The sequence below is a fragment of the Hypomesus nipponensis genome, chromosome 6, assembly GCF_054491055.1.
Source record: "Hypomesus nipponensis isolate SF chromosome 6, ASM5449105v1, whole genome shotgun sequence".
In the NCBI taxonomy this organism is placed as follows: Eukaryota; Metazoa; Chordata; class Actinopteri; order Osmeriformes; family Osmeridae; genus Hypomesus; species Hypomesus nipponensis.
In genome coordinates, this window is record NC_140366.1 from 4,652,150 (window position 1) to 4,774,344 (window position 122,195).

The following is a 122,195-nucleotide window of genomic DNA, read 5'->3' on the forward strand; positions in this document are numbered from 1 at the left end:
GTCTTCTAGGTCACTGGAAAGATACAGTAAGGGATGTCCGTAAAATAAAATTGTCCTTTGGAATCTTGATTATCAAAGGTAATAGTGGCAGCACTGTGATTGACAGATTTCAGCTTCTAGGAAATACAGAAAAAGAGGTCTGGGAATGTAGTTTGCGACATTGGTATAACATTTTAAGGTACCATACTGATCCAATGTCTGTTATAAATTTTTTATAAAGCTTCCTTTTCCTGTGAATTTATCAATCCAACTAATCGATGCAATGTTAAGTGACACAGTGTTCTGTCACCTGATCCGGTGCAGCCTTGGGTCTAGTAGGAACAGGAGGATTGCATGTATATGACATCATCTGTCACCCCCTCGACTTCCTTCCCTCTCTCCCTGCCTCCCTCACTCCATCCCTCCATCCCTCCTTCCCTGCCTCCATCCTTCCCTCCACTCGCCTCCTGGGTCCTGCCACGCTCCTTCAAACACTCAATGTTCTCTAATGCCATTGTGCACAAATCAACGGACATCACAACGCTTCTGATTCAGTCATTAGACCCAAGCTTCATCTGAATTGTAAAATTCCAACTTCCTCACTCCCTACCCCGTAAATATGCACATGTTTGACTGAGAGGTCGTCGAAAGACGACCACCTGGCAGAGACCGGAATCCCGGATGAGACAGCGCGGCAGGAGGTGGCTCCACCAATCATGCAGCCTGGAGAAGTTCTATTCGCTGGTGCACATCAGAAATGAACAATAAACGTGAAGAGGGGGAATGAGGGGGCAGGTGAGGGACGTCCACATACAAGGAGAAGGTTATTTTAACCAAGCAGGGCAATTCGGGAGTTTTATTCACAACTCACGTTAATGATGAGAAGGTGCCCTTGAGGTCTGTGGCCAAGATTGGGAATTTTTTTCTCTACTGACACCAGTTCTAAAGATTGGCAGTTCCAAAGATTGATGTTCCCAACTATTTACTCAAAAAAGTTATTTCTAGTTTGCCTGATCGTCTGTAATTATCTTACCCGTCAAAAGAGCACCTACAACTTGTGTTGTCCTGGTATTTTAAGTATTGAGCTTCAGTTAAATCAGCAGCAGTCCTCTATCGCCCTCTTGTGTTTGCAACATACACAGGACTATTGCAACATAGTCCCGTCCTATAGTCAAGAGTATATGGCTGCAGCCTGCAGCCTCCCGCCTCATGCTTCTACTTTTCAAAATAAAAGCTTGTCTGATCCGCTATTTCTCCTTCCTACTTTGGTGTACGTGTTTTACTTTAACTAGACGACGGTTGAGGTTAGGATTAGTTTAAGGCCAGGAGTCGTAGCAGAAGAGAGAGGTTAAGGTCTGCAAGCAGAGTCAAGTAAGAGCACAGAGGTCGAGGTTAAGGTTAGGCACAACCACGACGGTTGGGGGACAATGATGGTCGGTACAGCACACCGTGCATTTTGTCACCTGCTGTGTGTTATTTTTTTTTTAAAGACACTGATGTGTACCTTAAGGAAAATCACTAAAAGAAACCATCAAAGTCTTCAACCATAAATTGCTTTAAGAGACGTTAGATAATATTTGCTAAAAAATGTCAACATAAAACGCTGATGCAGTTTTAAATGAAGGTCATGCAGGTTTCATCAAATATACTTTAACATCAGGGACAGAACAATAACATCCAGAAATCAACAAACTATATGGATACAAAAATTCAGTTTCAAGTTTTTAAATTTATTGCAAAAAACGTGCTCACAAACTTACCTTTAACTCCATCCGTAAAATAAGTCGCGATTTAATATTTTTGACCCTCTGAATTTACCATTAGACAGCTGGGGCATGAGACGGGAGGGCGTGAGACGGGAGGTTGCAGGCTGCACCCATCTCCCTATAGTTCCTCATGAGCAGAGCAGTAACATAACAGCAGTACATGAGCAGTAACAGGTCATTTGATACCTCATAAAAGACAGAGCTCCACTGGAGTCCTTGCATTTAGCTGGACTGGTGCATTGTTATAGAAAAACAATGCCTAATAATAACATATCTGTAACTTCAAAGATATCATTTGTGACACCACAAACAGACAACATAAATATAGTTCTGCTATATTAGACATATTACAGGATTAACTTTATTACTTTGATGGCTTGTAATTACATTAAATGTATTTAAATATATGAAAAAAGAAAATGCTGAATGTCAACAACGGCACCTTAAAGGTTGTGCTATTTTTGCATTCCAAATCATTCAAACCATAATATCCCACCCCCTCACTTCAAAGCCATCCCCACAAAACACATGAACGCGCTGCCTGACTACAGAACGACGGAGAAACTAGTCCTATTAGTCCACGAGAAAGAAAGCTTTTGAGAGAGCAGCATCGTTTTTTTCACAATTACAATATGTGGAAAAGGACTGGTTATATTTCTTGCTGATTCATATTTATTTTTGGTGGTAGCCTTTTCAACTAATGTCTGATTTTTCTTTCGTCTTTTCTCTTTCATCTGAGAATTCAAGAACTGGATTGCTGTTTGTCTGCCATTATGTTCCTCCAGCTCAGTTGTTTAAAATACCTCTGCCTTGCCTGTTTGAAAACTACAGTAACGCCCATTGAGTGGAGAGGCAGAGTGTGCGCAGGTAGGTAGGTAGACAGACAGATAACCCGTCCAATAATTAGTCTGGGCCCAGTTTAATGATTGGTTGTGTTTAGTACAGTCTTGCAACGTCCACATATGTCGGATTGATTTCACATTACCGTCAAACCTTTATATGTACTGGTTGCTATCAAGATGTGAAGTTTATTTAGGCAAATTTGACCAAAAGTGCTTCTCAACAACATTGCCTACCCTGCCTTTAACACCAGACCCTGGCACATTTGTGAGATGGTCAGGGTTTATAACTTTGTGTTTCACTATCACCACTAGATGGCAACACAATTTCACTGTACGGCCTCAGATCACATGATGGCTAGATTTCAGGTGTGGGATGTCACGTTTACAAGACTAGTACATTGCCTGTGCCCATAAAGCAGCCAGTGACAAAGACGTATATGATTCAGTGACATACAGACACACACAGATTCCTGGAATAATGGATAAAGGTGCAGCAGCTCTTGATAGTGCAGTACTATTTTCACAAAAACACCTCAGTTTGTAAACTTGCGATACAGTCCTTATGAATGCTGCATTATTTTATTTATTGCCTACATATCATTGACAATAGTGTTTACATTGAACAACAGTTTTCCTCAACTGCTCACAATGATCAAATGTGACAAGTGCTGGTATTTTGGTACGCATATAGGTCAAGGTAATTGTTCTCATCTCATCTCATAAAAAACGTTTCTGCCATATTGTTGCTGCCGTTAGTTTATGTGAAACACATCTGACATGTAAAGCCACCGACCAAGTTGGCTGGGTTTATGTGTGTGTGTCTTCAGAGATTGTAGATACTGGTAGGGTTAGATTAAACAAGATAATGAGACAGCGACTATACTATGACTGTGACTGGATATTAGTTCTTCAGAGAGAGTATATATTCGCAAATGAGAGCAAGGAGGGGGTGCAAAAGGATGAGAGGGAGAGTTTATTAGTGGGTTGATAACTTGATTCTCCACTCAGTGGTACTCTGAGCTCAGAGTGTCATAATTACAGTCTTGATCATTATTGCTTCATGTAGCACTTTCATCCAGCCAAGCTGGCGACAAACTGGCAAATTCACATTGCATCAATAATGATGTCAGTTTGACTGTGGGTCCAGGCATATGCGTTTGGACATGTGTGCTTGTACTTTTGCCCTCATAAAATAGATGAATACGAAGAAAATTGGGGTTCTACCACTACCTGGCTTCCTGTATGTAGGTGAAAGAGTGCTGGTGATGTCATAGGCAGAACCCCCAGTGAGCGTCGTCAGGCCACTTTAGCCAAAAAAGCCGCAGAGGAAGTGTTGTCAGAGGAAACAAATGCTTCGAGAACTCATTAAAGGGCTGTCGGTGACGTGCCAACCCTTTCTGAGCTGGAGCCGGAGATAGAATGCTGCATGATGAAGGAATTCCATCCATCACTGTCACCTGTGACATTAATATCTGTCAGCCAAGTCTGACAGTGCAATACTGCAGCCAGAGACAGAGGCAGGGATCTCTCTTTTTGGTTCCTGCCATAACTAAGAGGAAGGGGAGTTTGTCTGAGTGAGTCCACTGTAGGTGTGTGTTCAATTTGCACTAACAGTATGCAGCAACTGTTAATATGAGTACATACGGCCATAAAAACACAATGAATGCAAGCATTCTGTCCCAGAATATGTATAAGCATCAGATATTAAAACATTGTGTGTTTGTTGTGTTACAGATTCATGTCAATGCTTCAGGCAGCAAATGAATCCTCAAGATAAGGCAGCAATGGTAAACAACTGCTATTCTGACTGCTAAAACTATAAATTTGGTGCTGGCTCTAACTCAGCCAGCAGTCACAACTGCCTTTTTGCATTGACTCTGAGGACTTCACTAGCAAAAAGAATGTCAGTGGCACGTCAATAAAAAAAATTGCTACATGAAAACAAATCAGATGAAAGTAGCAATTTCCCAAGTAGCAGCATGTATTTGACCTTCGGATAACATTTACATTACATTTACATTTAGCAGACGCTCTTATCCAGAGCGACTTACAGTAAGTACAGGGACATTCCCCCCAAGGCAAGTAGGGTGAAGTGCCTTGCCCAAGGACACAACGTAATTTGGCATGGCAGGGAATCGCTCCGGCAACCTTCTGATTACTAGCCCGACTCCCTCACGGCTCAGCCATCTGATTAAGATAACCCCTCCTTTGGTCTCCATGCAGTATACTCCAGACACATAGGTTCCAGGGAGAGTTGATTCCTTCTCGTGTTGAGCACTTCATCTCTTCCTTTGACCCATGTATCTCTCTTTTAGGCCCCCTGTTATAATTGCCCCCCCAAGACAATTATAACAGAATGAGCAGTACAGTGAGGAAGGAAGAACATGAGGTGTGAATCTTTTGATTTCATATTTTAAAAAATGTCTCATCCAACTGTGAGGTCAAGTTTTTGTTGTTTTGTTGTGGTTATGGCAAATCAAAGTGGCTCTGGGAGGATCCAATAGTTTTAAACTTCAACAGAGGACCCGCCTTCAAGGAAGTTAATGTTTGTCAATGGAGAGATCCCAGACCCTTTTTTCAAATGAAATGTACGAGGGTCTGGTTAGGACCAGGCTAATGTAAATCAGCATCTGAATTAAAATGTGACAAGAAATGGGCAGTGTAGTTGCTGAAAATTTGCTTATTTTATTGATGAAACAGCTAATTTGTAAATTTGCTCCGACTTTTTGGTAACCTAGCTAGCATCGCAGTGCAGCGCTATCTACTGTTCTGGCGGTGAATTGCCTTCAGCATGCAGAGCCGTCTGAGTAGTATAAATTCAACCAATCCGTCCGACTCCGTGCATGAGTCTGTCCGCAACGGAGTCGGAGAAGTATAAATCAGCCTTTACTTCCGAATTGAGTTCAAGTTGAACTGACTTTTTTGTATACTTGAATTTTGTTGATCAATAGTTACTGTATCTGTTTTAAGCCTATTTTGCTACATTTTTGTAGTCCTGGTTATCTTTTGGTGGGCATGTTTGTAAGGCCATTTAGGGGCCCATTTCTCTATGGTTTTATTCTTTAATGAGTGTTTGTTTTTTTATTACTTAAGTTATTTTTCAACCAATAACTCAATTAAAATTACAAAGAGGGAAATTTGCAACTTTTTATCGCAACTTTCACTTGCTCCCGCAATGTCATCGCAACAAACACCTAAAAAACACAGCAACTTTCATTGCAACTTTTTGGAAGAGCTCCCGCGATATCAGGATTTTTAGCCTGCAACTATCAGAAAAAGGCCCGCAAAATCCTGGGGGTACTGAGTTGTATGGGAAACAGGAATTATTTGTTCACTACTGAACTGTGTCTTCGGGGATTCTTTTGTTAATTTCTCCCCTGACTAGGCCTACTTGAAATAGCATAGAAGACGTGAAGGGTTTGTTCACAAATGATAAATAATGGTCTTTGGGTCTTTAGTTAGTTCAGTTGCTGTGATAGTTACAAGTCAGTGTGATAATAAAATACCATTTCAAAATCATAAAAACTGTCACTCATTAGCGTAGCCAGAATTTTAATTTGGGGGGCTCCCATCTTAAAATGAGAAGTTGCAAAAAAACAACATATAAACTATTCCTTGTTTTTTTTGTAAGAAATCAGAAATCTGAAGGGGCCCAGACATGTAAACGAGGGTGCCTGGACCCCAAGAGCGCCTTATGGCTACGCTTCTGCTGTCACGATGTATTGTGTTTAATGCAAGAATTGTTCTCTCCTAAAATACTATCTGCCAAATAAGTGTGCAACTGAATCAAAATGGTCGAAGATTATTATCAGTCAATTTTATTTTACTATATTTAACAATAGGCCCTACTAGACTCATAGCCGAAGAGGAGGAAACAAGTCATTTGTTCACCATTTCACTGAATTATTTGTTCAATTTTCACATGACTTTTGCAAAGTACTGAGCCTTTCCCAGGGCCTCAAGTGAGAACTGAACATCAGCTCCCTCACCAAGGAATACAACTGAATATGTCCTTCCTACGGCAGCTGAAGAAATACAACCTGCCAAAGACAATGGTGGTGCACTTCTACACAGCCATCATTGAGTCCATCCTCACCTCCTCCATCATCGTCTGGTACGCTGCTGCCATTGCCAAGCATTGCGAGCAGACTGCAGCGTATCATCCGCACTGCTGAGAAGGTGATCATCTGCAATCTGCCTACCTTCGAGGACCTGCACACCTCGAGGACCCTGAGGCGAGCGAGGAAGATTGTGGCCGATTCCTCCCACCCTGGTCACTCCCTGTTCTAGTTACTCCTCTCGGGTAGAAGGCTGCAGATCATCAGGACTAAAACCTTATGCCATAAGAACAGTTTCTTCCCATCTGCTCCTGGCCTCTTCAACAAGGCAAAATGTGTAACCTAGGTTAATACAACCATAAACAAATACATAAAAAACAATAATAAAAAAAATATATAATGCAAGAAATTATGTTATTAAGTTAATTCATACTAACCATTATAATCGGCCTACACTGTAAATGTTACCGCCACTTACCAGGTGTACTGTTCCTTTAAGGAAATGCAACAGTCAAACAGTGTAGCGACCGAGAGAATGTAGTCGGGTGCAGTCCCGTTCACAGCTCGGAAGGTCAGTACCAGGGTCTTGAATCTGATACGGGCTGAGGAGGAGCGGGGTAACATGGGAGTGTCTGGGTAGATGACCGGGGGCCTGCACTACGAATCAAGATTTGCCGTTAGCGAGGTAACTTCAGGTTCAACCCAGGGTATCAAAACGGTGGATCACTTGTTACCGGGGTAGATCGCCATGGTAACACATGCTGAACGGCTAACCAGGGGCCCGTTCGTCGTAGGGGTTGAAGCTAAGTTAATCAATTGTCCCTTTAACCCGTTAACATAAGCGAGCTAACTGAGAACCGCAAATATCGGTTCGTCGACGGCTGATCCGCATCCAAATCATGTGGTTAATTTCAATCAGGCTAAACTCATCAGGGCAAGGGCAAGTGCACGAGCACGTCCTACTTCAAAAGGCAGGAAAGGTCGATCACCAAAACCGTGATTTTCTAACGGTATAATGGCGGAAAAGACGAAAGAGAGAGCGGTGATATTCTCGCCATCTGAGCAAACTATTATAATGAGTCTCTACGAAGACAATAAGCATATTATCATGGCTAGTCAAACACCGCCACCGCTGCCAAAGCAAGACAGGCAGCTTGGCAAAAAAATTGCCGATAAACTAAATGCGTATTTTGTGTTTACGAACACACGCCACAACTTATCACTCGTTGAGAGGACTCGTTACTCCCGAGTCCTTATAAGGATTTGTTCAAAATGAACGAATTGTTCACGAACGACACATCACTACAACGTGACACACTGAAGCCGTGCTCTCACAGTCCCACATACTGTAGCCCAGGGCTCTTCAATTAGTTTGGAGCTGGGGCTGATTCTTGAAACTGAGGCTAAGTCAGGGGCCGGAGGATGAGTAATCACGGTAACAAATAAAGAAATTCAAATAAACAAATAAAGATATTCACATTCTGCTGTCAACGCTAATTTTGTTGAATCAACGTCAGACTGATGTTGATTCAACATCATTTCGCACCCTTATTTAATATTGAAACAACGTTGAAATCACATCGCAAAATCAACGCGATATCAATGTTATTTCCACCAATATTACTATTGAAACAACGTTGTAATCATAACCTAACTATAGATCAACATGACTTCAATGGTATTTCAATCTAGCCTGGCTGCCAGCCCAACTGCTCCCTCCCACAAAAAAATTTGGTTGGGAAGTTGGGTCTGGAGGGTCTCGTATTGGGGACAACTACAGAAAACCAGAATCTGGGCGTACCAATGAAATTTCCAGGGCGGGCTTTATACGATGATGGACAGATGATCAACAGTAACGTAATCAACGTCACGAAAGAGCCCTTAGGTTGAATTCGTTTTCAACAAAGAACATATTACGTTGCTCTGATTGGTTGTAGGTCTATCCAATTGAGCGAAGAGGCACTTGTTTTACGAGTTCGGTTGAAACACGCCCCGTAGTCACAGCCCAACGGAGAGTTTTCAGACTCATATTCTGACTAGAATTATGAGTATGACAACATCAGGCTAATTTTAATCGATATTAAACCACAGAAAGCGTATAATAGGTGAAACTGTCCTGCTAACAGCCAGGATAAATGTTATGAAGGCTATCCTACACATTAGGTTTATGTGATATATAAATGAAAAAAGACAATTTTTCAGTAAAAATATTTATTTGTAAAAAAAATATAAAATAAAATAACTTTCACTACTGCTCTGTTTGGCGTCCAGCCCCACTGTCTGGGGCATAGCGGAGTCATTTTTGTGTGGCCTGGGCAAATGCAAATTCTGAGATTCCTGTCCCCATTTGCTGAGTTAGGGCATTTAAAACAGAAAACATACAAACACAAAGTTATAACTTTCAGTTGTGATTTTTTATGCTGATGAATGTTCTCTGTGTAATCAAGTCTGCAGTCAAACTTTCCAACGTTCCACCCCATTACAGTTACGACCGTTTCTTACCTTCATTTGTTAAAGATTTGCCACAGCGACCAAGAAAAGTAGCGTCCTACATTGATATATCTAAACCACTATTTCAAACTAACAACGTGTAGTTTTTCATAATTCTATTGTGCAGCGTCAAACTTTTTCTCTATTGAAAGTGGCTGCTGTCGATCACGCCGGTAGACTAGCCTAGATCTATACATTAACAGTCTAGGCTAGCTCTACCAAATTGAGAAAATGACGATTCCGACATAACCATTGGATTTTTAAGCCGGAATGTTTTGAGCTTGGGGGACTACGAGGGACTAGAAATGGCTCTAGCCATTAGCACTAGCTAGCTACAGTACCAGTACAGAGTTGGTAAATTGTCTATACACATTCAATAAATACAATATTGATGGAAACTTGACTATGACTGAATTTAATATAGACAATGTAAATAAACGATAAACGTCTTCAAATATTACATTTGGTACAATTTCACATTAGATCAATATTCTGCTTACCTGATGTGGATCCACAAATGAGAAGGACAAGTTCATCTGACATTGATTTACCAAACAATGGTCTCCTGGTAAAATATAACTCAATGACTTTTCAATCATTGTTCCCGGTCAACTACAAATCAATTTCAGTCAAGACACTCACGTGATTGATTTCACCATTTATTCATACACATGACAAATGGTTTAGCATTGGCGGAATGGATGTACATGGGGAAGCACTCCCTGCCTTCACTGCAGCATGCATGACGTGAGGCAGGGAGCAACAAGTTAAATCCCCCACAGGGAGAACAGACAGACCACATGGGGGCGAAGGGGATGGAGATGGGTGGCAGCAGCGCAGAACACAAGGGTAATCGAGGACGCGTGTGCGTGCATGTGTGCGACTTTATAGCGCCGCCTATCAAGCTAAGCCTATGGGCTGAGAACACGGCGATGGGTGATATGGCGCACGCTGCCCTAGTTCCATGCCTGAACTAGCTCCGCTTATTTCAGTCAAGACACTCACGTGATTGATTTCACCATTTATTCATACACATGACAAATGGTTTCACATTGGCGGAATGGATGTACATGGGGAAGCGCTCCCTGCCTTCACTGCAGCATGCATGACATGAGGCAGGGAGCAACAAGTTAAATCCCCAAAACACAGACACTCCCGCCAGTCTATACTATGTGTAGAGCGGAGCGTCACACCTCCTGAGCCTCAGGAGGACCATTTGAAATCCCACTGTTACTAGCAACAAAACTATGTGTGAGACAAATCAGCGGTGCATCCGCTGTTCTTAGGGCATCTGGACGGACGTCCCCATGTAGACACTGGATTCTGATGGCCACGTAGCGCATCAGAGGACGTCTGTGGATCACCACGGCTGCATGGAGATCCGAAGAGACATACTACGATTGCAATGTATGAAGCCACCCAACCACAAGATACATGTGGACCACATTGGTCACCGGAGGTCTCAGACCCGCTCGGCTTGACAGAGTCAAGTTGCCACTGAAGTACTGCAAGCCTTTGGTGGATGCTCTACAGGTGGGAATGAAGAATCGTTTTAGCCACATGTCAGCAGACCCTGAGTTGATAGCAGCTGCGATTCCTCTTCCAAAATTCCGAATAACTTGGACAAAGGATGATGCCACAATCAGAATGGGTAAGACAGCATGGGGATAGTGAAAAATAAGTGTATGGGTATACACTTTGACTCTTTATCATATTGGCAAATCCACAAATCAATTATGGATGCATGGACAGGGCATGAAACTAAATGTATAAACCTCAGATTCTAGAATGCTATTTAGTACAAAACCTTAGGTTGGGGTCATGAAGTGTTTGGAAGTTGCATTAGTCCTATTATTTATTGTTTCACCTCGAGGACCCTGAGGTGAGCGAAGAAGATTGTGGCCGACTCCTCCCACCCTGGACACTCCCTGTTTCAGTCACTACCCTCCAGCAGAAGGCAGCGGTCAATCAGGACCAAAACCTCACGCCAAAAAAACAGTTTCTTCCATTCTGCTGTTGGTCTCCTCAACAAGGCCAAGAATTCACACAGACTTTCATGAATTCACGTCTTAAAACAATTTGCATTTTGCACCACATTACAAAACTGTATCTGTACCATTTGTATCTTCTGTAATATTTGTATTTTATATTGTAAATTACGGCAACTTATATTTTATTGTATATCTTATTTTAATTCTATTCCACTTAGTATTGCACACGGACAGTGCTCGATAAGTCTCAAACTATTTAAGACTTTAATATCTATGTTCTGTAGAGCACTTATCTGCCCAAGTACCTCTACAAAATCTACAATGTGTGCCAAAATAATATATCCTGACAAGCCATGCTGATCAATTTGATCTATAAGGCCAGCATGCAATCTCTGACATGACTAATGTCTTCCATCGAATCTAGGTGTACCTATCTGCCATTGATCTTGTGCAGCTGTTGGTCTGAAGATAACCACGCCCCTCTCGTTTGCATATGAGATTGGAAATAAATACAGCAGAGAAATAAATGTGGTGTGGAAATATATGTGCAAATAATGTGTAAAAGTCAAAAAATGTAATAAATGTGGCATTAGGAAATAAAAGTCACATTAAATAAATAAATGTTGTCTTTACAAAAACTTCAAGTAAATGAATGTATTTATTTATTGATGTCGGTAAATGGATTCAGCTATAAAATTATACAATGCTATTTATATATTTATTGCCATCTTTTTTTCATAGTCATAATTATTTATGTATTTATCTATTTATTTAGCTATTTATTTAATTTTGACTAACTCGGCGTTCCATCCATATTTGTAAATTAGCAGGAATGTAGAACAATATGGGTGTGAAAGCAGTTATAATTAGCCTGTGTGACAATAACATTTGTTTTGGTTAAAATCGACTAATAATTGTTATAATTAATCGTGATCTCAACTCGTGACCCCTCCCTGAGTTACCACCTTACCGCAGTGGAGGGGTTTGCGTGTCCTTGTGATCCTGGAAGCTATGTTGTCGCAGGCTTTACGCCCCTGGTAGGGTAACCCAAGGCTAACAGGTTCCAGGCGAAGGACCAGACATAGCGTGGCTAAAAAAACTACCATGAAGAAAACAAACAATGGTTCCCAGTTGCCCCTGCCCGGAAGCAGGTCACCGGGGCCACCCTCCTGGAGCCAGGCCCGGGGCTCAATGGTGAGCGCCTGGTGGCCGGGCCTTTTCCCATGGGGCCCGACCGGGCACAGCCCATAGAGACATCATGGGACCCCTTCGAGTGGGCTCACTATCCGCAAGAGGGGTTATGGGGCTCTGGTGCAGTGTGAGACGGGCGGGGGGCCTTGGCGGTCCGATCCTCGGCTGCAGAAGCTAGCTCTAGGGACGTGGAACGTCATCTTGCTGGCGGGAAAGAAGCCTGAGCTGGTGCGCAAGGTAGAGAGGTTCCGGCTAGATATAGTCGGCCTTGCCTCAACACACCGCATCGGCTCCGGGAGCAGTCTCCTTGAGAGGGGCTGGACTTTCTTCCACTCTGGAGTTGCCCTGGGTGAGAGGCATCGAGCTGGGGTGGGAATACTTGTTTCCCCTCGGTTCAGTGCCTGCACGTTCACCCCGGTGGACGAGAGGGTAGCTTCCCTCCGCCTTCGAATGGGGGGACGGGTCCTCATTGTTGTTTGTGCTTACGCACCAAACAGCAGCTCAAAATACCCACCCTTTTTGGAGTTTCTGGGGGGGGAGTGCTGGGGCCCGTTCGTCGTAAGGGTTGAAGCTAAGTTAATCAATTGTCCCTTTAGCCTGTTAACATTAGCGAGCTAACTTAGAACCGCAAATATCGGTTCGTCGAGCGCTGATCCGCATCCAAATCATGTGTTTAATTTCAATCAGGCTAAACTCATCAGGACAAGTGCACGAGCAAGTCCTACTTCAAAAGGCAGGAAATGTCGATCACCAAAACCCTGATTTTTTTACGGTATGATTCGGAGAAGACAAAAGAGAGAGCGGTGATATTCGCCATCCGAGCAAACTATTATAGTGAGTCTCTACAAAGACAATAAGCACATTATCATGGCTAAGTCAAACACCGCCACCGCTGCCAGAGCAAGACAGGCAGCCGATAAGCTATGCGTATTTTGGTAAAATGTAGGCTATAGACCAATTATCACCCTACGAGATATGTTCCAAATAAATTGCACAGTCTGACTGTCACTGGCGACACCCACAGCCTCCAACAGCTCATTGAGCTGACATGATGTCACCAGGGGGAAAAGGGGATCTTGTGCTAATTTTTATTTACAGTGGGAGGAAGCAGAGTTGCGTCGTCCCACTGCAGTGCAGGCCGCAAGCCCACTTTACAGTTCTGCTTTCCCAGGAGGGATGAGGCAGGTGCGTCATGGAGAAGTAGGACGGAGACAGGGAGGTGTGTGAGAAAGAGACAGTGGAGACAGAAAATAATATCAAAAGTTGATCTCTGGGTGATGCTGTGCTGCCAGTGTCTCGCTGGGTCACACTTGTCTACAGTTACCATGGCTACACTCTGTCCCAGACGAGAGGCTTTCCAACGTGATCCCAGTGGCCGGTCCTTGATTTATTGGTTGTCAAGACAAATGATGACGAGTCCCACTGACAGACACACTTCACAATGAGGCATGCTGGAGAGACAGAGTGTGAGTGTGTGAGAGAGAGACAGAAGACAGTGTAATAGGTGAATCGCTGAGAGACTGAGACATGGATAAGGATGGTACGATGGATTCACTGGCCTGAATGAAACTGTGATTTGCTCATTCACACAGATTCACATGCATTCATTTTTTATGTACCTCTACCACATCTAAACAACACACCATCTTTACATTGTAATGACAACTGACACGTAAAGTGATTAACCACATTCTCTAATACACATATACGCTTACTCAAACACACCAAATTGTTTGCGTGTTGCCCATCACGTGTATTAGTGGTTTCCCACCAAGGCTCTCACAAGTGGATTTTCCCAGATTACCCCCTCAACTTCCCAGAAACAAGGAGTTGAATCCCCCACCCAATAATACAGTAGGTATTATATCAGGTGAATAAGCACTAACCCATCAAAGAGTTATCTATCATGTTTTAAAAATAGAGTTTTGCGGTGGAAACCCATAGAAACATGGGGAGAACATGCAGACTGAAAGGCCCAAAGATAGCCCATCTGAGTACCAAACAGTGCTCCAACCAGGAACCTTCTTGATGTGAGGCAATAGTGCAAGGCACCATGCCAATTTATGTGTGTATGTCTGTTGCCTCCAGTTCTGCAATGGATACCTTTCAGCCATGTTGAGCTGGCACTATACATTACATTACATTTAGTCATTTAGCAGACGCTCTTATCCAGAGTGACTTACAGTAAGTACAGGGACATTCTCCCCAAGGCAAGTAGGGTGAAGTGCCTTGCCCAAGGACACAACGTCATTTGGGTCATTAACCGCTCAGCCATCTGACCCCCAGTACAGTACATAGCTTTGAGCTGCACTACAGGCTACACAGCGTTTACCTTGAACAACAGGGTTGTCTTTATAGATTAAATTCTGACTAGCTAACTAAGAGAAAGACAATATTGAAAGTGGATAGGTTACTTTTTTCAGTATAGCTGGAAGGTAATTAGCTACAATACGATTAAACCACTCATCTCACAGTCACATCCTGTGTGTGTGTTCACCTGTTTTGTTTGGCCTCGCCCCCTCCAGCTCTCTGCCTTAAATAAACCCTATTGTTCTTGGAAGCTACCTCCTGTGTCTGAGTCTGCATCTGGGTCTACCTTTATGCGTGAGCCGCGACACTGTTGTGGAGATGAAAGGCTGTGTATTGCTCTGATGAGGGGTTCATGAAAAGTAAATAATCCTACAAAGTTTGTCACCTTCTATGACAATCTCATTTTAGACAAGCAGGCTCCGTGAAAGATTTTGAATAGTTTTTACACAACTCAAATGCACATGATCAAACTAATTATTCATGCCACATTAATAGACTCCAGGTATCGTAGCACTCTTTGGATGATATCAATACCTAGACTCTCTCGATCCACCAAGTGGGTCAGCAATTCGAGACAGTACTTGCAAATGTGCATCGACTCCCTGTCCCCCTGGTCCTCCCCAGCACCAGCATACTCCATGTCCCCCTGGTCCTCCCCCAGCACCAAGGATGTTCCCAGAGGCCAACACCTGTGACATAACTCTGAGACTGCCCATACACACAACCCATGTACAGTTCAAACAGTACATGAAGTCTGGGATAATACAGTCACCCATCTTTGGGCAGGCAGAATGTCACGGCCACAGCCGTGCCCCGGCTTTTGCCCTGCCCTACTGTGTCCCTGTGTCTGCCATTGTCTTCACCTGTGTCTTGTTGAGAGGTTTCAGTTATTGTTTGTATTATCATATCCACCTGTGTCTTGTTTGGTTCTGTGTATTTTAGGTTCCTGTTTTGTGCCCAGTCTTGTTCTTACCCTTGTTAACGTGAGTACCCTGTCCAGGGCCGGTCCTTCCTATAGGCGACATAGGCAGCCGCCCAGGGCGGCATGAAGAGGGGGTGCTGGTAATAAATCCTGCCTAGGGCGCCGAATGTGCTAGGACCGCTACTGACCCTGTCTGTTTCCCGTTTAAAATAATAAACCCTTTGTTTGAGGCAATGTCTGGCTACTCTCCTGCGTTTGGGTCCTACCCCACCACACCGTAACACATAAGGCATATTCGAATTAATTAAATACATCAAATGAAATTGTATAACCTTACTTTTAGAGTGTTTGATTTTAAAAGGGTTTCTAAGTAGCATTGGCTTCTGAGTGTAGGTGGGAACCTACTATTACCGTTGACATTTTTTTAATATTATAATTCTTTAAACTTCTCTGTAATCGATGCATCTGCAGTCGTATCCCTCAATGGAAGTTCAGTTCAAATCTAGTATTTTCACCTGAAGTGCAAGGGAAGTTCACAAAGCTCCAAGCCAGACAGCCAGATATTACTGCATTTATTTGTCTCAGTCTGCACCCCTTTTTATATCATACAATATTACAATTGTGACTACCAACTTCATACTAATAGCTAACTAGCTAACCAACATTGATAGTAGTTCTCACGAGCATCCTTAGACCTACTTTACTTACGTATTAGTTGTTACAATTGTTGTCATAATTTCCCATCAGAGATTCACGCAAGCAGACTTTAATATTGGAAAACCAGACACTGATGGACCCAAACCAGGCGTTAATTCTGTGTGGTTTGCCAGACACGTCTAAAAAATTGAGACAAAATGTACGTGTGTAAATGGCAACGTGTCACGTGACACATTCAAAGCATGCGTCTAAATAAACACGTGCTTTTAACGTGTCACATGACACGGTTCACTTCGAGGCGAAAAAGACGCCGACTTTGTATGGAAGTCGGCAGTTTTTACGCGTGGTTGACACAGGGCCGCGTCAAGCATCGCGCAAAGGACCCGGTTAGTTACACGTGATTGACACACAGGGGCGTCTTACTGTAATACTTGCCCACTAGGCCTGCCATACCCCCTGCACCCATCCCCACCTCCCAGGACGAAGTTTAGAGAGTTTTGTGGTGTGTTAGTAAGAAAAAGAGAGAGAGAGCGAGAGATAGGGAGAGAAAGAGGGAAACCATGACTGTGTTTTGCTAGGTTTGCTTCTCCAGACAGGAAAGTGAGGTAGCAGGAACTCACCTCACCCTAAACATCAAAGACACAAAGCTTGTTGCCGCTGGGCTCAATCTCACTGCTCATCTTGTCTTCACCGGAGTCCACAGAGGAAAACGTAGCTGCTTGTGTGTGTGTGTGTATGAAATAAAGTGATGAGAGAGAGAGCAAGAGAGCACCAGAGAGTGCCAGAGAGTAACAAACAGTGTTGGGAAGTACAGCAGATTGAACAAGGTGAGAAAAAGCGAGGGAAAGTGCGTGTACGTGGGGGGGAGGTGTTCCTGTCGCCCTCTAACAGCCTTAGGGTGGATGTGTATGCAGAAGTGATTAATTGAGGGGTAGAAACGGAGACAGAAGAAAAGAGTGGAAATATGAAGGGTGAAAAGTGGATGATAGATGGATGCAGAGAAACAGCAGGAGAGGAGAGACATCACAAGCTTTCCGCCAGTTTGAGATGAATTTCATTTTTGCACCTCCAGAACAGAGAGGAATAAATGAGATCAAATGGCACGCTCTTCTCTCATATCCTTTCTATTCACTTTTTCCCCCTCACCCACCTAGCCATTCATTTTCCTCCTGGCAGCTTCCACCCCCCAACAACATAAGCAACGTATTCTGACAAACCGGTACCTCTTACCGTCAGTAAATGTCTCAGTCATTGTTCTTTCTGTCAGTTCATGGTGTTTACTCTGATGATGATGAATAAGATCAGTCTTATACTGTTGTTGCATTCATGTTTGCATCTACCTCAACGACAATGCAACAACCTTGGGAGATTTGTGCTTACCTGGACTGTACAGTAGGAGCCTGGAATGCCATTAGAGTGTGAGCGCTGTGAGATAAATGGGACGACACTGCGATCTTGTTCTGCTACAGTAGAACAGAATAATGCCGAGCTGTTTTCATTGTGACAGTAAAATTTCTCTTGCCAGCAGTTGTTCTCCAGCGTGCTCGTATGATAGCTGTCCAGACCGTTTTGTTTGCATTCAAGGGAGGTGATGTTTGGATCTAGAGGGGTGAAAGTTAAGGTCTTGTTATAGCCTCGGCGGTAACACTTTATTTAGAAGGGGTGTGAATAAGAGTGACATGACACTGTCATAACCATGACATGACACATGAGAGGATGTTTATGAATGTTTATGAATGTTGTCATTAGGTGTCATTCAGTTAATTTTGTCATTTCTTATGCAAGGTTGACATGGTTTGTGATGTCTTTGTCATGACAACTTAACATTAACTGAGACAAAATAACCTGTCAATGTCTTTGTCATGACAACTTGACATTAACCGAGACAAAATAACTTGTCACTGTCTTTGTGCCATTTTTACTGATGATGTTGGTCTGCCCTGGACACAGAAAGGACATAAATACCTTCTGAAATTATATATTAAACGTGTTGGATAATGCATTCCAGAGTTCAAACCTCTGACAATGTTGATTCTAAATATACACATTGTCTTGTACAATATCTTAGCATGGCACACATAATCAATGATGTGGATAGCTATGTTTTATAGAGGGAAGTCTAAATAGACTCCCATTTTAGGTCCATCAAACTAAGGGTAACTGAATTTCATACCCTCTCTGTCTCTCTGCAAGCTTTTGGCATTTACTGCGGTTGAATTGTTGGACGTGTTGTTTTTTGCTAGCACTGCCAAGAATTCTATTTGAGCTCCAGAATGAGAAGAAAGGCGCACATGCACACAAATTTGTTAACACACACACACACACACTCACAGACACACTCACACCCTCACACACAGTCACACATACAAACAGGGGATGTGTTTTCTCATCATTCACATTGAGAAGTGTGCTGTATGGAAGTCCTTATCCTGCAAACCAGACAGTGCTGGATGCTCTGTAATAACTCAGCTGCAACCCACCAGCTCTCGGCACTCCTCCTAGCTCTCTCGTGTTTGTGAGTGTGTGTGAATGTGTGTAGGTCTGTATGTGTTGGACTATTTTTAGGACATAATGGTGTCTGGTTCTATTTCTACAATAAAACATTCAAATTATCCTGTGATTGAAAAATACACATCCACAGCTCAAAAGATGTATTTCCAAACTCTTGATCTCCAAACAGATTAGCATGTTACAGTGCAGCTGCACAAAGCAGAATCTGCCACTGGCCCCAGCTATCTGCTATAGCATCCGTCAAGCGCTAACTCAAAGTGACAGTGTGCAGAGAGGTCCTAATTACTGCCTCAGCTGACTAATTGTCGTCTCTGTGGAACGCCTGATGTTTTCTCTTGAAAACCCAGGGTATCTCATTTACAGTTGCTAGGCATATGGGACAACGCCATTGCAAGACAGCCATGTGTACAAACGCTCAAAACATAGCTGCCAATCTTGATTTCTGCTCAAGTAAAGGCTGTGATTCAAATCCGAAACAGTTTGAGGGGAGAGGGTGTGTTTTAAAATGTTCTTGAGAATGTATTGAATTTTGAGAGGGAGAAACAATGTGATGAAAGGCAGACTGATGCGTTCCCTTTTTTTCTTACATTATTAAATGTTATTGGTTGTGCTTGCCTTAGGCAAGGCTCAACCTATATTTTCTCTCATATTTATTATTTATTAAATGTTATTATTATTTTCCCACCCTTAAAGATGCTGTAAAGCAAATTCCATGATTTGCTTTTCAGTACATTATATACGTGTGAAATGAGTGGCTGAAAGCATGTGCAAAGCGCAAAAACTTTGTCGCACTGCAATGTGGAGTGAGATCGTTGAACAGTTTCTCACCTGTTTTCAGCTCAGATTTTGTATAGACGGGGCAAAACCCAACCTATCTATGTCACAGCCACCTATCTACATCAGATCACAGATGTTTTATATACCCTGCATTCCGTTACTTAGCTGGTACGATGCAAAGACAAAGTAATTAACACATAAAACACTCAGAAACTGCAGATAGGTCTGTTTTGATATTTGCAATTGATTTAGCTAGTTGTTGCTGTTGTCTCTAAATTCAATAAATTAGAGGGGGTGGAACTTCAGCTCCTTCAGGCGAAGGAGCTGAAGCAGAGAAGAATCAAGCAGAGAAGATTGCTGATTTTCTCACGATTTCAAAGCATACTTGTCTGTGTTTTTTTTTTTCATTTGAATTTGGATGGGTAGTTGACAACACATTCTTCTGTGGTGTGATGAACTTAAAAAATCAGTTTTCCGCTACATAGACAATGTCAGTGTCAAAATGTTAAAGCAATCGATGGCATTCAATATCCAAATAAATGGAGTGAATAAGCGCGAGGCGGTTTTCCCCATTTACAGCGCAGACAGCCGGTCCCAGGCAGGCAGTGACAATGTTGTTAGATATAGGTTTGGACCATTTTTACACAGGATTGGCCAATTTTTTATTAGATGCAAAATGTCAGTAAAAATCTTCAACCGACGCAAGTACACCTCACAATTTCCCCCAAAATTGCACCCTGTCTAGTTTTGCATTACTGTGCTAGTAGCCAGTTAGCCCATCAGCTGATTTTAAACATAGACTTATTGATTTATGAACTTGAATGAATCTGTTGTATGAGAATATGATAAGATTGTGCCATTGATTGATTGATTGATTGATTGAGAGAGAGAGAGAGAGAGGGGGGGGGGGGGGGATCTCCTTTAGCGTATTGTGTGGCTAATGTGAATGAGCATGTTCTCTTTCAGGGTTTTACCATATAAAATGCATCAGGCTTTGGTTTCCATGGTTTCCTTTTCTCTGTCATCGCTGTGTCTCCTCTACCGGCCTCACTGGCTTAACACAGAGAGGGGGCGAGGAAGAAGAGAGGAAGGAGGGTGGAAGCTGGCAAAGAGTAAATGAAAAGAGAGACAGAGAGCTGCAAAAAAGTCTGTTATTGCCTGTTATCTTTCCCTTAGTATAAGGACCTTAGCCTAGCACTGTACGAGAACGGAAAGAGAGCTATCGCTTTTCAGCTATCGCTATCGCTGTCCAATTTTGTCAGCAAAAAATGAAGCTTCTTCATTTCATGGAAGTGGATCAGAGAAAACTGAATTTGAGAATGAATTGAATAAATACTCTTAAAACTATGACTCCCAAATTGCACTGGGACAGAGGGAATTCTCCTCCAAGGATTCAAGGCTCTCAGGGCTATAACTACTGGGACACTCCTCTGTTTTCTGTATCCTTCCTCCATCATCATCATCACCACCCCCCCACCACCCTTCATGCTGTGTTCAGCTCTACATCACCTGGATGGATGGGCACACATTCATTTGAGAGGTTCATGAGTTTGAGTGAGCGCTGTCTTGTAGTACCCCAGCTCTTAGGGGAGGGGGCACTGTTTCAATGGAGGCGGCTTGGAGCGGACGGCCCTGTCAGTCTTTGCTCCTCTCCCCTCGGCTCAATAAGCATTCCTTTCATGCTGTGTGTGAGGCTCCACAGGCTTGCTGAAGCCCTGATTTTCTCCATAATTATGCTAATGTCACAGATGGTGGGATGGTTGAGTATTTGATAAGCTTCCATTCTGCACAGCGTGGACCCGTTCTGTCTGTGGAGTCCCACGCATTAGGACTAGCGCATAGGATCTAACACTTTTCTGGGGGTTTTCTAGAGAGGCAGATACTCATCTCACAGACTATGTTGTACAGCTTATGTTTGGTCACTCTGCTGGCTCAGAAGGTTTGGCTGCACAATAGACATACGCTGTGCACAATCCTTTTGATGGATCGCTCAGTTCCTGCACCTTGCCTAAGAGGTTTATTCTATACCCTCACATGGACACCCATACACACAAACACACACACACACACACACTTTCAGTATGTGGTGCACAATACGGCCATTCACTCCACAGTTCAGTTCACACACAAGGACACACTGTTCCTCCTTGGATGGTATCCTCTGATCGGATGGCATCAAAGGGCTCTTTCATATCTGCCTCCATCCGACTCAGATTAGATCCCACCGACAATCCACCCACTCCTAGCCAGTATATCTGGAGCCTGTACCTACAGTACGTTCACAGGCCCCATCGAATTTGTTCACTCGTGGTTGGCACTGATAACATACACATGCAAAATTGATGGCCCATTGTCGTCCACACTTAATATTGGATGCCAAGGAGTAGCTCATTTAACTTTTGAAGTAGATTATTCACACTGTATTCACACTGAATTACGATACTCGATAAACTGTTGTGTAAACCAAGACTCTCAATGCTATTATTGTATTCAGTTATAGTCTTCCGTCATATAGGTCTAGATCCAGATGGAGTTGATTTGTTAGCTTTCCTCTGCAATAACACGTTTAGAGACACAGTTAGATGTTGAATTTTGGTAAGCCTTCAATTCTTTTAAACAATTTGGATAATTATTCATTCTTCTGAAACCGACAACGCAACGATTTTATTTAGCCTCAATTCAATTCAAGATGTATTTGTCATTGTCATAGAAAACAACAAAATGTCTGTTTCCATAGAATTTTGCATGGCCCTTTTGCGTATTACAACAGCTGATACGTAGGCATTTGTTTGGTTTGGCTGTTTCTGCAATTGAACTAACACTTGGATGAGATAAGCTGAGTGATACGCATATTTTCTATACATATGTGAGGTTGTCTGTTGCTGTGGTCAAGAAGTCACGCAGTGGGCCTCCGACAATACACATATAGATAGGAGAATGTGCCCTGTTCACCTTTGGAAAGAACAGCATGCACCGTTTAAGGACATGTTTTGGTGGTTATTATATTTGTATGATCCAGCACATGTATATAATCTCCATCTGAGAGACATGTTTCTCACTCATGCGAGCCACTCTGTTGTGGATTGGTGGCATGATCTGACGTTGTTGCTAATAAAACCAAGTCAATCCTTTTCTAATGGTTGTGCCACTGTCTGGTCTACCTGTTAAGAGATCTCATCCTTACACTGAGTTTTACATTGGCTCTAAAACAATATGGCGATGAATATCCTACAATTCACAAATTATTTATATATTTTCTATGTAGCCTGCAGCTCTAACTAATGGTTATTGCTTCAACCAAGATCAGTGTGCTCTTTGGAATCCAAATGAGTTCTTTATGATCTAAAAGCTGTTCTATACAGCACTTCTTCAATTATGTGCATGGTCTGCACCTCTGTCCGTGGTACTGAAATGTGTCTTGTAGAATAGGAAAGCGATGGGAAATGGCTTGTTGGGTGCCTTTCACCATTCAACCTGTCCACTCTGCCTTTCGAAATTGGCTAAAAGCCTACCTTTAAGAATAGAGGAATGTGTGAATGTAGTACTGGCCTAGAAGTGTAAAGACCTGGGCAAAAAGTGAAAACTGTCGCTGAAACCGTACTGTGTACAGGATGGATTGTAAGATTCAATTGACTGTGAGTGTGTGTGTGTGTGAATGTGTGTGGGTTTGTATGTGTTGGACTTTTTTATGACATCGTGGTGGCTGGTTCCATTTCTACAATAAAACATACAAATGATCCTATTGTTGAATACATATCCACAGCTCAAGAGTGAAATAATAATAGTAAAGTAACTGTGGATAAGCTATAAAAGTAACAACTTTATCTCCCGTCAAAACATTTGCAGTCGTGTGCAATGATTAAATGTAATCATTGCATCGCTTTTAGCATAAAACATTTCAGAAGTTGCCTATCTGACTTGCACTGCTGCCACTGAACATCTTAAAACTCACACCAGAAGCGTCAGATTGTTTAGCAGGTGGGAGGATAGAAAACCACAGCTGGAGGCTAGAACACTATCATAAAAGAGCAGGTCCTTTGGGATGCAGATATGGATCATTGGCTCCTTCTCTCTCTTTTTCTCTCTTTCTTGCTCTCTTTTTCTTTCTCTCTCTCTCACACCAACACACACACACATTCTTTCTTTCGCTTCTCTCTGTGTCTCTCTCTCTCTCATGTACACGTACACAAACACACACTCAAACACGCTCTCACCCTCTTCTCCCTTTCTCTTCTGTAGGCTTTATCTTTCTGACGCGCGCACTCACACTAACCTTGGCTCGACGTCAGAGGCTGTGCAGCAGTGCAGTATAATGGGAGCGTAGGCAACCCAAAGTGCCTCATAGGCTGCTATCGCGATTTCACTCTGCCTGGCGCTCTCTTCCCCGACCCTCAAGTGTGGATATCCCTCCGTGTCTCACCTCAGTCACCCAAGCCATGGGCCCCCCCGCCGGATTTGTTACCTCTCTTTATGGATGCTTCGTCTTCCCTTGAACTGGATGATTGTTTCTTGGCGCAGTGAAGAAGGAAATCATGCCGGGACTGCTAATGGATTTAGGGGAAGCGCGAGTGACCATGCCGTGATCTTGCGCGTGGCTACCGTCACCCTGCCGAACGACCGTATCAAAGAATTCCGGGGGAATCAAAGCGTACGGGGGGATCACCACTGTGCATTTTACAAACAACATGAAGATTACCTCCCCGCTGGTAACTAGTCTCGTTTTCAGGTTCAACCTCAGGCTGCTCCCGCTTCTGCTGTTGTTTCTTGGATACTCTCGCGGGATGCCACACGTTTTAAGATTTGGTAAGAGCTTGCCTACTTGTTGTTGGAGGTTAGATAAAGGTACAAAGGACTATGTCTAATTATATTCATCCATACCCGCAGTGGTGTCGTGTTGTCTGCCAATTTGAATAGTGCCGTTTGAAATTCAGAGCTGCTTGTTTTGAGCTGTTTGGCACACATGTTGACTTGTTCTCAAGGAGAACATTGCTAACCCAATCTTTGTTTGTCGGCAAAAAAAAGAATTTTGAAGTGAATGAATGTAATCACATTTATTTAAGAGTGTAGGATGTATCCTTGTACTTTTTTCCAGACCATAATGTAATCACATCTTTGCATCACCACCGCGGTTAGAGTGAAGCAAGCGTCTTAACTTAGGCTACCAGCAGGCAATTTAGTGTTTACATAAAAATGCCGGCAATTAAACCGGTTGTGGGTTGAAAATCTGAACATGCCATAACACTAGAACAACAGCTGGTGGCGAAGTACAATGAATTCAATCCACAATCATAATGCCACTGGCATGTTTAGTAAAATGAGTAATTCAGTTATTGTAGCCTATATGCTTTCCACTGTTCAGAGGAATAGACTGACTATCTGTTGGCCTAGTATGATGATATAACCTTTCAGAATGCAATGGACGCCACATACAACCAGCTGTTCTTATAAACTACCACCAATAACTGTGAGGTTTTGTGTTGGAAAAAGAGGTGGTCATTTGCCTTGCTGTTTTTGGTATGTTTCGCCGGCAAATTCTCTTTAGAACCTGGGCACCAGCTGTGAGAAGATCACTTCAATCGTTATTCCAGCCAGAATCCATCAGATAGCCGTCAATCCACCAGAGACAATATCTTAGTGACCTTTAAACTGTTGACAGTTTAAAGCCATATGGCATACCTGGCCCATACCTTTAGGCTACACTGTTGTATTCAGGTCGTATATGTACATAGCTTGTTGCATTGTAGGCTATGCTTTTGTCAGTCTATGTTTGAAAAGCCTGCCAAAGACTTTTTAATAGTGACAGCGAGCTGCTCTTGCCGAGGATGTCATGTAATGTTGACAGCACTCTCTGACAACCTCTAGTCCCCAAGAGGGGCCTGTTTAAAAGTCAGGCCGCGTCCGCACGAGCCGCCACTATGGCAACGGGATGTGCTTGTGAAACTGCTGCAGCCTCCCTCTGTCCTCGCGCGCTCACTGATTTCCCGTCTCGCACGCTGTCTGACTAGACTCCGCACTAGGCTCTGCAGCGCGCACGCTTGCATCAAGATAGATACGCTTGCTCGCGAGAGATAGGCCGGCGATACATCCCCCTGTGACTGGGTGATTCATGCATATGTCCTGTGATATCTTGCTCTGGGCTAAACGCCATCCTCGTGTGTGATTCCAGTCTTGCGGCGTCAGACTGGAGCGTCATTGCACATAATGCTAGAGCTTTAATGTTGTTTCAACAGCATATTGCCAGTCTGCAGCGAGCTACAAATGGAGACACGACGCTGTGTTCAGGACCATGGACAGCGAGTCCCAGGCAGCGACGATGGCCTGGTATGGGCCAACCAGTTTTATGCATCAACTTAAAAGTTATTCTGAGAGACAGAGAGAAATATAGGAGAAATAAGTAGCCGATACAGAAAGACCTATCCCCAAATACAAGCAATACATACAGTTTTTGATAACAGCACTTCAACTAGCTTGATCAGCATTTTCCGGGCAGCTTTTGGTGTATGCTGGGTAGTGGAAAGGGTCACTTCACCTAGAACTGCACCCCTTTCAGTGCTTGTCCTCCTTCACAGAGGCTGGACAGGACGTTTGTCCCGCTTCTGTTCGCCTGTCAGGCCTCAGCCTTTTCACTACCGAATCACATTCGGTTCACAAACGGCCAAGTCAACAAACAAGTGCAATAGGCCTACGTTCTGTAGCCTGACCCTGTCTCTCGCTGTTGTCTCGGTGTTCTGCCATTTTTTAAATTATCCTTATTCTGTAACCCTAACCTTAACTTTAACCTTGCTGTGCGCAAGTCATAGACTACTTGATGGACATGTGCACATCGTGGTAGGTCATTCCGAGCGATAGCTCTAGCCTATTTGTATTGTATTTGAGTCTAATGTATTTGGTTAGGCCTATGTTTAGAGGAAAACATTCAAAGAAGGGAATAGTTTTAATGTTTTAGTCATTTTGCTGCCAAGAGGAACAGATGTTGGGTTTATTTACCCTGGTTGTTAGTTTAGAGAATAGTGATCAAATTAAGCACACTTTCCAAAATGTGTTTAATGAAAAATGATTTAACTATATGACGTAGGCTACATCATGTTAAATTGGTCTACATTCATTAGCAAAGGAATTTCACTATGTATACATACGTTCAGGTGGCTGTCAGTCATCAACACAACTGGTTTTATCACATCTTATAATGACTAAAATGTAGGCCCTACCACATTTAGCCTACATTAGCCTATGTAGGCATATTACTCATAATAAGTTGTAAAGACAGAAACTAATCATCTCCCTTAGAAGACTGAAAACCATGATGTCAATGACTTAGAGACAAAGCCGTAATGATAATATATATTGGGAGGGGACACCCCCTGCCCAATATTCAAATCTGGTCAAAATGTCCCCCCAATATATTGATATACAAATATATGAATGTCCTACGTTACGTCAGGTAACCACGCACTGTGTCGGAAATAACAGATCATAACAAATGTAATTCGTCCCCCCCAATGTACAGCCTTGCTTCGAGACAATGTTGTCATTTCAATAATCAGATATAACGAATCTGCTTCTGCGAAGCTGGGCTGATAGCAATATAACCATACACAACCTAGACACCAATGCACAGTGATTAAACGTCATTATCTGAAGCACATGGGGTTTTTAGTTGCTGTGGAAAAACTGTTTACCCTGTACCGGGAGAAAAAAACTCGCTCAACTTCACAGAGGAAATATTGTCCCTAAACTGATGTTTTTTTGTTGTTGTTTACTTCCTTTGTTTATTGTTCATTTACAGGTTTATGGGAGAACCTTTGGCTATTGCGCTTTTTCAGTTTCATTTAGGTAATTAAGTCCAGACATTGTTCTCCCTATTTGTTGAGTGAGCTGTTTTCACAACATTCGGCCGAGTCAACACACACGAAAATGATTGTTGTTGCATTATTTACCAAGTTTTTCTTTCTCCGTCTGCTCGGTTTACAGCAAGCCTATGAAATTATCGGGTGGAGAGGCGCGGGAAACGGCGTGACAATGCATACAGGGACTTGTAGTTAATTGACTTTATTTGCTTTTGCTGCTCCAGTGTGCATTATCAGCTCCACGGAGTTTAGTTTAGGATTGCAGGCATTATGGATATTAGTGCTTGTCCCGGCCCACTGCCAGTACGTTCCCAGCGAGTACATTTAAATAAGCTCAAAGCTGCTTAAAATATTCACGTGTCACTCGCGCGCTCTCTTGTTTAGAAATGTGAGACGATATCCTCCCGCTTGCAAATTATTTCCATGGTTTAAAAATACCCAGTGAGGCTTTCAAGAACAAAGAGGAGATCTGTAGCATTAGCATGCAGAGCTACACACGGGTGTGAAGGATAAACCAGAATTTATTTTGCGTATTTACAGGCCTGTGTCTTTGAAGGTCTCGCTGTTGTCATGCAGAAGGTCTCCTCGATGGCATTTAATTCAGGAATTCCTCATAGTTGTCCTCACAACCCGGTACTGGATACACCAAGCAACTATGGAAGAGACAACAGCATGGCCTGAGAAATATTCTGAGCAGTAAAAAGGAGGAGCAGTTCTCCATCTGATGTAGCAGACGTAATTTGTGGATAAGCTTCCTCTCCCTCACGGAGCATCACTCTTGGTCATTGTCACTCAGCACCGTCCCTTGGTATGCGTGGGGTCAGGGGTTACGTGTGATTGGAGATGTGGAAGCCATCTCCGGAGAGAAGCCGTAACAGCTGGGGTCAGTGAGAGATTGTGTGTCTCGGATCGACTGAAAGACAGTAGCTGATAAGCAGAAAAGGGACTTTTTATTGTGTAGTGGAATTCATCCGCTCATAACCAGTGTAAAAGAGTAGGCTAGTAGGACAACTCATTGAGAGGTAGTAGATGGAGAGAGAGACAGACAAAAGAGGGAAAGACAGAGAAATACTCAGGCAGATAAACATAGAGATAATGTTAGAGAGAAAGAGGGAGAGACAAATAGAGAGAGAGAGAGGCAGAGAAAAGTAGACTGCAAGAGACCAACAGGGAGAGATGGTGTGAGATACAAAGACAAAGAGAGTGCAGGATAGTGGGATGAGATGAAACCGGAGCTATCAAGATAAGGAAGAGCAACAGAGCAAACTTCAGCACATATTGGAGAGAATAAGTGTGGATGGAGATTAATTCAAGACATAGGGTGATTTCAGGTTATGTGGGACACTTTTTAGTAGAGGCTCCCTTAGACGTACAAAATAACTGTTAACTCGCCCCAGTGGTGTTTCTGTAAATAGTTTTTAGGGCATAGGAACATTTTCATGTTGGAATGAAATGGGAATACACAATATTTTAGAAGCTACACACTTTCAATCACAACATGACCCCCTCTCTCACTCAGGCAGCATTTCAGGTAATGTGGGACAGCTTGTCTGGTAAAGTAGGACAGTCATCGTCTGTCAGCCTAGTCTGCTAATATAATAATAATTTGTTTATATACCACAATGTTAGGTGCAAGGGTGTGGCAAGATTCATTAAGTTGTGGGGTTTGACTTATACATAAAGTGTAACTGATGTCAACCTTAATGATCTGCAGTTTATGTGCTAGCTACAGTAGCTAGTCCTGCTGCGTTAGCATTTCGTTGGACTAGCGTTAGTGGTCACTCTTACAAGTCTGAAAGCGCTGGTTTGATGACAGTGTAAGTTGTTATTTAGTTGGGAATTTAGGTTAAGTGCAGTATGATGCATTGGTATTAAACATTTGAGACTGTCGAATTAAATTACTTTTATAGCATAAACACAACATTACTAGATGTCCCACTTTACCTGAAAAATGCTGTCCCACATTACCTGACATGATTAGGTAATGTGGGACAGTCACATAAAATGTTTGTTTTCTTCTAACAAAGCATTATTTTACACATTTTTGTGTGTGTTTCAATCAGTGGTTAACCCCCGTCAATATGCTGCAATAGTACTCATTGTAACTTAATTTAAATTCCTTTGCCAGCCTTATCATTGAGAAATATAACGTCATATATCGCTGAACTTTCGATGCTTTTTTTCTGTATAGACCTCTTGTCAAGCCAGATCACGCCTACTCTGATGATGTCAGACAAATAAAAACCACTGCATATTGACTAGAAGTGTTGTATTTACAAGTCAAGATCAGCTCGGGTGATTGGATGTCGGTTTTGCACATATTAAATCATCAAAATGCATAACTGTCCCACTTTACCTGATGTCCCACATTACCTGAACTCACCCTATGTGTGCTTGTGAGCGTGTGTGCTCGTGCACACCTGTCAAGAGAGAATGGGCCTGTTTGCGTGCATGAGCATTTGTGCTGTGTTTGGCTGTGTGAGACAGATCATGAAAAAAGAATGTCCTTGTGAATAAGTGATTACTCTAAACTGGCCTGTGATTCAGGGAGCTCTCAGTGTTTATCTAGCATACACAGAAGCACTTTTCTGCAGTTTGTTTTTATATCGTGGATTTATGTCAAACCCGACTGAGCTTACTCACACAGTCACATCTTCTCATACATTATGCATCCCATTTACCGATGCAGTACAGATACTCCAGTCTGATCTACCTACACAGAGCTTGGTTAACTGTTGCCTGTTCGTGTTGTTTGAACAACCTATCCAATTGAAAGCTTTTAGTGTGAACAACCTTTCCAATTGAAAGCTTTTAGTGTGAACAACCTATCCAATTGAAAGCTTTTAGTGTTATTTAGAAATAAAGCCAGGCTGTACTGAATGTGTGTTGGTGTGTTGAAAGGGAAAGAGATAGAGGGTGTGAGTAGTACAGTGAGCGTGTAGTGAGTGTGTACACAATTGTGTGTGAGTGTGTGTATATGGGTGGAATGTGTGTGTGAACTGTAACTTCATAACAGATTTGTGGCACTAATTAGAACTGTGAAAGGATTGTTCTGGGGGACAGCAACAAACCTGTAATTCAGTGAACATAGCTTGTCATCAAAGCTGATAAGAGCTGTATGATTGCTCTGTTATTAAAAACTGAGCTTTTCTCTGGTCTTTTGTGTAAAGTCTTGGTTTTTCTTTCATAGAGGATATGATCTTGATTTTGGAAAAGTGTGCATTTCTCTTTTTTGTGGTGTTTACACTCTACAACATGTACAAATACAAATGAAGACATGCACATATACTAACACACAAAACATACATGCAAATGCAAATACACCTATACACCTACACACACCTACACACTAATGTTCTAATTGGAGATGAAACAGCCAATCACAGGCAGTGGCGGTCCTAGCACATTGCGCCCAGGGCGAGTTTATCAATTGCAACAAAATGGGCTTTGGTAGCCTGGCTCTGCCCTCCTACGTACTTCCGCTCAATTTGGATTTTGCTTCTGTACTCGGTCTGGCCATTCGGTACATAAGTCAGATTTTGCAGGTTAATTTTCTACCGGCGAATCAGCAAACAGAGGGAGTGGCTGACAACGATGACTTTGATGTTGTGCGCTAGTTTGAGTTGTAGTTCCGTAATGGCGGCGAAGAAAGATGCAAGCGTAGCCATTCGGTCCGTTGTGGCAACACTGCCGAATATCTTTAAACTAAAGCCGGAGCAAGAACAAGTTTTGCTGAGTTTTGTTGGTGGCCATGATGTTGTGGCCCGCCTCCCCACGGTGTTAGGGAACAGTTTGATTTTCCAGCTACGGCAGTTAGCTCTGTTACAGTGGTGGTGAAGGAATTGGCTAAGGCGAACGCTAGCGATTGGTTATGGCAAATCAGAGTGGCTCTGGGCAGATCCAATAGTTTTAAACTTCAACAGAGTACCCGCCTACAAGGAAGTCAACGCTTGTCAATGGAGCGAGGCCAGACTCTGTACAAATGAAATGTACGATAGTCTGGTTAGGACCAAGCTAGGTCTTTGGTGCTCCTAAAAAAAAAATATATATATATATATATATATATATATATTTTTTTTTTTTTCTTCTAATCAATGTATTTATTCCTAGGTGTTTTGCATCTCCCCCCCCCCATAACTATAGACTTATACAATAACAGGCTTAAATGAACTGACAACATAAGTTAGTTGACTTACAGTTCTCAAGGACGCATACACGCAATCTCAACTGCGGTGTGAAGCGCGTGTCCGTGCAACTCTCCGACATGCACTCTAACAATCACTGCTGATAGACGGCCTACAATTTTGTACAGCTGATACTCTTCTGATAGCCTGGTCCAAACCAGAACCTCGAAATCTTCTCGAACCCCGTGGGGACGAGGGCCACAACTTCATGGCCACCAACAAAACTCAGCAAGGAATGTTCTTGCTCCGGCTTTAACCTATGGATATTCGGCAGCGTTGCCACAACCGCAGAATAGTTTCGCTTGCATCTTTCTCCGCTGCCATTACTGAACTACTCAAACTAGTGCACAACATTAACGTCATCGTTCTCTGCCACTCCCTCTGTTCGCTGATTGGACCTACAAAAAAAATATTTCTGGAATTTTACTTCAGAGCCGAGCTCCCAGACCTAGTACAGAAGCAAAATCCAAATTGAGCGGATGTACATAGGACGGCAGAGCCTGGCTACTTTTCTGATACCATGGTGGCAGAAATTTAACCATAGAGAAAACACTGCTCTATATATTATCATTCCAGGTTAAGAATACTTTTGTCTGCATTTTGAGTGGGAATTTCATTTGCATTTGTACAGGTGTATTTGTGCACGTTGGGCTGGCCCTCGCAGCGGAACGACAATTTAGTGGCCACTCTGTCCATTCGCGCACCTCACAGTTGCGTATTGATCAGACAAGAAGACACGCTTATTATTCTCGATTACTATTGATTACTATTGATCAAAACAGAACGAGGGTTCGGCTGTAGCCTACCTGAAACATACTATTGAGAACATATTCGCTGACATGCATTGCACGCTTTTTTTTGCCTTTGGCGCTAGGATTTGTCATTGGCGCTCGGGAAAACGGCTTTGACGCGCGCCAACATTTTCTCTATGCAGGAAAAACCCTGAGAATTTACCTTCTCCAGTTCTCCAATTGGTTGATTTTGTGGAGCTTTTGTAATGCTGTGTTAAGTTGAGCGAGAGATAGACAATGTGAGCTGGAGTGCTTGCAATTTTGTGTGCTCCATATCTCCTATTGCTTGCTAAGGATAGATTTTAGCTTTTTTTAAATGTTATTCTGTGCTCCAAATCTCCCAATGCTCACTGAGGAATGAGGCACACACCTGCAGCTCCACCTGACCCGACCCCATCTGAGAGAGAAAAGAAGAGTTGAACAACAGAGAGGGAGCAAAACTGAATATATGTTTTTTTGACATTTGAGAAATTAATACCTGAACATTTCTCAATACATGCCAAGGAAGCTTATAAAAGGTATATTGTGGGAGTATGTGTGTATAGACTGGATTTCCCCCAAAGCTATGTTATTTCACTTAAATGATTCAGCAGACAAGGTGTTGTTCAGGATCCACAAGTAATATACAAAACAAGCTGAAAATGGCTTTGAATAGCGTCAAGTCCCCTCATTTCTTTCTTTCTTCTTTCTCCACTCTCTTTATTACACGGAGGTATGTCAGGTGAAGGGGAAAGGTAGACGGATGGAGCCTGTGTAGGAGGAACTGAGATCAGCTAGCTAACGTAGTGGTACTAACCAGTACTGGTCTGAGCACATTTGGTGCCCTAGGCAAGATTGATCAGATTTATCGGGGAGCCCGCCCCCCCTCCCACACACACACACACACACACACACACAAATACGGGAGCGCAAATCGGGGTGCCGTGCTGTGTGTGTGTTTGTGCGTGTATGTTTGTTGAATGGGGAGAGAGATGGAGATAGTAGCATATAATCATGTATATAAAATATATATAAATAAAATAAAACAGTTATTGTAAATTGTATAGTTAAAAGGGAACATATGGTGAACGTGAATAGGCACAAACTTGCATTCAACCTCACCTCCCCCAAATATATTTCACATACTCAGCAACAAATAGATGAGGCATTTAATTAGTGCAGTAGTCAAGAACTAGTAGTCCACATCTCCAACAATAGTATGATATTTTATCAGACACGGTGCAACAACAACATCATGTCTCAAGTATGACATGATATAGAATTAATGGTAACAAAGAATGTTGCAATGTCCCCTTTTGTCAAGTGATTAGTCCAGGTAGAGACTGAAGATAGGTCTCTTGAGACCTTATCAGTAGTTTGGCAAGAGTGCAAAGTTGAACATGGAGTTTAGTCCACCACTGGGCAGGAGGGATGGAAAAGCATCGCAGGGGGGTGGAACTTCTGATGCAAGTTCACATTTTAAAAGTAAAGTTGACCAATTATTGTCTAATACTGGTCACAGATGTATTGTTCACCCTTTTAGTGTGTGTGTGTGTGTGTGTGTGACACATTCAGAGATGGGTTGCATGTACAGTAATAATGTGTGTGTGTGTTTTTTGACAATCCCCTGCCTCCTTCTTTTTCAACTCCCCCTATGGGAGGCATTCATATTCAAGGCACACCAGACATATCGACAAAGGTATTTCGTTCTCCACCGGACATTAAATTAATGTGACCAATGATGAGTCCAAGTGGGACTGAACCACACATTCAGCAAACGATATCATTTTGTGGCCAGTACAATACTGCATTTCTGTCTCATTCTTCGGTTGTAACAGATATCTGTTATATGAAACAACTGGAACTAATCCTAAATCAACACTTGTTGGTTGGGGGCATTCATAGCTTCAGCAGTAAGATAGGTGGCTAGCAGGCCCATGTCAGAAACCATCTGATGCACTTGTACTATTTTCCCCATACAGAAAAGCAGTGACATCTATTAGATGAGAGACTTTCAGAGCAAAGAAAACAAATCTACTGTACATTTTTTTAAATGTATTTTTAGCCATGCCATGGAACCCGATCCTATCTGACTAGAATTTATAAGGTTTGGCCCTTTTGTCCTCTTCTGTTGTTTCAGTCACATGTTTTGCACAGTGTGGAAACAGTGTTGAAGTGAGGTAGGTCCTTTGTAATTCCTTTATATGCTGTGGGAAATTGAAAAAGCGTTATAAATCTACGTTCCGCGTCTCTCCATGTATTATGTGTACATGTACGTGTACACAAGTGTTGTGTTGGTCTGTCTGTACGTGTAAACTGCCATCTTCTCCAGGCTAAAGCTCATTTAAAATGGACTGAGGCGAAGTGAGAAAACTGTTCTGCGGTCAGACAAATTGAAATGTGAAATTATTTTTGGAAACGGTACGCGGCTTTGGCGGTCGCGGAGGCAAAAACCCGGCCATGGGAGGAGTTCGGCGAAGCCATGGAGAATGACTTCCGAACGGCTTCAAAAAGGTTCTGGACCACCATCCGGTGGCTCAGGAGGGGGAAGCAGTGCCCTGTCAACACTGTATACGGTGCGGATGGTGCGCTGCTGACCTCGACAGGAGACGGCCTGGATCGGTGGAAGGAATACTTCGAAGACCTCCTTAATTCCAACAACACACTTTCCAACGTGGAGGCAGAGTCTGGGGACATCGGGGGGGGCCATTCTATCTGTGGGGCTGAGGTCACCGAGGTGGTTAAAAAGCTCCGCGGTGGCAGGGCCCCTGGGGTGGATGAGGTCCGCCCGGAGTTCCTTAAGGCTCTGGATGTTGTCGGGCTGTCTTGGTTGACACGACTCTGCAACATCGTGTGGACATTGGGGACAGTGCCTCTGGACTGGCAGACCAGGGTGGTGGTTCCCCTCTTTAAAAAGGGGGACAGGAGGGTGTGCTCCAGTTTTAGGGGGATCACACTCCTCAGCCTCCCTGGGAAAGTCTATTCAGGGGTCCTGGAGAGGAGGGTCCGTTGGATTGTCGAACCTCGGATTCAGGAGGAGCAATGTGGTTTTCGTCCTGGCCGTGGAACAGTGGACCAGCTCTATACCCTCCGCGGAGTCCTGGAGGGTACAAGGGAGTTCGCCCAACCAGTCTACACTTGTTTTGTGGATTTGGAAAAGGCGTTCGACCGTGTTCCTCGGGGGCTCATGTGGGGGGTGCTCCGAGAGTACGGGGTACCGGATTCCCTGATCGGGGATGTTCGGTCCCTGTACGACCGGTGCCAGAGTTTTGCCGGTAGTAAGTCGAACTTGTTTCCGGTGAGGGTTGGACTCCGCCAGGGCTGCCCTATGTCACCGATTCTGTTCATTACCTATATGGACAGAATTTCTAGGCGCAGCCAGGGTGTTGAGGGCGTCCGGTTTGGTGACATCAGGATCGGGTCACTGCTTTTTGCAGATGATGTGGTCCTGTTGGCTTCATCGGGCCGCGACCTTCAGCTCTGACTGGAGCAGTTCACAACCGAATGTAAAGCGGCTGGGATGCGAATCAGCACCTCCGCCCAGCACCGCTCGGGCATCTGATTAGGATGCCTCCTGGACGCCTCCCTGGTGAGGTGTCCTCGGCACGTCCCACTGGGAAGAGGCCCCGGGGAAGACCCAGGACACGCTGGAGGGACTATGTCTCTCAGCTGGCCTGGGAACGCCTCGGGGTCCCCCAGGAAGAGCTGGTGGAAGTGGCCGGGGAGAGGGAAGTCTGGGCCTCCCTGCTTAGGTCGCTGCCCCCGCGACCCGATCCCCGGACAAGCGGCAGATGATGGATGGATGGATTTTTGGAAACCTTTAGGATGCTGAGTCCTGTGGACTAAAGAGGAGAGGAACCAACCGGCTTGTTATCAGCGCTCAGTTCAAAAGCCTGCATTTCTGATGGTATCGTGGTGCATTAGTTCCTATAGAATGGTCAGCTTTCAAATCTGGAAATGCAACATCAATGCTGAAAGGTATATACAGGTTTTGGAGCAACATTTTCTTGCATCCAGGCAACATCTTTTTCAGGGAAGGCCTTGCATATTTTAGAAGGACAATGTTAAACCACCTACTATATCTGTTACAACTGCACGGTTTCGTAATAGAAGAGTCTGGGTGCTGAACTGGCCTAGCCTGACGATGTCATACTCATAATTCTAATCAGAATATGAGTCTGAAACCGCTCCGTTGGGCTGTGAGTATGGGGCGTGTTTCAACCAAACCCGAAAAAAAATGCCTCTTTGCCAAATTGTTTAAACCTACAACCAATTAGAGCAACGTAATATGTTGTTTTTTGAAAACCCAAGCGCTCTTTGGTGACGTGGTTGATTACGTTACTGTTGATCATCTGTCCATCATTGTATAAAGCCCACCCTGACAATTTGATTGGTCCGAACAGCTCCTGTTCGAACATACTTTTTCCCCAACTGAGCTACCCCAGACCCAACTTCCCGACCACATCTTTTTTGTGGGCGGGGCTAAGTTGGGCTGGCAGCCAGGCTAGAACTGGCCTGCCTGCAGTCCGGAACATTCACCAGTTAAAAATATTTGGTGGATCATGAAATGAAAAATATGACAAAGAAGACCCAGGACCGATGAGCGGCGAGAATTCTATATCACACACAAAATGGACAACATTCCTCTCCCACAACTCCAGCAACTAGTCTCCTCAGTTCCCAGTAGGGTGATCAGACGTCCGGATTTCGTCCAGACAGTCCGGTTTTCCAGCCCTTTGTCCGGACCGCTGTTGCGTGTCCTCCTTTTTTCCCTTGTGTCCTTCTTCTTGACCCTTCCTGCCCACAGGCGCAATTTACCACTTGTGTGTGCTTTCAGATGCCAAAAAGAAATACCTCCTTGACCTCAACATACATGTCCTATTCAAACTAATATGTTCACAGTAAAACCAGAATATCAACTCGGAATATTGTGGCCCTGCACTCATTTCCATATCTGATCATTATCATGAGTCAAAATTAAAACTACAATACCCTTCTCCTCCTTGCTCTGCCTGGCTCCCTGATACAGCAGTTTAGCTATGAACATGAAACGGGCGTTTCCTCCTGAACACTCAACCTTTGACCCCTGATAACAGCAATTATACATGGGCGCAGATTATTATTTTACACAGGCTTTCTGTAATATTACAGGTGAATATGATAATAGGCCATTAAAAGAAACAGAGAGAAAAAGAACGAGAGCAAGAGCCAAAGGAGGAAGACAGAGAGAAGGAGGTAGAGACAGACAGAGAGCAGGAAGGAGATTACAAGAAAAAGAGCTTGATGAAAAGAGAACAAATGCGATGGAGCTAAATATATTCCCATGCTGTTCACTGAGACCTTATGTGAACTGAAATAATTGTATTCTTTCCTCGTCAAGGTTAAATGTAAAATCAGTTTGGTTGAATTGGAATGAATAGCTTGTTTAACTGAATATTTACATGTAGCATAGCAGTGAGTAAAGGAATGACTAACAACACTTAGAAACAAATAGATTTCACAGTATACGAAATATATTGCCATGTATTATATTTGCTTGTCAATTGAACCATCAATTAATAAATGAATAAAGAGAACAGCTGGCATTTGGTATGGACTGGTCTCCTTTTCCAGTGTGACTGTATGGCGTCAGATTTATGTCAAAAGTCAGGAGTGCATAGATTATTTCACACACGCAGAAAATAGTTGTGTTCGGCTTCATGCAGTCCCGGCGGCACTAATACGCGGCTGACTTGAAGCAACGCATGCCGGTTCGAATTTTTGTGAGCGCCTGGCACGCTCTCATAGGTTAACTTTGCTCGCGCAGTGAAATTCTGCCCAGCTACCAGTACAACTCCCAGTTGTTGAATTTGTGCGTGAGTACTTATTTCTTGCAAGTAGAAAGTTAATATCTGCGCATGTGAAATGATCAATGCGCTCGCAACTTTTGACAAAAATCTGACATCATGACTGGGACGGTCCAATCCAGAGTTGGCATAGGACATCTGGAAAGGCTCCAAATCTTGAGTCTTGAAAAACACTATGACTCATAATCTAACTACATTAGCTACTAAGGGGTGCTAATGTGGACATATTGTGCCCACAATGTCTCACCTGGGTACATCATAGACACACAAACACAGAGAACACATGTAAAAAATACACACACACCCTCCTCTGTCATTCACACACAGACACACACACCTAACAACTCTTCCATGTTGGAGTTACGCCTCACCAAGCCTGCAGCGGATAATTAGCATCTCTCACACGTGCTTAGGCTTGATTAAAACTCGTTTTATAGTGAGCAGCGTGGCGAGGTCGCCATCTGTCACCTGCTGATTCCACCCAGACGTACCCTCGCGGTAAGGAGCGAGGGAGGACAAGACCGGGTGAGAGAGGAGGAAGAGGAAAGGGGATACAGAGGAAGCTGTGAGAGTTAATGAAAGGCAGGCAAACTGAAGGGTTAAGACGATAATGACAAAAAAGGAGATGGAGAGAGCGGAAGGCATAATGAGCTAAAGAGAGAGAGAGAGAGGAGAGCAATGGGAGAAAGGTGATGAAAATGAAGTGTGTGTGTGTGGGGGGGCATTCTGCTCAACAGCTGTGTAGGTTCATTCAGTGTGCCCAAGAAACCTGACCCAACACAAATATAGCATATCTTATGAGCAAAATGCATTATGGTGATTTATGCTCATGCGAAGGAGCTTTGTCATTCAAGACAGCTCCGTTGTCATTTATCACATGCAACCCAGCACTCTCTCTCATGATGAATGATTGTTGTTGTTGAGAGTGTGTGCTTGGTTGTGTGTGAGTGCTCATGTGCGCATTTCCATGCGCACACGCTTGCCTGAGCTTGTATGCATATGTGTGTGTGCTTTTGTGTGTGTAGGCTTATGTGTGTGTATGTTTGTGTCCTTGTGTCCTTTTTTCCTTGGTGGCTGTAGCTTCCTAGACACTGCAATAAAATAGACAGAATTAGAGCATGAGGAGGTAGGAGGCATTGAGAGAAATCCTTGGAGTTTTCCAAGAAAAGAAAAAACAATAAAAACCTGAACAGGCCTGTGAAGAAAACTCACAGTTTGGCATAATTAGCCTCCAAGATTTTCACTGTATGACAAATTAGCACACAAATGTCAGACAGGAGTTTAGCACAGCTACGAGTCCTCCCAAATTAACACGTACACTTTAGTGCGAGCCGGGCGAATTAAGCGCAAGTCAACCAAACCTGACAAACGAATGATGGTGATGTCAGCGCGGAGTGCTGGTCGGTGTGATGGAGTCGTTGGCTTGGAGCAAGAAGGTTGTACCTGAAGATGGCCTGGCTATGAACATGTGACTGCTGTTGTAGTTTTGAGATGGGATCTATTATTATGTGAGGAACAATGTGAGGAAAACTGGTCTATCATTTGATCTGGCCAGTAAAATGGCTGTTGCGTGTATCAAGCAGCTCCCTGAGGACATCCTGGAAGAGTGAGGACGGGCCCTTGTTCAGCGCAGGAAGGTCAACCAGCCACTAGGGGAGCCGCAGATTAATGACCACAGGCCCCATCGTGATACCAGCTGTCACGTATCACGGCCCATTCGGCGGCCGAGCGTCGAGAGCGCTCCCGTTGGGAGTCTCTGGGATATTTACGGAGCGTTCCATCACCTCCGGCAGTTCTTCAAACGGCTCAGAGCACCGGAGTGTCGTTCCTATCCATAAGGAAAGGGAAGGAATGAGAAGATAACAAAGGGGAGAGAAGGCACGAAAGAAGGAAGGAAAGGAGAAGATACAGTAGCAAAGTAGAGGGGGGATACAGAGAAAAAGAGAAGGGATGGGATAGGACAGGCCGAACAGGAAAGGAAAGGAAGGATAAAAAGGAAGAGAAACGAGAGAGGAGGGGAAGAAAGGTAAAGGTGGAAAGGAAAGGGTCTGCACAGAATTCTGACTGTGTATATGTTAGAGTTGACTCTTTTATCCAGAGCGACTTACAGTAAGTACAGGGACATTTCCCCGAGGCAAGTAGGGTGAAGTGCCTTGTCCAAGGACACAATGTATTTTTGATGCGGCTGGAAATCGAGCTGGCAGCCTTCAGATTACTAGCCCGATTCCCTAACCGCTCAGCCACCTGACTCCCTGCATAAACTTAGTTTAAGACTACTCTTAGATAGTTTTACATTTTCAGGTTAGACTAGTCAAATTTAGACTAGTCTAATTTAGTTGCATTAATAGTAAGACTAACTTAATCTGGGGTAGGAAAGTTAGCCACCTTTCCCTCTGGCTAAGCCTTGTTGTAAGGGTTTAGTTGCTATGCCAATGATCTGTTTGTAGGCTGTCATTATTTTAGCACCGTTTATTACGAAAGGAATTAAGTTTGTTAATTGTAACTGCAGAAAATGTTAGCTGTAACTGGGTTCTGCTTTTAGGTTAAAATGTCATTTTATTAAACGAGTGAGTAGATGACAACATAACTCACTTTATTGACGCTAGCGCCAGCCATCTGTTTTGGAGTTGTTGATAGATGGAAGTAGCATTGGGGTTAAATTAAAAAGCTTAAAAACACATACATTATTTGTTAATTAGACTTTTTAAACTATTAAACTAACTTTTTAAATATTGTATTCCTTCAACAGATATAGGTTTTCAGCAGGTTTAAATGTATCGATATTTCGCCGTTAAGTGTCACTGTTTTGTCCGCCATCTTTTCTTTTTTCGCCAAGTGTCTTATTTTACCCATAATGCAAAGAGTAACAGGCTATCTAAGTCCGTCTTGCGTTAGTCTTTTATAGTGAAGTTTTATGCAACAGTTAATTGAAGTGTCGTCCTCAAGTCGGACTAAAACTTACATTTAAGTCTAAGACTAGGTCTATTTTTATGCAACTGGCCCCTGGGCAACCGTCTTAACAACAGGCTCTGCTCATTTGTTGCCATGGCACCACCTCACAAACAATCACACAGCTGCTTTGCCACCCAGTTACTACAGAATCCTTCTCGTACTAATGGGGTGGAAAACTCCTAAACTGTTATGTCTCCAGCTCCGGCTATGGTATGGCAACGAAGGAAGTCATTGCAGTTATTAGACTGTTCAAAGTAATTCTAACAGTTGTTAGAATCCCTGTCATTAAGATTATCCAGGCAAGATTATTAAATGACTACACCTCTTTAAGTCTATGGAGGCTCATTTCGAATTAGGCTACTAGTGCGAGGCCCGTTGGCAGTGCAATCAGTGCCCATTGGAAACAAACACATTTATGTTTATTTCTAGCAAAATACATTGGCTCCATCCCTTAATGCAACTCAATGAATTTATTTTTCTTTCTCACAAGATCCATGTCTCCATTCCTTAGTGCAGCTAAACATGGCAGTATTCATGCTATATATGTGTTTGTGTATTTGTCAAACCTCTCATCCAAACAGCATCACAAGTAACACTTCAAATCCTGGGATCATCAGGAGCAACAGTCTTGACAAATTTCAACGTCTACAGTGCCAAGTTCTCAAGATAAACAAGCCTTAGACAGACAGAGAGACAGACGGACGGACGGACGGACACACACACACACACACACATAGATACCGGCCTGAAGAGTTATATGTTTGATTGAAAACACTTCTGAACAGATGTGAATAATTCTGTGCCAATATTGGGGTGTTCACAATCTGAGCTGATTTGACCCAAAAATATCTGACACGGTCCAGGGAAAAGGGGCTCTTGTCGGCATTCCTGTTGTTCACAAGAAGACACTTTTTTTGTTTTTTTTGTTTTACTTTTTTCGTTTTTTTGCATATTACAAAATTTTAAGTGTTGAAGATGTGATTTATTTGCATCACAGTGCAGCCATGCAGTTTTGGTGCAGCCCTAGGCAATTATAGCGCGGGTAGCCTACGAGCTGTATTGTTTCATATGTAAGCTGTGTTTTCTGTACAAAGTACAATCCCATCCCCCCTCCTAATCAAGTATTGAATCGGATTTGAGTTAAGTATTCTAAATATAATGTTTCACAAGTAGTTTTGTCAACTTTCAAGCATACCTTCTGTGTGTTTGCAGTTTTTGTCATACGCGTTTTTGTAATAGGCCTACATTCGTTTTTGCCTACATCCATGGACTAAATAGAATGAATAGGCTAATCTCGGGCATTGCATTGTGCACAGGATGAATTTTGCTGTGTTTCACCTGGTAAACTGTGAATACATCTCTCAGGCTCTTTTCGAAAGATGCGATTTGCACCAACAACTTGAACATGCCGACTTAACACATTACTTGAACAGACATTCATAATTGCAGTTGGGGATTTTGAATGTAAGTGCCAAACAAATCATAACTATTTAACTTGCACACAAGTGCATCATGGAGAGGCTGCAGCTAATCTCACTATACTTAATCATTAATCATTCAATTTCTCTCTCACTGCCTAGCCAACACACCGGCATGGAAACACACTAGATCTAGTGATAACAACTGGACTAAACATCAATAATATTTCAATAACTGATAACTACCCCTTTCAGACCATCATTGTATACTTTTTAATGTGGAAATTATCCTAACAAAAACCAAAAAATAATTCTTAGTCCAAAGAAGACATGTAGACGATAGAGCTATGATGAAATTTTCTGAACAATTGCTCTATATGAGCAAACTAATCATGAATTCTCTCTGAATGAAATGCTAGAGAACCTCGATGATGCACTATTATCTGTGTTAGAATCTGTTGCACCACTGAAAACCAACAAGAAGTCCACAAGCAGAACCTCCCCATGGCTGAGAAATAAAAATGTTAGTGAAACTAAAAGAAAATGCAGTGCTGCAGAGAGAAAATGGAGGAAAACAAAGATCACTATCCACTACAATATCTACAAAGATACACTAACAACCTATACAAAACTATCCGTCTAGCAAGAGGAGAATATTTCTCCAACATCATTACAGAAAATGCCAGAAATTCCAGAGTTCTTTTCTCCACCATTGACCAGCTGCTCAACACTGTCACTGCCCCCCCTCCATCCTCAGCAGTTAAATGTGGAGAGCTTGCTTTGTTCTTAAAGAACAAAATAATTTTGATCAGAGCTAGTATTATTAATAGTGGGGTTGAAACTGACATCAGTAGATTGTGCAACATAACCATGAGCACATTTACCTGTATCACACTAAGTGAACTTTCCAAAATCGTCAGCAAATCTAACTCCACAACCTCAGATATTGATCCTATACCCACAACATTCTTTAAGCGAGTGTTTGATAGTGTCTCAGGTTAGAGATTATAAACATCCCTTAGAATTGGCGTTTTCCCAGATGCCTTCAAAACAGCTGCTGTAAAGCCCCTATAAAAGAAACCCAAATTGGATAACAGTCTACTTGCAAATTACAGACCAATATCAAACTTTTAATTTATTAGTAAAGTACTGGAAAAGATCGTATTAGTCCAATTAAATTATTTTCTTGAAGAAAATAACATCCTGGAAGTCTCGCAGTCAGGTTTCAGGAAATATCACAGTACTGAAACTGCTCTCACCAAAATAATTAGTGACCTCAGACTAAACTCTGATGCAAATACAGTCTCCATCCTTATCCTGTTAGATCTCAGTGCAGTATTTGATACCATTGATCACAACATCGTACTCAATAGACTGGAAAAGCTTATTGGGTTCACGGATAGTGTATTGAACTGGATGAAATCATATATCACAGGAACAAAGTTTTATGTTAGTTTAGGAGACCATGGGTCTAAGAAACATGAAAACGCCTACGTTTTGCTCAAGGAAGCTGCTTAGGCCCATTACCTTTTTCTCTTTATATGTTACCACTCGGCGACATGATCAGAGAACATTACTTAGATTTCCATAGCTATGCGGATGACATACAACTATATATATCCACTGAACCCAACGATGCAACATTTACATTACATTTACATTTATTCATTTAGCAGACGCTTTTATCCAAAGCGACTTCCAAAGGAGAGCTTTACAAAGTGCATAGGTCACTGATAATAACAATAAGATAGCTCCAAGGCATTGCGGGTAGCCAAACAAGAAGCACACATTGTGAACAACCAAAAAATAAGTGCCAAAGGGAAGAACCATAAGAGCATGTAGTTAAGCAAATTACAATTTAAACAACATGAATCTCTAAGTGCTAGTGTACCCGTAGAAAAGCAGGCAACAGTAAAATAAAAATAAGATGAACTAAAATAGAATATTTCGTAGCGAATACAACAGTTTATATCAGTTACCACTAACCAACAAGAGCAACAAGTCTCTAAGCAAGAGTCATTGTGATCCTTGAGGAAACTAGCATTGGGTTCAGCAAACCATTCCTAAGTACCGTTGTACTCCCAGAACAAGTGTGTCTTGAGCCTTCTCTTGAAGGTGGAGAGACAGTCTGTGTCTCTGATGGAGGTGGGGAGTTGATTCCACCACTGGGGGGCCAGGCAGGAGAAGAGCTTGTGTTGGGACCGGGCGGTCTTGAGCAGTGGGACCACCAGGCGGTTGTCTGAAGAAGACCGTAGGTGGCGGGTGGGGGTGAATCTACATGACCGGGAGACTGAAGCAATGTGGGCCGCGAGGGAGAGCTCGTCATCCATGGTAACCCCAAGGTTCCTGGCAGAGGATGAAGGGGTCACCGTCGCAGATCCCAGGGTAATTGAGAGGTGGTAGGAGATCGAGGGTTTGGCCGGGATGATGAGAAGTTCTGTTTTGGCGAGGTTCAGCTGGAGGTGGTGCTCGGTCATTCAGGTGGAGATGTCTGCGAGGCAGGCCTCAATCCTAGCTGAGATCCCCGGATCGGACGGGGGGATCGACAGGTACAGCTGCGTGCCGTCAGCGTAGCAGTGGTAGGAGAAGCCATGGCAACAGCCATCAATTCCATTACCAACTGCCAACTGCATGTCAACAATAAACAAATGGATGAATGATAACTTTTTTTTATTAAATGAAGACAAAACTGAAGTCCTACTATGTGGCCCCAAATCCAAAAAAGAGATGTTTACTAAGAATCTAGGAGGTTTAACCCCCTGGCTTAAACCAGAAGTGACAAGTCTCGGTGTAATCCTGGATTCAGATTTGAATTTCAACTCTCATTAATAAAGTGACCAAAACAGCTTTCTTTTACCTGAGGAATATAGCAAAGGTACAACCATTCAGAAACCAAAATGATGCAGAGAAGTTAATTCATGCTTTTATATCCAGCCGGCTGGACTACTGTAACGCACTTTTCCCTGGTCTTCCCAAGAAAAACACTGAAAGACTACAGCTCATTCAAAATTCTAAACTAGAACACATTAGTCCTGTCCTAGCTACTTTACACTGGCTCCCTATTACCTTCAGAATTGACTTTAAGGTTGTACATACAAGGTGTATAAACTACACACCAGCTAGAACACTGCAATCATCAAATGCAGGCCTATTAGAGGTCACCAGAAGCAGTCATAAGAAGATTGGTGATGCGGCCTTTGTCAATTACGCCCCCAAACTATGGAACAAATTACCCATAAATATTAGGGAAGCAAACAAGCTAGATATTTTATAAGACAGCTTAAAACCTACCTTTTTACCAAAGCATTTAACTAATTTGATCTCAGAAGGGTTTTACTACTTTTATTAGTTATATTATTGTTTGCTATTTTAATTATTACTTTTATCACTTGTATTATTGTTTTTATTGATTCTATGTAGGGCACCTTGAGCTCCAATTCTTGTATGAAGTGCTATATAAATAAAATCTTCTTCTTATTATTATTAACTTAGAAATGTATGAATAATTTCAAATTTGACATGGTCTATTACTTTGTTCTCCATTACAGAGAATGTGTCTATTTAAAATTAAGTCATAGTTTTGCTCATTCTATTCTGCATACAATGGAACATACTAGACATTTATATTTGGAAAGAGATTTTTTGAAAATGCAGATATTTGCAGTTGGTTTTCTGTCTAATTTCGTTTCCTCAAGAAATTGAATCCATGACCAAATAACTATAATGCCAGTCCTACTTGCACTGTTAGTATTGAGGTAAAATAGCAGGGAGGGACAAGCCATACTCTCAACTTGTGCTTTCATTCCATCTAATTTCATTTCATGCACACACTCAGACATACAGATCAGCAGGCCTCCCCATAATGGTTATCTAGACCATAACTCACTTAGTTCTTTCAGTCGGACTATAATTCACACCCAGCCTGATGATGGGAGCTCTATAATTCACACCCAGCCTGATAATGGGAGCTCTATAATTCACACACACACTGATTATTCCTGCTGTAACTCACACACCTGCCATCAGCTGGAGCACAATTCAACATAGGGATGGAGGGATGGACTTTTGAGTGGGGGTGGTGGGAGGAAGAGAGGTATTGGGTTTTAGGCTTTCTTTAAAAGACACTTCTTTCCCTAATAATGGTGAATCAACAGGACTCAGCCTCACCGTAAATTATCCATATCCTCTAAGTAGGTGTCAAGACCATCTGTACCAAATGAAATATTCCAGAGAGCAATATTTAGAAAATGTATGTTTGATGCTCACTACTTGAGTACTTATGAGTAGAATGGATTCAAAGAAAACACAGCTCTTCTGTGTCTTTAAAGAGTCCCAGAAGCACACACACATACACACACACTGTGCTTCTTGAAACTATGTGAACCCTACAGTAACGGCCATTATTTGTTATAAAATATGACCAGAAACAATCCTTATCTTAATCCCTATGTAATACTTAAATCTAATTTAAATGTATTGGATGAGAGCCAATCACATTTTCACTATATTTATCTGTTTCTACACAATTGGTAGTTGTGTACTTAAAATCGACAGATTGTGTTCATTCACATACTCATTGACAACTTCAATACATGTTGTACTTTAAGTGTGATCTTTTTTGGCTTGGGTACTCCTTGGATTGTCAAGTTTATGATGGGTTGTGTAGGACTGCAGTTTTAATTCAATAAACTATAAGTGAATTTCTCATGCATAAGCAATATATTAGTTAATTAATGCATAAGTGTAAATCATTAATTAGAAATGTTTTTCATATGTATACATTTGAGAAGTAGAAAAAAGCTGCGTTGCAAAGCACAAATAGGTTATTTTAAGAAATGATCAATTTAAATAGATAAACATCAGAGATGTCTTAATGAACAAGGATGTGTGTGATAGTTGTTAAAACTATTCTCTTTCATTAAGTTCCCATGCAAAAAAGGAACAGCTTTTGGAGCTAGGTTAAGGTTGAGGCAAGAAACTTGAAAGTATCTTAAGCCTCTCAGCATTACTAACACTATGTGATGTGTTGGATGTATTTGACCTTAGACAATTGTGTCCTGACAGGAATATTTCTGAAGTCCTGAAGGAATATAAACTGCAATGGCGGAACAATGATTGTTAGAGATTGCAACATAATGCCGTCTTTGCACTCTTATCTGACAAACAGGGAGTTTCTCTCTCTGAATGATAGGCCTTCTGAATAGTAGACCTAATCTAAATTAATGAGATGGCCTTAGAAAACGGTTTTATTATCAAAATGTCTCTTCCTACTAAATTACTAGTGTCTATTTAAGTAAGACACAATAGACAGTTTTAAGTTAAGTGCTCTATAGCGCTCACATATTCCACTTATGAGAGCGTCACACTGCAAGAAAATCTTTATCCGGATTCAATATAATGAACCTAGGTCTCTATTTCATACTCTACCACCACGGCCTAAATCAGACCAAGGCTGATTCTTCACACCCTTTACTCTAATCATATTTGTATTTATTTAAATGAGCATGATGAAACAATAAATATAATGCGATCTTTAGCTGTGTAATTTATAAATGTATATAAAGGTCACATCAAATTATTTTCTTCAATACTGACCTTTTGAAAGCTCATAGGCTAGGTTAGAATTAACAGTTTGTCTTACGTAGGTTTAGATGATTCCTTATAGATTCAGATATCCCACTGGGATTGTCAATCGGAGCAGTACCAAATAATTACATGTAAGCCGAGCTGTATTTGTTACAAAGAGCAAAAAAACGTTTGATAAATTAAAGACAGTGACTTTAAAGATGCCCTTTTAAGAAACATACTATTGCTGCTTGTCATGGAGAAATGTAGAATAAAGCTAATAAAGTGGAGCAGATGGAGCCTTTTTATCCTTTTATCTCCTCAATTGTCTTTCTTGCCTTTTCTCCTTCTAGCCCCAGACACTCTGCTTGAAGCAATTATCTCTATTCTCTCACCATTCCTCATGCTATCTCCTTCTCCATTCCTATCTGCTCCTTACTCATTAATTGAAGGGAAAACGCTATTTTCTTTTCTCCAACACTTTCTCCCTCCACCCTCTTTTTGTTCTGTTTTCTTGCTTTTCCCTTTCCTCTTTCATTCTTTCTCTGTTTCTGTCACTTGTTGTCTCTCTCTTTCTTCATCCCTCCTTTTCTCTCTCCATCTCTGTCCTGATGTAATTGAATCAATAAGCAGTCTTTAATGCTGGTTGAAACCCCTTCAGCTTGGATTATGTCAAACTTGGCATGCTCCTTGAGAGGATCACTTGACTCTTGAACTCTGGAGGCATCCGAAGTTAATTCCAAAAGATTTATTCATTCCTCTTTTGTGAATGGCAGATATTTGAAGATCTGAAATTCAAAGTCTTTCTTAGAAGTCACAGTTGTGTATATAATGAATCAAAGCCAATATGAATAGAATGGACATTGTTTTTAATTGTATGTTGTTTTGCCATTTGCATCAGTATATAGATTTTTCTCTCACTTATATTAAGGTTTCTGAACAGGCTGAAATAATCATATTTCAGGAAAAACGGAATCCTGTTTTTCACAAATACAAATCAATGGAATAAAGCGGATAGGTGAACCCCGGCAGTCAGAGCTGGGAGGAGGGGTCAACAACCCCTACACTAACTTCTCATACAGGTTAATTGCTCTAAATTACAATCACCGCAAACAAAATGCAAATCGGGCTTCCCAGCCAAAATGCCAAGTCTGTACAGCTATTTTCATCTCATTTTATGACAAAGGGTTCCATCGTAATAGCCCCTAAAGGAGCGAGAGAATTCGCTAAATGTTTCAAATAAGTGTCCACTTTTCACTGTGTAATTGCAGCTGTCATGTAGAATATCTTGCTCTAAAGAAATGGCCTGTTGCAGTCCATTGCAGTCATAAAATGAAGAACTGAGGCTTAAACTTGTTTTCTGCTGTGTCTTCCCCTTAGGAGGAATTTTTGAATCCATCGAAAGTGGCCCATCAGGAGCAGAGGAACTAGCTTTTAAGTTTGCCTTGAACACCATAAACAGGAACCGCACACTATTGCCCAATACTACCCTCACCTATGACATCCAGAGAATAAACATCTTCGACAGCTTTGAGGCCTCCAGAAAAGGTGAGAAGAGGCTGACCTTAATCACAGATTGTTGTGGTGTTGTAAGAGTTAAGTGCACTAGAGTAAATATTGTTGCAGCAATTATGTATTTTTGTAGGCCAACCTGGAAGTTAGCATTACCCTGGTTCCCTTGACAAAAATATAATGATTCTGGATTGATGAAGAAAGTGTTTTGTCCGTCTCTTCACAAACGGAGTGACTAAGTTCAGTTGAGTTCTGGATTTTAATAAGTATTTATCAATCTGCAGATTGGGAGAGAAAACCAGACCTCTGACAATAAATGACAACACAACACCAGGCTTAGGTCTCAATCAAGTCTCTCTCCGCTCTGAAGGCCGGAGGACCATCTTTTATTGGGCACAAGAATGTAAACATAGATAGTGACAGTCAGGTAGTAATGACGTTACAACAGTCTCAGAGAAAGAGATTCACAGCTCCCAACACATGACCACTCAGACTAAAGAGTTCATAGTTGGAGCTCTCCTTGTAGTCATGACAAGGACCATTTAGCCAGTACTTTCTCTTGATCTCAAATATCTATTAACCCTGACACATAGACACAATCTACTCTTATTAACAGCAAGCTTACATGAGAACATACTAACTAGTATCCAATGACTAGTTCTCTTGATTAGTGAATAATGTAAGCACACAGGAAATCTAAATTTCTTCCACAGGATTATTGCAGAAATTAATCTTTGTGGTAAACAAAGGTTAAAACAACCATTTTTCTGTATTCAAAAATTATACCACAAACTGTGACTGATGTATAAGAAATGGGGTCGAAGTTCAAGGCACAATGTTATGACAAAGTTGTAGTTCCATTTGTGTGCATATTGCATGCAACGGTAAGTATTTTGTAATGGGAACTGCAGTATGTACTAAAAGTAAAGAGTATCAATTTGGGACACAGGGACTGTATTTCTGTAAGCTTCTTCACATGCCCTCATTGTTCCTGAGCATATCTTTTCTGCCCCCTCCCCACTTTTACTCCCCCCCCCCCCCCCCCCCCCAGCCTGTGACCAACTATCTCTGGGGGTGGCAGCCATCTTTGGCCCCTCCCACAGCTCTTCGGCCAACGCAGTCCAGTCCATCTGCAACGCGCTGGGCGTGCCCCACATTCAGACCAAATGGAAGCACCAGGTGTCAGATAACAGGGACTCGTACTACGTCAGCCTCTACCCAGACTTCTCCTCCCTGAGCCGGGCCATACTGGACCTGGTCCATTTCTTCAAGTGGAGGACTGTCACCGTTGTCTATGATGACAGCACAGGTACAGGTACAGTTGTCCCAGTTGTACAGTTGTTTATGATGGTGTTGTATGTGACCAGTGCAATATTAGTGTACTTTGGAGTTGGGGAAAGACATTCTAAAACAAGGATTCCAGTTCATCCTCAGTGTGTGCAATGCCAATATGCAACGTTTGAGAAAACACACAGCCTCCTTCCATCACAATTCAGCATAGAGTGCCTTGTAACCTGTTGACTTAGTTCGAAAATCAATAGCACTCGGTTCTCGCTTTCCAGGTATGTAGTCCACATCCAGACCCTAAGCGCTCAGTGATAGTGAGCATTGGGGGGAAAAACTACATTACCCAGCATGACCCTGAGTCTCCTCAGATTAATGCCAAGCAGAAGGAATGTGTGGGCTGACACCAGCCATGAATAACCAACAGACGCTGATCCTTTGAGGGTCATCCCCGCCAACTCAGTCTGCTTGTTGTAAAGGAAGACTTGGGGTCGTGAGTTTTACAAGCACACTCATAATTTAGCACTGAGTGCTGTGATATTTTTGTGAATATTGTGAAGGTGAAGCGTCGGGTGCTCATAACTTGAAGGAAAAAGATAGCATTTATGTAAGGAGAAGCTTGACCACTATGTCACGGAATTCAATTCATCCTCAGAAGCGGGTTTGGTTGGTAGAACTGGGCTTTGAATGCTATGCCCAAGCTGTCCATTTGGATTACTCAGATTGGTTGTGAGCTTTTTTTCCTCATCTGTGTGCAAACCACTATACTTCGATACTTAGATGACTTCCTCAGAGAGACAGGAAATTACACATCAGCATTTAGTCTCTGTCACTTCACCTTGTGAGATGAAAGAGTTAAGGTGTCCGTCTGGCTGTACTGTTAGTACCTTCTGTGTTATAACTGCTTGAGTGCAGTGACAGTATATTAGCTTTGGTTTGAGGTCACATTGAACACTCACCTCTGTCTGAGTCATCTTCGATATGACCACTGTTCAGTTCCTCCTCATTCCAACAGCACGTTGGTGTACTCGCCAACAAAGTTCGACGTGATGTATTAGCGGAGGTTGTTGGAGCAATTCACAAGGAACAATCTTTATTAGAGGTTCCTAACATAACATGCCTTACACTTGGACCCCATGGTTCAGTGTGGGGCGATGAATTTACCCTCCCCGAACCCCACCCCTATACACAGACAAACAGACACACACACGAACCCCAGCCCCCATAATCACACGGCTTTACACTTCAATGAGCTCGCTTCTGATTGGAGCCTATCTGACGGCTGGCTGGAAAGACTGTTGAAGGGGACGAAATATTAACACACACAGGCAAAAACACACACACGTACACAAAACCACGCATCCACAGCAAACTCAGCACACATGCCCTGTCCAAGGATCCAGGAGAAAAGTCTCAAGGCATTAGCAGGAGCTTGCAACCATCGGCATCAGCAGTGTTTCCCGAAACGCTGAGCTCCCCTGACAGATTTGATGCTTAACGGCCCTCTGTCATTGTCGGAACAGATGGAAAAAAAACAGGAGAGCCCCCAGAGTGGGGATCTTCTGGGATTACCTGAGGTAAGGATCCGGAAGCTTCACAATTAATACACCACTCCTCTCCCTAATGCGCACACACACACATCCTACCTCTACCCCGACTACCGCCAACCCATTCCCGTTACCTCTGCGATACCCACACCCATAACAATCTATTCCTGTTTCATAGCAGCACTCCTCCTCCCAGTCTCTAGGGGAAAGCGACCCACTCAGATGAAGACAGTTAAACTGCTCACACAGCACTTTGAGCCTTTGAAAAAAAGAAGAAAAAGGAAGAAAAAAGGGCTGACTAGAACTCTCCTTCTGCCTCTTAAACCATTTCCATGCAAGTGACAAGGAATCATTTCCCCCTTCAATCTGTCATCTCTTCAATAAGGAGCAAAGATTTCAATCTGTCATCTCTTCAATAAGGAGCAAAGATGAAGGATAACTGTGGCTGAATATGGGCGGTGGTGGAGGGGGGCTACCAGTCCCCAGGCCTCTCCCAAGAAGCAGCATGTGGTCGTCAGGTGGTCAGGCAGATTATGGCTCTGTCACCACAGGAAACCTTGGGTAGGATGAGGTACACTAGACCGACCCTGACTCATATCTACTGACCTGAGGAAACTTGAGTTGCGAGGAATCTGGTGGATGGACAAGTTGAACTGCCCATCCATGGGAGGATTAATCAAATATGGATTAGAAGCTCCGTATAGGAGCCCTATTTAATCAACCAAAAATATTGCACCGATTTCTTTTTGACCCTTTAAAACGGTGCCATGCGCATCGACATGGTTAAAGATTAACAAACATTGTTCTAGCTGGGGCCTTTTTAAAATCCAGTCCACTATTCATGCGCTGTGTGTGTGTGTGTGTGTGTGTGTATGTGTATGCGTGCCATCTGCAGGTCTCATTCGACTGCAGGAGCTGATTAAGGCACCATCGCGGTACAACATTCGTTTGAAGATCCGTCAATTGCCAGCAGAGACTAAGGACGCCAAGCCTCTTCTGAAAGAGATGAAGAAAGCAAAAGAGTTTCATGTAATCTTTGACTGTGGCCATGAAATGGCTGCCTGGATACTAAAGCAGGTCAGGTCCAGACTTTTTAGCTTCATTTACAGAAATGTATTTAATTTATAGGAAGCACTAGTGTATTCTCTGTTCTTAATTCAGATTTTAGAGCATGTATTTTTCTTTCTTTCTAAGAGTTCAAGAACGTTCAAAAATCCATTGCATCATCTTTTAAAATGAACAAGCAAGGGATGAAAATATTTGATTTATTATTTGACTTTAATGACAACATACATATTTTATCCGTGGTAGAATAATAGATTTCTATTACTGCCCCGCCATAATGGATGCTTCCTCCACAATAAAGTTTTAATTAAAGAGTGTCTGACTGCTTGCACGGATATGCACTTTTGTAATTAAACTATATTACATTATTCATATCAACACTTTGTATCCATCCAAGATCATTAAAAAAGATCATGGTCTTCATGATTTTGGTGGGTTAGCGAGGCTAATTATGTACAACATTATCAGTCACCTGACCTTGAAGCTGTTTAGACACACACTAGGGAACGTCAGCTCAATTAACTATGGTGGAATCAGAGAGATGGCATAATTTGTGTCCATTCAAATCCTGTTTGCCGGAAATCCTTGAGATACTGTTTTAGCTCCAGCACTCATTACATACAGTGGTTAGGGAAAGGCCATCCGTAATACACAGAATGCACTGCTGTGGAGTATTGGCTGTGGATGAGACTAACTGCTCAGTAACCACAGTTTGCCATCCTGAATTATTTCAGATCACCCTTTATTAAGCAGTTGGGGTTGTGTGTTCCCTGCAGGCTCTCGCCATGGGAATGATGACGGAATACTACCACTACATCTTTACCACTCTGGTAACTATAACATGAGTTTACCATTAACAATGTACTATTAAGAATTTACTACCCCAAAATTTGACATTGTATTTCAAGTGTGTGAGGTAAGAGTAACCATATTTAAAAGACTCCCCAGTAATAGGTAATCTACATTCCTTGTCTTTTTTGCCAAGTACCTCAGTGTTGGATCGCAGGACACAAAAGCAGTGTCATATTACCATTCAGAGTTCGAGTTATGTGTCCCCTCAACTATGAAGAGTCCCTTTCATTCTAGCTGAGGCAAAAGTCTGTGTTCCCTGGGCAGATAGAAGAGAGAGAGAAGGAGAGACAGAGAGAGTGTGAGTGAGCAAGCTCAGATAAAGGACCAAAAACTAGGAGGCTGTTACCAACATAATAAATTATAGTCCTAAGAACTGGGCTTGTGCACCTATTTGGGAGCATAACAGTAAATGTTAGGGCAAAGATCTTACCCTGGGTATATAGTTAGGAGAGGAGCCGGAGATGGTGATTGTGGCCTTGTTTCAGTGGCCTGCTGTTGCTTGTTAGTCTGGACCCCTGCCTGCCAACATTGACGGTTTTGGCAGGGAAGAGACCACAGCCCTTAGCCAATGCCAATACTGCAACACTTTGGTACAGACCCAGAAAGCATGGCTGTGAACACAAACAGCCAAACCCAAAACGCACGCACTCACCCTACCACTCACATATACTCTTATACCCACACATACACACACATGCTTACATTTACACACATACAAGTATGCACACACACACACACACACTTCCCCTATCTGTGGTCCCTGTCCACAGTACATTGTACCCAACCCACAGACATCATCCTGGCCTGGTCGGAAGCCAGACACATGACTGGCCTGTCGGCAGGGAGACGGTCTTTTATTTCCTCATGATAGATGACGGTCCACCAAGTCTTGCCTGTGTAACCTTGAAAGCCTTCGCTTAATCAAGGCCACTGCCTCAGCGGCAGCAGATGAAGCATCTTCTGAAAATAACTCCCTGTGTCCCCTCCCGCTCTCTCTCTTTCTCTGCATGGGATAACCAACAGCATTTATGTCTGAAAACAGCATATATGTTGTCGGGAGTCAGGAGGCTGAACGGTGAGGTAATCGGGCTGGTAATCTGAAGGTCGCCAGTTCGATTCCCGGCCGAGCCAAATGACGTTGGGTCCTTGGGAAAGGCATATCACCCTACTTGCCTCGGGGGAATGTCCCTGTACTTACTGTAAGTCGCTCTGGATAAGAGCGTCTGCTAAATGACTAAATGTGAATGTAAATATATGTTCAAGTTCATATGAAATAAATCAAAAGGGACTATAAAGAAGAGAAATACAAGACATTAATTCATAAAAAATGTCAATTGTAGTAAAAGCATTGATGGTTAATAAAGACAGCTGCCTTGTTTCCAGGATCTCTTTGCCCTGGACATGGAGCCGTACAGGTACAGTGGCGTCAACATGACCGGCTTCCGGGTACTGAACACAGAGAACTCTCAGGTGTCGTCCATCATCGAGAAGTGGTCCATGGAGCGGCTCCAGGCCCCACCCAAACCCGACTCAGGCCTCCTGGACGGCTTCATGACTGTGAGCATGGCTGGACTTGCACCCAACACACACATACCCCCCCCCCCCCACACACACACATACACACGCACAACCACACAATATCCTTCAAGGTTCCTTTCTGCTGTGCATGCACAAACATGTTTATGGGGGATATTTAATCTCTGTGAAGCCTATCGATAGGGATATCCATAGATTGCAAGGCCACATTTTTTGTCACATGTTCCGATTTTTGTGGTACAAGCTCCTTTTTATCTTTTGTGTGTGGAAGGTAATGACATGGTCTTACAGTTGCCTTGTTGCTTCAATAACCATGTAGGACAAAGCTTAGAATTGATGTGTATTTTTTTCAACGTACAGTATATGCTGGGTCCACCCGAGAGAGGGTGTCCAGGGTCTTAGCCCAGGGGATAGGCATTTAGGATGGGCAGAATCCCCATTCCCCCAATCCCCCCTTCCCCCTCCTATGTGTGGGGTCTTGGGGCTGTAGCTCCTGGGTCTGAAAGCTGGGTAATGAGACGGTGTGGATGGTAATGGCCGTTTATCTGCACTCCTTTCCTGGCACTACTGCGCTGGGAACGCTGCCAAAATATGACAATCTGTCAGTACGCACACAAGAGCGCAAGAGCAAATTGGACAGAAATTATGGCCCCGGTTTTTTAGGGTGGCATCCAAAACAGTGAGCAACGAGGTGGTTTGAAAGTGAAAAGTGGGTTTGGTCATTCAAGGTCCTTTGCTGGGCCATTTGTTGTAAGCGGACAATTGTTTTATTTCATGCGGATGGTGTCTCTGTTTCTCTTGCTCTCTCTCACTTTGCCTTCTTTCTTTATCTATCTATCTATATATCTATCTATATCTCTCTTTGTCTGTCTGTCTGTCTGTCTGTCTATCTATTCACTGTAGAAAATACATATCTTTCTTTCTCTCTCTCTACCCCTCTCTCTCTTTTGTCTATGGATAAAAACATGTGCTGTACATCTGGAGACAGGTGTAATAGAAGTCGTCAATGACATCAAAGACAAAATGGCAAAGCCTTTGAATGATCATATGCCTTTCCCAAAACCCGGGGTACACATTTTGACACGCTTGTCAGTCAATATTTCACAGATTCCAAACAAGTAGAGATTATGAACAAAGGGTAAGAATCTTCTCTGATGTCTTGCCAGTGAGATATTTCTTAACTCCCACAGTATGAAAAACACATCTAATATCCCCGAAAGCAATCCCATGTGTACTTTCTTTCCCCTGAGGCATTAGCATTCGATGTGTTATTACAGTAATGCAGAGATTAATGAAACTCACCAAGAGGTTAAGCGCCTTTTATTAAAAAAAATGTATATAGGAAATTAATTGAATGCAAGACTAGGGATGTGGGTTTGATTAATTAGAATGCTATGAATCATTTTGTCAGATGCCATAATGCATATTGGCAGATATCATGGCACTAGAGCTTCTGCTAAATAATAAATAATAAAGTCCAATAGCTGGGTACATGCTTGATAAACTGCTTCATTAGTGGGTCTATTTATAAGTCCCCACAGTGAGTTATACCATCTTCCAGAACATTCCGTCCAAAGAGGATTCAATGTAATGAATGAATTGTGGAATTATGAGGCTGAGGACTATCGCATAATGCAATGAGCTCTTGTTTTTGTGGATATATTCAAAGAACATTGAAAATGTGTCTGTACAGTTTGTATTAATGACTTTGCTGTGATTTTAAGTGTGGTTCATAAATAGTTGTCTTTCACATTATTCCTATTTTCTAGTCTTTTAAAAGCTGTACTTTCACTGTAGTGAGATGTGACCAGTGTTGGGTGTAACGCGTTACTAAGTAACTGTAATTACATTACTTATCCACTGAAAAAGTAAAGTAAGGGATTACTGTTCATTTTTAGGTAATTTAATTCAGTTACTTGTAATGTACTTGCGTTACATACCTACTGTAAATTAGTCAAACAGTTCTGTGAAAATCAATATTTAATTACAATTTAAATGTATCGTTTCAGGGTAAAAGTGAACGCTGCCTCTTTAAAATCGTAAGCTGTAGTGCAGTTGCACGGGAGACGCGAGTTTTTGTGGTATAAACGCGGGCTCTAGCGGTTTGAAGTGGAAGATTTCGGACTCGGCGGAAGCAAGTAGCTCTAGCTGTTTTACCAAATGGAAATACTCCAAGTACTTTACCTTTTTTGTCACAGGTTAACAAGGACATTAATGTCGAGTGCAAGCTATGTCCTGGGGGGAAAAAACGATACGCGGCTGCGGGTGGCACAAGTAACCTACTGAAGCACCTCACTAGGCAGCATCGACGAACAGTTTTCAGTGATCCATGTTCATCAGATTCAGAAAGGGTTTTAATCGCCATGAAAGTTTGCAGACTAGAATATTACGGTGGCCCTGAAGTGCAAATCACACCCCCTAATATGAGTACATCCCCCAAATGAAAACACTCCCCCCCGAATACGAGTTAACTCCGCCCAAATCGGATGACTTGTTCACCTCCCCCCAATACAAAAACAGCTCCCCCAAATGGAAAACGACGTTACATTAACTCTGTAGTACCTACCCTTTCTGTTCAGAGTTAATGTAACGTCGTTTTCCATTTGGGGGAGCTGTTTTTGTATTGGGGGGAGGTGAACAAGTCATCCGATTTGGGCGGAGTTAACTCGTATTCGGGGGGGAGTGTTTTCATTTGGGGGATGTACTCATATTAGGGGGTGTGATTTGCACTTCAGGGCCACCGTAGAATATACTTTGGCATTGACAGATAACACCTCAGCAACACCTGTTATGCAGTCAAAACTTGATTTTACATCGCCAGTGCAGACAGTGTTGGAAGGTGATCTTAAAAAAAATATTGCAAACTAGATTGCAGGAAGAGATGCTACTGCTGCGTACTGTAGATTCCTGTGATGTCATGTTTAACTTAAAGTTAAGCTTTTGTGTTATGCACATATTGTTTGGTAACTAAAGATGAAGGAAGGTTACATTTGGTTACAGGTTACACGTGTTACTAAAATGTTAAGTATTAGTAGGCTGTTTTAAAAAGGTAAAAGGCTAAACTGTTCCTAGTTTGACTTGTATTTGATTATTGAAAGACTTTCCTTTCTGTTGTCTATCCAGTCAAGGTTTATTGGGATTGTAAGAAGTAATGCATTACATTACTTATTCAGTAATTCAATTACTTTTCAGACAAAAATTACTTTTAAATTACAAACGTAATTTAAATACAATATGGATGAAGTAATTAGTAATAAATTGAAGTAACTTACCCAACACTGGATGTGACCCTCCGAAATACCTCTTCTTTGACCTCCCCCATCCCTCAGCCTCCTCACCAAAAGTTAAAGCCAGCGGCTGCTCCTCTGCACCAACAGTTGAGCGGCAGGGGGTTGCCGAGGCAACACAATCCCCACACCGTGAAGGATTGATAGTGAGAATTACGGAATGAAAGAACAAGGAGGACAAGGGAGGCTGCCTGTGGTCACTTGACAGAAATGCTTGGAGCTCATCCACCACTGTTGGCCTTGTGTTGGTTTATGTTCATCTTCCATAATGAATTTGCCTTCCATAACCTGGCACATAAAACAAAGCATATCTCTGGCTCTCAGTGGTAGGATGAATTAAGCGGGACCTGTGTTAATGCAAAAAAGAGTAGAGACACAACTTACAGCAGTGGGTGTATAGGCATGTGTGTGTACTGAACAATTTGTGGGTGACATATTCCATCGCCGTACTCTCCCACCCCTGCCGGCCACCATTAACATCCCTCACTGCTGTCACGACATTGCACAACACATACATTCACCTCACCAGACTAATGGTCCCAAAACCCCTAGCAGACCAATCAGTACAATGACCCTCCCTGTCTGTGTCTGACAACGGATACAGCGTTTCTACAGCAACGGTAAAAGCAACACTACCTTCCCACTTGTATTGTACACAGCACAGCACGGTAAAGACGACCCCTGTTGGTATCTTCCAGAGGAGAGACTACCGTGCGTAGTCTCTACAGACCGGTGTACAAGGAACACTGGCTGTGGCCGCCTTTCGTGTACACAGATGGTGGGAGGGAGAGAGAACGAGGGAGGGAGAACGAGGGAGAGAGAGAAAGAGAGGAGACAGGAGGAAAAAGGGCTCATCCTTGCGTTGACAAGCATGGCTGGGAGCTGGAGGAAGAGAGCAAGGGAGGAAAGGAGGGAGAGGAAGAGAAAGAGTTCCTGTTCGCTGCTGTAACAGCTGTGCTGTGGTAGTAGGTGGGTGGGAGGGGGAGGGGGGCGGGGGTTCTGGGATAGCTTTCCCTAACCCTGGACATCTTCGGGCGGGCAAGGAGAGAGACACTGGCTGTAGCTGTGTTGCCATGACTGTGCCCTATCCCTGTCTCTTGGCCACGGCAACAGAAGCGAACCAACGCTTTCTCCCCTCTGGTTGTCGTGGCAACTGGCGCTCTATTACACTGCCCCCCCCCCTCTTATGCCCCCCTCTGTGACTCTCCTCTCTTCTCATCTCTCCTTCATCTTCCATTCCCGGTCTTGGTCATCTCTACCATCATCCATTTAATCAACCATTCACTCTGCCTCTCTCCTCGGCTCTGCATTGGTTTCCTCCCCTCCCCCCATCCTCTCATCTTTTCCCCATGTTGTCCCTCTTCTTTAATTCACTTCTCTCTCCCACTCCCATTTTTGTACCTTCCTTTGATCTCCCCTCCTCTCCACTTCCCTCGTGTCCCCTCTCTTCCTCTCCTCTCCCCCTCATCTCCTCTCCTCTTACCCTCCGCGCCTCTCCTCTCCCCTTCCTCTCCCCTGCCACACCAAGCGCTTGTGGCGTTACAAAACGCCTCGAACACCGGATCCAGGCTGTGGAGAGCCCGCTAACAGGATCGGATTCACACAGCTTCTTTTCGACCATTATGTCACTCTGATCTCTCTTTCTCTGATCCCGGTTGGCAGGGGGAGAGCCTTTTAAAAGCAGCCACCGCAGAGAGCAGACACCCGGCACCCCGTGACGCCTAATGCCAGCTGGGCTTGGCACTGCGTCCGCGGTATTAGCAATGAACGCAAGGCCGGAACCTCAGTGTGCAGACGCTGAGTGAAGAGCAGAGAGAGAGATAGACAAAGACAGTCGAAGCCTTGTGATGGTATCTTAGCGTGTGTGTGTGGGGGGAAGGGGGGGAGGGTGGGGTGGGGGTGCAGGAGGGGTAGGAGAGGGTATAAAACAGAGTGGCTTGGCATCATCTTTCTCACTTTTCCGAGGTGCGCGGAGACACACTCGCACGCCTCCTCATACAAATCCCACACACTCAGACGTTGCCATGGTCATCGTGTCATCATGTCATCATGCCAGGGGTATTAGGTCTGTAATGGATTTTGCAGTCAAATAGCCTACAGCTCCATCATTCGAATATAACCCCCCCTCCCCCCACTTCTCTCTCTACACCCCTCACTCCATCCCTCTCTCCTCATCTTACCACCCAAGAGCAGTCATTGTCATGCTTGATCATGAGTGTTTGTCTGGCCTAGGGCTTCCTTGAGATCGGCTGATATGCTGCAATACCTTTGGGGTTGGAAACAGACACAGACACAAACATGGGCAAGCAAGTAGGCAGTCACCCTCTCGCAATAAACACACCCGCACACATACACACATACACACACACACAGGCTGCCCACTGAGGGCAGGTACCCGAGGTTTAATTAGAACTGTACATTTTGCTCACATTTTGCTGTGTTTTAAAGTGCTCACTTTCCGTCTCCTGTAGTCCCTTTTTTCTTTCACTCCCTTTCTGTCTCTCATTTGTTTTAGAAGTGAGTACAGAACGGCCCTCAGAGGAGGTGGGGGAGTGGACGAGTGGAGTGGGCACCTGCTAACCTCACCCTGGCTACTCCTGGCTGGATGCTAATTAATATGGAAGGGAGGCCGTTCTGTTAAATGCCCTCTTAATCAGACACAGGCCAAGCAGCATGGCACTAATTGGGAAAAGCTCGGAAGTGGGCAGTGCTGCCAACAACACAAAATCCCCGGAATATTCTGGATAGCTGGGCGCAGGAACTCGCGAACCCTTTTTTTTGGTCTGGATTTACATTTACATTTAGTCATTTAGCAGACGCTCTTATCCAGAGCGACTTACAGTAAGTACAGGGACATTCCCCCCAAGTAGGAAAGTAGGGTGAAGTGCCTTGCCCAAGGACACAATGTCATTTGTCTCCCTAGTCTCTCTCTCCTTCTCTATACCCCTTGCTACCTCTATCACTCTCTACCTCCATCTGTCTGCCCGCACCCTCTACCTCTGTCACTCCTTTCTCTGTCTCTCTGTCTGTTTTTTCTTCTTTGCATCTTTCTCACCCTTGAGCCCTAACTTTTATCCTTCCCCTAATGATCTTTCTTGCCTCACCTCTGACAAAGTATCTTTAGATTTTTTCTCATCCACCCCTCCCCCTTTAGTTTTTCCATAAATTCACAAAATTGTAATGCCTCTTTCTCTACCTCTCCCTTGGGCCCTCTTCCACATTTTCCAAATGAAGAATTCTTGAACATCATCGACTTTTACTGCCGTATAAGTGGTGCCTGACACAGCCATAAAACCTCAACACTGTAAAGAGAAACAAGGAAAAGAAATGCATGGGGGGGGGGGGGGGGTGAGAGATCACTGGCATGAAAACGAGTTCCTGTCACCCCAAGGCTGTTTCCCGCCAAAACGATCTGACATGGCCAATGGAAGGATATCTCTTTCACTTTCTCTCTCCCTCTCCTTTCCTCTGTTATTGGCTAAAAGGCCTGAAACAGCTTACATGCCCCATAATTCACATCCATCATTGTTCGAACATCCTGTTTCCAAAGATAACCCTACACAGGCTCCAGTACATAAAGAAGCATCTTGATGTATAAAAAAATAATAAGGTTGGTATTTAGATGAACACCCCGAGAGAAGACTTGAAATCTTAGGAAAGAAGTCTTACACCTGCTTCACCAAAATATTCCCCTCAGAGCTGTACACAAGAGGTAGAGAGACTTTAACTCATGACTATTTAATAAGGCTGTTCCATTGACTTCTCGCTGTCGTGTGTGTGTGTATATGTGTAGTGTGTTTGTTTCTCCTCGGATACGTGGACTGGTGTGCGAGGGTGAATTTCAGGTCAGCAGTGATCTCATAAGATGCATACCCATGCACATTCTCATTCTCTAGCACGCACGAACACACACACACACACACACACACACATGGGCTATGTAAGCCACCCCCTTTCCTGTCCTTGGGGGAAAATGTGTGTGTGCATGGGTGTGTATTTGAGGGCCGGTTAGGGGGGTGGAGGTTTGCTGTCTTATCACAGGAATTATGGAATTATGCAGAGGTGCAGAGCTGTTTAGCAAACTGATATGGTAAAGGGGGCAGGATACACACAAATACCCACACAGGCGCATACACACATTTATGCCCAAAGACACTCATGAGAACATATGAATACATACAGTCTTGGCATCTCAGTGGATTTGTTGTTCACCCGTTCTAAATGAGGAAATGGCACAGCTAAGACAAATGTCAGTCACAACTTTGCTGTGTGTGAGTGAAAAAGACCGAGCGAGACAAAGAAGGACACTTACAGACAATGGGAAGACTAAACATTATGTTTGCGATGTGATATCACATACTTTTATGTGATACTTTAATTAGGTTTCCGTTATCCAGAACTTGCTTAAATGGAAAGACCGAACGGAATAACAAGAAAAAAACTTAAATAACAAAAGAAGTTTAAAAGACAAAAGGAGAAAAGACAAAGAAATTAGCCAGGGTATTTACCGGGACTCTTATCACTCGTTCAAGAGAGAAAAGGAAAAGATGGAAACAGAGACGGAGAGACAGAAGCCAACCAAATGCAGGCCAGTCTTTCACTGCCACAACCCCTCATCTTTTTCCCCAATCACACAAGCCTTGGGCTTGGGTTCGAATCCAGCCTGGGCCATGTCCCCCCCTCTCTCTTCCTTACATTTCCTGTTACTCTTAAATATTTCTGTCCAAATTATGCAGGAATGCCCTCAGAACACATACATAAAAAATCCAGAGGAAGTTCCCAAATATGGGCATTGCAGCAGAGACACATAAACCCATCCTAACACAGTCGTCTAAAATGCCCAGACTGATCTTCACCATCTCCAACATCTAGCTTCAGCCATCTAACTAATTGCATCCCTATTGGCCCTGTAAGTGGAAGTGCTATCCTGTGGGCGAGCCTGTGAGATATTGCCATGAACAGGAACATCAGTCAAAACCAGCAGTATGCAGCCCCGGGGTGGGGTGACCGTGACAGAGCGTCACAGTAAAGACATTAGAGCTTCCTGTTTTCTTCGCTGCCTGTTTCTGGCACCGTGAGCTTAGGGGTAACTGTCCTGGGCAGTGTAAAAAATGGTGAGCTAAATATGGACATGGGTTTAATTCAGGCAACATCAGGGTTTGAGTTGAGGGAACAGGGGGTGGAACAGGCACAGGGGGTGGAGAGGGACTTGTTTTTCTGAGTATGCATTACATGCGTGTTTGCGTATGTGTGTTTGTATGTGCGAGTCTAGTATCTAGACACCCTTGCCGGTTGCCAAGTGTGTGTGCATGCTCAGATTTATATAAAGTCTTAGGTGTAGCCTTGTGAAAGCTCCCACTCCCCCCTCCATAATGTCTGCCCTCCCCGCCCCTCCGCTGTGGCCCGGGATCGGTTTCACTCAGGGCACTTAAAACGTCCTCCAGGCCCGACTCCCTTCTCGGTAATAAATATCACGATTGGTCCTGGATTGTTTTTAAATTGAATGCAATCTGCCAGAGCTGTGAGCCATCATTTTTTGTGAGCACCGCCCCCCCCCTCCCACACCCCTCACCCTTCACCCTCACCTCTCCCTGTGTCTCCGTCGTTGCGCACCGACTTGATGTGGAGGCAGCGGTTTGTGGGCGCGCCGCTACTCTGATGCAATTCAAAGTCTGACATGAAACGGGAGCTTTGGGAGCCGTCTGTCTGTGTGTGTTTCTTTTATTTTGTGGCCCCCGAAATCCTGCGTCTCGGGACTCACGTCGTCTCTATCTGTCTCCTTTTTGATCTCTCTGCCTCTCTTCCTCTGTAGTCGTTCTTTCTTTTTCTCTCAGTCCCTAATACACACACACAAACACAAAACATTGCATAACCGTCATACACTTTGAAGTGGCCTCACAGTGATACAGGAGTGGCAGAAACGACGACTGTGTGTCTTTCCATCTCTCCCTCTGTCTCCCGTCCCCCTGTCTCTCTTCCTTCTTTTCTCCACTGTACAGGGAGATGTCAGAGTGTTGGAACTCCTATTTTCTTCATGGATGGTATCAAAAAGGGCAGAAGAACCTTGAAGTGTGTATGTGTGTGTGTGTTTGTGTGTGAGTGTGTGTCTGCAATCCATCTGTGTGTATGGTTGTGTCTGTCAGTCAGTAATTTCCACACTCCACACACTCATATGACAATCAAACAACAACAACACCGCACATGATGGTGATGTCATTGGAACAGAACACCAAAACAACTTCAAAACAACTTTGAACTGAACATTGTCTTACAGATTATGTAGCAGGTGTAGAGTCAAGGCATGTATTTAATGTGTGATTCTGGTTGTGACTGGCAGTGCTGCCTATGTGCCATCTGCACTGGTGCCCGCTCTGCCCTCTCGCTCCAGGGAGCAGGGACACCATCAGGGGCCATTAGTCTCCATGGTGACAGGCTGGCTGGCCAGATCCCAGGCTAGCCGAGGCTACGTTCAAGGAGGCTCTCTTATTGGCACAGACGGCGCCCGCGGTGTCATTGGCCGGTTCTTCTTTATTTCTCCGCTCTCTGATCATCTCCACCATGATTGGAGGATTGGAGGGAGGATCAGACAGTTCAGCTTTGCCATTGAAGAATCGTGAATGCTTATGATTTGGCTCAGTATTTGACGTCCAACACAATGTCATAATCGTACTTCATAGCTAATGGCAATGTTATGACAGGGCTGGTCTGTGCTAACATTCATACAGTCATCCAACTCCTCCTTGATGTCATAACAATTTAATTCAGTACAATTAAGTGTTTTTCTTGTAACACACTTAAAGTAATTAATGGTAGTGCTTTTTACCTTTGATTTAAAAATTAAGCCACAGATAACGACCCTACTCTTTATCGACAAACGTATAACAGAAACCTAATTAAAGTCAGGTCCCTTCCATAAAAGATTGCAGAACAAGAAATAAATAAAACTCTCTCCCCTCCACAACAGACGGACGCAGCGCTGATGTACGACGCCGTGCACGTGGTCGCCGTGGCAGTGCAGCAGGCGCAGCAGATCACTGTGAGCTCGCTGCAGTGCAACCGCCACAAACCCTGGCGCTTCGGGGGGCGCTTCATCAGCCTCATCAAGGAGGTACGCCAACGCCGTGACAGTCCCCTCCTCTCCCGGCCCTCCTTCTCCTCCGAACCGCCAGCGTGATCCTGATCGACCTCCAGGGGTCATGACTCAGCAGACCACACCTAGTGTCCACCCACAGCTGTCTCGGCCCCACACAATTGTATTTCTTTCTTTCTTTTGCTATTTTACTGTCTTTTGTTTTCCCCTGTGGTTTACGTGTGTGTTTATGTGCGTCCGGGTTGTTTGATGTGCAGTGTTGCGCACACGTTTGTGCATTTCTACACATGGGTCTCGCATGGGGCAATCTATCTTTCTATCTAGCTATCCATCCAACGACCGGTATATCAAAGGCTCTGTGTATCCCCCCCCCCCCTCCTTCTCACTCTGCTTGTTAGGGGGGCATTGATTTAGCTTTGTAGCTGCTGCTGCTTTCATTGTGTAGATGGATGTATCGTTGGAGGTAATTTGCGGAATGAGACATTGTACTGACTATCCCCACCCTTCCCCTAGTCCTCAATTCGTGCTCCCCGCCTGTCTCCCTCTCATCCTTCGCTCCTCCCGACTCATCCACCTTTTTGCTTTGAAGTGAGACTTGAAACGCAGTAAACTTCTAGTGTAATGAACTCTTATCTGTCAAAGCCTTTTCTCCATTGTTCTGTGCAGTGTTTAAATTGAGACAGTGCAGAGAGAAGAGAGAGAGAGAGAGAGAGAGAGAGAGAGAGAGAGAGAGAGAGAGAGAGAGAGAGAGAGAGAGAGAGAGAGTGGAGTTTTGATGTACGCTTGAAAGGGTATAAGATGGTATATGACTAATTGAATGATACATCCTTTGAGTGTTCCAACTTTGTGTGTTTTTGGGGGGTTTGTGTTCTTGTTGTGTTGGTGAGTAATGGAGGGGTGTGTGTGTGTGTGTGGGCTCTGTATCGCAGGCTCATTGGGACGGTCTAACTGGACGCATTCTCTTCAACAAGACCAATGGATTAAGGACAGACTTTGACCTCGATGTGATTAGCCTAAAGGAGGACGGACTGGAAAAGGTGTGTATTTGAGTGTTGTATGTGTAATAACAATGTGTAACATTATTTTAGGTATGAGAATTTGTTTAGAATTTAGTTAAGGGGTCGGATTTAGGTGTAAGGCCGGAGAGGCTTGAGTTTATAGTTCTGCAGGTGCAAATTAACTACTGTTCCAGACGAATGTCTGAGTGATGAGGGACAAAGGTGTTCAGATTATTCAGATCTACCAAAACAGCCCTACATCTGTAAAGGATTAGGTTTATGGTTGAGGTTTGAGGTTTTTAGTTTGAGGTTAGGGTCAACGTTTAGAGGTTTAATTCAAATATCAGAATAGAAAAGAATAGAATTGATATTATTTTGACTCCAAAAGTTAAAAAAAAATGTGTATGTGCTGAACATGAGTATTAAGGAGGGTGTCCAAGGACAAGTGTGTGTACGTTTGTGTGTGTTTGTGTGTGTGTGGTTGTCTAGTAGGCATGTGTTTTTGCCACCACAGCTGTGTGCAGCACGACTGAGTAAGGACCACACGCCTGTTTTTTTTCTAACAGATTGGAACCTGGGACCCCCCCAGTGGTCTGAACATGACAGAGAAACACAAGAGCAAGACAAGCAACATCACCGACTCTCTGGCTAACAAATCCCTGCGCGTTTCCACCATACTGGTACTACACACACATACACACACATACTTTTAAAGGAACAGTAGAGCAATTTCGACACTAGCCAAGACAACACAATGTTTCTTTTCCTAAGCCTTCCAGCTTTTTCCTTTCTCTTGACAACTATCTCCCGTGTATCCTGTTATTCTCTCACTCCTTTTACTCACCTCTCTCTTTTTCTCTCTCGTTAATTCCACACCTACTTGCTCACCCTCTAAATCGATCAATGTCTCTCTCTTCCTCCCTCCCTTTTCTTTTCCTTTCCCTCCCTTTCTCTCTCCTTCTCTCCCTCCCTCCCTCCCTCCTTCCCGTCCTCTCCATCCCTCCCTTCCCTCATCTTTCCCTCCTCCCCTTCTCCCTCCTCCCTCTCCTTCCCCCTCCCCTCTCTCCCTCCCCCCTCCCCCTGTTTCTGTCTGCTTCCCCCTCTCTCCCTCCCCCTCTCTCTCCCTCCCTCTCCTTCACCGCTCTGTCTCCCTCTCTTTCTCCCCTCTCCAACTGCCCTCTCCCTTTCTCCATCTCCGTCTCCTATCTCCCTCTCTTTCTCTCCCTCCTTCCCTCCCTCTGCATCCCTCCCCCCCTCTCCCCCTCCTTCCCTCCCTTCCTCCCCACGTGTCCTTACACTCTTCAGGAGGAGCCGTACGTGATGTTCAAGAAGTCGGACAAGCCTCTCTACGGGAACGACCGATTCGAGGGCTACTGCATTGACCTGCTGCGGGAGCTGTCCAACATCCTGGGCTTCCGTTACGAGGTGCGACTGGTGGAGGATGGCAAGTACGGCGCCCTGGAGGAGAGCACCGGGCAGTGGAGCGGTATGGTGCGCGAGCTCATTGACCACGTGAGTTAGCTCCATGCACACACTAGAGGATTGCACGCGCACACACACACACTCACATACATACACAACCAGCAGACACACCAGGAACACACACACCCTTTGCTCATTTAAACCCCCACCATGTTGGAACAATCGATTAGTGGGCAGAGTCATTCTTGGATCAAACCCACTTCGCAAGTGACACAGCTAAAACGGATTGGGAGAATCATTTCCTCAAAAACACCCAAATATTCTTAACTCTCATTCTCAGCAGAATGAATGCGCTTGGCGACTCGCTTATCATGCGATCCTTCACCATCTGTCATTGGCCAGCTCCAGCTGTTGACAGATACCAGATCTTATTTTGATTTGTTGTAATGTTTTTCCCCTGGCCACTGATTGGTGGACCTTTCCCTGCTTTCTCTTTTTCTGTGCAGAAAGCCGACCTGGCAGTTGCTCCCCTGGCCATCACCTATGTGCGCGAGAAGGTCATTGACTTCTCCAAGCCCTTCATGACACTGGGGATAAGTATTCTCTACCGCAAGCCCAACGGAACCAACCCTGGGGTGTTCTCCTTCCTCAACCCTCTCTCGCCCGATATCTGGATGTATATTCTGCTGGCTTGCTTGGGTGTCAGTTGTGTGCTGTTTGTCATTGCCAGGTAACACGCACTTCCTTCCCTCCTTCACCCTGCCCTGCCCACGCACTGTCCCTCTCCTTCTCCTTTCCTCCCTCTCTCCCCCCCATCTTCCTCCCTCCCTCTCTCCCTGCTTACACAAACAGACAGCGGAATTTGTCCCCAGAGCGCCAGTGTGTGAAACTGAGAAACAAGCTAGTTTGCCTTCTGGAAAGCTCTGACAGAGTTTGAATGTGGTCAGATTAAGACAGTGTAAGAAACATGCCCCGAAAGCTACTTTAAGACTGCCCTCAGCTGGAGTATTATAGTGTTGACAGCTTTAGTTAGCCTCAGGCAAGAAGGACCCTGTCTGCATGGCCTGTCTGCATAGCCTTTTTCCATCTCTGAGTGAACCTTGGACATTGTATGTTGCTGGGTTTACTTTTATAGGTGCCATATATAACACAATTTCTGGAAACCCCATGTTGACCAATTACCTTTGTTGGCCAGCACATTTGCAGAGACTTGTTTTAGTGTACTCCCTCTGCAGCTGTTACATAGGGTATACTTAGGCTTGGTAAGTAAAGCACTGCCGCTCATGATAGCTTGTACGCATGTTCAATGCAGAAAGGTGTTAAGTTAACCTCTGAGCTCTCTTACGGCAACCGCCTTTGGTTGAAGCCTGAGGGTTTTGTTGTTGATGCACCTTTCGCTGATGTTACCGGCAATACGATCACTTGCAAGAGAAGCAGCAACTGTAACCTAAGTTAGATCAGAATATGCCCATTTGTTGTTCATTTCAAGACACATTGAATTAGTCTTGTATGTTTTAGTAAGCCACAGCATTTACAATATGTTGCTGTACACACTCGTAGAAGCCTTATGGAACAGTCCTCTAAACTATACAAACAGCTAAACATTTTTCAATTGAAAATTTCTTCTTGAAAAGCAGTTTTTGTTTGATGGAAAAACATTATTCACAGGTTTCCACAGATTTTCTTCACCACATTCATCTCTTCCTCATTCCTTAATTAGCTTCATTGGATTCATTCGATTGTCGAGCTTCAGCATTTGGCGTAGTACATTTCAGTGTACATTTTGGTTCTGATCTATAAAAAATGTGTTCCACAGGAGGCAGTATTGTAAGCACTGCCAGAAATACAGAGCCCCCTCCCCTTCTCCCAACCCAACCCCACACCACCCACACCACCCCCGTTTTCAACACTCCCAAAAAAACACCCCTTTTCCGTTTTTTCATCTGCTGAACATCTCATTTTTGCACTCTGTGAATTGATCTTTTGTTTTGTGTGTGCTTGTTCTTGGAACAAAGCCACTCAAAAGTGTTTCATCAACCAGAGCAAACATGTCCATTCACCTCAAGATTTCCAACTTCCACATCGACGACATGCTCATGTAACCTCTTTAGGCGGTTTTATATAAGGAAAGGATCCAAGGTGATGGGGAGATATATATAAATGTTTATAGCTACATGTTTGTAGAATGTGTGTTGGCACCATGAGGACATGTACATAGTGGATGAGGCCATCTCCTCGTCCCTATGACTTTCCCTTTAGCCCCATGTCTCCTTAGATGCTCTGGGAGAAGCAAAGAAACAAATCTATAAAGGCCGCCACAGTAATTGAATCTAGTGAACAGCGGAGGGAGTCTGTTTGCCATTGTGGCAGAAAATGGGAGGGAAAGATGAGGACAGAGTGAGGAAAGGAGGAGGAATCTTGTTATTATTCTGTGTGCTGTCTGACATGGCCCTTGTGTTCTGTGTGAGGGGGTGACCTTACCCTGGCGTGCTGCACATAGTCTTCCTGGTGATCAGTGTACGAAGCATGACCCAGATGGACATAGCCAATAGGTCACACGGTGGATTTCTTTCTCTCTCTCGCTTTGTCTTTCTTTGTGTCTTTCTCTTTCTTCTTCCATCCTATCTGTCCTCTGTCTTTGCTGCTCCCTGCATTTGTGTATGTATGTCACATTAGTGAGAAAAAAAGGGTTTTTCTTCTCTTCCTCTAGTCTCTTTCTGCCTTTCTCTTTCCCTCCCTTTCTTACACAGGTTCACTTACATATATACTGAATGATTTACACAAACACACCGACTCCACACATACATGCATTCATGAATGCCGTAGTTGGCACACACCCACACACGCACACACTGCATTCCACACAGAGGTGCTACACAGGCACATTGTGTAGCAACAGTGTCCAGCAGCTCCAAGGAGACCGAGCTTATTGACATTCCAGCAAATCAGGGCGGCCACATAGGGCTGACAGGAAGACTAACGGTGTGTCATGACTGCCATGTCCTCCAAGATGGTCCCCACAGGGATTTGTACCAGGAAGAGCAGCCGTGGAGGCAACACAATACGAATGTGCGCTTGAAATCCACCGATTCACACTCCTTTACTGCTAGTAATGGAGAACCTTAATTAAGAATGGTGTTATGATGATAGGAAAAACAACCCCCAACCACACACAGATAAAATGCATTATTTGTGCAAGACACATATGGGGAAAGAAAGTAACCTTTTAAGGAATCGATTTGTGACGTTTTGAGTCTTCTTCTTGGAACCCCATGGGTGTCGCCACAGCTGTGTTATAACAGTCTGTTTTATGAGCCTGAACAACATCTTATGCTGATCTATTTACATTCAATGTGTGAGTGCAGCCTGTTGACACCAGACAACATTTCCCAGTCCCCCCCACCTTGGTACGGTGTCACTGCTGCCCTCATCCACTTCAGCACAAACTCAATCAGCTCCTGATGCTAAATGCTAACACAATAAGGCTGTGCCACCTTCGCTTAGGATAATAAATGAGAGAAATCCCCAGGTTGGCTTGAAGAGACAGAGAGGTAGGTAGCAAGGGAATTATGGGGACAAGGAAAGGTAAGGGGTAGGAGGAGAAAGGAAAGGCTGTGGGGAAGGAAGAGAATAAATGGAAGGTTTGGAGGTGTGTAGGGTGGAATAGTTGGGTTGGGTTCAGGTGGAGGGGTGACTAGGAGGCAGTAGGGATCTCTCCGTTATGGCAACCAATAGGAGCAGCAGTCGATGAATCACAGCGGACTTTAAAATATTATCACAGCCGGAGATGTTATCACAGAGGACAGCGTTATTTCACTCCATCGATCGCCTCCCTCACAATAAACTGGAATCATTTGAATATGTCAATATGTTGATCTGGACAAGGTGAATGATTTGTTTTGCTCACCGTGAAGAGTACAAGCCTAGGGGTGGTTGTGGGGGTGGGAGGGGGGGGGGGGGGGGCGTTGAGAGGGAGGGGGGGAATCAAACAGCGTTATATTGCTTTTGTTTCCCTCCGTAACCTTTCCACAAATTATTCTGGATGCTTTTATCACCTCCCTACACACAGCCAGACACATTGTCTTGTGTGAAAGATATACATATTTTTTATCCGTCCCATTAATTGACCTGCGCCTGTGTTTTTTGTTTGTTTGTTTTCTTCTCTCTCGTCTCAGGTTTAGCCCCTACGAATGGTACAACCCGCATCCATGCAACCCGGACTCAGACGTGGTGGAAAACAATTTCACACTCCTTAATAGTTTCTGGTTTGGTGTTGGGGCTCTCATGCAGCAAGGTAGACACTTCCGCCTGCTGGTGCTGTGGCTCCCCATGTCCCACTGTCTCTAAGAGGGTTGTAGCACGGTCATACCCAGGCCCCGCCTGGTGCATTCTGAGGCCTCTGGGAGTGTATAGAAGAGGGTTAGTTGTACAGTTGGGGTTCATTTGAGTTAGAACATATATATAGACATCTATATACATATAGTATTTATTTAAATAACATATGAACCTATATGTATATTTATTTTGTTTAGCAAGGAAAGCACTGTAGTTTGACTGTTAATGTAGATTCAGAGGGGATGACAGTGGGGCAATTTTAGTTTTAGAATCCAAACAAGCCAAGTTCAAGCTGCCATACAAAAGGCAGCGGTAAGTTTTGGAGGCTAACACCCATTTACATTTAAATTGGTTTCTCCAGTCTTGAGGCCAAAGCCTGAGGACCAGTGTGATTATTTAAAGACATAATGGCTGTGAAATTTCCCAGTGCCTCCGTAATAGTTCAGTTTGACTAGTCAAGTTCTCATGTACCGTAACTGATAGAAACTTTATGTCCGATCATCTAGTACGCATTTTATTTTTTATTTTGGAAGAGGGGGAACATGTGGTAGCTCATGTTTAAATACCATGTCATATTAATCTCTATATAATATTCCTCATTGCATTTCCAGATACAACAGTTGTTGTGGTGTTTGTCTTATCATGGTCTGCTCATTACATTTGACATGTCTAAAGCTCTCAGGCTTCCCAATAGGCAGTTACAGCAGTTAATTACATTTAAAATGGCTTAGGCCCAGCTGTTGTATCCGAACCCAGCCTACAGCAGCAAAGAACAACACTACCCAGAGTTCTCTTCTCTTGCCCGTGGCCTTTCAACCCCCCAGAAAACAGTGGTATATGGAGTCAGGATATGAGGTTACTTTGGATACATGAATCTCCGACCCAAACCTATCTATTTCCATGACAATCCTTGAACCTTTAATATAAATCTCTGCATGCACGCATGTGAAAAGTGGTGACTTGTGAGTTTGATAAATGTCGGGGAGGCCGGCATCCATGTTGTCTGGGTGTCCGTGTGCTGTGCTTTATCTTCTCGCTCATGCTGCCCAGGCTCGGAGCTCATGCCCAAGGCCCTGTCCACCCGTATCGTGGGGGGCATCTGGTGGTTCTTTACCCTCATCATCATCTCCTCCTACACCGCCAACCTGGCAGCCTTCCTTACCGTGGAGCGGATGGAGTCGCCCATCGACTCAGCTGATGACCTGGCAAAGCAGACCAAGATCCTCTACGGAGTGGTGGAAGAAGGGTCTACCATGACCTTCTTCAAGGTAACTCCCTGGGCCACCCACAACTGGAGAAGCCCATGGACTATGGATATGTTTTTTTCAGTGAGAGCTTGCGTGGTGCTTTCGGAGGTTGAAGAGATCTCCCAAACTCTGCAGGGTACCTGGGTGTTCACAGTGTGGAGTCGGTCAAATATGTTTTTTTTTTCATGCTTTTTATGTCCTATCCTTCCTTTTCTAAGAGGCCAAAGTTTTCAATCCAATATCTTTTTTATAACAAATTACAAGAAAATAAATGCTGCATTTCTGAAAGCAGACCCGCATGCTCTGTTGCAAGAATAGTGGTCTCCTTTTATCCTTCAAGATGAAAGCTCCATCTACATTTTATCATCACGCTAGGCTCAATTATGACCTATGAAATGATGATAACTTTTATGTTTTTCCAGCATTATAACATTGTTAGGACACTATTATTATTAGTATTAGTTTTCATATGAATCATATTATGATTATCATTTATTTAATACTAAATAGTTTAGGTCACTGTTATATTTTAAGAAAGAAAACGATTCAAGTCTTACTGCTTGTACACCTCCTCTCCTTATCTGTAGAAGACCAAGATCTCCACCTACGACAAGATGTGGGAGTTCATGAACAGCAGAAGACACTCTGTGATGGTGAAGAACGTGGAGGAGGGGATCCAGCGCGTCCTCACGTCTGACTACGCTTTCCTCATGGAGTCCACCACCATTGAGTTTGTCACGCAGCGCAACTGCAACCTTACGCAGATAGGGGGTCTCATCGACTCCAAGGCCTACGGAGTGGGAACGCCCATGGGTGAGTGTTTATGTAACTGAGGGTGTGTGTGTATATGTAAACAATTGTGTGTTTGTGTTTGAAAGGGTTAAATTAATGGTTAATTGCATGTTCAAATGGAAAGGTTAATTAACTGTCGCTGATGGATTCATGGTCAGGCAGGTAGGATTACATGATGTGTAAATGAAAGTATTAATTTCAGATTTATACCATAGGTTATGGAAAGGTGTTGGGTTCAAGGTTCAAGTTCAGGCTCTGTAAAAACTTTATTTTTTTAAACTACGATACTAAACACTCTTGCTCTTCTTCTTCTAGTAACATTTTTGAGACACGTAAAGCCCTTCTTAATCCCAACAATGGGCCATGACCTCACCCATTAATGAAAACTCAGGGCAAGCTGTCAATGTAAAAAAAAAGGGAACTCAATGCAACATCACTGAGGTTGGTGCGGTCACGATGAAGCTACGCTGATTATCACCCCACCCCCTCTACAGATCTACAACCGCAAGGACCTTACACTCACCAATCACCTCTGCTAAAAGCCATCAAAGCACAGGTGGAATAATTCCCCTCTTTCCCATATGGACCTGCCCATTGCTAATGAGTAAGGGGTGGGGTGGGGGCTATGGGTCGGCAGGCAAACTTGGTGTGTGTGTGTGTGTCAAGTCAGTTTATTTATAGAGCACATTTAAAAACATTTTTAAAATGCCGACCAAAGTGCTGTTCAAAGTGATCAGATACGGCAAAACAACAATAAGTAGAAACAACAAACAACACAATCACAATAAGCATGAGTGACCCTAAACTGACTCTAAAGCCAAAGAATAAAAATGTGTTTTAAGACGAGACTTAAATGTCTCAGGATAGGGGATGACCTGATCAAAATAGACATATTTTGATAGATAGTTTATTCCACAGAGTAGGGGCCACAACTGAAAAGGCACGATCACCCTTTGTTTTCATCCGAGTCTGTGGAATGGCTAAAAGGAACTGGTTTGATGATCTAAGGGGCTTGGAAGTGTGATACAGCATACAGTGTGTGCGTGGGCTGATAGCACCAGCTTGCTACACTAATGCAAAACCATGTTCTGCTCTGCTGTATGGTCCCCTTGTGAGTCCCTGGGGTGAACTGAGTTATGGTCATGCTCTCAACCACTGTAATGAAAAGTGTGACTGTGCCCATAAGAGCACTTTCCTCTTCTCTTCTTTACCACATGTACGTTTCAATCATCATACAAGCATCAAGCATAAAACAAAGCAATAACCATGACAACAATGAGAATGTTGAGGTAAATTTCCCCAACCACTTCTCATTGGCCAGTGGGATTTATATTATATCAACCAGCGCAGTGCCCTGTATTATCAGACCCTGTATTATCATTGTTTTGACCATGGAAAGAAGAGGCCCGAGTGTTGTGGGCCGACATTTACTTTGCACTGACCTCCAACCAAAGTTGAGGATCTGCGTCCCTGGCAGAAGGCACTGAATTTTAAAAACCCACCGAAGTTTCCTTTTGTCTGCTCGTATCACTAAAGTAATGAGACAACTAGCTATATTTTAGTATGTTTTACTGTTCTCAATGTATGATATTCGATTATAACCAAATGCATGGATGTGAGCAAAACAACTGCTGCAATGCATCTAAATGTAATGTAAAACTTGTATTATTATTTAATAGATGCATCTTTCTAATTGCCATTAGATAGGAGGGAAGATTACTAGTGCACACAGCACAACATATCGTGTAAGTTTTAACACGTTGCATAAAGCTTGTACCAAAGACACTCGATGAAAAAGTTGTTACTTTTTATTATTACAGCATGTTTGTGGCTAATGTAATGCCTGCTTATCGCAGCACAGCATAGCACATGGCAGCGATCTGACCGGCAAACGAATTAGGCTATATAAACAATTAAGTCGTTTTCAAGCCATCCAGTGAAAGGGTGTATTGTTGACTTGTTGTAGCACACGAACATAGCACATCTTGCACAAATCCACCTAATTATTTAATATTTTAGCAGCGGGACTTCTCAGCAGTTCTCCATTGAATTGAATGATATCCCCGATATACCGGAAGTGCAAATACAACGGAAGTGCGAAAATATGAAGAAAAATGTGGGCGGGGCGGATCAAGGGGAATAGTTTAGCTTCGTTTTGCGCCTAGAATCATACCTAGCCACAGTAAATTGTAGAGCTAGCTAACTACTAGACTTCTACCTCGCATTTTACAAAATTATTTAGTGATTAAAGAGTTTCTTGTTTCAAGAACTTCATGCAAATATTGCTTTTCATTATGGTGGATTATTACCTTGATCCGTATTGCTGTATAATGAGGATTGATCATGTTATATGCGAGTGACACTGACTATTCAGTAAAATATGTGCTATTGCTGAGGTCAACCCATTAAATGTGCCTTCTGGGCATAAGAGTGACCCAGGTGAATTGTCTTAGAAATAAAAGACTTTTCTTAATGTAATGCAAAAGTAACTTAATGCCTTACTCTTTACAGCAAGAATGTAACTCGTTACAAGAAATGTAACGAGTAACTGTAATGAGTTAGGCTACTTTAAAAAGTGGCCTAACGTTACCCAACTCTGTTAGTAAATCATAGTAAATGGACATTTATTAAGTTTACTTCTTGAAGTACTTACATTGATAAAAAGTGCACTTGAAAGTATTCCAAAATATACTTTAGGGTAGATGTACTTTAGGAAGTATAGGCTACTTCATGAACTGAAAGTGCAGTACACAGGCTACTTTACAGTATCCAAAAGTGAACCTCAAATACACTATAAGTGTACTTTAAAGTGTACTAAATGACCAAAAAAGTGGGCCAATTCAGTTTACTTAGTACAAAAATAGTATATAAATAAGTAGACTATACTTTAAGTGCCATGATAATAGTAGGCCTATACTTTTTATACTTAAGTATACTTACAAATTCAACTTGAAGTATACTTCTTTTTTGTATTATTAGACTACTGGGTAGACCAGGGGCCTGTACTATGAATCAAGATCAACATGCTCTGGATTACTTTCAGTTACCCGGCTACGCGAAGCCTAACAATCGCATTCACGATAAGCGGTACTACGACGGCGGTTATCAATTCTCTAACTCAACCCAGATCTTTCCAATCTAGAGACGTGCGCATTCACATAAAGGGGCGGTGTTTGAACCGTATGTCCAATTGCAGACATGGACGAAACAAGAGCCGCATATTTCACGGAGGAGGAGCAGACAATCTTACAAACTTTGTCTGCTCCTCTTGCGTGAAATATTGTAATACAATCATATCAGGAATACAGACATATAATATAGGCAAAATTCAACAAAGTCGCTGCAGCCAATCTGGCAGAAAATAGCAGCTGTAAATGCGTAAACTACATGACTTATTGAAGATGTGATCATAATTACACGTGTGCATTCCACAACGTTAAACTTTTGTTGCTGTATTATTTTAGTTGCAACCCTGCAGTGGCAACCCTGCAGTGGCAAACGATTGTGGGAGCAAATAAAAAATAAAACCATAATTCAAAACGGTAAGCCAAAACTACATATTTTAAGGCCAACAAGTACAAGGCTGAATTGCCTGAACTCGTCCCTTTTTTAGGATATCTATCAGGGTCACCCCATGATGGAAGGAGTGGAAGGGGGCATTTCTTCAGACCCTGGTGGCAGCAGGTTGGAAGCCCAGGCATATGTATGTTTCAAGTAGCCTAATCTATGTGACCATGTTCATTCAACAATTATTTATGAATATTGTAGGAGTGAAATGTATTACTGTTCTCTGCAGTGACTGTCGTCCCACTGTGCCATACAGAGGTAACAGTGAAACTAATAGTCATACGCCAGTATGTATGCCATATGTGGTTGCTGAATATTGATCCAATATACCATTTACTTTCTCATCCAGGTCCTAGAACACACACAGAAACTGTGTCTGTCCGCTTATTTTGGGGGTACACTTTTGAGTTATATTTACCACTTGCAACACAGATGGTGAGAGTGTGTGAACGTGTGGCTGTGATTAAAGTGTCTGTGATAACTTACTAATGGTGGTGGTCTCAACATAAGACACAAGTCCTTAAAGTGCTCATTTCAAATATGACTCAATTGATTAAATTGCTATGGTGTTAAACTCAGCAGGAATAGGAACGTCTTCCTCCCCCTGAGCCTAGGGCCTCCACTTCAAAGCCAAGACAAAGACACAAGGTATAAGCAATGAACCTTGTAATAGTCAAATGGATATCTTCAACTTTGACCAAGTGTGCCTTGGAAAGGGACAATGTTCTTTTGTATTAGGTTGGAGCAGACAATGTGAGGGGCCCTGTATTAAAAAAAAACCCTGGAGCTCGATTATTGCAGGCTTTTAATTAAAAAAAACAAGGCTGGAGACAGAAAAACTGGAATATGAGAAGAGATAGTAATTGACTGAATGAATGACACTCAAATTAGTTACACTGACATATTTTTCTGTATTCCTAGGGAAGGAAGAACACATGAGGATGTATTTGTTAATCTTTGTTTTACGTTTTGGTCTTTTTAATACCTTTTTGTGGCTTTCTTGTTGTGCCTTTTGAATCTTTTCTGGGGGTTTTCACCACTTATCTCTTTCAATGTCCTAAAAATGCTATAAAAGTGAATGAAACATCAAAGAAAGTAGTGAAATGATCATTTATGTATTACTTGTGAAGAGCTTTGTACAGATACCCATCGTTCTTCTTGATTTGAAAGGTTTTGATTGGGGAAAAAAAACAAATTTCTGATATGGAAATGATTAGAAAATGGCTCAAAGCAACCCAAGGACAACAGAATGGGTTAAGTTGTAAAATATGATATCATTTGCATACGTTTCCAGAAGGGAAATCAGAACATTGAGTGAAAAACCTTGTTTCATTTTGTCAACATATTAGAGTCCAAAGTTTTTACAAAGGGCACTTTGGAAATCTCTTTTTCATCACGACATTAATCAGATTATGGTGGCAACAACCATTAAAGAAAATCTGTTGCAAATAGTGGAGCAGACCTTGTTCTTGCTCAGGTTCTCTGCATCAACCACACTATCAAAGTACCCATAGCGAAATAACGAAACGATATGCATACAGTCTGTGGGACTGTGAGTGCACAGCTTCAATGTGTAGCATTGGCCAAATACGGCTCAAGAAGCTGGCAATATATGTAATTCCCTCTGCTAAGAACCTATATCTTTCAGAAAGATACTGATGAGGAAATGCGAAAGGGTTTTGTCAGTCTCTAAATGTTCTGTTTCTTCTGAGCGCACCTCTGACTATCCGCGTACCAAGCTCCATAGGAACTTCTATGAACGGTGACGACATTATCGTCAAGAATGAGTTAGTGGGCGGGGTTTTTATACCGGTTGATCTCTGATCTCCATCTTAACCTGCTCCCGACCAGGTTAGCCGTTCAGCATGTGTTACCATGGCGATCTACCCCGGTAACAAGTGATCCACCGTCGCAGTACAGAAAACCATGGGTTGAACCAGAAGTTACCTCGCAAACGCCAAATCTTGATTCGTAGTACAGGCCCCAGGAATCAGATCTGTTTGAAGATGTCATCACATTAGTTTCTATGGCAAGTTGTCATTGGCGCATTGAGGCTTGCACGACTAAGAAATTATCAGCGCCATGTTGAACTTCGAGCTGTCTCCCCACCTTGAAGAAAAGGCTCAAGACGCACATGTTGTTGCTTGCTTTTTTCCACAGGTATCACATTGCTTCTCTACAGACTGGTAAAAATTAAGAGCAAGCTTTAAGAAGTCCTAACCTTGCAATGCTATAGTCACCATTCAAACCAATTCCCAAAGCACAATTTTATCAGGGGTGTATGCTATCGACATGAATTGCGATTACATTAATATTTATTTGAGGTCAGACAACACGGGGTTGATGGATGTCCGCTTGTGTCGAACTTCTGTTGTGTATTTGCAGTCTGTCTATGGCACTGTTTTCGTATTCCGAGCCTAAATCAAATCAAATCAAATTTATTTGTATAGCCCTTTTTACACGCAAGCATGTCACAGAGGGCCTACCTCGTCGTATCCATCTCTCTGAGGACCCATGCTATTAGCATTTATCTTAGGCCGATTTTGTTAGGTCGTTATTATTAATTATTTGAAATATGAGCTGGAAGAGGATCAGGGGAATATAAAACTTGATGGGAACCGTGAACCTTGTTTTGCGCGAGCGCCCATTCAGATTCAACCACCTTGTGCACTTATAGTAAAGCTCTCTCTTGGAAGTCGTTTTGATAAAAGCATCTGCTAAATGTATAGGCCTAAATGTAAAGACGCTAGAGTAGGACGAAGCAAAGTTGATTAGATAGTTGTGTAGCGGCAACGCTCCTGTTACCCAGAATTCCCCGCAGCAAGCTGAAAAGGTTGAAGGTTTAAACTTAGTTAGATAAGCATTGTTTGGAGTTGTGTTGTTGTGTTCGTTCTGTTTTGATGTGTGTAATGTGATGGTCTGTAGTTTTGCTACAGGTGTAATTTTAAGCGCCGGTAATGTCTGTAGTATTTGGATACTGATTACAGCATCTGAATTGTGTGTTTTGCCCATGAGTTGCTTTGAATGAACGTGTTAAATCATTTAAACTGAATTAGGCTTTATTCATTATTTTATTATTGAAAATGTTTTCTTTTACAGAAAAGTGATATTAATAAAAGTCATGTTTACCGGCAAAGGACAGCTATATATATCTTGTACATTTGGTACTGGAAATTATTACAATTATTACAATTATTTGACGGTTAATTGATGTTAATGGAAAAAAAGTAATTTAATGGGTGTAATCTGGCGTCCCAGTTGCCAGATTGTTCCGGCTTTTTTACACTGTCTTTTTTTATTACAGTGTACGAGTCTTTGGATCATTTTTCACGTGACCTGCTCAGTAATGGTAGCTATAGGAAACAGAAAGGATTTGTTTACCTTATTCACTTTTGCGTGACTGCTAGGTTTAGTATAGTAAGACGTGAATGAGATTTGTTCACAAGTTATAATTACAGGTTTTGTTATTTGTTATTTATTTTTTTCTCTCGGCCACGAGAAAAAGAACAAATCACTCTCTGAGACTACTCATTACTCCCGAGTCATACAAACGATTCATTCAAATTGAACGAATCGTTCACGAACGATACATCACTTGTGAACAAAGTACAGGTCCCCCCCCCCCCCCCCCCCCCCCCCCCCCTGGAAGGACATCTTCAACACTTCCATGCCCACTTTACCCCTCTACAAACCCCTTTGGAAAATTACAGAAACACGCCAACATGAAGAAGCAAGGTTCCCACAGGAGATAATCTTATTTCTGGGACAGGGGTAGGCTACATGTAGCGGACCGGACTTGTATGGAACGGCTGTGGGATGCTGGGAGAAGGCAGTATCCTATTCAGGCACTCTGCAGCCATTACTCTGCCTTTGATTATGAAAACACCCGCTGTGTCTTAATGTGCTGTCGCTAATTCTTGCGTCCTCCCACTGTCTACGGATTTGTGGAGTTACTCATTGCATCACACGCACACACACATTATTCACACACCCCACCGGAAGCCTCTGTTTACGCACACCATTTATGACACGCACACACACACTGGTAATTCATCTAACTCTATTGGAGCTTTGCTTCTCCCAACACAAAGCAAGACTGTCGCCAATGACTTGTGTTGTAAGCTTGGCAGGGGAGAAAAAGGGATGGTAATTTTGGAGTCTGTCTTTCAAGATGGGGATTAGTTTAGAATAAATAAGGATTTACAAGGGAGTCTATCAGCGCTGCAGACAATAACATGTCAGGTTATGATCATCTGCATGCAAGCTAGTTGATTCACATGCCCACCAGCCAATGCTATAGATAGCCACCAAACAATTCCATTTATGTAAATTTCCGAATTTTCAGTTCTTCCTATCTCCTATCTCCTCTTGTCCCCCATAGGCTCTCCGTACCGAGACAAGATCACCATTGCCATCCTGCAGCTTCAGGAAGAAGGGAAGCTGCACATGATGAAGGAGAAGTGGTGGAGGGGGAATGGTTGTCCAGAGGAGGAAAGCAAGGAGGCCAGCGCGTTGGGGGTGCAGAACATCGGAGGCATCTTCATCGTTCTGGCAGCAGGGCTAGTGCTGTCTGTGTTTGTGGCTGTGGGGGAGGTCCTGTACAAGTCCAAACAGAACGCCCAGCTTGAGAAGGTAAAGGAATAGAACATGGGTTTTTATATGTGGTCATCACAGTTTGTTAACCAGCCAAACAAAGATGCGCTTATCGTTGAGCTATCCAGGAGACCAGTGCTGCACTCCATTTAGCCGTGACTGATGAACTATACTACAAGGCCATCTTTCAGGAATGTGCAAATTAGTTTCCCGACAGCGTAACGTTACCTATCTGTTTCCTGTTTCATCTTCCCTCTCCTATTTGAACCCCCCCTGCTCCCTTTTCCCTTCTTACTCACCACCCGCTCTCCCTCCCACTTCATCTCCCTACTATACTCTCTTTCATCTCCGTCTCTCCCCTCCCTCTTTCGTACCACGGTTCTGTCTTCGTACATCCATCCCTTTTCTTTTCTCTCTTCTCGTTTTCCTTTTACATTACGCCCCCCCCCCAACCCCCACTGATTTCTTATGCACACATCCCCGTCTCCTCTCACTATTCCTTCCTGTACTCTTCTGTCTACCCACCTCCTCCCTCTCCCTCTTCCCGTCGCTCCCCCACATCTCCCAGAGGTCCTTCTGCAGTGCCATGGTGGACGAGCTACGCGTGTCCCTCAAGTGTCAGCGGAGACTCAAGCAGAAGCCACCGCCACCTGCCATCGTCAAGACGGAGGAGGTGATCAACATGCACACGTTTAACGACAGGAGACTCCCCGGGAAGGAGACCATGGCGTGAGCTCTGATCATGCCACTCAATACCAATTCCAGTCAGTTGCCGGAGGGGGGGGGGGGTTCCTGGGGGAGGAGTCAAACAACGTTGACATATGACCACTAATAAAAGGTAATCGGTCAAGGACTGCTTAAACACCACCACCCAACCCCCCGCTCCCCACTCCCCCCCCCACCCCCACCACCCCTACAGGTTAGTAGACAGATGTTTCCTGTGGAAATATAGTGTGAGTGTGACTTCAGGCCACCACTACGTCTCTTCACTGTGATGGACTTTCTGGGAGGGACCTTTGAAGGTGACAGAAGGTGACATTCTGAGATCTGTGAAACAATTTGTTCTCACCATTTCCATCCAGGCCTGTTTGGACTGGCTTTTGTTCACACATATACACACACACACATTTGCACTCACAAATACACAGACACATGCACACACCTATGCGGAGCAGGACACTGTATCTTGGCCAGTTACAACCCAAGAAATAAGTTGATGTTGGGATTTTCGTTGATGTCGGTTATACTTCTGTCAGATCTCCATATGTGTGTCCCTGTTGGTATCTCTAGAATCTTTCAGAATAATTGTGGTCAAGACTGAAGTACCATATATCATGAAAAAGAATGTTACAAAGTGCCAAACTGTTGCATAAGAAGCTGGTGTATAAATAAATTGATATTTGTCCGACACTTAAGGTACGTGTATTTAGTTTGGAATCATTGATGTTGAATATTTCTTGTTTTCTTCTGTGTTGCCTTTATTGTGCCAAAGTTCTGCCATTGTAAAGAACTTCTGTATCATGCCTTTCACCTTTACTTTGAAATGCCACAATACATGGTGTAAAAAATGCTATCATCCCAACCACTCCCCAAGGTCCACTATTTGAAGTCTACATCAACTGTCGAAAGGCAGGATTTTTACAAAACAAAATGTTTGTTTTTGTACAAGGACACGTTTTGTAGTACTATTTCTATCTATCATGGTAGCCCCCTTATATGAATATATGTAGCGAGTTTCAACTCGAACAACTATCTTCGTCCCGTCCCCCGTCCCCCCAAACCCATGGTTTAAGTTCTATCCCGGGGCCCCTGACTTCTGGTTGGTCCCGTCTCCCTGCTCTCTGTTCTGGGGCCACACTGCCTGCAATGTGGGGCCCTGTTCTGTTCAGTGAAATGGCAAGCATAGCTGGTAGATTTATATACCGCCCCCCCTCTCCCATCTCCAACTTCTAAGGGATGTCTTAGAATATATATATCTCTCTTTCAGGAGCCCTTCCCAAACAAGGGAATAGTAAACATTTATTAAAGTCAATGTTTCCTGACAGCCTATTGGCTACTTGTGCTCTAGGTGAATGAATGTAGACAATTATGATTAAAAAAAATATATTTTTTATAAGAAATGGAGGACAGTTAGTTTGATTTATGTTGTTCTACCAGTACTGCTTGTCATTTTAGAACAGGCTAGACTCAGTGTTGATGACTTATTAATTGATGGAGATTCATTTGGAAACCTCGAAAACTGTTGTCAAAACGAAGATAAGATTTATTTGATGCATTGGTGCAAGATTTTACATAAAAAAGTATATCATTAAAAAACATTATGGTTACTTAATTGTCTTCAACTCTTTGATATTAATTTAACAAATGTTTGACAAAAACCTATATATTCACTGGCAGGCAGTTAATTAACCATTGCTATGACATGCTTTTGTTGTTGAAAAAAGCTTGGTTAATGAATTACTATACACATTGAGTTGTATTGCACTTGTGTGTACAGGGTGTCAGGTTATGAATAATTGACAGTAAAAAGCTGTTCCATAATCCATCCATGTGTAAACCCAGCCAAAAGCAAAGTTTTTGTTCTGCTAACCTAACCTTTATCTCTATCTACTCTTAACCCTTGTGTTCTCCTCGGGTCATTCTGACCCATCAGTCATTGTGACCCCCCTTCGTTTGCGACAATTTTACCGCATACAAAAACAAAGTGAAGCATTTTCTTTTAACCGTTGGGCTGTCTCAGACCCCCCACATTGCAAAGGTTGAAAGGAAATTATTTTTATTTGCCTTTGTATTGGGTAAAATTGGGTAAACACAACGATGGTTCGTTATGAACCTTTTGGTCATGTGACCCGAAGGCAGCACAAGGGTTAATTGCTTGCTGGACAAGAGCGTGAGGTTGCTTGATGGTCAATAGGTCCAATTACACAACATGCTGAGAATCACTGGCCTAGCAGGTCAGTCGGTCCGTGTGCACAAGGACAAAGTCCTTGAACTCTGACGGTAGAGCTGTGTGTGAAAGTGGTTATTCTTTCTCCAGATGGGTAGCAAGTACAGACAGATAGTCTTGGAGCCTTGTGACGGGGTTTTATCAAAGTGACGAGTAAAACCATTTCTGGGTTGTTTAGACACAACAGCCACCTAGACTGCCCTCTCAGAGTGACAGGGAAGGTTGCCATCTGCGTCAGTGCTTTCAGGGGGGACCACTTAGTCCGTCACACTTATTTCCATCACATTATGACGCCGGTCAGTGGGCAGCTGGCGGAAAATATCCTTGCACAAGGTCCCAGTTTATTAGACTCAAGCTGGAGAAATCAGAATGGTAAATCGTTGTTTGTGAACATGACTCAGGTGTGTTGCGCCTGCAGGTCGCAATGACAAGATGACGCTACATTGCTCCATGCATTCTGTAGTCAAATCATAGTCATACGCTAGTAATACAGATTTATTTAATGGTGTGGCGAGGTAAGCGTGCAACAGAACGTGCATGGACGACAAAAGCATGGAAAACAGCCAAACTGTCATAGCATTAGTCTAGATTGAGAAGGTCCTTTTCTTTATTCTTTATTTTTTCAAGCAGTAGAACAGCATTCACCAGAAGCCAATCAGTCAGGCCATTTCACAACTACATGCATGGCAGAAGATGAGTCTATTTTCAAATCTTGCAATTATGGGATTTACAGATACTAGCAAAGTGTGCAAATCTGAAGTAGTGTGTGTGTGTGTGGCAGGAGATTGAGAGTCAAGGTTTGTCATTTGAAATCCTGGGGAAGTGCAAGAAGGGAAGCTGCTGAGGCAAGGAAGGAGTTGTGGATTTGAAACGTGATGATTTGGTACACTTCTGTCGCTTTCTCTGCTGTGCCCGGTGTGTACTCAGAGATAGCAACATGGGGAACATTGGAGAAGCTGTGCGGCCCACACAAAGAAAACGGAATAGATTTACAGGGCCAGTGTGTGCATCGGTGGGTGGTTGTGTGTGTGTGCGAGCACATAGGTGTGTTTTGCACCCACTCAGTATTGTAATAGAAAGGCAGAGTATAATGTGTGTAAGCCCCTATCAATCTAGCATAGGCCTACGCTGCACACATGTGGAGGAAATGTGTGCACACATGCTCCAGGGAGCCAGGAAACTCCCATAACGTATGAATTTCCAATTGGAAAAAGTGATTTTTGTGTCATGAAGCATTTCATGTTGGGTTTCTCTGAGCTTTCCTTCTCTCTCTGTTTTTCCCAGTGGCAGATGTATACTGTAGTAGGTGGCAGCTTGAATGCGAGAGAGCATAGCTTGCTAAATGATTCACGTTTCTCCTGGCACGGCTGTTCTCCCAAGAGTGTCTGCATTGACAGTGTTTTCAGTTTGTTTTAGGGAACTCAGCTGGCACACCAGCCACCGAGACAACTCCATCTTGCAGCTGACAGCCCTTGTTAGATCTGTCTTCTTTCTTCCTAGACTGATTAGGTGAAAAAAACATTTCTGAAGAACAGCCATTTTGATTTGTCCATTCTTGACCACCAAAAAAGTGCAATATAGGTACAACTTTGAGAGCAATTGGCACATCAACGGCATGCCCACCACTTCATTCTACATCTCTTTGAATTCAAACAATGATCATGGTAATCACCAACCTTTCATTCTGATGCAATTTGATGGGAATTTCTCCCAATTTCTATATATTTTAGATGAAAATTATGGTCCTGGAAGATTTCACCTGTGAAAATCAGTCAGGATGATCATGTTCAGAGGGGTATCAAGTCAAAGTCTGTCAACCCAAACACGCAATATCCAACAAGCCTTGCCTGGCTATACCTGGTACCAGTCTGCTGTTTGAAGGGGTTTGACTGCTGTTAAACATTACTACAAATTTACCCAAAATCACACAAAAAGCCATTAGTTCACACCTAAGTCAAGGTAATCAAAACACCAAGAAATTTGGATCAATGCCAGCCTAGAATTGCCTGGAGTCAACCATGAATAATTCACATCAATCTCTCTGTTTTTTCTCTTTCCCCTTCTCCCACAGATCCAACCCACACGCAGATTATCACAGGCAACTGGAAATCAATGTGGGTCTGTTCAGTTCTGTGGAGGAAGTGACAGATCGGAAGTCACCAGATTTCATATTTTTTGTACGCAACACTTACAGTGTCTTTTCAACTGGACACTATATATGTTCTTTCTTTCAATTTGTCAATATGTTAAGGAAAAGTATGACTGGAGAGGCTGTGGGACTGTTTGTTTGTTTGTTTGTTACTTCCTCTGAACCTATTGGGAATAAAGTATGCACATTTTACAAACCAAACAACACGCACATGTTAATACACTAGTATTTACACAAATTAGCCTTTTCAGGAAGCGGGGCACACAAACAAAATAGCAAACAAGAAGATCTTAGCGTTAAGAGCTTCTTAACGAATCTGGGAAACCCGGCCCTTGGCATTCGTATTAGACGGAGATGTGGATATGGAAACGCGGCACTGACTGTTGCACCGCTGAATAAATTATTAATAAAAAGTGTATTTTGATGTAAAAGGTGAAGGGGCCTTCTATAAAAAAGGGGTTTGACTGTTTGCATAGAGTACAGTCACAGCCAGGCAATGCCAGATTAGTACCCCAAAGGACACCTGGGCACTGAAGCTGAAGCATTTATTTCAGGGGCTCATCCATGACTTGAAAGGGTCACCAATTGCTGGTTGCCTTTATGGGTCAGGGGGTTGTGGTGCGTAACTACCAGCCGCCAGCAACACACGCGAAGACTAAGGTTGAGTCAGTTAGTTAGATTACTGGCTGGGTAGGTGGTTAGGTTGGTAAGCGGTGGTTAGTTTTGTGCCGTCTGCACGGCTGGGGGGGGGGGGAGAAGGAAGAACCTGGTTTGGGTGAACCAGTAAGGGGGCGTAGTTGCATCGGGAATACGTTTGTTATGGCCGGTGTGGTTTGCATGGGCTTCTTCCGAGGAGTTGCTGGAGGGCTGCACTAAGGACCAGCTGCTGGGGTTTGTGGGGACTATGAGATCGCTGTTAGTAGTGGTCGTTTGATGAACCAGGTCAAGTCTGTTATGTTGGCCGGGCTGTTTGAGCTGGGAGTTTTTCAAGGTGGGGGTTGTGCCACGGACGTCCCCAGGTTATGCTCAGCTGGTGCCTGTTTTGACTCCCAGAAAAACTCCCAACTGGAGAAAAAATGGAAGAAACCTTGGAGGAGCAATTCAGAGAAGGATCCCCTCCTCCAGAGACGGTTGGTAAGAGAGAGGAACAGAACACAAGCTAAACATAGTCATACAATGTCAATGGGTTTTGAAACACCAAAAATCCATTGTTTGGCTTTATAGACGTTGGATGGTGTGTCTTGACTGGCTGTTAAGGAGGCTCTGTCGGCCTTGACCACCACTAAGAGTGGAATCTACCTGTCTGTGAGGGATGCGGTACTGAAGGCATATGAATTAGTCCCGGAGGCGTATCGGCAACATTTCAGGACCCTGACGAAGGGGGATAAACAGACCCACGTTGAGTTTGCTAGGGGACTAATTACCCAGTTTAATCGCTGGTGTGCGGCGTCGGAAATAAGCACATTTGAGGAGTTACGTAGGCATTTCAAAAATGCATCAGGCTGATTGTAAATTCATAACACCTGTTAGGCAATGTGCAAATCATGTGAATTATTTTCAACCACCTACTATATAAATAAATAAATAAATAATAATAATGATATAGTGTATGTACAACGTTTTCTGTACAGACAGTAAATTATAATAATTGCGTACCGTGATTACTCAATTTTTTGGGTTAAAGTTTATTGAACAAAAGTCTTGAAGTTGTGACAGAACAATCACATTTCCACATCCGGGAAAAGTCTTGAGTTGTTCTTAAGAAGCACGTTCGAGGGTTCTCCTTACGAGCATGTTCGGGAAACGCACGTAAGACATAATGATGGATCGTTTTTTGGATCGCATACAGAACCCTCGTAACAGCTACGATTCATCGTTATGGGGAAACGCAGCCCTGGCTGGTAAGCATGTCTGGCCTACACTACCACCTTCCTTGGTGGTTACTCCCTCACCGCTACAGGGGAAGCCTGTCATGGGTGGGGACCCAGAAGTGTTTCCAGTCCGCGCTGTGACACATGCCATGTGTCGTGCTAACACAGAAAGTGGTGAGGCTGTTGGTAACATCTCAGAGTCAGTTGCTTTCCCTGTGCCTGCTTTTCCTTTGTCTGTTTCTCACAGTGAGCTGGGGGAGGACGATCCTACACTACAGGAGTTGATTGCCCAGTATCCTTCTCCGACCACCAAGACGGAATTGGCCAGGTTCTTGGGGATGGTGGGGTGCTACAGGGGGTTCTGTGCACCCTTTTCCATCATGGTGGAGCCCCTGGCCCACCTGTTAAGCACCGAGGTTCGGTTTGTGTGGTCCCCTGGGTGTCAGAGGGCTTTTGAGGATGTTAAAACATTGCTCTGCCCTGCCCCGGTGTTTTCTGCTCCCCAGATGTGCCGTGCTGTTTGGCCCTGGACGGGCCTGGGGGTTGGCGGGTGGGCGTGGTGTTATCAGCTCGTCAGGGCTAATTGGACACACCTGGGCCCGGTGTGTTTGGAGGCTTCAAGTACCTGCTCCAGGGATGAGTGTAGATCACGACCTGAGCTGACCACCCGCTTGAGAAAGTTGTGACTTTGTAGTCCACATGGTTGTCAATTAAATATTGTTAAATGGTCTAGTTGTGCCTACGTCTCCCTTTGTTGATTACATCCTTGAGCCAGATCTAAAAGCATGCTTATGGCGGCCTGTTGTGGAGAAGCCAGTAATTCTAATTTATCTTGTATTCCCAAAGAAGTGTCTCTGGTACCTCAGTGGAAAGGTTAAAACATACAGCCCCTAGGCTGGACTACAAAGGTCAACCCTCTGATTAGGAATGAAGGATAGTGCTTAAGAGGGAAAGTGAGCAAGAAACCAAGATAAGAAAAAAGAGAGAGAGCAAATGGGGTAATCTGCTCATTCATCACCATATCCCCCTGTCCTCTCAACTCTTCTCCTTTGACAGAAGGGCCAGTGCATCAAATCAGAAAAGATAACCCACTGTTTAATATTGTTTGTATTGCATTATTCTTTTTTTTCTCATTCCTTATATCCCCTCACCTCTTATTCCCCACTGTAAAATGTCTGACCTTGGCAGAGTCATCCATGGAACATGTGGAAAAGAAGAACTATAAACATGTAAGACTGCTTTTATGTACCCTATCTGCTTGATGCCCAAGAGACAGAATGAGAGGCTATAAAAAGCAAGGCTTTTTGTACCGTGCAGCGAGAGTGCCACAGACCACATGCTGGGGAACTAGAGAGAGCAGGATGAACGAACACCAGTGTCTATGGTGAGTCACTGATGTGTCTGGCTGATTAATATGGATTGGCTGTGTCCCTCAGAGCCAAGAACGCACAAATCAGGGCAACGGTGCTCTGTTGTCCCCTAGTGGAGATTACAAGGGTAGAAGGAAGTGTAGATGTGGTGAGATGTTTTTGTGTGTGTGTGTGTCAGACACAAGATAAAGAAGACAAAGAAGAGAACAAAGATCAATTCAACCACAAATAATTTCACAATATGGGTGTCCACTGGGGAAGCAATATAATTAACATTTGACAACACTGTTTAATGCCAATATAATAGGTTTAATTTCAATCAAGTAAAACATTTAAGACATTAAAACCCAAGAGCCACAGTAATCAAAAGGCAGTACACTTAAATCAAGGATATAATAATTAGTGATATGCACATACAAGAATGTTTTGTTTGTCTGTTTTTTTCCCAATAAAAAGCAATCAGTGCTAAGTTCTTCACCTACTCCAGAGGGAGATGGACAGGTCGACTGCCTACTAGTAAGAGCACAACTCCAGCCTTGGTGCAGAGGGACAAAAAAAAACATACATGTGAACAAAAATACATGTCTGATAAAAAAAAATGAATTGTTAAACAATCAAACCAAGTTAAACATCTTTCTTTTAATCAAATCCCAAACTGCAGTTGTATGAAAATGGGTGTTATGTTCTTGAACAGGGGTTCCCAATCCTGGTCCTCGGGCCTCCCTGCCCTGCATGTTTTAGATGTGTCCTTGTTCCAACACACCTGATTCAAATGAATGGTCGTTACCAAGTTTCTGCAAAACTAGATAACAACCCATTCATTGGAATCAGGTGTGTTGGAGCAGGGAAACATCTAAAACATGCAGGACAGGGAGGCCCGAGGACCAGGATTGCGAACCCTTGTTCTAGAAGCTTTAGTTTGACTTTTAAGCCTTGGTTGTTAAGAATACCCTCAGAAAGGAACTTTGCAAAAAGGGAGTTTTTATTATTGTGTACACACTGTTTTTGTGAATAAAATAAGATTAAAAAAATGTTTTAATGAGTATAAAAAAGAAATAATTAAAATTCCCCAAAATACATTGTTCTCTCCATACAAAGCTCTGAGCAGCCAATATAACTATGAGGTATGCAAATTGTAATTTAAAGACAGTTCCTAAACCATCCACAAAGGTGTACAGTAAGGCTAACTCTGTTGGTTCCATATTAAGTATCACTACATTTATCATTTATTAAACTATCCTGTATTACACATGGAAGGATATGGTGATATTTTGCTATTCTTTCATGTTCACATCATGAGAATTACGTTTTTATTCCTTGATGATTCGGTTAGTGAGGATAAGGAAGGGATGCCCTCTGGGCCACATGGTTCAGCTACAGTTTTAAATGGTTAACTGTTTGACACGTAGGTCCATATGAGCAACAAAACATAATTTGATGACAGCTAAGTAACAACAATTGGAACATCTACTCAACCCTGACCTTGAATGCGGCATTTAGAGTCTCCCTGTCCCCTCTCTCCCAAACTGCCTCATCACATAGCCACCTTAAGGGAGAAAATGGTTTAAAATATTCACAAAGATTGCCCGTCTTTAGTTCAACACAGAACCATACTGGACCACTGAATACTGAGTGGAACAGAAACGCAGACAATTAATATATCAGTAGTTATGTTGATTTTTAAGAACATGTAAAGCTAATAATAATGATAATATCCTTAACTGTGTGAGCTGGTACTTTGTTCATTCCTATCGTAAACAAAAATTAGGCCACAATTGGGCAAATAGAACTCGGAGTTTAGTTTGTACTGTCAAACTGCAGCCATCTCGCCTAAACCAATCTTGTAATCTCATGAGTTAGTTTCAATAAAAAAAAGGAATGATAATAATATTCATCTTCATGAACATTTTCAAAGGATCTCTATGCAATCTCACTATTAGTATAAAATCTACTCAGTTTGTGTTAAGTATTAATGCCACTCGGAACTACAAATGTAGTTCACAAAAAGGCGGGAAATTGTCTACAGACAACACCCCAACTTCTGATTATCTGAGGTTGTCATAAGGGCAGACTCCTGGGAGACCATTACCAAGAAGCCCATCAAAGGAAGAAAAAAAAAGATTTGGTAATTAATTACACAGACAACATTTAGATAGGCACTACTTGTGCGTACACAGTACAATCTTGTTCAGGTCAACCTCATGCCTGTCGTATCAAGTGGTTAAAAAATAAGAAGTAAATGGTAACAATACTTAATCATTTTTAACAGTCCAATCAAACAATCATATTGTTGAAATGAGTGATGAGAAATGGTACAATACAAGTGTCTATAGCTAGCCAGAAAATACGGAGGTAAAGTCAATGTCATCAGAAGCTGAAACATGAATGTGTATATGTGTGTGCATGCAGGCAGACACACACACAAACTTTCTCTTATCCCTTTCTGACAGAAAACACCCTGGATATGTGTGTAAAACCCTCTCACTTCAAAACCGTAATAAAGCCTCGGATGAGGCTGTGATTGGAAGATATGTGATTGGAATCACAACTGATTTGCCATTTCAGTGATGTGATTGGTGGAAAATACCACGTGACTGCAGTGTGAAGAGAGGCATGTGACAAAACAACTACATGGGTGGGGTGGGGCGGTAGGAGTGCAGAGAAAATGAGGTAGGCATTTGCTGTAAACAAAAAAGAGTATGGTCGTAAGAAGAAAAAATACGAACTCAAAATCTGGTAAGTGAGACCATGGAGTGTGTGGAAACACTTGGGCCCTCCGCATACATAGCCTCAGTACATTACAGTCCATCAAACAATGTTATCTATATACAAAAAAATGAAATGCACAACTATGTAGAACGCAGGAGGTAGATACTACAGTCAGTACATGAATAGGTTACAGAACACAAGTCCTTAACATCACTGTTTAGAGTTGCTTGAGCACTCACTAGATGATTCCCAAAAGAATGAAATAAACTTTTTTTTTGGTTAATTCCCTGAGAACAGTTCATCATCCTGAGAGGAATTGTGGGTAAAAATAAATGTAAAAATACATTGTACAAAAATGTCATTTCCAGAAGAGGGCTGAGTTGAGGGCTGTGCTCATTGTGTTTGGTTATTCTCTTTTATCTTTTTTTATTCTGTTATGGTACATTGTCAGGTTGTATTTCATGCACTCACATTTATAAAAGCTGTAAAAGGGTTAACCTCAGTGTCCCACTTTCAGCAGCACACCCAAAGAGACCAGGAAATGCCATACTTCCTACTTTAGTCCTACTTTAAAATGCCTTCAAATATAAAGCTCTATAACAAATTCTTTGGTATAGAAATATATACCAATGAAAGCTGGTTGTCAACCAACTTATTTTAGAGCTTTTAAAAAACACAACACACACAAGCTAGTTCGATATCATCATTGATTTGTCAGCACATTTAAGAAACGCTTCCAAAGTGACCCGACTTGAACTTTGTGAAGAATCACTTCAGATAAGCTCTTTTCACATTCAATATGGTCAGATAAGAGTTGTCACGTCATTAGTAAGTGCCACTGACATCTGTGCCCGCCCAGGATTAAAGTCATTAGAAAAAAGCAGCACTCCTCTCTTGCTTTCCCTCCTTCCATTATCTCTTGCTTTCTCAGTCAATCTGTGGATTGTTTAAAAACACAAGCAGCAGTGTTTGGTGGCCTTTGGAAAGGACGCCATAGTTAAAGAAGGATATTGTCCCTAAACAGATGGTGCTGGGACACAGAAGAGAAGAGACTGGAGTCCGCATGAGAAGGAAAGTGATGTCAGGTACAGATCAGGATGTCGGGTAGATACAGTGAAAGGTGTTAGAAGTCAGACTTAGGCCAACACAACTCAACAAATATGAGGGACTGGTGTTAAAACAACGGAAGCAGATGTGAGGAAATTAAAATTGACTTACAGTGAGAGTGAGGTAAAAAAGAAAGTTAAATATGCTGATTTACTTCATACTAAAAGAGTGACAAACGGAAGATGATGTCATGTGATGTCATGCAGCTAAATGAGTGATGTCGTACTGGTTGATGAGTGACTATATAGATAAATGAGTAATAATGGTTAATGATTGATGTCATAGAGCTAAATGAGTGATGTCATACAACTAGATGAAAGATGTCATACAGCCAAACAAATGATGTCATACAGCCAAACAAATGATGTCATACAGCCAAACAAGTGATGTCATGGTCAAAGAGAGGTGAAGCGAACAACATTGAATCTTATGCAGAAGACATTGCTTTCTTCCAACTATGTCAGGAATGACTTGTTACTATATATACTCATGATTTAAAGTTAATAGCGTTTCAATAGTATCCTATATTCTTATACATATATTAATGACTTGTTTTGTGACTGAAACTGTGACACTATCCTCAACTAATTAGCCAACAACCAAAATCTAGACAGAGTCCACTTAAATACTGGTGAATGTCTCTATGGAACTAATCTAATACACTAGTGGGATAATATATATATATTTTTTTTTTATCTAAGGCATATCTATATATGATTATAGAAAATGTTTAGGTAATATCAAGTGGACAACAGTGGGCCCTAATTTCAGAGCCTAGATCTGTTTCTCAATTCCACCTAACTGTTACATATCCAAAATGAACAATCTCTCTGTCACTCTGTCTTCCGTGCACACTCATCCACATACAAAAGCAAGAATGCACACATGCATCTATCAACCATGCCTACCTCTGACACCAGCATTCTTTAGTCCAACGTTAGTACCACTGAACAAAAAGCCTCAGCTTCTCTCACTCTCTTTCGCTCTCTCTCTCTCAAAAACTAGCCACGTACAAACACACACACACTTCCAACCAACAGTCAGTTGGTGCAATTCATATTCAGTAAGACAAAAGGATGCTGGGTGTAGGTGAGTTGTGCTTTGCCAGCAGGGTCAGTGACATGCAGGACCTTAATCGAACCCTTCACCACGGTTGGCTGGCCAACTCCCCTGCAAGGAACGAGCCACGTGAAAGTTTTCTGATAGAATGAATCTCCACTTTGTGACATTTCCATCAATATCTACAATATGCCTGAACAACTCTTAGAATCAGTATCTAATATGATTATTTGGTATTGAGGTCAATGGTGTATAGTACAAAAGAAATACAATCCTATATTCAGAACACTTTTAGACAAAGCATTATGGGTGAGTAACTGCTGGGTCCTGGTAAAAACATCAAACCTCATTCAACCCAACAGTCATCCAACCCAGACTGACACGCCATGTCTTTCCTCATTTCAACCTACAGCTGCACTGTTTAAACGCACGCATTACATAGTCAGTAACACCCACGAGCCGGTAACCCAGCGATCGTTGCCATAGCTGCACCTGATGACAGCACACACAGTCAGTCACACACATTCACACGTGCCCGTACCCTCAAGGACGACGATCGTTGCCATAGCTGCACTGGTCGAAAGATTACAGACCCACCCCCCCCTTTTTTTCACAAGCGTGAGGTAGATGAGGCAGGGGGGTTCTTGGGGTGACAGAGGAGGGTGGCGGGGTAGGGAGGGGCGGAGCTGATGCCTCACGGCTGCCTGCCCCCTCCTTCCCCCCATGTCACTGGAACGTTCAGGGTTTCCTCCACTTCTGGGCATCTCGGTGCATCTGGGGCTCCTCTGGGGAGGACAAGGGGCCCTCTGGCGGGGAGGAGCCCGACTGCTCCCCCTCCTCCGGTAGGTAGAGGTAGGTCCCGGGAAGCCCTGAGGTAGAGGCGTGGGGGTCCTGAGAGCCTGCAGGGGGCACCAGCGCCTTGTGTGGACACTGGGCCACCATGTGCGTGATGCTCTGGCAGTAGTGGCATTTCTTTGGCTGGGGGGGCAGGTCACATTCCTTAGCGTGGTGGTCCAAACCTCCACAGTTATAACAGCTGTAGCAGACAGAGAGAAACGTGAAGGACAGAGACAGAGGGAGGGCAGACAGGGGAGAGCAATAGCTATAGGTTAGACACTAATGATTTTCATGTGAATATTTAGAAGATGTATTTGGTCAACCTGCTGCAATTAAAGTTTAGCTTTTACTTTCCTCCACCACTAGATGGGAGTATAACACAGGTTTCCATCTGGGGAAGGTCTGTCAATATTATGATGCAATATGCATGTCTACAACATTATATGAATCTCACAGATGCTGGACAAATTGTTATATTGGTAACGTGAAAAGGGGAGTAAAGCCTTTTCACATAACTTATAGTCAGGAAAGCACATTAATTTAAATTCATACAAAGAAATAAACTAATTGTACATTTTATTCGATTACTTTATATTTTTGAAGAAAATGCCAAGTTTGAGGGGAAAGACATTTGGCCGCTGCTGTTAATGTTTTAGGATTATAAAGAAGCAGGCACTGAAAGCCATTAAACAATTGACATCTGTCTCATGGCATGAGAATTCCATGTTTTCAGAGGAACAACCTTGGGAAGCTCTCCTCACCCACAAAATGTAGGAATCAACAAAAGCCCCAGAAAGAAAAAAGCACAGAGCACAAGTTCAAGTCCATTTCGATTGCCCCTTAATTGCTTGGAAATATGTGATGAATAGAGGCAATGATATGTGAGTAAATCGTCTTTATCTTATTCACTATTCACATCCAACTTAATTACCGAAACAGACTGGATCTCAAATGAGAGTGACCCAGGCTTCATCCTTTTGTGTGCTTTTTGTGTACAGATCTGTACATGGCTAATTAACTTGGTGTCTTTGCAGAACCATAGAGACAAATAGATCAGGTTCAATAAAGAGTTTGGACAGACCTTTTGGGTTACCAAGGAACTGCAGGGTTACAGTGAGGCCTGTGGAAGAATGCTGCTAGCCGAACAGTAACAATTAAATATCTGCAACTGACTATGATTCTCAACTGTTGTGAGTGAAACTTTGGACGGATGTTACAACGGATACAACGGTACCTTGGAATGATTTGCTGGATATGATATTAGTTTCCTCCAGGATCATTATGACTCCTACTTAGAGACTTGTTGCTCTTGTTGGTTAGCTGTAACTGATTTAAAATTGTTGTACTCACTGTGAAATATTTTTACTGTTGCTTGCTTTTCTACAGGTACTCTCTTGCACTTTTTTGAGGTTCATGTTGTTTAATTGTAACTTGTTTAATTGTAACTACATGTTCTTATGGTTCTTCCCTTTGGCACTTATTTTTTGGTTGCATTTTTTCACAATGTATGCTTCATGTTTGGCTACCCGCAATGCTTGGGGCTATCTCGGTGTTATGATCAGTGACCTATGCACTTTTGTAAAGTTCTCTCTTGGAAGTCGCTTTGGATAAAAGCATCTGCTAAATGAATAAATGTAATGTGAATGCAATGTAAATGTTAAAAAACAATTGACTTATGCTCATTTAAAGTGTAGGGAAGGCAGTTTCCTCAATATCTAACAATGTTAATACAGTTTGAGACATAAATATAAAATCTTCCATTTAGGTGGACATATAGGATCTAAGTATACTGTATAACATTGTCATTTCGTAACATATTAGCAGATATGTAACCTTATGTAACCATTTCAGCTAACATTCAAAATATATATATTTTTATGCTTATTCTCCAATGTTTTGCAGCACACATTTTTGCCACCTGCTTTTAAGAGTACTACAGCTACCTGCCTACCGTCTGTTAGAATATGGTAAAAAAAAAAACGTGTTGATTTCAGATGGAATATAAAGAAACATTCACATCTAGAGATGTTCCTAAAGGCTTTAAATTGGTACTGAAGCGATATAAGTAAATGTTGCGGCAGGTTTAAATATGAAAGTGCCGTTCAACTGTTTTGATTTAGTTTCGTTACTTTGAGTGAAATTCAGACAATTTGAGATGAGCTTGATGGCATATTGGGAAATACTCTGATTTTAGATTATATAGTGATACGTTAAGTCATCCTATCCGTAGCGGGAATATCGGCCTACAAACAACAGAAGTCAATAAAAAATTATTAAGAGCATGATAGTGCTAAAAGCAATTTTTTTAGATGTGTCCCATGGTAGAATGCAGAGAAGCATTTTATGTTTGGCAAAATTCTATAATGAGACAATTCTGATTTTTTTTCCAAATTATTTATTTATGTTGAAATCTATTTCAAAATGTTCTATGTTCACATTTTTTAAGCAGAAATTCCTATTGTATATGGTTTTAGACTTGCTTTTTGATCGTTGATCAATTCTGAGGAAGAAGCTTGCACAAAAGTACATTTATAAATGTCTTACATCTACAGGCCTACAGGCCTACAGGTCTACAGGCCACAAGCATAAAAAGGATCTGTTGCTTATGGCTCTTGATAACTTGATAACTGTGGGAACTTGTATTTAACTTGCATATAGTTAATACAATTGAAATGTGTTTCTTTGAAGATAGAATCAGGCAGCTTGGTGTCCATAAGTACCACAGTCACACAGTTAGCATTTTAGCTATTGTTGAAATTACGTAAAACAATTTGTGTGGTTTAATAAGACTTAAATGCCATCAAATCTAATTCTGTGTTTTAGTTTAATGTAACTTGAGAGCTAAAGCGCTCCTTTTCCATGGAGATGACATCTGTTGGTTACAGACATTCTGTCAACCCTGGATTCTACCATACACAGAATTAACGTGGCCATGTGGAGGTAGCACCAGAAGGGGGCAGAGTAGCGAAGCGGCCACGGCCGCTTGTCTGCATCACACCGGCTTACAAATGAAGCCACAAGTACCTGCCAATCTCAAATAGCCTTGTGCGCACACTCACGTACAGCAACCACAGGGGCAATTATCCCAAATAAAATGAATAATTCAGAGGTGTAAAGCAATCAGGGAACCCTCTATGCAGATAGGGTTTCCCATTTGGTAAAGAACTGATTTATTTTCTCACCTTGAGACAAAGGATCCTTTAGCTAGGGGGAGGGTTAGCCAAACACCTACTGTCTCTACCCTTGCAGCTCACAAAGGGAATTGCATAAGCAATTCCAAGCCTTAGAAATAGTAATATAAGGTAGCCGTCATGTTCAAGTACCCACCTACGAAAGGCACCATACACTGTACATCTGTTATTGTTTGCTACCTCAGCAGGTGATGTTATACACAGGCAAAGACCAGTCATTTGAATTGTGCGAGCAAGAGAACATAACCTTATAGGAGCAGGTTCATGTTAATTCATACATGGGCATCATACAGTGACATGGATGCCACATTTTGAAGATATTGGTAAACATCCCCTTTGTGAATTTCATTTATTTTGACTGAATGCTTGGGGGTGGCTAAGTGCATTGAAATGCACATGAATTGGTTTTGAACTCTTAATGCAGTCCCCTCTAATGTAGAGGCTGGCAAATTGACTTTAAATAGCAGCCAAAGTACCCTATTCAACGTCTTATCATGGAGCAGCATAACCATGGCAACAGGCATGTACTCGGATAGACCGAATAGATTGAATCCATAATCTCAACACGCTGAGAAATGCCCTGACCATGGAACAGAAAAACATTTATAACATTCCCAAAAATATATATGCACTCCTTTACAACCTTAGTAATGCGACTCTCTCAGATGTTGTCACCATGAAGGTTTGACTTGTCACACAAGTTGAATGGTTGAAATTCTATCAAGTTATTATGTTCATGAATACATAATCAACATAATTGTTAATTATGTTCATAAAATTCTGAAAACTGAAACTTTAAAAAATATCTTCCCATAACAATAAAATTCTTTATCTTGACATACATTAATCTTTGGACTCTGATGTAGAGAGTCCAAAGGGATATTGCTGGGATCTTGCCAAAATTAAATACTCACCGGTCTCCCTTTGGTTTGCGCTTCAGGGGTGGGACCTTCCCTTTGGGTCTCCTCTCGCTGCCAGCACAGGGTCCCCCACCCGGACCTGTTACCCGCAGGGACTCCAGGCCCTTGGAGGACTTCTTAAAGGTGAACTCCACCTGCTCCCCCTCCTTCAGGCTGCGGAAGCCCTCCATGACCAGCTTGCTCTGTCAGTGACAAAACAAAAGTCCACCCCTTTAAGGAACCAATACACATTTTTTTCTAATAATCACAACCACAGAAGGAATTTCATTACCTCATTTTTAAAGGTTTCAATATGTTTTTGTGTTCATTTACGACAGTAAAAACGAAAAGAGAATACTGTGTGCTAAGAAAAAAAATTGTGCCACACAAACTGGAAAGAACATTAATGATCTGAAAACAAACTGTCATGGCGTTATAGCAGCAAGGTGCTTATCTGAGTGGAGGTTCCATCCTTTCCTCCCTATATCTGGTTATCGCTAAGACACCATTTCCTTCTACAGACAGAGGAAGGAATACTCTGTTACCCTCCACACAATGCTGTCAGTTCCTCCTCCCCCAAAAATGAATATTCGACTTTCAAAGTCATGAATTAATCTAAATGATTAATTGCTTGACGACACATACACTACTCTACACACATTGGTTTCGATTTATAATAAGGAGTTGCACAGTGCAGAATGGCTGGCATTGATGACCTCTATTAATTGTCCTGAGGCCAACTCATAGTAAATACACACCCACGCAAGGAACATATAACTTGGCGCAAACCTATACTGTTCTCAGCCATATAAATAACTCTCTCTGTATTGCTTCACGAGAGAACCAAAATGTCTCATGAGATGTTAAGGGAATAAGAACTGAGAATGTACTGTGGAATGATTCATACATGAGAAAGAGGGACAAAATAAAACACAAAAAGAGCAACAAAACTAAAGATGGAAGAGAGTTATATAAAAATATATATATATAATAGACAGTATATTCAATTAAAGTTACATTCTAAAATACAAACGAATAAAAAGGTTTATATGAGTTTTGAAGTTTAAACTGCAGTTTAAGTTATTAAAGGTATGTTCAACATAACCTTCACAAATCTAACTTGACTAGTAAAATCTTTTCAAATGTGTGCTGTACCTGTACAATTACATGTACAATTAAAAAAGAAAAATCAGTTAGGAATAAACAAACCCAGTTTTTTCCTTTCTCTCTCTGACATAACAATGTTTCTGATTGTTAACATATACATACAAATGTAATTATCTATTAATAAACTTACCAATGTGGTCCAACCTTTTAACTTTTTAACTTGGTAACTTGGCAATTTAACAGCTCTTGAGCTAAACAACTAAACACGATAAATACTTATAGTTATGTGTATATTCTATATAAATATATATAATAAAGTAATAGAAATGTACTCTGATGCTGAAGGAAGACAAAACCTTTTAACTTGCTGTGTCATTTCAACAGCCTTTCAAGTTTTTTTACTTAACTATCGGTCAATTGTTGTAATCCATTCAACTTTAAGTAGTTAAAAATGTACTGTATAATCTCACCTCAAAATCGACATTAATTGTCCAGAAGTTATTAAATCTGTCTGCAGCTAAAATATTTATTAAACAAATGCCTGGCTAAAGGAGTTATTGCATCCATCCAGATTAGGTAACTTTTGTTTTTCAAAAGTTAAAAAGTAAAACATTAAGTTAATGGCTGTAAATTAAATACAATAAAATACATACAAATAATTGTCATTATTATATTCCAACTCCATTGCACATACTAATTCAAGTGACTGTAAAAATAAATACAAAAATACGATACTTAAACATTTGAATACATTTATTTTGTAAATCAAATTATGATTTTTATCTATTACATTTTTTAAGACCAACTTTTTAACTTCTCATCTGAGGTCTGAAGCTAATCAATTTAAGAGTTTAATTGAGGTAGTTAAAATCACTACATTAACAAAATCAACCATTGTAATCATTACTCTGGTACAATCCCCTCACTGGACTTTGTGACAAAGTACTACATTAAAATATATATATAAACGTCTATGATAAAATTTAACTGCTAAATATTACGTACTTCCCATAAGGACTAGTAAAACTGTGCTAACAAGCTAAACACAATTATTTTAATGCTTAGTGTAGAGGTTGAGTGCACCTATAGTCATCCACCATTTACACATTCATTTATGCCACTTTCTCTTTGCTTCTCTGTCTGGTTAGCAGATAGGTTTTGTGGTAAGGTCACTTGAGCTCACTACTGTTGCTTGCAAAGGGAAGCCATTTTGGATGTTTTGGTAGAAGATGTGGGAGAGAGGAAAAGGAAAGGATTAGTGATGGGGAGTGAAGGAGAGTAAGGATTCCACACTTCCATTCAAAGGGGCACTCACTCACAACAGGGGATGACAGAAGGAGAGTGGGGAGCGAAATAAGAGAAAAAATATGAAAAGAACGGGAGTGTCTGTATGACTAAACGAAAATGTATGAGACAAGCCAGCCAATGGTATCATTCAATAAATCGAAATCGGAAGGCCACAGTTAATTTTCTATTCTCTGTTTCACATAGTTTTGATAGAGGTAGGATACCTTGGCAGCTACTTCTAGTTAAAACTTAAAAGCACTTGAAATTAATAGAATATTTTGTATTATACGAAGAGAAATACGAAGATGTATCCTCTCCCTGAAGTGCTGGTGAATAACCATAATCAATGAGCCTCTTCCTCTCCTGTCACCGACCAATGAATGCAGCTTGTCTTACCAGGTCAAAGTTCACTTGCTTGCTCGGCACCCCAACCCCCACTAACCCTCAAAACACTGCAATAGTGAGGAAACCACACAACTCCTCTAGTTCACCAGAAATATGTAAACATGGGTTTACAAAAAATTACATAATGAATATTTTTTAAAGACAGTCTGTTTCTAGCGTGATCATAAGTGGTTAGCTTATGAATGCAAGATTGATATTTGTTTTGTGAAAATACATTGACAACAATGAGGAATTATCATTTGTTTATATGACACCTTAATACTGTATACATATTGGTCTGAGAAACAAAAACTCCTTTGTGTGTGCATTTGTGTAAAGGTGAACGTTTGAGTGTGTCTGCTTATCTGACACAGAGAGAGAGAGCTTGCATTCACGCCAACACATACATATGCATGTGCGTGTGTGAATCTCAAGGATCAAAACCTGTAATGGGAGTCCCCTCCTCTTGAGTGACCTGGCGGGTGTCCTGTCTGGTTTCAGTTTACACACAGAGGTCAGGGGAGGGCATGGCCAAGAGACAGAGAGCAAGGGTAGAGAGAGAGAGAGAGAGAGAGAGAGAGAGAGAGAGAGAGAGAGAGAGAGAGAGAGAGAGAGAGAGAGAGAGAGAGAGAGAGAGAGAGATGCAACAGAGATGTAGGGGAAAGCGCAAAGGAAGAGGGAGAACAAAATGGAGGAGTGGCTGGGCGCAGAGGTGGTGGGTGTACGGTGAGGGGCTTGGGTTGGATGAGAAGAGAAGAGAGAGAGAAGGGGGGAGGGGACGGTGGCCGGTGGGGGTAGGCCTGTGGAAATGCCTCCAGCGCATTCTGTTCAGCTCCAATGGAGGAGCAACTCCTGATCAGCGCCTGGGCTGAGGAGCCCCCGAGAACAAAACCTCCACTTGATCAAGAGCCCCGCAGGTCAGCGGCAGAAATCTGTGGGTCAGGGGTAGCAATACCCCCACCAACCCCACCCCATCCGCCTTAAGGGGACCCTTAGAGCCCCCCAACCCCCCAACCATCCCACAACACACATCCACGGCCCAATAATTACTACCAATTCAAACAAGCACACCAATAGATCAGGAGGGTATCAGTACACTTGTAAATATTTATGTATCAGTGTATTTGCATGTGTTACAGTGTGTGTGGCTGTGTGTGTTTGTGTGTGTGAGTGTTTGTGTGTGTGAGTGTTTGTGTGCGTGTGTATGTTTGTGTGCGTGTGCATGTGTGCATCAGTGTGTGAGGGTGTGTGTGAGGGAGTGTCGGAAGGAGAGAGTGATCAATACAAATCTTACATCCGGGATCAAAATAGCTCTCCTTTTCATCACTCTAGCCATCGTCATCGCCAACCAGAGCAATCAATATAGGAAGTGTAACATGAGGGGATGGGAAGAAGAGAGGGAGGGAGATGAACTCTCCTCCAATCTCTCCATGGCGACAGCAGGCTGTGTGGTAGGTCATTATGGGATGCCAGAAAAAACTAAAGCTGGCCTGACCAGAGCCGCCTAGTGGAAATACAGTGTGAGTGTGTGTGTGTGTGTGTGTGTGTGAGGAAGGGGAGAGCAAGAGGAGGGGATGGCGTCGTCCACCATGTGGTGCAGTGCCATTAAGTAGCTTTTTACACACAGGAAATACTAAGTGGACAAAGCTGGCCCGGATTGCCCCAGATGGACGTGACCCACCAACAGGATGCATATAAACCAAAGAAGAAGAGAACATGGAAGAAAAGAAAGTAGAATAAGAAAAAAAATTGCTAACCTCCAACAAAGCCCTCATAGCCTGCGCTGACACCCCAGCTCTCCTCCACACCTTTTCATTAGTGGTCCTGACCCATGACCCCCGCCCAGCCCCCATCAAACACTTTAGAACGTTCACGTTTCCCCTGCCACAAATTAACAACATGCAACACCCCTGATTATGACCACGAACCGATACATGATGTGTGTCGTTCCTTTGAGTCTAGTGAGGAGGCGAAAATGTAAGCAAGGTGTAGTGACGGACTCTGATGAAGAAACTGAACAGGCTCCAAAATTAGACGTGTAGGTCACTTAAGGTGCTAAATGCACCAGCCTGCTAAATGCACAAGCCTGGGTTTTGGCATGGTTAGCTTGTTTTTGTTTTGGAGTTCATAGTCTCAAAAACACTCAGTGTGGGTTTGAAAAGATCAAAACTTCTCCTAGATGGATAGTATGGATGGATGGATCCTGATGAATTATGGGTAGTCATCATTTGAATATAATACATGACTGACTCAGTTGTGTCAAGTTATCTTTATTCCATGTCTTCAATATCTCATGTTGAATCATTTAAACTTAAATTAAGAAAATAAGTTTATTGATTTTTAAAAATAAAAATCAACAGTTATATATAGGTTTCCTTCACGTGTAATATTATTCTGTAATTATTGAGTCATTCTTTCTTTAAACAAGAAAAAGTCTCATTGTCTCATTTCCTCCAGATGGATTAAGATTAAAATCAACTCACTAGATTTGACTTTTATTGTTTCATTTGTTTCAAAACAATTTCATAAAGATGTAGTTTTGTTTGGTTCGATAAATGGTCAAATCTGATATGTTGATTCAGTATCAACATTTTTAAGAAAACGTGTCAAAAAAACGAATTTTCTTCTCAATTCATAACTAGGCTGACTGTAGTTCCAAGACTACTATTGTATAATTATTAATTGAGTGATTAATAAATCATAAATTATTCCTTGAGACAAAAAAACCCCATTGTGAGTCGTTTCAACAACGAAAGTAAAACTTTGGATTTCCTCTCATTTCTTGTCGTCTTTTTTTGCAAAATGTAATTCAAAAATGACACAAATAATCAAATAATTACACACAAAGGCAAACCAAACCAGAGGTTTTGTGTGGAGAAACCCCCACCTCAGATCACCCACCAAACAGGAATATGTTTTACAGCATGTCTGTGGTCCATGTTAATGGCTGCACTCGTTTTTTAGCACCACTCTGCATGTCCACCACCTAGCCAATTACTAATCATGTTCTGCCGTATATGGCTGACTCTTCGGAAGGAAGTCACGTGACTGTATTCCTTTTTTTTTGTGCTTTTTTTCAAGCGTTGAAGTAAAAAGGGGTGGGGTGGAAGGGGCTGGTAGTGGTGGAGAGGGGGTGGTGTTACAGGAGAGACAAAGCCTGATACTGGCTATCTAGAGGCAGAGAGGGGTGGGGCCTGCATGCCAAACAGTGACACGGACCAGAGGTTAATCTCACTAGGGGCCCACTTTAACCTCGCTATGCAAAAAAACACGCACACACACACACACTTACGTATGTCCACATGCTCGCACACGCACACACAACCAAAAATGTCATACTAAAGACCTGGTAGACACTTTATAAAAAAGAAACGAAGCACAAACACACACACTCAATCTCCTTCACACACAAGCAAATACACTCTTTAAGACTAAAGCAGTAGTTACAGCACAGCACACGGTGCAGTGTTTTGACTTGATGATCAACTGACAGAGAAAACCCACCCTTCTGGCTTTTTATATCTCTTTTTGAGAGAGAAAAAATAGAAAAATTCCTCTATTAAAAGACTGCCTCAGGAGAGAGCAATCCCCACATCAGACACACACATACTAACCATGTACAATAGAACTTACGAGGTCATGGCTACCTAGACCAGTGTCGATTGGCTAAAGCAAAATCCAAATACATGTTAGCTTCATCTATGCTGTGCTTTACCGAACAGCCATGGCTTTGAGCATGTGCTCAAAGTGCAGTGGTCTAATGATAATTTTCATAACACTATAAGAAGTTCCCAGTAGTAGATGATGGGTAAATTCACACTCTCTCTCTTCAACCTTCCATCTCTCTCTCTGTGTTTTTCTCTTGTTTCTCACACACCGCTCCGGATAGGAAAAGATCGCAGCTCCCACTGACGCATGGGCCCCCCAGGAAGAGCTCAATGTGGTCAAGATCGGAACAAGTACTCATTACCTCACTCCTTTCTTTCTCCTCCCCCTCCTCCACCTCTCTCTCTCTCCCTGTGCTACTTCCTCCATGCCTTCTTCCATTTGTTCCTCTTCTACCTCTCCCCTGTGTTGACCATCTCTCTTCGTTCTCTATCTCCTTACCCATTTCCCTTCACCAACTCCAACTCCTCCTCTCCCCCTCCCACTGCCTCACAACCGAGGAGCGCTACTCCTGTCCTCAAGTCTTCATATGTCCAGTTCCTCTCAGCCACCCTGTCTCCTTCTCGACCTACTTCCCCAAATGTTTCACCTTTCTTTGACTTTCGCCCCCCCTGCACATACACCTAAACACACACTCTCGCACTGTTTCCTTTTTACTCTCACTATCTTCAACTAAACCACTCAGAACTGCCCGTTTTTGCATCTTCAAATGGGTACCATTAATCATGGGACACATCCTTACACCGAGAAATACGTCAATATATGCATGTGTCTAGAGCATTCTCAGGTCAGCAAAAACAAGTATGGCATCCAGCTCCTCCATGGACAAGGAGTGCTATCAACTCATAGAATATGGACTATAACTACAACTTTAGCCAGGTAATGTTACATTCAAAATCTATTCAATCCATCCAAATACCATTCTTGAACTGATTTGTCATGATCAGTGCCTATCCATGGCCTATTAACATTTATCTTGTATCAGACTTGTGAAATTTAGATTAATACTCAGATTAACAGTTAACCAACAAGACATCTTTGTAGACTAGATTTAGGAATAAAACATTAGGACTCCCAGTATTGCAGTAGCTTTACTCAATCAACCAAAGCTAGTTTTTGAAGAGTTTTGCAGAGTAATCAAGGTGTTTTTTTCACGTATTTCATAGTATTCCCGTTTGTGATCAGGACTGTATGTAGGACACACACATTTACATCTCATGCACACAATTAAGTTATAACTCAATCAACCCAAATCAGTGCATAATATGTTTTGTTGTGTTGGGTCTATGCAATCAACACTATTTGATGTCAGTGACAGTTTGTCAATATGTGAAGGAAACTAAAAAACACAAGATTATAAAGTATAAATGTTCACTCATAGCAACACAGTTGGAACATTATTGAATAAGGCATTAAGAAGCAATGCATAACATTTGGACATCTGCACATCATGTTCAACGGTAGCTGGTCCAGCACAGCAGCATTGGGCACGATGTTTCACTCATGCACGACAGATGTTTTCCAAAGCCTTACTGTCGGGTGCTACATTTGAACCATAATGTCCTCTAGTTTAAAATAACTTCCCGTGGGTCCACAATAAAAGCACCACACTGAACGGGTGCGAAAATGAAATGGTGAAAATGACTCTCCTCATCCCCTTTCGTTCCTTCTCGAGTCTTTAAAGCAACTTTATGGGACCGTAAAAAGACGATTTAACGGCAGAGAGAGAGAGAGAGAGAGAGAGAGAGAGAGAGAGAGAGAGAGAGAGAGGGAGAGAGGGAGAGAGTTCAAAGCGTGAGGAAAAAACGTTGCTTTGTTGATGTAGATTTAGATTAAAATTACACCTTTACTGAGAAGTGGAATGAACAAAACAACGGCGTTGTACATAAATACTCGTTATACAAAGACAATACGTCTAAGATCTATATAAATATATTATAATACACAAGCTATCCTTAGCCTATTTACTTTAATTGGGGGCTTGAAACGTGATCAAACTAGTGTTCTGTGCTTATTGTAAACATCAACCTGAAACAAGCAATGATATGTCATCTTTGATCTCAAGGCTAAAACTTTTAGATATCGTTCATAATTCCACACATTAGTGATGTGTTTCCACAAGGTTTCCGACATGTTGGTAGGATTTCAACATGTTCTCTTGTCCATGAGGCAAAAGAAAACTACAAACTCTGTCATAGCCCACGAATGTCTCCCTCCATAGTTCAAGGGGAAGTAAGGGAGGGGAGAGGGTTCGTGTCGCTTTAAGGAAGCCCAACTTATTTTTCAGCCCTGTATGTTTAGGAGGACGTAATTTATAAAGTAAAGGATTTGTGGTACACTATTGCAGTATAATCTTTGCTTTTTATAAATATTCTTGCCACAACATTCTGTGAGGAAATTGACTGACTTAAAGTCTAGTTGTTTCAAGTGACATTCGCCTTATGAAAGGGCAGACTCTTAATATGACCAGAATCAAAATAACCATAGGCCTAATTCTTCCCCAGAATACATATCCAAACTGAAAACCTTATTTTTTAAATCCACGGTTCAGGCGAGATCAGATGTAAACTTCATTGCAGATGTTTTAATACTTAGCATGAACTTACTTGATGAACGAACACATCCAGTGGTGGTTCAACGGGGCTTCCCTCACTGCTGGTCATTGATATAAATCCGAAACCCATCCGAACATTAAACCATTTACAGTGGCCTGTTCCTGACAGAATCTGGACCCGAGTTCGCTCATCGTGCTCGGTTGACTTGGCGGGGTCTTCTCCGCCACCTTTACCCGCCCCTCCTAAAAGACAAATGAAAGTAGTTACGTTACAGTATGATCTAATAGACGTAGGAGGGATTAAGTATTAACCCGAGCACGCTTATGGTTTGTACACATCTTTAATGGAGCCTCTTTTGGTGAAAAGGGGGGAAGCCCCGCCACTGGCCCATAGGAAATATTCATTGTCGTTATAACTCTCATTCGAAACGATTTTCGCGATCACTCAAGCGTTAAGTGGCGCATGGTTGAATGATTCGTAGCCTATACATCGCAAATCGCTGTAAAGTTATTTGTTGCCTTCATTGGTGGCTGCAAGGCGAAATGCTTGCCCCAACACATGCATTCACAACGTGTGTAACTTTGAACATTTTGGGGGGGCACATATAACGTAGTGTGCAGTACTGAGTGCAGGTGTACACATGGTTGCCTTGTTGAGCTCAAAACGCTCTCTATCATAGATAAACAACTCTAACAATACCCCAAGACATCTATTCACAAGGCAATAATCGGAGGCGGTGCATAACACATAAGGTAAAGGCTACAGCATTAGCGAAGTGCAGTCCCCTTCAATAGCATCAAATGAAAAAGTGAGACCAAAAAATTGAAATAATTGCAGAATAACCTTCGGCCATGTTTCCCCGCGGACCCTCTGTTCCAAAGTTCCAATAGAAAAGCTTCCTCTGCGCAAACGGGTTGTGATAGTCACCATTAATCCGACATCCTCTATTCCAGCGGTCACAAATTTAGCTCGCATGGTACAGCGTGCTTTCTCTCTTTTGAGATTTTGTCATGTCTCTGTCTCCCTCAATCCCTTCCTCTCAAACCACTTCTATCGCTGTATCTCTCTTTCCCTCTTCTTCTCTCATTCGCTCGCTCGCTGGCTGTGCCTCTGCCCGTGCCCGTTTTGAACACGTGACTTTGTCAATTACATGCTTTCTTGCTACTAATTTCACTACGAATCCAAGGAGGGGAGTGAAACGAGGGAAACGGACTCGGAACCGACAAGTAGGTCCCAGCGCATTGCTCATAATGAACTTTATCTCGCGAATGATGTACAATTCAAACAAGGTTCTTGTGAGCAGCAGTTATTTCAAATTGTCAGTCATGTTTCAGTCTGTTTGTTATTGTATGATGGAACATTGTAATAACATCTCAACATACATATATTTGCTAGAAATAACACTAAAGCAGTCAGAGGGTTGTTGGACATAACTTGATTGTCCTAAACTTAAAACAGATCAAATACCCTGCAGTAAGATATTTGTAAACATTTAGGATTATACACAGTCGGCTATTTATTAGACTATTTGCTTCATGCATTATTACATGAATTAATAAATATGTAATTTACTGTTCTATAAAGGATTATTGTATGTCTTTGGTCATTTATTCAGTAAATCTTACACATTTTGAAGCCTTGACTTTCAAAATCCTGGATCAACTTAAAACTGCATGATGCTATTTGCTACAGTATCATGGACATGGTAAAGGAATTAGGCCTATCAAACATACTGTCAATTATGGAACACAACATAACACTTAAACCTCTCACCTGTTCAATACAGGATTTGAAAGAAAAAAAATCGAAAGCCTATAGTGTTTTAGAACAGATTAGCAAAGGGGATTGCAAAACTTTCCAGCGTTTTTCAGTGATCAGATGACTACAAACTGAACAATCTAGATCTAAACATCTTAATTGACAGACCAATAACATGGCAGTAAATCATCTAGGTTTAATATAATTTGAAGCATGTCCCTGGGTACCGAGGGGGTGTGAAGAAGAGGAAAAACACGTTTGAGGAATGAATCAACAATCCCCCCCACCCCCTACCTCAAAGAGTCCACCCTCCGGAATTCATGAGCTTACCCCTACCCCCAGCCCAGCACGGCCCAGCCCAACCCCCACGCAAATTCTGTTTTTGAAGATGCTGCACAGCAGCCTCGCAGCAATGACCATAGCATTACGGTTTGGGTCATAGGGTTGGCCACTGGTGTCAGATGTTATCGCCTCACTATATCTTAAGAAAGCTTTTTCTGATCGAGAAAACAAACCAATTAGACGTGTAGGCTCTGGATCCTAGCGTTCTATAATGGCATGCTTAATTAATGACTGACTAGGCTAATAACACGACACACTTTTATTGCATGTATGATATTTTATTATATGATAAAGCCAGGAAACGAGTCACGAGTCACTTTTTGATGGCGTGTCAATTAGGCTAGGGAAAGGCTGCAAAGCAGTAGAACACAGAGATTGGATTGCTTCACCCTAGGCAACCTTACCCAACCCCCATCTCTAGGCTCCCAGAGGAAATTTGCCTTTACCCTGCATTGCTGTCAATTGAGTTCAAAGGGTTCATAGGGTCCGTCTCTCTTTTTCCCTTTCCTTATAGTGTGGGGGTTCATTTATTCTTTTGTGCATGCATTCATGCCAGCAAATTCCTCAGTATTTTCTTTGCTGAGAAAGTCTAAACATTGTTGACAAAGTCAAAGGTTATCCTATAAGTTGAAGATATTATGTTCGTAAGGATTTTCCAACCTCTATCTGTGGAAATTAGTAAAATAGTGTCATTCAATTATCAAAAATTTAAGGAAAGGCAACCAATGCTCTTAATACAATTTGTAATAGTATCATAATCCATTTAGTGTTATTTGAAAGCACAAATTAATCATGTGTTTATGTTAAACCGGTTTTTTGTCAGAAAGTCACTTTGTCAATTTCTAAAGTTGCAGCATTCGTTTGGAAACATTTCGAATGAACGAAAAAGTGTTGTGAAAAGTATGTAACAAGCACATTAAAACAATCGTGTGCTGTGTTTGATTATGCAAAGTAGTAAACTTTCAGTTCAGATGGGAAATCTTTTTTTTTTCGTTCTAATGATAGGGTAAGTAGCTTAAACCTCTTATTTCTATGCCTACTTATTTTAAAGGAAATGTTTACTTTAGCACTATGTTTGTCATTATAGCATGTGAAAAATTATTAGAGGACACAGAAAGTCTTATAAGTTCTGATCAATTTCTGATCAACCATGTGTTCCTGCTTTGACTATTCTCATTACATATATGATATGCGATCTATAAGAAATGTGATTGCAAAATCATTCCAGTAGGCTAGGCTATATATAGCTAACCTATATATGTAATTTGAAAATATATACTATTGGGGGCTTTCTATCGATTGTTGCCTGTTTTTAGTTGTTATCATTAAATAACCACATTTAATTGTTTTGTTTCTTCGACTACAGACGCCCAAAATGAGAAAACGGAGCCAAATATCTGAATGAAACATCAGTGACGTCAGAGGGAGGCAAGCGCCCTTGTCCCGACAAGACGCGGTGATTCACAAAGCAAACGATACAACTACCACTGCTTGGACACACATTTGACGCACAGAAGGGTTTCCTTTTCTTCAAGAATTCCGGACAATTTACAGGATAATGTTGTACTTCTATCTGGTCGGTAGCCACGTTTTTTATGGTCTGTAGTAAAACGTTTCCTTTTCATTCTTTGCCATCATATTCTTTTAGGTTGACAATAAGAAATAAATGTAAAAGGTCTAAATATTTAGGCCTACATGGTTTGTGTAGCCTAAATGTTTACAACTTACTTTTGCTGGACTAACATGCTTTGATTCCAAAAGCTTTTACTTGATTTTGTATGCATTGAGCAATTCATCAAAATATGCATCTAATACCATATGACTGTGTGAATTAATATCCCCAAAAAGAAGAACAATAAACTCTCATTGTTGACATAAGTCTTAGATGCGATCTGTCTGAAGTGTTGTCATCATTTGTAGGCTATCAGCAGTAGTTGTATAGTCAACAATCACAACAGTATTGACTTACCTGTTAAAGGAAGAGCCATCGTCATCTTCTTACTCTGCTTTCAGACCTGTTGACAAGGTAATGTAACAGATGATACAATTCTTTTTCGAGACACCCCCTTTATGCTATTTATACGCGTAATTAACCCGTGAAAGTAGCCTATCTAAGAGTGAATGTTATTGCTCTACCAAGTTACAGAACCGGCATTTAAGTTTCGTTTATTTTGCATAGTCAGTCTATTATCGGTATACGCCTTCTCATTGGATAGGTTAGAGGAGATTTTCCACCGATGAATATTTAATAGTGACGCTGTAACTTAAGCGGACTTGCGTGCGGGACAAGTCCGGCAAATTGGTTTGAATCTGTTACAGATGACAGACGGATTGCTGAGTGGTAAAAGCAGTGATCTAGTTTTAAATCAATAGGCCTATTTTATATAGCCTACTGTCTTTCAACCTCATAAACTCAATGAAGTGGAAATTGAATTGGTGCCCTCAACTAGTTCCTACCATTCACATAATTTAATATTTCACAAAACTAATTAGACTATCCAAGTTCACAAAACTAACTAACCAAGTTGTACCAGTCGTATACCTTACGCTTTAAAATGTGCATTTATCTGTTGAGGCAGAGAAATAAAATCATATTTTATTGTCCTACATTAGTGGCGTAAGCAAATCACACGTCAAGCTCAAATAATAAACTGGCTAATCAAATTAAATACTATCCTATAGCACAACTTGAAACCTCTGAACTGATTACTTGACTAAGAATCCACTCTTTAACATAGCCCATGTAAATGTATTTATAGTCATCTCTTCCCAGTTATCTCCATGATCTCCAGCTTCTCGATTCAGCTCACAGTTTAACTCCCTATCTCCTTTTACCTCCATGGCACACCTCCCCCACTCATCTCAGAGTCTCACCTTAACGTTTATAGGCGTTAATGATAGGCTTAAATATTAATATATACGTGTTTAACTTAACACATCTAACCCTCACACACTACACTGTAGTGGTTTTGATCAAGTAGCCTACAATATAATTTAGTTGTCCTACTTGTAATTGAACTAAATTTTCTGACTCATGGCCACTGAACCTGGCCGGTTCATTACAACTTTTGTCTACCACTGATTTGGAATCGGCTATCGAATTCTCCTTATCTGCGTTTCATAAGCTATACCACAAAACTGCCCTTGGACCAATTCTTGACACATCACTTCCCACATGCCAACACTACTGACCCTTCATGTGACAGCAGAAGGAAAGAATATAGCGCCACTTGCTGGCGCATCGGGATGTGAATTGAGCAACATGCATGTTCAATGCAAAATAATGTAGGTCTGCTCTATGAGCCTCTCCCCGTATATTCAAGGCGACTGGCACCACTAGCCTACCTTCAACATTCCTTCAATAACCTCAACCAGTCAGTGAATACCAGTTGTGCCGTTAAGCCAAGAGTTGCATGAGCATGAGATGATAAAGTTTGCCTATAAGCTTCTTGATTAATGACGATTTCTTGAAAATCGACTGGTTGAGTCTGTCCATCTGCCTTAATGGTTTAGTAAGGCAAATAGTCTCGTTTAATTTGAACACATCACCTTAGTGGGCGCGTCACGTTTATTTCGCAATTTTGCCTTGACCCCACTGCGGAGGCAATCGGCGCACTTTCTTACCTTTTGATGGTGATTACCTGGCCAAACATGGTTCAGGCTGAGTATCGCTCGTATTGCATTTTCCATGAACGAATTGATGTGAATCTATCTGCCATATTATAGCCTAATTTCATAGGGTATAGCCTGCAGCAGCATTTTCTCTTTGAGCTTGTGACATCGCCCGATTATGTCATGCGCAACGCTGGTCCTCATGGATAGGCTAAGAAAGATTCTGAACATGTGAGTGTTCTTTATAATCTATTATTTAAATTAACACGGTGTTTTATTACATTATAATGTCTTCGACATTTACCACATTTAACCCTAAAACCATAGCCGGCACAAGAACGATAAAAATAACTCAAAGTTGCCATCTCGTGGTAAAAAAAAAAGGCGTGCTACGGTAAAGTCAGCTAACGACTGGCTTTAAGAATAACAAAAAAGCCTATTTGGAATGATTAAAATACTGGTAGCTCTTTACATTGGGCCTATCGTGTTTGAATTGGTCAAACATTAGGTTTCTTTAATCATAATCCGTTTCGAAATGTGTAGGCCTCGGCTATCTAGGCCTATATCATGTTCAGGCTACATATCAATATTAGATCGGTATAGTAACTTTTACTTTTCAGAATCAGAAATCAGAATCAGAAAGGGATTTATTCGCCATGAAAGTTTTCACAGACAAGGAATTTGCTTTGGCAGGAAGGTGCATACAATAATCATAGGAATCTTACATTTAAATATGTGGTCTAACTATACTAAGGGAGCATAAATTAGCAATATTAAGTGGAATACAAATAAAATATACAATAAAATAAAATATAAGTTGCCGTAATTTACTATATACAAAATACAAATATTACAGAAGATACAAATGGTACAGATACAGTTTTGTGTAGTGCAAAAAAGCAAAGTGTGTTTTAGACATGAAGTCATTAAAGTCAGTGTGAACTCTTGGCCTTGTTGAGGACGCCAACAGCAGAAGGGAAGAAACAGTTTTTGTGGCATGTGGTTTTGGTCCTGATGGACCGCAGCCTTCTGCCGGACGGGGGTGACTGAAACAGGGAGTGTCCAGGGTGGGAGGAGTCGGCCACAATCTTCCTCGCTCGCCTCAGGGTCCTCGAGGTGTGCAGGTCCTCGAGGGAAGGCAGATTGCAGCTAATCACCTTCTCCGCAGTGCGGATGATATGTTCCAGCCTGCTCTTGTCCTTGGCAGTGGCAGCAGCGTATCAGATGGTGATGGAGGAGGTGAGGATGGACTCAATGGTGGCTGTGTAGAAGTGCACCATCATTGTCTTTGGCAGGTTGAATTTCTTCAGCTGACGTAGGAAATACATCCTCTGTTGTGCTTTCTCGGTGAGGGAGCTAATGTTCAGTTCCAACTTGAGGTCCTGGGAGAGGATAGTGCCCAGGAAGCGGAAGGACTCCACAGTGTTGACTGGGGAGTCACACAGAGTGATGGGGGTGAGTGGGGCTGTATTCATTCTTTCTGAAGTCCACGATCATCTCCACTGTCTTGAGAGCATTGAGCTCTAGGTTGGTCTGGCTGCACCAGGTCACCAGGTTGTCCGCTTCCCACCTATAATCAGACTCGTCTCCACCAGAGATGAGCCCAATAAGGGTGGTGTCGTCCGCAAACTTCAAGAGTTGACGGATGGATGACTGGAGGTGCAGCCGTTGGTGTACAGGGAGAAGAGCAGAGGAGAAAGGACCTGAGGAGATCCGGTGCTGATGGACCCGGAGTCAGAGACTTGTGTTCCCAGCTTAACACACTGCTTCCTGTCAGGAAGTCTGTGATCCACCTGCAGGTGGAATCAGGCACATTCAGCTGGGAGAGGTTGTCCTAAAGCAGGGCGGGGATGATGGTATTGAAGGCAGAGCTGAAGTCCACAAACAGGATCCTGGCGTAGGATGCTGGGGAGTCCAGGTGCTGTAGGGTAAAGTGGAAGGCGATGTTAACTACATCGTCCACAGACCTGTTGGTTTTGTAGGCAAACTGCTCTGGGTCCAGTAGAGGGTCAGTGATGGATTTAAGGTGTGCCAGCACCAGGCGCTCAAAAGACTTCATTACCACAGAGGTCAGGGCAACGGGTCTTTAGTCATTAAGTCCTGATGGCCTTGGCTTTTGGGCACAGGGATGATGGTGGAGGACTTGAGACAGGCTGGCACATGGTATGTCTCCAGGGAGGTGTTAAAGATGTAGGTAAACACCAGAGACAGCTGGTCAGCGCAGTTCTTTAGGGTGGCTGGAGACCCAGTGTTCGGCCCAGCTGCTTTGCGGGGGTTCTGACTCATGAAAAGTTTGTTCACTTCTCTCTCCTGAATGGATAGAGTCGTCACTGTAGAGGGAGGGGGAGGCCTCATGGGTGGTAGTTGAGGACTGTCCAATTGTCTTTCAAATCTACAGTATAACTCATTCAGGTCGTTGGCCAGGCGGGAGTCGTTAGTGGAGTGGGGGGCTCTGGGCTTGAAGTTGGTGATCTGCCTGACAGAAGCGGAGTAGTTTGCAGAGAATTGATGTTCTAGTCTCTCCGAGTACAGTCGTTTAGCCTCTCTCACCGCCTTGCTAAACCTGTTCTTTGACTCCTTGAATCTGTCCCTGTCCCCACTCCTAAAAGCGGCCTCTTTCTCTGACCTCAACCTAGTTTCTCCATTCAAGATTAAATGTGTCAGGTCAATTTTGCTACTGGCTTCATTTAGCTTAGCTGTTGTATTTTGTAGGCTAAAATTCGTAAAGTTTGTCTAATATGGACGATGGTTTTTAAAGAAATTCATTAGGCCCACTTAAATAGTATTTAAATTTTTTCGACAAAAATGTTAATTGTCTACCCTCTTCTGCCTAATTGTACAATTAATATATTATATTAATTGTACATTAGAGGTCTGACCTGTGGTTAATATATAATATAACAATAACTCTTGAACTCTTGTTCTCGCTGTGAAATATTTTACTGTTGATTGTTCTTCTACAGGTACAGTCTTGCACTTTTTGGGGTTCATGTTTTTTTAATTTGTAACTTGTATAACTGCATGCTCTTATGGGTGTTCCCTTTGGCACTTGTTTAGTTTTTCACAATGTATGCTTCATGTTTTGGCTGCTTGCAGTGTTTGGGACTACCTCGTTGTTATGATCAGTGACCTATGCTCTTTTGTAAAGCTCTCTCTTGGAAGTTGCTTTGGATAAAAGCGTCTGCTAAATGCATAAATGTAAATGTATATTAATTGTACATTGGCCTATATGTTTTATAGGCTTAGATTATAGGCCTATAGCATATCTTTCTCCGCCGCCATTACTGAACTACTCAAACTAGTGCACAACATTAACGTCATAGTTCTCAGCCACTCCCTCTGTTCGCTGATTGGACCTACAAAAAAATTGTTTCTGGAAACTGACTTCAGAGCCGAGCTCCCAGACCTAGTACAGAAGCAAAATCCAAATTGAGCGGAAGTAGTAGGAGGGCAGAGCCAGGCTAGGTCTGGGGGGGCACGTTTGGGGAAAAACTATGTCCGAACAGTAGCTGTTCGGACCAATCAAATTGTCGGGGCGGGCTTTATACAATGATGGACAGATGATCAACAGTAACGTAATCAACAACGTCCCCAAAGAGCGCTTGGGTTGAATTTGTTTTCAACAAACAACATATTACGTTGCTCTGATTGGTTGTAGGTCTATCCAATTGAGCGAAGAAGCATTTGTTTTACGAGTTCGGTTGAAACGCTCCCCATAGTCACAGCCCAACGGAGAGTTATCAGACTCATATTCTGACTAGAATTGAGTATGACAACGTCAGGCTAGCAACCAGGGGCCGATTGAGATGTTTTGACTTCACTTTTCAGAGCTGTTGTACCGTCCATTGTTTTTACAGTCTATGGTCCCTGCCCTGCTTGGTCCAATCTGGGCCGGGTTTCCCAGATTCGGTAAGAAGCTCTTAACGCTGAGAGGTTCTTTGGAGCGTTCTAAGAGCGTTCTAGACTAGAGCATGGGGTTCCCAATCCTGGTCCTGGTCCATGTTTTAGATATTTCCTAACAATCGCAGTAACGATAAGCGGTACTGGGTCAATCCTGTTAACCGGTGCCTTTTGGACCTGGTAACTTCTGAAAACAAAATTATTTATTTTTCATGTTTTTAACATTTAATCAGGAAAGAGATATGTTTAACTGTTTGGAAAACATATTGGCCAAGCTCATGCACTTAAATCCTAATAATTATTGGCATTTGGTTCAGACATGGACCATTACATTATTCCACCCTGTTAAGACATATGAATTACAATCACAAAGTTAAAAAAATGTAAAGGCATAACAATATTTACTTTTACTTGTCCATTATATGTCCCTTGTTGCAAATACATGACAAATATTGTATGCAACCTATTATGTTACTACATTTTCTAACAATATTTCCACCCTGTTAGCTGTACACACCTAACAGGGTGGAACCTAACAGGGGGGAATTTTGTTAACTATGTTAGCCCTAGCTCTGTGAGTGATCATGATCTAGCTAGCATTAGACCTTATATGTATACGGCCTTTTAATTCTTATATAAAACCGTATTTGAAATTATAAAATTGTATTTATTTTCTTAACAAAGTAGCCTAACAGGGTGGAAATTTAAGGTTGTGACAAACAGGTTGACATTATGAAACTTGGAAAAAAGATAAATCTGAAAGTTTATACTAACTTCATTTGGCCAAATTGAATTCCTGCCACAGGAAATGATGTCATTTCATGAACTTTGTGACATGGGAAGTGTAGGCTATTTTCTTAAGAGGGAAAAACTACAACCTAACAGGGTGGAACTTTTTGGGGGGGACACAAAGTAAATCTCCTCAAAAAGGGTTTAAATTTATTTTTTTAATAAAAAATATGTAATAGTAGAAAGATTTTAACTTGGTCTACAACATAATGAGCAAATCATTTGAATATTTTATGACTGATATTTATTGTACTAGTTGATCATTTGTGATGGGGACAAAACATGGCAAAATGAACATGTGTACAAAATACAAAAGTGGTTAAAATATAAACTAATTGTCTTAAAGACACTTTTTGGTTATTTATATGATAAGGAAGACCTAAAATTATAATTAAAGCCTTTTAGAATAAACATTTGTAACATTTTACAGCAATTATGAAGTAGGATTTCCTGGGGACATTAAAAGGCACCGGTTAACAGGATGGACCCTACTACGACGGCGGTTATCAATTCTCTGCGTTTACATAAAGGGGCGGTGTTTGAACCGTATGTCCAATCGCAAACATGGACGAAACAAGAGCCGCATATTTCACGGAGGATGAGCAGACATTAGGCGCGTTCGACTTCATGCATCGCCGGCGGCGCCGACAGTCGGCTGCAGTCGGCTGCCTTGAATCTAAGAACGTCATTGGATGCTACAAGTCAGCCGGGCTGCAGGCGGCTGCAGACGACGCCGGCGTTGCATGAAGTCGAACGCACCGAATCTTACTTTGTCTACTCCTCTTGCCTGAAATATTGTAATACAATCTTATCAGGAATACAGACATATAATATAGGCAAAATTCAACAAAGTCGCTGCAGCCAATCTGGCAGAAAATAGCAGACGCTGTAAATGCGTAAGCTACATGACTTATTGAAGATGTGATCATAATTACACGTGTGCATTCCACAACGTAAAACTTTTGTTGCTGTATTACTTTAGTTGCAACCCTGTAGTGGCAACCCTGCAGTGGCAAACGATTGTGGGAGCAAATAAAAATAAAACCATAATTCAAAACGGTAAGCCAATACTTGTACATATTTTAAGGCCAACAAGTACAAGGCTGAATTTCCTGAACTAGTCCCTTTTTTAGGATATCTATCAGGGTCACCCCATGATGGAAGGAGTGGAAGGGGAATTTTTTCAGACCCTGGTGGCAGCAGGTTGGAAGCCCAGGCATATGTATGTTTCAAGTAGCCTAATCTATGTGACCATGTTCATTCAACAATTATTTATGAATATTGTAGGAGTGAAATGTATTACTGTTCTCTGCAGTGACTGACGTTCCACTGTGCCATACAGAGGTAACAGTGTAACTAATAGTCATACGCCAGTATGTATGCCATATGTGGTTGCTCATTTTGGGGGTACACTTTTGAGTTGTACTTACCACTTGCAACACAGATGGTGAGA

General features: G+C 42.5%; 2 protein-coding genes across 3 annotated transcripts; one reads left to right on the plus strand and one right to left on the minus strand.

Moving 5' to 3' along the window:
• The first annotated feature begins 24,179 nt into the window (after window positions 1-24,179).
• Window positions 24,180-85,479, plus strand: LOC146286474 (glutamate receptor ionotropic, kainate 2-like). 2 transcript variants are annotated; one of them, XM_084700021.1, is made up of 16 exons: window positions 24,180-24,297; window positions 49,457-49,624; window positions 50,640-50,903; window positions 53,315-53,496; window positions 54,261-54,314; window positions 55,720-55,893; window positions 66,124-66,267; window positions 67,179-67,286; window positions 67,814-67,927; window positions 68,553-68,759; window positions 69,176-69,399; window positions 72,845-72,963; window positions 74,055-74,272; window positions 74,839-75,064; window positions 82,992-83,242; window positions 83,772-85,479. In XM_084700021.1, the coding sequence occupies exons 1-16, from the start codon at window positions 24,180-24,182 to the stop codon at window positions 83,934-83,936; spliced, it is 2,736 nt and encodes a 911-aa protein (XP_084556147.1). In that variant the 3' UTR covers window positions 83,937-85,479. The 2 variants fall into 2 exon arrangements, with proteins under 2 accessions (XP_084556147.1, XP_084556148.1); XM_084700022.1 differs by having other exon boundaries at window positions 50,640-50,897.
• A 6,941-nt stretch (window positions 85,480-92,420) lies between these two features.
• Window positions 92,421-111,301, minus strand: lin28b (lin-28 homolog B (C. elegans)). Its single transcript, XM_084700828.1, has 4 exons — window positions 111,185-111,301; window positions 110,393-110,583; window positions 101,358-101,545; window positions 92,421-97,451 (listed from the first exon to the last, which is right to left on the minus strand). The coding sequence occupies exons 1-4, from the start codon at window positions 111,192-111,194 to the stop codon at window positions 97,154-97,156; spliced, it is 687 nt and encodes a 228-aa protein (XP_084556954.1). The 5' UTR covers window positions 111,195-111,301; the 3' UTR covers window positions 92,421-97,153.
• Window positions 111,302-122,195: the final 10,894 nt, after the last annotated feature.

Excerpts from the sequence above, each read along its gene's own strand:
- LOC146286474 (XM_084700021.1), top strand. The coding sequence starts at position 24,180 with ATGAAGATTACCTCCCCGCTGGTAACTAGTCTCGTTTTCAGGTTCAAC. Across the intron at positions 53,497-54,260 it reads CTGCCTGGATACTAAAGCAG|GCTCTCGCCATGGGAATGAT; the intron begins GTCAGGTCCAGA and ends TGTTCCCTGCAG. Across the intron at positions 69,400-72,844 it reads GTGCTGTTTGTCATTGCCAG|GTTTAGCCCCTACGAATGGT; the intron begins GTAACACGCACT and ends CTCTCGTCTCAG.
- lin28b (XM_084700828.1), bottom strand. Across the intron at positions 101,546-110,392 it reads TGGATGTGTTCGTTCATCAA|AGCAAGCTGGTCATGGAGGG; the intron begins GTAAGTTCATGC and ends TGTCACTGACAG. Across the intron at positions 97,452-101,357 it reads CGCAAACCAAAGGGAGACCG|CTGTTATAACTGTGGAGGTT; the intron begins GTGAGTATTTAA and ends TGTCTGCTACAG.